This window comes from Musca domestica, unplaced genomic scaffold (genome assembly GCF_030504385.1).
Source record: "Musca domestica strain aabys unplaced genomic scaffold, Musca_domestica.polishedcontigs.V.1.1 83, whole genome shotgun sequence".
NCBI classification, from domain to species: domain Eukaryota; kingdom Metazoa; phylum Arthropoda; class Insecta; order Diptera; family Muscidae; genus Musca; species Musca domestica.
In genome coordinates, this window is record NW_026712415.1 from 1,707,795 (window position 1) to 1,851,973 (window position 144,179).

General features: G+C 35.1%; 5 protein-coding genes across 6 annotated transcripts in view; 3 read left to right on the top strand and 2 right to left on the bottom strand.

The window, feature by feature from the left end:
• The first annotated feature begins 18,065 nt into the window (after positions 1-18,065).
• On the top strand, positions 18,066-82,031 carry LOC131806681 (semaphorin-5A-like). Its single transcript, XM_059131222.1, has 11 exons — positions 18,066-18,663; positions 30,375-30,577; positions 39,108-39,207; positions 71,568-71,775; positions 72,176-72,349; positions 72,420-72,563; positions 77,749-77,948; positions 78,032-79,785; positions 79,850-80,005; positions 80,881-81,080; positions 81,148-82,031. Exons 2-11 carry the CDS (start codon positions 30,376-30,378, stop codon positions 81,373-81,375), a joined length of 3,366 nt encoding a protein of 1,121 aa, XP_058987205.1. The 5' UTR covers positions 18,066-18,663; position 30,375; the 3' UTR covers positions 81,376-82,031.
• Positions 82,032-85,271: 3,240 nt separating this feature from the next.
• Positions 85,272-86,075, bottom strand: LOC131806680 (uncharacterized). The gene is made up of 2 exons (XM_059131221.1): positions 85,946-86,075; positions 85,272-85,725 (listed from the first exon to the last, which is right to left on the bottom strand). The coding sequence occupies exons 1-2, from the start codon at positions 85,988-85,990 to the stop codon at positions 85,348-85,350; spliced, it is 423 nt and encodes a 140-aa protein (XP_058987204.1). The 5' UTR covers positions 85,991-86,075; the 3' UTR covers positions 85,272-85,347.
• Positions 86,076-88,347: 2,272 nt separating this feature from the next.
• On the bottom strand, positions 88,348-88,890 carry LOC131806686 (uncharacterized). Its single transcript, XM_059131227.1, has 2 exons — positions 88,817-88,890; positions 88,348-88,761 (listed from the first exon to the last, which is right to left on the bottom strand). The coding sequence occupies exons 1-2, from the start codon at positions 88,859-88,861 to the stop codon at positions 88,348-88,350; spliced, it is 459 nt and encodes a 152-aa protein (XP_058987210.1). The 5' UTR covers positions 88,862-88,890.
• A 6,206-nt stretch (positions 88,891-95,096) lies between these two features.
• LOC105262286 (uncharacterized) lies at positions 95,097-95,915 on the top strand. Its single transcript, XM_011296908.3, has 2 exons — positions 95,097-95,236; positions 95,298-95,915. Exons 1-2 carry the CDS (start codon positions 95,189-95,191, stop codon positions 95,700-95,702), a joined length of 453 nt encoding a protein of 150 aa, XP_011295210.1. The 5' UTR covers positions 95,097-95,188; the 3' UTR covers positions 95,703-95,915.
• An 11,530-nt stretch (positions 95,916-107,445) lies between these two features.
• LOC109612096 (protein TANC2-like) overlaps positions 107,446-144,179 on the top strand; it is a 252,459-nt gene continuing 215,725 nt past the window's right edge. Inside the window, exons 1-2 of one of the 2 annotated variants that reach the window (XM_059131231.1) lie at positions 107,446-107,579; positions 117,597-118,751. In XM_059131231.1, the coding sequence (XP_058987214.1) occupies positions 107,558-107,579; positions 117,597-118,751 (1,177 nt within the window). In that variant the 5' untranslated portion in view covers positions 107,446-107,557. The remainder of the gene's footprint in view (positions 107,580-117,596; positions 118,752-144,179) is intronic. The other variant, XM_059131232.1, reaches the window with a different exon arrangement.

Genomic DNA, 144,179 nt, shown 5'->3' on the forward strand with positions numbered 1-144,179 from the left:
CCTGATAATTAATAGTACCCAGAATCGTCAACTTCACTTTACAATCTTTTTCAATATTTATTTTCAATTCCTTTTGTCTGAGGGCCTTATTTTCCTTTTTTCAAGAAACAAAAAAAAAACAAGAAAAGAAAGAAAACAGGAACACCAGCTGTGTCCCTGCATATGAAATGACCCACACATGACGAGACAGCCCATACTCACTTATCTCACAATGATTGAGGTTGGTGGGTAACTGGACCAGTGGTTTTATCGTTTTCTGGTGGTGTTGTCATGTAAACCACGTGCCAGAGCAGCCCCGGAGATGTTGTTCCTTTTGTCAGGATAATGTGTTGAGATCCTTTTTGCTCTTTTTTCCTTGGAAAAATATTCGAATGAGATTTGTTCGTTTGAAGAGAGGGCGTTCCCTTCATAATTCGATCATATTTCACACCTCAGCGGGGTAGGAGGGATTTTTTTTTTACAAAAATTAAAAAAAAAAAACAATTGGATTTAATTGAAAATTATGATTTATGGATTAAAATCAAATTCTATAAAAAAATATGAAATATAGATATATATAGAATAAAAAATACCAAATTGGTAACTCCAATAGTTGGAAAAAAAGATTAATAAAATGTTGCATAATTTACTTTAATATAAGAACAAGTTAAAAAGTAGCAATCGATTTTGCCGATTAAATATATTTTGACTGCTGGTATGATTATTCAAATCGTTGACACTCTATGGAGTAGGTTTCGAATTAATCTATCAATATTTTCCATTTTGTATCGGGCCTAAATAAATATTGTGACTTGCCAGGTTTGGACTTAATCGACTATTTCCTTCACTTTATATGAGATATGCGATATTTTTTAGAAAATCTTAAAATGTCGGATATAGTCGACCGAAGTATTCAATTTTCACACTTCATCTAATACAGAGTAAACCAGTAAAGTCGGGCGGTCCGATTTTTTGATACCCTACATCACTTTGCTAATTTAGTAGAGCTCCACATAACAATTAAAAGTTTTTATGGGAGAATTCAATCATACACGCCATGATTATAATTATAATTTAAAGTTCAAAGGACTAAATATGCCGAACCATTTGTGTATTTTAAATTCGGACTTGTATTGCCCATTTGGTGCACAATTAATTTGAAATCGGATAAAGATATATATGGGAGCTATATCCTAATCTGAACCGATCTCGATAAAATTTAGGAAATGTATTTCTGAGCTGCATTTGATATATTTCCCCAAATATTGTTGTTACAGGGTGCATATTACGGCTGCAGAGGACAAAAATAACAAATCGGATGAACAATATATATGGGAGCTATAGCTATATCTGAACCGATTTCGATCAAATTTGGCATACTTATTTTTATGCCTAATCTGATCGTACGTGCAAAATTCCATACTATTCGGACTGATATTACACGTTTGGTGCACAATAAAAGGCAAATTGGACGAAGATATATATGGGAGCTATATCTAAATTGTGACCGATTATCTCCAATTTCAGTAGGGTTCGTCCTTGGGCCAAAAAAATGATATGTGCAAAATTTCATCTCAATCGGATAATAAATGCAACCTGCATTTTGTTCACAAGTATACATGGACAGACGAATGGACGGAGGGACAGACGGACTGACATGCATAAATCAACTCAGAAAGTGATTCAAAGGAGATCCTCAAAAGTAACTATGGGTCTATCTCGCTTCCTTCTCCATGTTACAAACAAATGCACAAAGACATAATACCCATACCACTATGTGGTGTAGGGTATAAAAATGAGCTCGGGTTAAAGCCATTGAAATTCCAAAAAGTGCAAGATCTTCCACCGGCCGCAACAGAAAGAAAATAGACTGAAAACAGCTAAAGAGGTGCTTCGCATGGCCGAAGGGGTGAACTGCCGAATTTGGTTTTCTCCGATGAGAAAACATTCGTTGTCCAGCAGTTTGTAAACAAATAATATGATCGTGTTTACTTGCCAAAGAGATCAGCCGAAATGTACACCTTCGGTTGGCCACCAGAACTCAAGCGACGGCCATGATGATGGTGTGGGCCGCCATGACAGCCGATGGTCGCTCCCAGCTCGTATTAATCGACCGTGCCATCAGAATAAATACCGAATATTATAGCGAAAATATTCTGGTGGGTGTATTAAAGCCTTGGGCACGCAAACATTTTGGCCACAGGACTTGGATATTCCAACAGGACTCAGCACGTGCCCCCCAAGAATGGTTACAAAATGAGGTTCCTCGCTTCATTTCCAGTGCGCAATGGCCGCCAAAATCTCCGGATACCAATCCCTTGGACTATTGTGTCTGGAGTATTTTCGAAAGCAAGGTTGGCACCAAAAAATGCCAAAGTATCGATCACCTCAAGCAAGCGCTTCGCCGGGAATGGGCTAAAATACCGCAGAGCAACATTCGGGCAGCGTGTAACGGTTTCATTGGCCGTTTGAAGGCCATAATTCGTGCCAAATGTGACCAATTCAAAGAAATCTAAACCTATTCTAAAATTTGACGCTATTTGCGATATATTTTGCTTTCATTCAATAAAATTTTAAAAAAATTATGTAAAAATTATGGCGTTTGACTTTGCTGCAGTTTTTTTATCTCCCCCTGTAGAGGTGGTTTTGGAAATGTGTGCTACAATGGTTCGAAAAAATTCTTATTTAGTACAAAATTTGATATTGAGTGAAGGGATAGAGCTGGTATCCCAAAATTGGTCCACGTTTAGGTGTAGCCCCCATATTACGGTACCTCCCGGTTTCTGCAACAATTTCCAAACAAATCAGCTGAAATTTGACATTTGGGGTTCTTGTGCCCTCCCTGCAGAAAATATTCGATTAAGGTCCAGTAAATTGTATAGTCCCCATATAAAGGTACCTCCAATTAGATGATAATATAAGTTTTGCTATTTGGATGCTATTTGGATTTGACATATTCTACTCTTGTTAGTATATTCAATTTTTCTTTGGTAAACACAGTGGTGAAGATTTTGGGCCGGCCCAACTTAAAACCCTTTTTATACCCTCCACCATAGTATGAAGGGTATATTAAGTTTGTCATTCCGTTTGTAACACCTCGAAATACACATTTTAGACCCCACAAAATATGTATATTCTTGATCAGCATAAAATTCTATGTCGATTTAGGGATGTCCGTCCATCTGTCCGCCTGTGAAAATCACTCTAGCTTCCGAACGAATTGAAGTAGATTGATAAAATTTTACTCAAATGTATGTAATGTCTGCAGGACTTTTGATATTGAAAATAGGCCATGTATGTCTACGTTTTGGTATAGCCCCCATAAAACGGCACGGTATTTTGACGATTTTTGCGACATTATTCGCCGGAATTGTTTTCAATTTGGATTTTGAAGTTCGCAATAGATGCTACAGCCTAAGACAGAAAATTGTCTGTGCAGGTCCACGTCTTCGTATAGCCCCCATATAACGGTACCTCCCGATATTCGGTATTTTGACGATTTTAGCCACATTATTCACCGAAATTCTTTCCAATTTGGAATGTGAAGTTCGCAATGGATACTACAGCCTATGACAGAGAATTGTCCATGCAAGTCCACGCCTTCGTATAACCCCCATAAAACGGTACCTCCCGATATTCGGTATTTTGACGATTTTAGCTACTTTATTCACCAATTTTTTTTCAAATGTCGCATTTGAATATTGTAATGGCTTATGACAAATATTGCCTACGCAGGTCCATGTCGTCGTATAGACTAATATAACAGCTACACTCGGTATTTTTATACCCTCCACCAAAAAAAGTATGGAGGGTATATTAAGTTCGTCATTCCGTTTGTAACTCATCGAAATAATCATTTTAGACCCAACAAAGTATATATATTCTTGATCAGCGTAAAATTCTAAGACGATTTAGCCCTGCTCGTCCGTCCATCTGTGGTAATCACGCTACAGTCAAAACGAATTAAGATAGGAAGCTAAAATTTGGCACAGATCTCTCTTTTGTCTGCAGTAAGGTCAACTTCGAAGATGTTCTATATCGGTCCACGATATCGTATATCCCCCATATAACTGTACCCCCCGATATTCGGTATTTTGATGATGTTAGCCACATTTTTCAATGGAATTGTCTCAAAATCCACACAAGTAGTTCCTTGTGAGTACTTTACCCCCTGAGAGAGAATTGTCTATACAGGTCCACGATATCGTATATCCCCCATATAACGGAACCCCCACAGTATTCGGTATTTTTATGATTTTACCCACATTTTTCATTGGAATTGTCTGAAAATCCACACAAGGAGTTCCTTATGGGTACTTTATACCTCGGCAGAAAATTATCTAAATAGGTCCACGATATCGTATAGTCCTCATATAACGGTACCCCCGATATTCGGTATTTTGATGTTTTTAGTCATATTTTTCAACGGACAGAGAATTCTCTATATAGGTAACGATAACGTATAGCTCCCGTATAACGATACCCCGCGATATTCGGTATTTTGAAAATCCACACAAGGAGTTCCTTGTGAGTACTTTACACGCAGATTGTCTTTATAGGTCCACAATATCGTATCGGCACCTTCCTATATTAGATATTTTAAAGATTTTAAAAGAATTTTTAATGGATTTTATTTTTTTGAAAATTTTCTAATTCGTTCCAAATGGTGGAGGGTATTCAAAGTTCGATCCGGCCAAACTTAAAGTTTTTTTTTTTACTTGTTTCAATTTAAATTACATTAAAACTGGTCCAGTAAATTTTTGAGAAATTCAGGTTCGGAAATCGGAGAAAGTCTCCTTATTATGTCAGATTTGATTATTTTGGAAATTTCATTTAGCTCCGTATTTTCCTGTTCATGTAACGCTTATCTGGGCTCGAAAATTGCCTACAGCCTCATTCTCATTATTTTTCAAAAATTTGAAGCAATAAATTCAAATTAGCTGCTTTCTCATGACAACCCGCCCATTTCCCGACTCAGATGCTTCTGGAGGCCATAAATCAACCCTAAAGGGTTAAAGTATTACATAAATTAATAGAGTCTTTTTAATTTCAAAATCTCCCCCTTTCCCAATCAAAAAAGCGATTTTTCAAAACGTTTCCCTTTTCTTTGGGGACAATTTAATTTGTTTTGAAAGAGGAAATGTAATAATTTTGTAACATTTCGATTTAATTGAAATATTTTCATGAGACCTCTCAATTAGGTGGTCTGCAATTTATCATCGAACAAATCAATTCTCTGCTGGGACTTCTTGTACGGCAATTAGGTTAAGCCAGAATTCAAAAGTGAGTTTTGTGATAAACTCGGCTATCGAAGCAATGATGTTTGTTTGTATGTTCATTCTACTTCTACTCTCCTTGTTGCCCTATCATCTGGATGGATAGGAGCAAGCAACCATTGTGGCCTTGAGTTAACCTTCCCTCATATCCTTCATATCCAAAACGAGAAAGAAGGAGAGAATACTAATCAGAAGAAAAAAAATTATGGAAAAAAAAGTCATTTTCATTTTCAGAATTCTCAATGATCATCTATCACCAGCATGGAGAGATCGTTGGATGGATGGGTATCTTGCAGGTTTTATAAGCCCACATTCACAGCATATCGTTCCCAAAACACTTCAAGCGCACACAGCCACATACACACACACACACTTTGACTCACATCGGGATACAAGACACGACACCACAGCACACCAATCCCAAAACAAACACAGCACGAGAATAATCTATGGCAGGCTATGACAACTCATTGACTGGACTTTCGAAAGATGGTTTATCCAGGCCAACCAACAGCAACAACAACAGGACAGACACACACAACATGTGTGTCTGTTGTGTGTGCGTGTGTCTTCGAGTGATAGCAAACAAATAAAATATTCTTCTGGTCTGGAACATGTTTTTTTAGGTATGAGCGCTGTGTGACACTTTTTGCCTGCATCGTGCATTTGTATTCTGTCCTTATTCTCGTTTTTTTTTCTTCTTCTTCTGCCACCACAATTCGCTTATCCATTCTGCCCTACCCTCACTCTCAAACATTTGTTTATCTTTCTTGGGATGGATGGAAGTAGCTACGGGCGGATAATAATCTCACATGATCGTCAAGAAATTAGCAGAAGAAGACGAATTGGATTTGAAGGACCCTTATGGGATGAAACCTTACCAAGAGGGCTTCAAGGCCAATTCTACAGCTGTCTCAACCCAGTTGGGATTTGGAAAAATACACTCCGATACCCTAAAAGGAAGCTTCCAAATTTAAATGGGAAAAATTAAGTTAGGTTTTGAATGCGTGGTTGTCTATCTGTTGAGAGATATTTTACTCGGTGGCAAATCGTCGAGAGAGGAAGGAATTTGCAAATTTTCAAAAAAAAAAAAAAAAACAAAAATCGTAAAATCATAAAATCATAAGAATTAACCAAATATAGGGAGTAACCCTTATATTGGGTGATATATGAAGAAGTGGATCTGTATGTGCTTTTTTTTTGTCTTAGGCCTTTACGACATTCAAATACGAAACTTGAAAAGATTTCGGTTAAAAATGTCGCTAAAATCAAAAAAATATCGAATATAAGGAGGTGCCTTTATAAGGGGGATATACAAAAACTATACCAAAACTAGTGGTTGGTAATTGGTGTCGAAACCTAAAACATTCCGAAAATCAGGAGGTATACAGGGTGAGATAAAAAAATTGCAAAAAAGTCAAATGCCACAATTTTAACATTTTTTTTTTAATTTTATTGAATGAAAGCGAAAAAGGTCGGAAATATCAACAAATCTTAGATTAACTTCAGATTTGCTCGAATTGGTCACCTTTGGCACGAATTATGGCCTTCAAACGGCCAATGAAACCGTCACACGCTGCCAGAATTTTATTCTGCGGTATTTTGGCCCATTCCCGGCGAAGCGCTTGATTGAGGTGATCGAAACTTAGGTATTTTTTAGCACCAACTTTGATTTCCAAAATACTGCAGACAAAATAGTCGAACGGATTGGTATCCTGAGATTTTGGTTACCACTGTGCCCTGGAAATGAAGCGAGAAACCTCATTTTGTAACCATTCTTGGGTGGCGAGTGCTGAGTGCGATGGTGCTGAGTCCTGTTGGATAGTCCAAGGTTTGCGGCCAAAACGTTTGCGTGCCCAAGGCTTTAATACACCCTCTAGAATATTTTCGCGATAATATTCGGCATTTATTCTGATGCCACGATCGATTAATACGCGGGGAGAGCGACCATCGGCTGTTATGGCTGCCCACACCATCACCATGGCCGTCGCTTGATTTCTGGTGGCCAACCGAAGGTGCACATTGTCAGCTGACCCTTTTGGCAAGTAAACACGATCATTTTGTTTGTTTACAAACTGCTGGACAACGAATGTTATCTCATTGGAGACGGAGAAAACCAAATTCGACAGTTCAGCACTTTTAGCCAAGTGAAGCAACTCCTAAGCTCTTTTGAGACTATTTTCTTTCCGTTGCGGTGCAAGTTCTTGCACTTTTTGGAATTTCAATGGCTTTACCCCGAGCTCATTTTTCAATATTTGCCGTATGGAATATTGCGATATGTTCAGCACACGAGCCATTTTTCGGCCACTGCGACGGGGTTTCGATCAAATCGCTTCTTCACGTTTCGAACCATTTCTGCTGATGTTGCTGTTTGCTTCCATCACGGTAACGAGCGATGGTACGAGACAGAAAAGATTTATTCACATTTAAATGCTGGAGAGCTCTAACGATAGTCACTTGTGGTTTTCCAGCCAAATATAAAGAAATCGCACTATCACGCTTCAATTCCATCACGAATATCGTTTTTTTTTTTCTGGAAAATTCTCACCAAAATGCTTCTGTAGGCTTGTAAACAATATAATGAGCTGTCACTGGAATAATTTTAACAGCTGTCGGACTGTATATCCTAATAATATCTATTGGGGACACCCTGACGGGGTAGACCTGTCAGAAATTGACACCCTAACAGGTCTACCCCGTAGCCATAGTAGATGGAGAAGTTGACAACCGTTCCACGTTCCATGTCCGAGAGTTGGGAGTAACACAAATGAGTCCTATGTCTCCGATCTGATAGTCGGGAACAACAGTAGAGAATATGCCCAATTGACCCTCCTCTTCCTTATTTTCAGATAGTCAACAGAATTCAATATTGGCAATATTTTTCTCGGATTTAATGAAAAATTGTAGGGCCAGAGTTCTTCAAGTTCGAGTTACAGGTCACATCAATCTTTGCAGCTTCATTTAAATTTGTCCCCGATCCGAAAGTCATGGTCAGCTTTAGAAAAGATGCTCTATTGAATCCATTTCTTCCTCATCATCACATAGTCTGTAGAATCTAATGTTATTCTTCTCCCAAAACTTAGCCACAGATTTTGTGGGCAATTTTAAGCTCGGAGTTGCTGAGAAAGAGAGACAAAGAGAGAAAGAGAGAGAATTCTTCGAGATGAAGTTAAGGGTCAGAAGAAGGGTATTATTAAAAGAGATAACTCATATATCACAATTTTGGAGAGGCAAGAGTGTAGACTTAATGGCCCATAATAGGTCCATTTCCGACTTTTTAGGTTTTTTTTTAAAAGTTCCGGCAGAAAATACAAAATTTCTTGTACTTGAATCCAGAACCTGTTCAAACCGTTTATTGAACGCGTTTTCCATAAACTTTCAAATACATACAACATACATATACGCTTTCTAAAACCCGGATTTGGTGTCCGAATCGGTTTCCCGGTTATTCCACGAGAAAATTACTTTGCCGTTATCAGGTTAAAAATAAAAATACCGAGCATAGCATACTTGAGCCATGCTACCTTTCTGGGTATTATGTCCCGATATAACCCCCATCAAAACGGACATACTCCCCACTTCCGCTTCCAAAACGGACATAATCCCCAATTTATTATAGGGGTTATGACGAAAAAACCGGATGCCATCCCCATAATTGCAATGCATCATCCACGTTTTCGTATAGCCCCATATAACAATACATCCCGATATTCGGTCTTTTTATGATTTTATCGACATTATTTACCGTTTTTTTAATTTACGTATTTAAAGTTCGTAATGGGTACTACAGCCTATGACAAAAAAATGCATATACAGGCCCAGGTCTTCGGATAGCACCCATATTACGGTTTTCAATTAAACGGTATTTTCCGGTTCCTTCCAAATAATGTAGGGTATGAAAAGTTCGGCTCGGTTGAATTTACCTGCTTTATTACTTTTTAACTCTGTAATGGCACCAATTTCTTCACAACATGCTGCTGTGTCCCTGACCGAATATACTCACTACGGTTTATCCAGCTCCCACATGGGAGGTGGTATCCACATTGACAGGATTGCTTCGCCAAGGACGAACCTTCCTATCCGCATGATATTGTCATAAAAGTCCTTCAGTGATGCACTCATCATCCGGTACCATCCCTCATGAAGAAAGGTCACCCTCTTAAATAAAAGCTTATTGGATTTTCATTTTTAATTTCTTCTAGTACGTTGGCGAATTAACGTTCTTCCGACTTAAAGTCGGCTTTTTCTTCTTCTTAAGAGAAGTCGATGTTGTAATAGGTATATAACTATTGCGTTCTGTAAAGAGGTAGATCTCACTGCTCTTACCACCTAGTTCTCCTCCTGGATTTTGAGGTAAAATGAAATTTATGATAAGAACCTCAGGGACACCGTCAATATTTTCCTTCAAGTGTTTGGTGAAAATTCTGTGATACAGTCGATTTCTTTGCAGCTGATTGCTGTTCATTAGATGAGCTCATCCTCTTAACCTCCAGTAGCTATTAGGAGACCATCCCCCTCACATCGCAGGTGAGGAGCGAGAGCTGCCCCGACAAACCCGAGTAGTTTTGACTCAACTAAGATCCGGAGGGTGCAGTCGCCTCAATTCTTATTGGGCCCGGATCGACAGCGATGTGCAGAAAATCTGCCCAGCTTGTGGCATAGGACCACATGACTCGTTGCACCTTTTTCGCTGTACAGCCGAACCTACTCGCCTAACTCCAGTCACGTTGTGGATCCAACCCGTACAGTTTGCATCATTTTTGAGGAAGAACCCGATTGAGAAGAGTCTGATCGAACACGGCAGTATGAGCTGCTACAATAACAACCTCCAGTAGCTAAAGGATGGACTTGATTGCCTTGTGAGTTGTATCCTTTGGAGAAGATGACGTCATTAGTTACGCTTTACTATTATGCTTTCTCTGCCCAGAATCCTTAGGATGATGGTCTCTCTATGATGTCTCGAATATCCTCGTTTAACTTTTGGGTGATAGCGACGATTTCCACTCAGCGGAATGCCGCTATGTTAACTACATTTCTAAATTTCAACATTGAAGTTCTACACTGTAAATTTTATTCTTGATACCCTCTCATATGAAACTGTATATTTTCAAATTATATTCATACATCCACTGACACACGAAGAAGGTTGTGCGTTTCTCTTTGAACGCTGACGCACACACCCATCCAGCCGGCAAATGCACACATCTTGTCCTTTGTCCCTCTCCATTTCGATTTGTTTATTTTGGTTATTTTTGAAAAGTTGGACGCATCAGCTTTTCTGTGTGTTTCAGTTTTCAATCTCCCCCCTCCTGGATTATTTATTTGTTTGTCATATATCATATGGACGTACGAAGTCGTATGCATTTCTGTGCCTGTTCCGCATGGTATACGACATGTTTGTTCTTTGTTTTCCTGCTTTAAATGTTCTGTGTTGCATTTGTTGATTCGTCTTCTTCTTCGTTTTTTGGTTATGATTAGGTTACGACTGCTTGTTTTACTCCCTCGTCGCAGGGGTATTTCTCATCACAAAGGCCACAACCGGGTTTGCCGGTAAACAATTCAGCTGGTCACTAATAATGCACCCCTACTCTCTCTCTCTCTCACACACACTTAGTGTGATTCGTTCGGGAGTTCCTAATTTAGCCTCTTTCACGCTGCATTTAGCATGCGTTATTTTATCACGGTCAGCGTTTTTTTGTTGTTTTTTTTTTGTTTTTCGGTGATAACATTTTTCAACTACTGCTACTAATGGCTATTTATGGGTTTGTCTAGATTTTTGACAGTTAAAAAATATTTGAGAGAACTGACATAAAGAAGACCTACCAACCAACAGAAGCAACATAATTTACAAGGACTCACCCTTAACACGTCGATAAGTCATTAGGGGGAACTTGAGCGACAGCGTTTAATTTAATGAATTTGGATAATTGAGAGGTGAATTTTTTTCGGAAGGTAAACATTTTAGGCCATTCTGAACTATACGAATTAAAATTGTTTTCATGACGTTTATATGACTTCGCACAAAAAAAAAAAAAAAAAAAAACAAGTAAAAAAGCTGTAAGTTCGGCCGGGGCAAACTTTGAATACCCTCCACCATTTGGTACAAATTTAACAATTTTCAAAAAAATAAAATCCATTAAAAAATTCTGTTAAAGTCTTAAAAATAACGAATGTAGCCGTATATTAGGCTCTATACGACGACGTGGACCTGCATAGCCAACTTTTGTCACAAGCTATTACAATATTCAAATGCGGAATTTGAAAATCTATTTATAAGCTAAAATCATCAAAATACCGAATATAGGGAGGTACCATGGGGGTTATAAAACGTGGACCTGCACAGACAATTTTCTGTCATAGGCTGTAGTATCCATTACGAACTTCAAATGCGAAATTTGAAGCAATTCCGGTAAATTATGTCGCTAAAATCATCAAAATACCGCATATCGGGAGGACCGTTATTTGGGGGCTATACGAAGACGTGGACCTGCACAGACAATTTTTTGTTTTAGGCTGTAGCATTCAATACGAACTTCAAATACTAAATTTGAAATAGTTCCCGTGAATAATGTCGCTAAAATCATCAAAATACCGAAAAACTTGCGCAACCGTTATATGGGGGCTATACGAAGACGTGGACCTGCACAGACAACTTTCTGTCATAGGCTGTAGTATTCATTACGAACTTCAAATACTAAATTTGAAAGGGTTCCGGTAAATAATGTCTCTAAAATCATCAAAATACCCAATATCGAGAGGTACCATTATATGGAGGCTATACGAAGACGTGGACCTACATGGCATATTTTCTGGTTTATGCTGTAGAACCTATTACGAACTTCAAATACCAAATTTGAAACAATTCCGGTAAATAATGTTGCTAAAATCATCAAAATACCGAATATCGGGGGGTACCGTTATACGGGGGCTATAAGAAGACGTAGACCTACATTGCCAATTTTTTGTCATAGGCTGTAGCTTTCATTACGAACTTCAAATACTGAATTTGAAAGAGTTTCGGTAAATAATTTCTCTAAAATCATCAAAATACACAATATCGGGAGGTACCGTTATATGGGGGCTATACGAAGACGTAGACCTGCATGGCTCATTTTCAGTCTTAGGATGTAGTATCCATTACGAACTTCAAATGCGAAATTTGAAACAATTTCAGTAAATAATGTCGCTAAAATCCTCAAAATACCAAATGTCGAGGGATACCTTTTATATGGGGGCTATACGAAGACGTTGACCTGCACAGACAATTTTCTGTCATTTTGTATAATTGTGTGTACACATTTCCAAAACCACCTCTATATCTCAATTCAGGAAACCAACAGAGACCCCAATATTAAATTTGAGGATTTAAGATATATTCCTTCAACCAATACCCAAAGTAGTACCACTTAGTACTTTTCGAACAAATATAGGAGGCATTTACAGAACCCACCTCTATATCTAAATTCCAGATGCCAACACAGACCCCAATATTCCAGCTCTATTCCTTCACCCAATACTGATTTTAGTACTTTCCCAAATTCCCAAAACCACTTTCATATCGCAATCCCAGATACTAACAAAGACCTCAACATTAATTTTCGGGATTCCTTCACCCACTACCAAATTGAGTACTATTTAGTACTTATAGTACGCATTTCCAAAACCACCTCTATATCTCAATTCCAGATATTAACGGAGACCACACGTATATCAAATTTCAGGAATTCAGCTCTATCCCTTCAGTAAATCCCAATTTAGTACAACTTAGTACTTTTCGTACAATTATAGTACAGCTTACCGAAACCAAATCCATATATCAATTCCAGATACCAACAAAGACCTCAATATCAAATTTGATGGTTCCTGCTCCATCCCTTTACCCACTACCAAATTTAGTACCATTTACTACTTTCGTACAAAATACCATCAATAATCTAAATGTCAAATTTCAGAATTTTATCTCTATCTCTTTGCCCAATACCAAAAATAGTACCTTTCAGTACTTTTCGAACAATTATTATAGTGCATATTTTTTGAAACCATCTCCATATGTGCAGACTACTCGTGAACAGCGATCCTAATATTAAATTTCAGATTTCAAGCACTATCTGCTCACATAATACCAAATTGTACCAAATATTGTACTATTTAGTACTTTTTGTGCACTTGTAGAACCCATTTCCAAAACTACTTCCATATCTCAATTTCAAATATCAATACAGACCTCGATATCAAATTTAAGGATTGCAGCCCCATCCCCTCGTCCACTACCAAATTTAGTACCATTTAGTACTCGTCGTATAAATAAAGGATGCATTTTCAACACCACCTAATCTCAACACAGCTATACATAAACCCTAACCCAAATACCAAATTTCAGATTTCAAGTACTATCTCCTCACCCAATATCAAATTGTACCAAATATAGTACTATTTAGTACTTTTTGAGCACTTGTAGTACCAATTTCCAAACCCACCTCTGTATACCAGCAGAGATCTCAATATCAATTTTCGGGATTCCAGCTCTATCCCTTCACCCACCACCAAATTTGGTACCATTTAGTACTTTTCGTACAATTATATTACAATTATCGTAAAATCGTATCGTAAAAATATCGTACTTATGTCCAGGCTACAAATGAACAGAGACCCCAATGACAAATTTCAGATTTCAAGTACTACCTGTTCGCACAATACCAAATTGCACCAAATATAGTACTATTTAGTACTTTTTGTACACTTGTAGTACACATTTCCTAAAACATGTCTTTGTCGCAAATTTAACACCAAAAGGGACCCCAATACAATATTGCAAAGTTCCAACTACTTCCGTTCACCCTAAACCAAAATGTACCAAATTTAGTATTATATAGTACAGTTCGGACACTTAGTACCCATTTCAAAAAATCGCCTTCAAATATCAAACCTATTTTCCGACCTTGATTCTCATACAAAACTTCAAGTTTTTAGCTCTATCCCTTCATATAACACCAAATGGTACCAGTTTAGGAGTTTAGTACCATTTTAGAACTTTCCATAGCCTTTAAGTTCAAATTTCCAAAAACCCTTTGGTACATATATCTGGCACTACATCATTGACTCTCATTCCAAATTTCACAATTCTAGCTCATTCCGTTTGTCTAAAACGAAGTATTCAATATTTAGTACATTTTAGTACTTTTCGTACCATTTTTTTGTACGAATTTCCAAAAATTAAATCTGGGAGTTGATTCTACATCAGATAGTCTGTCAACTATTTCACTACCCGTTTATATAGATCAAACATTTTTTTCCATCCTCCTACAGTCTCTCTATAGGTCTCCCATATCCCTATATGTCTCCCATGTCCCTATAGGTCCCCTATGGTCTTATCTCCAAAGTTTTTAATATCAAAACTTTTTATTGGTCGTCAAAAAATCCCCCACAAAAACATCAGCCATTCCTGAAATATTTCTCTGCAATTCATTTGACCGAACTTGACCTACAATAACTTGGCCAAACCATTTTGCTTGGTACTCTTTATTGTAGAATATTTTCACCATTTTAGCAGCAACAATAACAACAACAAAAAAGCAACATTAACCGGTCTCAATCGAACGTTTTGTCAACACCAACTGCTCTGCTCTACTATCTCAGGCATAATAGCATTACCACGACCAGCACACCAACAACAATAAACACAACCAGCAATCAGGCCTCACCAAAACCCCCTCCCCCTCTACGAAAGAAAACAAGAACAAGCAACGATCATCATTTAACCGACAACCACTTTAACATTCAGATCATCATTATGACGATGTTGGTTTGCGATCGTCACAAAAGGCAAAGAGAGTAGCACCAGGCTGTGTGGAGGTACACGATCTGAGGTTCCAAAAACAACAACAGGCACAACAACAACAGTACAATGATGCTGAACGACCTTACCAAAAACGTAAGCACATTGGATGGGATAAAGACTGACAGACACGGAGTACGGCCAGCAAAGTCAGTAAGACAAACAGGCAGTCAGTCCGTCATTCAGACGATCGGTCGGTGGCGTGATGGATAGCTGACTGGCAAGATAGCTCGTCGAGATGTAAATACACTCACGCTAACTCTTTTGTGGATACCACAAAACAATAAAAACAAACACAACAGGCAGCAACGTACTCGCGCGATCTTCATACAGCGATATGTATTCATGTGTGTATGGAGTTAACTACCTACCTACCTACCGATCGACCGACCGCCCGATCAATCCATCCATCCTTCCACTTCAATACAAGTTTGTTACGTATACCGTCGGACCATATGTACTACGTCACTACTTATACGCTCGTTAGTAGTTTGTGTGCGATCTCTCATACTTGAAGAGAAAAACACACACACTTACTGAGAGAAAACAAACATTTGGTTCTCTCTCTCTCTCTCTTTGTTTCTTTTTTCCCTCTCTTGGGGGAGTAAAATAGTAGAGAATTGTTGAAGAGCGTGAGATAAATGAATGTTGTTTACTTCTGAGACGAAGGGCTGCCAGCTTGACGACAAACTAAACTGTATGCGACAAATATCTGACCCACAGACATGGATGGACTTTCCTATGGAAACTAAATTGAATAAAAATTGGCAAAATACTGGACCTCTGATAAGGACGACCACTAAATATTTCTGCTCAGGATCGTTTAACTTTTGAGATAAATCACCGATGAGAAGACGGACTGTATCTGTTCATGGGTGAGTAGGTATTTCTGGACAAGAAGGACCAATTCTGATCATAGAGAAGCTGAAGGTCTCCTTCTGCTCATAGACGAGCAGTAGGGCTCCTTCTGCTAATAGATGAGCAGTAGGCCTCCTTCTGCTCATTGATGAACAGTTGGCCTCCTTCTGCTCATTGATGAGCAGTAGGGCTCTTTCTGCTCATATACGAGGAATAGAGGACCCACTTCTCCTCTACGAGATGTAGAGAACCTACTACTCTTCTACGAGGTGTAGAGAACCTACTACTCTTCTACGAGGTGTAGAGACCTACTGCTCCTCTATGAAGAGTAGAGGACCCACTTCTCCTCTACGAGATGTAGAGAACCTACTACTCTTCTACGAGGTGTAGAGAACCTACTACTCTTCTACGAGGTGTAGAGACCTACTGCTCCTCTATGAAGAGTAGAGGACCAACTGGTCCTCTATGAAGAGTAGAGGACCTACTGCTCCTCTGTGGGGGAGTAGAGGACCTACTGCACCTCTGTGGGGGAGTAGAGGACCTACTGCTCCTCTGTGGGGGAGCAGAGGACCTACTGCTCCTCTGTGGGGGAGTAGAGGACCTACTGCTCCTCTGTGGGGGAGTAGAGGACCTACTGCTCCTCTGTGGGGGAGTAGAGAATCTACTGCTCTTCTGTGGGGGAGTAGAGGACCTATTGCTCCTCTATGAGGAGTAGAGGACCTACTGCTCCTCTGTGGGGGAGTAGAGGACCTACTGCTCCTCTATGAGGAGTAGAGGACCTACTGCTCCTCTGTGGGGGAGTAGAGGACCTACTGCTCCTCTGTGGGGGAGTAGAGGACCTACTGCTCCTCTATGAGGAGTAGAGGACCTACTGCTCCTCTATGAGGAGTAGAGGACCTACTGCTCCTCTATGAGGAGTAGAGGACCTACTGCTCCTCTATGAGGAGTAGAGGACCTACTGCTCCTCTATGAGGAGTAGAGGACCTACTGCTCCTCTATGAGGAGTAGAGGACCTACTGCTCCTCTATGAGGAGTAGAGGACCTACTGCTCCTCTATGAGGAGTAGAGGACGTACTGCTCCTCTATGAGGTGTAGAGGACCTACTGCTCCTCTATGAGGAGTAGAGGACCTACTGCTCCTCTATGAGGAGTAGAGGACCTACTGCTCCTCTATGAGGAGTAGAGGACCTACTGCTCCTCTATGAGGATTAGAGGACCTACTGCTCCTCTATGAGGATTAGAGGACCAACTGCTCCTCTATGAGGAGTAGAAGACCTTCTGCTCCTCTATGAGGAGTAGAGGACCTTCTGCTCCACTATGACGAGTAGAGGACCTACTGCTCCTCTATGAGGAGTAGAATACCTTCTGCTCCTCTATGGGGGAGTAGAGGACCTTATGCTCCTCTGTGGGGGAGTAGAGGACCTTCTGCTTCTCTATGGGGAGTACAGGACGAGCAGTAGGGCTTCTTCTGCTCGTAGACGAGCAGTAGACATCCTTCTGCTCATATGTGAGCAGTATGGCTCCTTCTGCTCATAGGTGAGCTGGAGGTCTCCTTCTGCTCAAAGACGAGCTGAAGGTCTCCTTCTGCTCAAAGACGACCTGGATGTTTCCCTTCTTCTGATATAATAAGCTAAAGGTCTCCTGCTCATAGACGAGACTAAAGTTTCCTTCTGTTAAAAGATGAGCTGAAGTTCTACTTCTGCTCCTGGATGCTCTAAAGGTCCCATGTTGCTTCTAGATACACTGAAGGTTGTCTTCTGCTCATAGGGGATCAGTATGTCTCTCACATTCTCATTTCCGTTTCCCTCTTTTTAATAAACCGCCAAGTCATCTGGCAACATTGGTCATAACTCGTTCTATCAGATACATTTGCCGCATACTTACCACATGAGTGCTCGTGTGTGTGTGTATTGCTGCTCAATTGCAGATACTTCAACGTACCTCAAACAATTGTATCTGAGAGTTTGTTTTGTTGTGCGCCATGGACGAATGATCGTCTCCCTCATTGAATGACGGTATTATTGAATATCTCCCTCTCTCACCACGCTCTCTTCGTGTGTGAGATACGTCACAAACATTTTGACTTGAGTTGTATGCTACGAATATTTTCAACTTCAGTTCGTGTTTATGCTTCGTTACTAACGTTACACTGTGCTCGGGTGTATACGTACGTTGTGCGCGCATGCGTTTCTCTATTTGTGTGGCAAATTTCTTTTACGGGAAACTTAATTGAAGTTGTTTACAAATTCTTTCGAAGAAGTGTTGTTTTGAAAAAATAAATAAATTAACTGCAAAGCCTGGAGGCCGAATTGTGTTAAAAAAAAGAATAAAATCTAATTAGAAAAGTTTTCTAAAAATATAAGTCCAACATTTAAAACAAAGCGAAACAAAAAAATTTATGCAAAAATAAAGATTAATGGCCGCTCTAAGCCAAGTTTGAGTGGAGACGACGAAAAAAAAAAAACAAAAAAAAAATAAAACAAAAATTGTGTTCAAACTGCCATGGCGGCTGCTAATATTTTCTGCTCTCTGTAGCAGAGTGTGTGTTAGTGTCTGAAACAAAAAATGCTTATTGAAAATTTCGCCGACTTTTATAAAATCTGGGATTTACTTAATATGTTCGATGCTGTCTCGGCTGTCACCATAGCCCAAAAATCATAAGAGGATTATATTGAAGTTTCGAAAAAGGAAAAACAAAAAATAGCCGAAAATAAAGGTTGGTTGCCTCAAACAATAGCTTAGTTATAGGCCATTTATTATAATTTAGGTGTTACATGGTGTCAGTCAGAAGTTGGCAAAGACTAAGGTTTTCGATACCGGCTTAGTTGCCATTGGAGTTGAAGTTGGAACATTTGTAATGCTTTGCCAATATGGGAATTATGTTGGAATGGTTTTCAAAGCAAAAAAAGCGAAAAATAAAAACATGTTTAAACAGCGAGCTGTAAGTGGGGACCATTTAAGAGGACCCGGAAGTTTTTACACAAACTCCACATGTGAAGATAATAGCTTGTATTTTTTAACTCTGTCAATACATTTTTTGTTTCGTTGTGGGAATTTTTTAATTAGTTTGTTTTCAAAATTAGCGAGCTTGAATAATTTCAGCACAAAATTAATGAGCTGTAAAATTAAGTTGTTTATTTTTAACTTTTTTTGAAAATTTGGAGAAAATATAAATTAAAAAAATGAAAAAAAAAAAAATAATAATTATATAAAAAACAAATACTGATAAAATAATAATATAAAAATTAAAGTGGCAATTATAATAAAATAATAATGTCAATAAGAAAATTAATAATAAACATAAAATAAATAATGCAATTAATTATTGAATAATAAAATAAAAAAAAATATTAAAATTAAATAATAAAATAATAATTGAAAAACAAGTAAAAAAACATTAAGTTCGGCCGGGCCAAACTTTTAATACCCTCCACCCTAGGGTAAAAGAACATTAGAAGAAATGTGGCAAAAAACATTAAAATGCCGAATATCGGGAGGTACCGTTATATAGGGGCTACACCAACACGTGCACCTATAATTACAATGTTTCGCCACACGAACTAGGACCCATTATGACCCACAAATACCAACTTTTACACAAATCAGTGAAAAAATGTGGCATAAATCATCAAAATACCGAATATCGGGAGGTACCGTTATATGGGGACTATACCAGAACGTGGACCTATACATGCAATGTTTTGCCACACGCTCAGGGACCCGTTGTGACCTACAAATACCAATTTTCATACAAATCCGTGAAAAAATGTGGCATAAATCATCAAAATACCGAATATCGGTAGGTACCGTTATATGGGGGCTATACCAAAACGTGGACCTATACATGCAATGTTTTGCCACACGCTCAGGGACCCGTCATGACCTACAAATACCAATTTTCAGATAAATCCGTGAAAAAATGTGGCATAAATCATCAAAATACCGAATATCGGGAGGTACCGTTATATGGGGACTATACCAGAACGTGGACCGATATATCTCATTTTCAATACCAACCATCCTAGGGACAATACACACACTTGTGCCAAATTTCAAAGGTCTACGTCAAATAATGTGGGCTCTATCGTGATTTCAACAGACAGACAGACAGACAGACGGACAGACAGACAGACAGACAGACGGACAGACAGACGGACATCGCTAAATCGTCTTAGAATTTTATGCTGATTATGAATATATATACTTTATGGGGTCTACGACGAATATTTAGAGGTGTTACAAACGGAATGACAAAGTTAATATACCCTCCTACCCATGGTGGAGGGTATAATAATAATAAAAATAATAATAATAATAAAAATAATAATAATAATAAAAAAATAATTATATAAAAATATATTTTTTTTTCAAAATTTGCAACATGGATAAACCTTGTAAAAAATGCTTAAATATAAAAAAATCACCGATTTATTATATATGGATCGGTCCGGAATCTAGTTTTTATAAAAATGTATAAAAGCGTTTTTTATGATTTTTTTCTTGGCCTCTCAGCATAAGATTGAGAAAAATGCCAAGTATCCCAATCCATTTTGCCATTCAATGTCATTTGGAAAATGTGAAAATAGGCGTGAGGTACCAGATATAGCGGACCGTAGAATTCAATTTAATACTTCATCAAATACAGATAAAAATATTGGTATAGGCAAAATTTGAAGGAAATCGAATATTTATATCCAATTTTATGCGACATCATAAATTCCGATAAATTACATATTAATATCAGAGATCTGATTAAAAGAAATATTTAGACACAGCAGATTGTAAAGAATTGCGAAATTGTTTCGCAAGTTATTACAAATATAAGTACTGAAAATTGTGACCCTTTGTGGTTGAGGTACCAGATATCTACCATCCCTATGTGTCGACGGAAATATTGAGATGTACCAAGTCTGAATGAAATCGGAAATTAATTTCGAGTTTTATGAGCTTCATTAATATTCGAAATTGTGTCCCTTTGTGAGGGAGGTACCAGAAGGGGTGGACCGTCTTCTTCCACCAGAAATTAGGTTAATAAAAAATATTATGCTGTGTGTAATATGAAGAGAACAGGATGCTTATTTCGAATTTTATGATCGTTTTATTTATTCAAAGCTTTTAACTTTTGTGTGGGAGGCACCAGAACCACCTTCACACCAGACTGTGGGTTAACAAAAAAAAATTGTGATTTGTGCAATTTTAAGACAATCGGACTCTTAAATTGAATTTTATAAGAGTTACAATTATTCAAAAGTTTGATCCTTTTTAGGATTTGCAAAGTTGCAGCAAAATCGGATTATCCTTTCTCTTTCTGTGCAGTAAATTATTTTATTTGAAAATGTTGACATTTTGTATGGGAGGTACCAAAAGGAGTGAACCTCAATTGTCCACCTCGGAACTCGATATAAGTTTGATAAAAATATTAAGATGTACCAAGTTTGAATCAAATCAGGTACACCCTTTGAGAGTTATCGTGCGCACCAGCCAGCCAGACAGATAGACGGACGGACATCGCTAGATCGACTCCAAATGTCCTGAAACAGATTTGGTCCAAAGAGAACCAGGGTTTAAAACCATTATTTCGTTGAGGCACGTTTTGGCCCTATCAAATGATATATACCCTCTCTAGCCATATGGCTGAGGATATAAAAAAACAGTAAAGGAAGACCAAAGTCGGGCTAAGCCGACTTTATGATACCCTGCACCACATTGCATATATAGTAGAGCTAAATACCGATATGAGGGAGTAAAATACTAAATCGAATGAAACATATATATGGGACCTATAGCAATATCTTAACCGATTTTCACCAAATTTGATACAATTTCTTGCAGATTATTATTAAGTTTATATATAGGTATAGGAGCTGTATATCTCAATGGATTTCCATCAAATATTACACACTATTTTCTAGGCTCAAATTGGTTTTATGTGCCAAACTTCATCCATTGGTGCACAATAAAAGGCAAATCGGTCGAAGATATATAGGGGAGCTATATCTATGTTTTGGCCGATTATCTCCAATTTCAATAGGGTTCGCCCTTGTGCTAAACAAACGATTAGTGCAAAATATCATCTGGATCGTCTAATAAATGCGAACTGTACTTTGTTTACAAATTTACATGGACAGACGGACGAACATGCATAAATCGACTCAGAATGAGATTTTAGGCAGATCATCAAAAAGAACCATGGGTCCAACTCGTTTCCTTCTCTATGTTACAAACAAATGCACAAAGACATAATACCCTGACCACTGTGTGGTGTAGGGTATAATATAGATTTTTATTATGACTAGCATTGACGAGTTCGGTCCACACATGTAACGACACCTCTCTAATTATGGCATTTTAAAGGTTTCTGCCAAAATTTCCAACCGAATCAGCTGTAATTTCATTTAAAAGGTTATTTGTGTTGCTGAACCGTCAAAATGTACTTAACATTGATTCAATATTGGATATAAAAACCATATAAGTGGACTTCCCAACTGAAAGTATTTGAAGGCTGGACTTCCCAACTGAAAGTATTTCCTAAGCAAATTTGTCAAATTAATATGGGCACACTATTTTGCATAGTTGTAACTATTTATTTTTATATTACGAAAGTCTACGCCCAACCAATTTTTGTTTATTTTGACATTTTCGAATAACATGGGATAGGAATTAACCCTCAGAAAAATTAAAAATCTATCTAAGTTTTTATGTAAGTCCTAGTAGCTTTCTCCACCCCCCGAAGTGAGTGGTATTTCAAGATTTATTTTATGCAATATCTAACCGATTTTTATACCCTCCACCTTAGAAAGGAGGGTATATTAACTTTGTCATTCCGTTTGTAACATCCTTAAATATTCGTCTTAGACCCCATAAAGTATATATATATATATATGTTCATAATCAGCATAAAATTCTAAGTCGATTTAACGATGTCCATCTGTCTGTCTGTCCGTCTGTCTGTCTATTGAAATCACGATACAGCCCACATTATTTGACGTAGAGCGCCAAAATTTAGCAGAGCTATTTGCATTGTGTCTAGGAAGGTTGGTATTGAAAATGAGATATATCGGTCCACGTTCTGGTATAATCCCCATATAACGGTACCTCCCGACATTCGGTTTTTTGATGATTTATGCCACATTTTTTTACGGATTTGTCTTAAAATTGGTATTTGTAGGTCAAAACGGGTCCCTGAGCGTGTGGCAAAACATTGCATGTATAGGTCCACGTTGTGGTAAAGCCCCCATATAAAAGTACCTCCCGATATTCGGTATTTTAGTTTTTTTTTGCCACATTTTTTCACGGATTTGTCTAAAAATTGGTATTTGTGGGTCATAATGGTTTCCAGCTCCGGTGGCGAAACATTGCATGTATGGGTCCATGGTATAGCCCCCATTTAACGGTACCTCCCGATATTCGGTAATTTGATGATTTTTGCAACATTTTTTCACGGATTTGTCTGAAAATTGATATTTGTTGGTCATAATGGGTTCCAGCTCCGGCGGCGAAACATTGCATGTATGGGTCCATGATTTGGTATAGCCCCCATAAAACGGTACCTCCCGATATTCGGTATTTTGATGGTTTTTGCCACATTTTTTCTCTGATTTGTCTAAAAATTGGTATTTGTAGGTCATAATGGGTCCTAATTCGTGTGGCGAAACATTGTAATTATAGGTCCACGTTTTGGTGTAGCCCCCATATAACGGTACCTCCCGATATTCGGCATTTTAATGGTTTTTGCCACATTTCTTCTAATGTTTCTTTTACCCTAAGGTAGAGGGTATTAAAAGCTTGGCCCGGCCGAAGTTAATGTTTTTTTACTTGTTGTTATATTCCTATATTTTCGGTTGTCATTGGATGGGAGTTAGCTCTTAGGATTTTTTTTTTAAATTTACTAGAAGGCCTATGCCATAATATCCAACCGATTTTTGTTTTATCGACCTTAGATGTTTTTTTTATTAACAATAAAGAACAATGTAGGTTCTCGATCTAAAGAGCACTTATAAGTGTTTTTTCTCTATAAAAGATCTGTGGAAGGTCCTGTAGAAGTCTGTACAATACTTATTGAAACTGCAAATAAGTATTACTCGTACAGGGAGAGACGAACCCTTCCCTCTTCTCTCCGTTCTCCCACTGACCTATAAATGACATTCCTTATCGCTTGACTCTTTTCAACAAATTACCAAATTTTATTTCATATATGAAAAATAAAAAACTATTTGTTTCAATAATAATAAATTTAGATTGCACAACTTCCTTAAATTAATAACGAAAAAATTATTGAAAAAAAAAAAAACAAAATCGATATCAAATTTTAACAATACAACCATTAAACTTCCAAGCATTACAGCACCCCCGTAATGCAACTCTTGGTTTAGAGTTTTTAGATTTTTTTCCTTCAATTTTACACTCCCATTTCCTCGAAATTTACAAAAACAGCCACAGCCATAAACTACCTAATTATTTCAAACAAGCCCTCATCGCTCATCAAATATCAGACAAACTCACACATAAATAATTTTTTTTATTGACACGTAAACGTAAATTATTCTGAAATTAATAAAAAAAACAAAAATCGATGAGGTAATTTCGATGGCATTTAAAATTTCATGGAGAACGCACTGCAGGTGCATTGAATAAATGATTGAGATTTTCAAAAAGAAAAAAAGTAATAATCATTTAACACTCATATCATTTTGATAACCAAAAAAAAAGAATGTCTTTATTTAATTAAGATTGGTAATAAAAATCGAGAATAGAATTGCATTGAAAAAAAAATGAATAAAACAAACACAGGTGGGGATTCTAAGAAATTGAGATGTAATTTTGAAATATTAATTAAAAATTAATAAAAACTTTGAATAATAAAATTTAATAAAAAATCGAATATTTGTTTTGAACATAAAACCAAAGCAACACAACCACACGTGCATTGCATTTTGATGATGAGAGAATTTTTTTTCTCGATATCTAGAATTTTGGAATTTTTGAAGCTCAATAAATTAAAAATATCAATTTTTATACCCTAGACCACATAGTGGTCAGGGTATTCTGTCTTTGTACATTTCTTTGTAACATGGAGAAGGAAGCGAGATAGACCCATAGTTACTTTTGAGGATCTTCACAAACATCACTTTCTGAGTCGATTTATGCATGTCAGTCCGTCTGCAAGCCTATCCGTCTGTCCATGTATTCTTGTAAAGAATGTGCAGGTCGAATTTATTATCCGAAAGAGATGAAATTTTCCAAGCAATATTTGTGTGGCCCAAGGACGAACGCCTTTTGAAATTGCTGAGAATCGGTTCAAATTTAGATATACCTCCCATTAATATCTTCAACCGATTTCGGGTTAATTGTGCACTAAATGGCCAATATCAGTCCAAATGACCTGAATTTTGGTACATCTGACCAAATTTATTTTATAAGCAAGTACATCAAACTTGGTGATAATCGGTTCAGATAGAGCTATAGCTCCCATATAAATGTTTCATAAATGTTTAAGTCCCTCATATTTGTAATATGCACCCCCCCCCCCCCCCCAGATATCAGATACAGCCCAAAAATAACTCTGTCAAATTTTATCAAGGTCGGTTCAGATTTGGAAAATTGGTTCAGATATAGCTATAGTTCCCATACATATATCTTCAACCGATTTCGGGTTAATTGTTTTCCAAATTGCCAATATCAGTCCAAATAATCTGAATTTTGGTACATCCGACCGAATTAAGTCTAAAAGGAAGTCCACCAAATTTGATGAAAATTGGTTCAGACATAGCTATATCTCTCATATATATGTTTCATCCGATTTGGGGAAAAATACCCCAAATATCTTATAGCGATCGGAAATACCTTTGCCAAGTTTTATAGAGTTCGGCTAATATTAAGATATAACTCCCATACATATCCTTAATCCGATTTCAGGTTTATTGTGCCATTATTTGGCTAATATCCGTTCAATTGGAGTGAATTTCGGGAAATACGTTTTCATTTGGCAGAAATCGGCTCCGACATATATTTCCTTAATTTAATCCTTCTCGAAGTGATATGAGGCACTCTATAGCAATGTTATTTGGTATAAAAGATTAAAATGCCTGCGTGAAAATCGATTCTCCTACATTAGTTCCCTCTGAAACCAAATTATAACTTCTCTAAAGCCAAATGTTCTTAGGTGGTAGGACCTACCTCAAATAAATTCTTGTGTTACGGGAGCTCTACTAAATATGCATAGTGGTGTAGGGCGCATTCGGTGTCATATAGTCCGGTCCCGCCCGACTTTTGACTTTTCCTTACTGGTTTTCTTCTTTGATATGATAGAATTATGTTTCTACGCTAACTAGAATTTTTGAAAATTATTATTTCATTAGCTCTTCAACACCTTAGCTCACCATTCATAACAAAAGTATCTCATTTCTATCTTTTCTCCATTTAGACTCATAATTTCCCAACACCACTTCATTACCTAAATTGTTTATCTTTTCCATCATTTCCCAATCTCTTTGCTTTTACAAAACTTGAAACTCTTTTCTCATTACTGGAGTCTAAATGTCTGCCGTCGTTTTTTTGCTGCAGCTTATCTTCAGCTTTTTTGCAAATTAATAATACAAAAAAATATAATAAAAAAATAGTTGGCAAAAAAACAGCAGCTTTTGAATTGTTCATTTGAGAGTTCTTGTTAACAGCAAATAATAGGTTTTTCCTGGAAAGCACACACAAATGTTGTTAATGGGTTGTTGAACACACATCGCAACAATGGCAACACCAACAACACACAACAACAGATCAGTAAAACAAAATCTATGCGAAAATTCTAGTTTAAATACGTGACTATAACAGTTAAATAGATGGATTTGCTGGCTAAATTGTTAACGAGATGGATATTAGGGTGTAATGAAAAAATGTTAAATTTTTATACATAAAATACCAACTGAGATCTATATAAAGTTACCTCTCACCAAAGGTAATCTATATAGAGTTATATCTAGAGCAAGACCATATAGGTCCCTATGCAGGTCTTCTTAACCTCTTTTTCCATTGATGGTTTTTTATGTATGGAATAACAATAGTTCCTTTCTAACACCAATTTAAACATCATGTTAGAGTCATATGTAAAGTGAGATTTTCACATATATTTATACTTATTGGAGTATACTTTCAGGCGCTTCCAGTATGTGCTATGTGGACTTGAAGCTTTGGCAGACCCAGAAAATGTCTATAAAAATTCTCTTTTGTTAGAAGTTTCAAATGAAATCCGAAATACAAACTTAAAAGTTTTGAGCAACCTTATCGCTGGGGATAATTGCTTTTTATACCCTCCACCTCGAAAAGGAGGGTATATTAAGTTAGTCACTCCGTTTGTAACATCACTAAAATTCGTCGTAGACCCCATAAAGCATATATATTCATGATAAGCATAAAATTCTAAGCTTATTTAACGATGCCTCTCTGTCTGATACAGCCCACATTATTTGACGTAGAGCTTCAAATTTGGCAGAACAATTCGTATTATATCTAGGATGTATGGTATTGAAAGTGAGATATATCGGTCCACATTTTGGTATAGGCGCCATATGACGGTACCTCCCGATATTCGGTATCTTGATGATTTTTGCCACATTTGTGCACAGATTTGTCGAAAAAAGGGTATTTGTAGGTCATATTTGCTTCTAGCTCCGGTGGCGAAACATTGTATGTATAGATCTTGTTTTTGTATAGCCCCCATATAACGGCACCCCCGCGATATTCGGTATTTTGATCATTTTTACCACATTTTTTTAGGGATTTGTCTAAAAATTGATATTTGTAGTTCGTATTGGCTTCTAGGTCCGGTGGCGAAACATTGTATGTATAGGTCCCATTTTTGTATAGCCCCCATATTCGATATTTTGATGATTTTCGCCACATTTGTGCACGGATTTGTCGAAAAAATGGTATTTGTAGTTCGCAATGGGTTCTAGCTCTGGTGACGAAACATTGTATTTATAAATCCACGTTTTTGTATAGCCCCCCTATAACGGCACCTCCCGATATTCGGTATTTTGATGATTTTCACCACATTTGTTCACAGATTTGTCGGAAAAAATGATATTTGTAGGTCATAATTGGTTCTAGCTCCGGTGGCGAAACATTGTATGTTTAGGTCCGGTTTTTGTATAGCCCTCTTATAACGGCAACCCCCGATGTTCGGTATTTTGATGATTTTCGACACATTTTTTACGGATTTGTCTAAAAATTGGTATCTGTAGTTCGTAATGGGTTCCAGGGTTCGGCAGAACATTGTATGTATAGCTTCACATTTTTTTATAGCCTCCATTTAACAGTACCTCCCGATATTTGGTATTTTGATGATTTTTGCCATATTCTTTTCTCGGATTTGTGCAAAAATTGGTATTTGTAGTTCGTAATGGGTTCTAGCTTGGGTGGCAAACATTGTATGTATAGGTCCATATTTTTTGTATGGCCTTCATATAACAGTAACTTCTGATATTCGGTATTTCGATGACATGTCTAAAATTTTATGTTTGTGGGTCATACTGGTTCTAGCTCCGGTGGCGGAACATTGTATGTATAGGTCCACGTTTTTGTATAGCCCCCATATAACAATACCTCCCGATATTCGGTATTGTTATGATTTTCGCCACATTTTTTCACGGAAATATTGGTATTTGTAGTTCACAATGGGTTCTAGCTCCGGCGGCAGAACATTGAATATTTAGGTCGACGTTTTCCTATAGCGCACATATAACGATACACACCTGCGGATTTTATTTCAACAGACGAATTGAGGAGTCTATATTCATAGACGAGCTGAACTGAGGGAATTTATTTCGATAGACTAGCTGAGGGACTCTATATTCTACAGTATATATTTTCCTATAGATGAGCTAAGGTAGTCTATATTGCTAAGGAGGAGCTCAGGGAATCTATATTTCTATAGACGAGCTAGAGGGAGTCTATATAGTTATAGACGACCTGAGGGAGTCTATAGGCCTGTGGACGAGCCAGAGGAGCCCAGGAAGTCTGTATTCCTATAGACGAGCTCGAGGGAGTCTGTATTCCCATAGAGAAGCTGATAGAGTCTATATTCCCATAGACGAGCTGAGGGAGTTTATATTCCTGCAGACGAGCTAGAGGGAGTCTATATTCCTGTAGACGAGCTAGAGGGAGTCTATATCCCCATAGACGAGCTGAGGGAGTCTATATTCCCATAGACGAGCTGACGGAACATATATTTCCATAGACGAGCTAGACGCAGTCTATATCTCCATAGACTAGCTTAGGTAGTCTGTATTTCCATAAACGAGCCAGAGGGGATCAATGTTTCCATAAACGAGCTTGAGGGAGTCTATATATCCATAGAGGAGCTGAGGGAGTCTACATTCCCATAGACGAGCTGAGGGAGTCTATATTCATATAGACGAGCTGAGAGGTTCATATTCCAATAGACGAGCTGAGCGAGTCTATATCCCCATAGACGAGCTAAGGTAATCAGTATTCCCATAGACGAGCTGAGGGAGTCTATATTCCCATAGATGGGCTAAGGGAGTCTATATTCCCATAAACGAGCTGGAGGCAACCTATATTTTCATAGACGAGCTAGAAGCAGCCTATGTCTACATAGACGAGCTTAGGGAGTCTATATTTCCATAAACGAGCTAGAGGGAATCTATATTCCTATTGACGTGCTGGGGATTCTATATTTCCATAAACAAGCTGAAGCCCGACAGGCCAGAGAGAGAGAGTCTATTTTCAATATCGCAGGCTATTTATAAATTTAAGAGTCTTTACAAGCAAACCTCCGAAAAACTTGTTCGAATTTGTACAACGAGTGAAAATCACTCGAATTCGAGCGGAAGGGCTCCGGTGTGCTTGAAAAAAAAAATCGAGCAAACTTAATGTTTCGATGTCGCTCGAGTAGGAACGAACATGTTTTACTCATTTTTGAGTGGCAGCAAAATTCGTTCGAAATCGAGCAGATTCTACTCTTATCGAGTACTCTTTTAGTTTCTGCCATACCGTTGTGGTATTTATTTGTATGCGTATTTTTTCTGTAAACTCCTCCCCTCTCCAAAATTTTCACTTTTTTACACTTGCTCTATTTTGAGAGTTTCCACTCCAACTCTTATTTTTCAAACAGTAGTGACTCGGAAGTGCTTCCACATAACCATATCAAAGAGTGCAGAGTACATTTCGCTCACTAGTAAAAATTAGCAAATCTGTGCTCTAATTATATTTTTTTTCAAAAAGCTATAATTTTTGAAGTTCATATTAATTTTTATTAATTATTGCCTAAGAAAATGTTCTGTACATTAATCTTAATTAAACGGCTTTAATTACAATATTTATTTACTTAAAGAAATAGCACTTAGCTAATATTTATTTTTTCTATTTTAATTTTAATTTCAATTTTTGTTTTTTTTTTTTCTTCCATTTCAGCATGATAAGAACAATACAACACCTGCCGTCGATGTTTAAACGAATAAATCCCAACAAAATGCTATTACAATATCTGACATTAATAATTACGGTGGCGTGTTGGGTGTACCAACCGACCGGGGCGGTTTTGAGAAATCCAAATACAAAAACTAGAGCAGATTATGACAACATAGAAAATGATTCGCGATACATATCATATCAAGGTAAGAACAATTATAAAAAAACGACGACGAAGAAACAAAAAAAAATAGACAACAAACATATTTTTTTATTTACCAAACAATCAGAAAAGCCCCCTAACAATTATTATATTATCAATAAACACCCCAAAATGTGGATTGCCTAACAAATAAACACTGCATAGATATGGGTATGGTAACGGGTGTTTGGAGAAGATTGGGGTGTAGGGGGAGAGTTTATTTGTTTCGCAATCCAAGAAAAAACAAGTAAAGACGCTGTAAGTTCGGGTCCGGGTCGAACTTTGAATACCCTCCACCATTTGGAACGAATTTGGCAATTTTCAAAAAAAAAATAAAATAAAATCCATTAAAAATTCTGTTAAAATCTTAAAAATACCGAATTTAGCCGTATATTAGGGTCTAAACGACGACAACGTGGACCTGCACAGATAATTTTCTGTCATAGACTTTAGTATCCATTACGAACTTCAAATACCAAATTTGAAACAATTCCGGTAAATAATATCGCTAAAATCATCAAAATACCGAATATCAGGAGGTACCGTTATATGGGGGCTATACGAAGACGTTGACCTACATAGCCCATTTTCTGTCTTATGCTGTAGTATCCATTACGAACTTCGAACAACAAATTTGAAACAATTCCGGTAAATAATGTCGCTAAAATCATTGAAATACCAAATATCGGGAGGTACCGTTATATGGGGGCTATACGAGACGTGTACCTATCATACCCATTTTTTTGTCTTATGCTGTAGTATTCATTACCAACTTCAAATCCTAAATTTGAAATATTTCCGGTAAATAATGTCGCTAAAATCATCAAAATACCGAATATCGGGAGGTACCATTATATGGGGGCTATACGAAGACGTGGACCTACATGGCCTATTTTGTCTTAGGATGTAGTATCCATTACGAACTTTAAGTATTAATTTTGAAACAATTCCGATAAATAACGTCGCAAAAATCATCAAAATACCGAATATCGGGAGGTACCGTTATATGGGGGCTATACGAAGCAGTGGACCTGCACGGACAATTTTCTGTTTTATGCTGTAGTATCCATTACGAACTTTGAATAACAAATTTGAAACAATTCCGGTAAATAATGTCCCTAAAATCATCAAAATAACGAATATCGGGAGGTACCGTTATAGGGGGGGCTATACCAAAACGTGGACCTACATACACATTTGAGTAAAATTTTAACTACCTACTTAATTTCGTTCCGATGCTAGAGTGTTTTCCACAGACGGATGGACATCGCTAAATCGACATAGAATTTTATGCTGATCAAGAATATATATACTTTGTGGGGTCTAAAATGTATATTTCGAGGTGTTACAAATGGAATGATAAACTTAATATACCCTCCATACTATGGTGGAGGGTATAAAAATCGCAAATTATTACAACCACCCTGCCTTTACTGTATGAGGATGGGCCCAGCATGAACGTACAAATGTTTTCAAACTTTTCATTACAAAAATGTACTTGAACTTTGTGGAGAGTGTTAGCAGCCCCCGCTTATGCTCCCCCCGCCTTCCACATCGGAATATGGGGTGCCAAATGAATGATAATTTTTCAACGTCAAACAACTTAGACATCACGATCCATCTTCATTGCCTAACAAGTCTCCGACAAGATCATGATGATGATCATCATCTTCAGATCTGATCATTGCTCAATCTTCTCTTCTTCTTTAATTCTGTTGGGTTTGCACAAAAAAAAAAAAAAACAAATATTCTCTGATTAATTTAAATTTATTATTGTTTATTGTAATATAAACTAAATAAACATGAAAAAAATCCACGTTTGTTTTCGCTGATAACGCAGCGTCTAGTTCCAAAGCATCCCAGCCATGATTGGGCTCTGGTACAGCTGCTGCCGCTGATAACGCACAATTCTTTGCGGCAATAATGCGGAAGATTGCTTTGTTTTATGATTCTTAAGAATGATTGAAAGTAAGTGTAAAGTACATGTGTACACACTCAATGTGTGCGTGCGTCCGTGTGTGTGTTCCATCACACAACAAAAAAAATGTGTTAATTGACAATCTTAAAAAAAAAAACAACAATAAACATTTTTGTACAATTGAGGCAAGAGACAACAACAAGATAAGAATCAAGTGAAGACAACAAAAAAACTGAAATAGTTACGATGATTTGAAATAGAGCTAAACGCTTGTGCCAAATGACACGTACACAGAGAATAACTGTCACAAATTAAATTCATTATGGCACGAGCGAAAATTTTTCTTTGGACCGTAGAAGATTTTAAGGGCAAGGATGGCCACAGAGACGAAAAGAAGACCAGAGGGGCTATAAGGCCCCAGGCATATAGGAAGAGAATGCTTGGAATTCTGCTCTGTCCAACTAAAGGCCTAAAAGCTGCACAAAAAAGCTATAGCTCAGGGAGGCTTTTTTAAGCAGCTAAAGCGAAAATTTTTCTTTGGATCATTAGGGGTTTCAAGGGCGAGGGAGGCCAAAAAGGCAAGATGAAGAGCAGAGGGGTTACATAGACAAGCTTAAAGGTCCGAGAGGATGCATAGGCAAAACTAAAGCTAGGAATTTCTGTACTCTCCAACTATAGGCCTAAAAGCTCCACAAAAAAGCTAAGGCTCAGGGAAGCTATTAAAAGCAGCTAAAGCTCAGGTGGCTATTCGAACCGGCTAAAACGAATAATTTCCTATGGATTATTAAAGCTATTAAGGACGAGGGTGGCCACAGAGATGAGACGAAAGCCAGAGGGGTTACATACACAAGCTTAAGGGCCCGAGAGGAGATTTAGGCAAACCAGAACCTAGGAATTCTCTTCTCTAAAGGCCCAAAAGCTCAACAGAAAAAGCTAAAGCTTAGTGAGGCTATTTTAAACAATTAAAGCGAACATTTTCCTTTCGATCATTAACAGTTTTAAGGACGAGGAAAAGCTGAAGGCTGAATAAAGACCGAAGAGTTTGTATAGGCAAACTGAAAGCTGGGAATTCCATACTGTCTAACTAAGAGAGTAAAAGCTCCACAAAAAGGCTAAAGCTCGGGGAGGCTATTTCAAGCAATTAAAGCGAAAATTTTTTCTTTGGATCAATAAAGGTTTTAGGAGCGAGGGAGGCCACAGAGGCAAGACGAATCCCAGAGGGGTAACATATATAAGCTAAAAGGACTGAAAGAATACATAGGCAAATTGAAAGCTAGGAATTCTGTTTTCAACAACTAAAGGATTAAAAGCTCCACAAAAAAGCTAAAGCTCAGGAATGCTATTTTAAGCAACTAAAACAAAAATTTTCCTTTGGATAATTTTTAGGGCGAAGGAGGCCATACAGGCGAGATGAAGGTCGGAGGGGACACCTTAGACAATCCGAAGCCTGAATAAAGCCCGAGAGGATGTATAGTCAAACAGAAAGCTAGGAATTCGATACTGTCTAACTAAAGGCCTAAAAGCTCCACAAAAAAAAACGTTAAAGCTCAGGGACGCAATTTAAAACAGCTAAAGTTTACATGGGATATTTTGAGGAGCTAAAGACTAGGCAAACCATATTAGGAACTAAGGGTCAGAGAGTCAATAAAGTCTGTGTATGGCAAAATTGAGGACCAGGAAGGTTAAACAAATGAACTGAAAGCCTCGGAGGCTATTTGGTTCAGATAACGGCGGAAGCTACATAAAACAATTAAAATACATGTAGCCAATATAAATCTGATAAAGCCCAGATCGGCCACATATAGGCATTTATGGCTACCGAGACTCTAAAGCGAATTGCGAAGTCCAGATGTAGATTTTTTGGAATATAGGTGTTCTATTATGGCTATGGATGGATGATACCATTCATTTTGTTTCCCCGCCGTTAAGGTAATGGGCAGGAAAGCTTTGTATGCCATATCTTAAGAGAGGGGAACTCATATGGCCTAGCTGAAGGCTAGGGAAGCCATAAATTCTAACTGAAGGCCCGGAAGATTATACGAACTAACTGAAGACCAAAAAGCTAAATGGATCACTTCAAGCCTAGTGAAGCTCAAGGACCAATTAAAGACTACGGAGGCTAAATTTACGAAACCATGGCAAGGAAAGCTATATAGACAAACTTTAAGTTCGGGAGGGGAAAGAAGCTCTATGGTCTACCTGAAGAATAAAAGTCTCAATGGCAAGCTAGCGGCTACGAAAGCTTTATGTGTTATAACTAAACAGAAGAGAAGCCATGTGACCTAGCTAATGGCTACGGATGCTATAGGGACTAACTAATGACCAACGAAGCAAAACGGATCATTTCAAGTCCAGAAAAGTTTCAGAGACCAACTACAGACTACGGAGACAAAATTGATGAAACCCAAGCAAGGGAAGCTATATTGAAAAACATAAAGCTCAGGAGGCCGTGTGGACATGTTGTAGGTCACATAGGCTTTGTAGGGCAGCTGGAGGCCAGAGATGATGTATAGATTGTCTGACAGGAAGTGAAGCTATATAGACAAACTTAAAGCTCGGAAGACATTGTGAATATGCTGAAGGCCACAGTAGCTTTGTAGATCTGCTGAAAGCCAAGGAATGATGTATAGACTGCCTGAAAGTAAGGGAAGCTGTAGATAGGTTGTATAGCCTATATAGACGAGTTTAAGGCAATGGAAACAAAATATAAATGGTAATGTTCATAGGTCAAATGGATGGAGTTCAGGGAGGCTAGGGGGATAAATAGATGAACTGAAAACAAGGGGAGGCATAATAGAGGAAATAAAGGTTGCAAAAGACTGCAAAGGAATGCAAAGTTTTTAAAAGCGAGGAGGCTATATTGACTATCTAGATGCCTGAGAGGCTGTGTAAAGCATTTGGCGGCCAAGGAGTATGTATATACGAACCATCTGGGGTTAATAAACTAGTTAAGCCTAAGGGGAAGATATGTAATATAACTAAATTCCCCATAGGCTATATAGATGGGCTGAAGGTTAGGTAGGTCTTAGGGTCCAGGCATTGGCCAGAGATTCTAAAAAAATCAACTGAAGACCAAGTAGACTAAATAGGCCTGGGGGTCTATATGGACTAGCTAAAGGCCAGAAAGGCTTAAGGAAGAAGGTGAAGGCCAGAAAGGCTTTATTGACTCATTACAGGTCATAGAGGTCTAAGTCAAATAAGTTTTATAGATAAACCCAAGGCCATGATGACCACAGAGTCATGAGGACTATACAGACAAACCGAAGGTGTGGTGGATCGTATAAACCCGAACATTGAGGCTCTATTTCGAAAGCTTCGCTTCTCCGTTGTGAGTTTTCCTATAGACGAATTGATCTAATCGGATTCCGTTCTCTTCTATCTATTAACGAACAGTAGATTTAACCACAAAATCTGCATAAACGAGGTAAAAGGGCCAGTCATCCTCCATGGACAACCTGAAAGGGCCATGAGGCCACATATCATTTTATCCAGTCTGTACTCTTTATTTCTTTCTTTCATTTATGTATTTAATTTTTTTTTTCATTTTTCTTTCTCCATTCACATGATACGAGCGTGAATCAATATTTTGCTTACTTCAGCATATTTTCGGACGTTCATTGCCGAGTCAGTGCAGTTTATCAGAAGTTTTGAAATTCTAGACTTTATGTAGTCTGTTTCATACAGAGTCTTATCATTTACTTGGGGACACATGAAAGGGATCCCTTGTTGTCTGGGCAAAATTGCAAACATTGCATTTTTTTTTTTTTTGGACAGGCTATTGAATATTGCATATTGTTGTTATAATTCAAGAATGTTTTGATTCAATATTTATTTTTAAAATTCCCGTTTTTGTTTTACAACCCATGGACCAATAACAATAAAGGGGGTTCAAAAAGTGCCACAAATCAGATACTCTCACTCTCTCTTTCTCTCTCCCTCCCTCTCTCTTTATGAGCAAATCGGTAAAGATTTTATGATTTTTTATGAGCAATCGGTAAAGATTGATTCCAACAACCCATGGCCAAATCACAATAAAAGGGGGTTTTTAAAGAAGTGCCACCATGACCAGACATTCTCACGCTTTCTTTCTCTCTCTCCCTCTCTCTTTCTCTCTCTCCCTCTCTCTTTCTCTCTCTCTCTTTATGAGCAAATCGCCGAAGATTGATGAAAAATTACAAAATCCTCGAAAACATTTTTTTTTCTAAATGGCCCTCATTTTTATTACTTTCCTCATTAGTTAATTTCATAGAACGACCATTCTCCTAATTGTTTATGCAAATTGAACCCTTAGAATGGAAATTTTAACCCTTAAATCACAATTCCCTAACAATCAAAGACCGAAACACACACACCCGAAATCCACAGGAGGCAATGGGACAAACCGCCTACATCGTAGACATCTAAATTTTGTAATCTCTGCCTTGAATGTGTCAGCAAATTGTAAAAGATTGTCCCGCATGATAGCGGCAGTCTCCGCCGCCTACACCCCATCGAGATTTTGTGACAAACTAACAAGAACTAAATTATTGTTTTCCAACTGTGATACGATATTGGAAAGAGGTACACCAAGGGGTTACCCTCTAATCAGTGTTGAATGACAAATTACACTTATCACGGCCCTGGCAGGCAAATAAGATATGAGATGTGTGGTTAGAGATGTCATGTGACATCTTGATAACGAAGGATGGTGGGTAGGGGTAGGAGGGGAGCTGTAAATGGACATTATTTATTAATGCTTCATGGAAATTGGATATTTCATTGGATTCTAGATAAATAAAATAATATGTGATTAAATATTGATTTAAATGGGAGATTTTGTGAATGGGCCTCTTTATTGAGAAACCGCAGGGATTCTTGGTGAAAGGCCACAAGAAATTCATTAGGGACTACCAGGAGGTAATTTTATTGGGCGTCAAACAGGGTGTGTTTACCGGCTACAACAAGACAGCTTTAAAATACAAAAGATGGCCACAGGAGGGACTTAATCAAATGAAATGTGAAATAGTGTAGCGTATGCACACCATACGATTATAGAGAGACATTCATTGCACAGTAGTCCGGGCAGTTCAGATCGTCTGTAGGAAGAGACTCTCATTCTGACCCACGTAATTGCAGTACTCTACTGACTTGGACTAGTCCAGCTCGCATATGGAGGGACTCACATTGACCCGAATCGACTTTTCAGTATATAGGCTCATAAGTTCGGCAAACTTTTTTATGGATAACATGACATCTCTTGTCTTTCACGGGCCTACACCAATTCAGAGCATCTCTTATCTACAGGTAGCCTATACATTTTTTTAACTTCAACTCAACTACAGAACTTTTCTGGTCTTTAACAAGTCTATATTACCTCCCTGATCAGCTTCTGAGCCATACGACAGCTCTAAACAGCCACTTTGGCCTTAACCCAGTCTATATAATCTCTATAGCCCCCAGTTGGTCTATAATCTTCCTTGACATTTGGATCCGCATCGCCTGCATGGTTTTTACAATAACTCTGAGCAGCCACTGTAGTAAATAACCTCTATCGTCTCGAGTTGGTCTATAAACCCTCCTTGCCGTTTGCCTTCATGGTCCCTGGCTCTTATAGGCTTCTGGGTAGTTTACCCGTCTATATAGTCTACATCTTCTTTTGCAGGCCCATATGGTCTTTCTAATCATATTTACGTCTTTTTCGCTTGCTTTTTATAAAACCTCTCCAGTCATCAGATCATTCACATAACTTCCCTGATATTCAGATTGTCTATATAGACTCTCGGGCTTTTGGCTAGATACTAAGGTTTCCCTGGCCTTGAGTACATCTATATCGCATATCCCACCTTTGGCTCATTTTTGAAGATTAATTGTCTTTCAGGACGTCCTCTGTAATTTTTGGTTAGTCCTATGGCCTACGTTGCCTGCATTTCGTCTATATAGCTTAGTTGATATTCAGGTGGTGAATTTAGCATCCCTGACCTCTAGGGAGTCTGTCTATATAGCCTCTCTGGCCTTCAGCTACCCCCCGATATTCGATATTTTGATGGCATTTTGGACATTACTCACCGGAGTTGTTTCAAATTTCGTATTTAGAGTTTGTACGGCCTGTAACAGAAATTTCGCATTCGAAGTTCCTAATAAGTACTACAGCCTGTGACAGAAAAGTGTATCTGCAGGTTCAGGTCTTCGTCTTCTTCCTTATACTTGGCATTTTGATGATTTTAACTACATTATTCACCGAATTTTTTTTAAGTTTCGTATTTGAATATTGTAATGCCCTTTGACAAAAGTTGCCTATGCAGGTTCACGTCTTCGTATAGACCAATATAACGGCTTTATTCGCACTTTTAAGATTTTAACATAATTTTAAGCAGATTTTATTATTATTATTATTTTTTTTTTTTTTTTTTTTGAAAATTTCCAAATTCGTTCCAAATGGTGGAGGGTATTCAATGTTCGTCCCGGCCGAACTTGTTGTTTTCTCTTTGAGACTCCAAGTACTCAGTCCCCGTACGTCTATAGAAATGTGGAACTCTAATTAATCCGACACAACTCGTCTATTTGGACTTAGAACTCATAATCCAAAGCAGCCTCCCTAGCCATTTAATTATTAATTTGTATACTTTCCTTCTTTCAGATTTAATGGAAACGGCAAAACGTTTTACCGAACCCGAAATAGCATCCTATTCCGAAATGTTGGTTGATGTGGCTCGAAACCAAATTATTGTGGGTGCAAGGTACGTCGGAGTTATATTTTTAACGCCCTCAATTGGTTTGTCAATTTGCCTGCCAAACCAAATAAATTTTAAGAAAAAATTTCCAAAAAGGAAAATTTTTAAATTTAAACTTTATACCCAAATTTCCACTTTTAATTTTCCGATGACAATATTCCGACCAAGTCGACAAAATATTAAAAATGTTTTCTTTAGAAATTCATCATTATTTATCATTATTTTTTGTTTTTTTTTTTTATTATTTTATTCCCAACAAATTTTAAAAATATCCTCCTAGAACTTCAAGTTGTAATTTTAGGTTGAAATATTGTTTTTGATTCATCCCAATATTTTTTGATTTTTTTTTTATTCCCAAAACTTCAATATTGATTTTTGGGGTAATAACCTTTAAATTTTTCTCTCAGAACTTCATCATTAACTTTTGGGGTAACATATTTTTTTCAACCAATCCCACAATTTTTTGATTTGTTATTATTTTATTCCCAAAATTTCAACATTTAATTTTGGAGTGACAAATTTTAAAAATGTCCTCCCAGAACTTCAAGATGTAATTTTAGGTTGAAATATTGTTTTTGATTCATTCCAATATTTTTTAATTTTTTTTTTATTTTATTCCCAAAACTTCAACATTGAGTTTTGGGGTGATAACCTTTAAAATTTTTCTCTCAGAACTTCAACATTAATTTTTGGGATGCCATTTTTTTGGACCACTCCCACCATTTTTTGATTTTTTGTTATTTTATTCCCAAAATTTCAACATTTAATTTTAGAGTAAAAAATTTTAAAAATGTCCTCCCAGAACTTCAAGATTTATTTTTGGGTTGACGTTTTGTTTTTGACCCATCCCAACATTTTTTTTGATTTTTAATTTTATTTCCAAATTTTGAACTTTGAGTTTTGGGGTGATAACCTTTAAAATTTTTCTCTCAGAACTTCGACAATAATTTTTGGGGTGACATTTATTTCGACCAAATCCAATTTTTTTTTTTGATTTTTTTTTATTTTATCCCAACAATGTTTCTACATTTTATTTTGGAGTGACAAATTTTAAAATTTTGCCCCCCAGAATTTCAATATTTAATTTTGGGGTGACATTTTTTTCGATTTTTTTTTTACTTTTTTAATTTTATTACCAAAGTTTCAACCTTTATTTTTGGAGCGACAGATCTTCAAGATTAAATTTTGAAAATTTTTTCGATATCGCGTTCTTTTATTTTTTTTTAGTTTTTTATTTCCCAAATATTTTAATTTTCGACAAATCCGAAATTTTAAAACAGTTGCCCCAAATTTCCCTCCAGATTCGAGAGTCTAGAAGTAACCTATATTATATTGAAACAATAACTTATCAGATACCCTCTAAAGTCCAGCAGAACAAAAACTATCAACACCACCTCTTTATCTTTTCGAATACATAGATAAACATAACCCTATCTTATCGGCTGTATAACTTATGAAATAGCAATAAATGATTTGATAAAACATAGAAGAGTTCTGAAAACAAAACTGGGTTAGGTGCCCTCAAGAAAAAAACATAAATAGTAAATAAATACAAAAAAAATTGAAAACAAATTTGGTTATATTTGGAAAGGGAGGAGAATCCCTTTAAACCCAAAACCACCTAACTCATTTGTGGTGTGCAGTTTTGAATACGGCGCGTGTTATCAAAATAGTTATTGATAGAAGAGAGGAGGGTGGAAAAGAGGAAAACAAAATTAACAAATAAATGAACACCCAAAAAAAAAGAAGAGAAAATTGAACTATAATTTCTATTGACAAACAAAACGAAATGAAATTCAATTCCAATTTTTGTTTTTTGAAAATTTGATAAGAGAACCATGTGGTCAGCACGAATTGTAATTGTAGACGAGATTTTTTGTTTTTTTTTTATTTGTGTTCGCTTTGAGCTTTTTGTGATTTAACTTGGGCCATAAATATTGCCATGTAACACCCCTCATTATCGGCGAATGTCTGTTTTATTTAATAGTTTTAATTTTTTGTTGGGATTCAATTTTTGTTTCGAAATTTCCTAACCATAGTCCAGTTTAGCCAGGGTCAAATCAATGATATTTTATTACACGGCGACCTTCCTCAGAGATAGTGATAATGGGGACAAAGTACAGACAGCGATGGCAATATAAAGACGATGGGAGGGGAAGAAGAAAGGGGAAGAGAAAAATTCAATATTTTACCTTTTATGAACTATAATTTCCATTGAAGAATAATAAGAGGTTTGGCTGCCTTTCAAAGTCTCCCTACAGGGTCCAAAGTCTGCAGAAGGTCTTCCATATTTAGAAGACATCTAGAAGACTCAAAAAGTGCCCACTTTTGGAAACCATAGAAAACCTCTCAAAAGCCGAAAATCATAGAGGACTTCTATAACAGGGTCAGGCAAAAGTAGGTATGCGTGCCTTCAATAACCATAATTCTTTCCACACACAAAATCAAAACCATTGAAGAACAATGCCATCAGAGAGTGACAAAATTGGGAGAATGTAAAATTGCGACTCTGTATCCGGCTCTGCTCTAGAATATCTCATAGAAGCTGATAGTGGCGACAACGTTCGTAGTGTTAGAGCAAGAAGGAGATTGAGAGAGAGAGAGCACAAACAAAACCTCGATATTTAACTCTAAGGAATTACTTCTTTTATTGAGGAACAGAAAGGGCTTCCGTAGAAGATCCTTACAGGGACTCTCAGTTACAGTAAGCCAAAAAAAAAGGTCTTTTACATTTAGAAGACCCTCAGTATGGTCATTTTTTGGAAGCTATAGAAAATCAAGTAAAAACCCAAAAGCCATTGGAGACCTAAAAAAATCCCCAGATTCAGAGAAAGAGAGTAGAGAGAGAACGAGAGAGGGAGATAGAGAGATCTTGATATTCAGACCAAAATCAAGATATTTTACCTCTATGGCTTTACTTTTTCATTGAGACCTATAAGAGATTTTTGTGTTCTGGACATCTTCTCTAGGGTGTACATGGTGTAAAAGACCCCTACAGAGGCTCTCACCTACAGAAAGTTTCTGGAGGATCTTCTATGTGTAAAGTTTTCCAAAAGGTCCAAAACGTGGTCCTTTTAAGAGCTAGAAAACCTCTTGACAGGTCTTTATAGAATACCTCTATAAACCTCTTAGAAAGTTTCTGGAGGATCTTCTATGTGTAAAGTTTTCCAAAAGGTCCAAAACGTGGTCCTTTTAAGAGCTAGAAAACCTCTTGACAGGTCTTTATAGAATACCTCTATAAACCTCTTAGCTATAGATTATGAAAACAATGATCGGAGAGCAATAGCAAGAGTGAGAAGCAAGAGAGCGACAATGAGAGGGAAGGAAAAATTCGATAATTACCTTTAAGAGAATACACTTTTTATTGAGGAACTATAGGAGATTTAAAAATTCTAGACAACCTCTAAAGATGTAGACGGTATTCTGTCAAAGACTGATATATTAACTCTCACCTACAGATAGTCTGTAAAATATTTTCTCTCTGTTGAAGATCTCTAGAAGACCCAAATAATTTCTACTTTTAGAAGCACTTGAAGCCTTTTGAAAGCCTAAAGTCAGATAATAACTCTACAGAATGTGTCGGCTATAGATCATTGGGAGAATGGTAAAATAGTAATAGCGAGAGAGAGAGAGAGAGAGGGAAGCACGATATTTTACCTCTAAGGAATTACTCTTTTTCACTGAGGAACTATAAGAGATTTAAAAATTCTAAATAACATCTTAATACTCGATATTCTGTAAGGGACCCTATTAGGAACTCTCAATTACAGAAAGTCTGTAAAATGTTTTCTCTCTGTAGAAGATCTCTAGAAGACCTAAGTAATGCCTACTTTTAGAAACTCTAGAAACTTGTTGAAAATCTAAAGAAAGATAATACCTCTACAGAATGTCTAGGCCACAGATAATAGGGACAATGATCAACAATAAAGGCAAGAGAGAATGATCGATAGAGGTATAGCAAAAACACGATACTTGACCTCTAAGGAATTAATCTTTTTCGCTGAGGAACAATAAGTGATTCTTTACTTCTGGACATCATGTCTAGGTTGTACATTTTTAAGGGATCCCTACAGCGACTCAGGAACTCTCAGTTACAGAAAGTCTCTCTAGGATCTTCTATGTTTAGAAGTTCTCCAGAAGATCCAGATTTTTGAAAAAAATATTTAGGAAACCTCTGAACTCCATATATTAGATATCTTGGTTAGAAATAATGACTACAATGATCAGAGAGTAATAGCAAGATAGGGATCAAGAGAGAGAGATAGAAAGAGAGAGGGAATGATTGAATCATGACTTCTGACAGACGTCAGAATCTTAGTCTTATAACGTCTTACGATATTTTTCCCTGAGGAACTATAAGAGGTTTTTTAATTCTAGATAACCTCTAAAGGGTCGAAATGTTATAGAAGACCCCTATTGCATCTCTCAGTTACAGATGTTCTCTAAAAGGTCTTTCACAATTTTTCAGATAAAGTTCTCTTTAAGGAGCTAAATAAACGTTCTTAAAATTCTAAAGTTTTTTTTATGTGGCATAGCCAATACTCATTGATTCAGAAACTTTGTTTCCTGGTCAAAATTCCGTATCTTTTGTCCTCCACAATAATTCTCAGCATTAGAAGGTCTTCGTTCAGAAGTTTTCGAATTTTAAACAGAAAACAAAGATTCTGAATTGCTGAGTATTGGCTATGCCACTTTAAAATCTTTGGGATTGCAAGCTCTTCAGCTATGCAGCTTTAAAACCCCCCAAATTTTTCCAGCCAACTTGAGACACCCATAATCCCATGCCGAGAACACGCAATGACATTCTTTTCTTATGACATTCTTCCCTCCCTCTCTCTCTCGGAAAATATTGACTTAAAAACGATCATGTCTATGCATAATTAATAGTCAATGGTCAGAACGTAGCGTCTATGTTGGTCGCATGCTTGTGTGCGTCTTTGCTTATATTCCGAATATGACATTTCAGGAATAGCTAGGTAGACCATTTGAAAAAATTATGAAGACATTTGAATATATTTCAACTTTTCTTTCAATTTCATTATCAGTTTATTAGAAATCTTTTTGTAGAGACTTCTGTCATGCCACAGACATGACTCCCAGTCTGGAGTCCGTATAACTTCATCAATGCCACGAGAGATGTCAATAGAAAAGGTGATGTCTTCTCTTTGGCTGACATTTGATAGGTGAGACGAATGCGTAGCTAGACATGTGGAGAAAGATAACAATGGAGACATACGGTGCGTAAAGACACACACACGCACACAAAATGTCAGATAATATGGTAGAAATAATAACAAAGACGAGGTAGTTATTGGTTATCAGTCGAACAAGTGTCTGTTGATGATGATGACTTCTTTTCGTGTCTTATTCTTTCATTTTTCATTTTTCTCTGTTCTATTTATTCTTTGTAAAACAAAAACTGTAGTTTTGTAAACAGTGTTGCCATGCGAGATTTATTTTCCCCGTCTATTTCTCAATAGACGACTTCTGAGGGCATTAGTCCCAATAGACGCCAAAGGGCAATGGTAGTCTGTATAAATTGACTATATGGGGGGAGTTTGAGTCTCAACAGACCAACACTGACTTGAGTCCCAATAAACGAACTGCGACAAGGCAGTAGTGGTTTCAAATTTATTTGGGGATGTGACTCTCAATCGCTTAGTTGCGACTAGGTCTTTCATATTTGGCTTTAAAAATAAAATGTTAGTGCCTTTCAGACCTTCTTAAAAATTTTGTTTAAAAATCCACAAAAATATTCTTTAAAAATCCACGAATGAAGGCTCAGAGATGTTGCACGGCCAGAGATGTTATTTGGGCGAGCTAATAGCCAACGATGCTGCATATGTGAATTAGAGGCCAGCTATGCTATATAGACGAGATGAAAGTCAATGAAGCTTTATAGATAAGATGAAGGCCAGTCGGACTTTATAGTCGAGCCGTAAGCTAGAGAGGATGTATAGACAAGCTAGAGGCCAATGAGCTGAAGACCAGACGGCTCTATAGACGAGCTGATGACCACAAAGGTTCTGCATAGACAAGCTGGCCTTTAAATACGATATATTTTATATTTTTCTTTAAAAAAAAATTAGATGTCTTTCTGACCTTCCTAAAATTTTGTTTAAAAATCCAACAAAAAAAAATAATCTTTAAAAATCCACGATTGGAGGCTTAGAGATTTTGTACGGCCAAAGATGTTATTTGGTTGAGGTAATAGCCAGAGGGGCTGCATAGATGAACTAGAGGTCAGCTAAGCTATATATATATGAGTTGAAAGTCAATGAGGTTTTATAGATAAGATGAAGGCCATCAGAGGACTTTCTAGACGAGCCGAAAGCTAGAGAGGCTGTATAGCCAAGCTCGAAGCCAATGAGCTGAAGACCAGAACATTTCCGTATAAACGAGCTGTATGTCGTTGAGGCTCTATAAGACGAGCTGACGTCCAGAAAGGCTCTGTATAGACAAGCTGTAGGAAACCGACACAATCTAGACGAGTCTAGAGACACAGATCTTGTTTTGATGGAAATATTGAGATGTGCCATGTCTGAATGGAATTGGGTGCTAATTTCGCGTTTCATGACTCTTTGTGGGGGAGGTACAAGAAGGAGTGGACCGATATATTCCATCTTCACAGCTGTTCTTGCGTTAGTAGAAATAATGGGATGTGTGAAATACGAAGAGAGCCGGATGCTTAGTGAGTCGTCATAGACGAGCTGGTGGGTCAGTGAGTCGATATAGACGAGCTGGTGGGCCAGTGAATCGATATAGACGAGCTGGTGGGCCAGTGAGTCGATATAGACGAGCTGCTTGGCCAGTGAGTCAATATAGACAAGCTGCTTGGCCAGTGAGTCGATATAGACGAGCTGCTGAGCCAGTGAGTCGATATAGACGAGCGGCTGGGCCAGTGAGTCGATATAGACGAGCTATGGGGCCAGTGAGTCGATATAGACGAGATGCTGGGCCAGTGAGTCGATATAGACGAGCTGGTGGGCCAGAGAGTCGATAGAGACGAGCTGCTGGGCCAGTGAGTCGATATAGACGAGCCGCTGGGCCAGTGAATCGATATAGACGAGCTGGTGGGCCAGTGAGTCTACATAGACGAGCTGGTGGGCCAGTGAGTCTACATAGACATTGGAAAACAATCTTATCCCAACGTTGGGCGCCACTTTAACCAAAAAATATGCTACGACTAATCTTAGTCATAACGGGCGCGATATTTCAACCGAAATATCCTGCGACCATATTATTTAAGAAAAAGAGTGCTTTGGAGTAAAAATTTAAAACTAGCTGTGGACTTTACATTCGGCGCTATTCAGCGTTGGGCGCCACTTTTAACATTATATAAGTATATGTTTATGTAATATACTTTATTCTACATTGGGCGCCATTTTAACATCAAGTGCAGACTATATTTGCACTCCAGAAAACATTATTTCACCCAACAGAAAACTCCTGGAAGAGGCCATTGAAAATAAATTTTATCCCAACGTTGGGCGCCACTTGAATCAAAAAATATCATAAGATTAAACTTAATCATAACGTGTGGAGATATTTCAACTTGAATATCTTACGACCATATTAGTTAAGAAAAGAGTACAAAAACTAGTCTTAACAGTCGACGCCACTCAGTGTTTGGCGCCACTTTTAACATCTTAAGAATATATTTTTATTTGCAACTCCAGGAAAGGTTCCATTAATTTATGATCTCGAAATATTATTTTCTAAAGCATTTGATATCTCCGCTACACCAAAAAATATTTTCCCAGAAGTGGTGCGATTCTTGGAATATTTTTTGAAATTGCATTATTTTTATGACTTCCATAAATTAAAAAAAGAGTGGAAAATAAAAACAAATTATAACACCGGATCTAGACTGCGGTAGGTAAACATATTTTCAAACATACATCACAACCAAAAGAAAAAAAACGCCACCTCAAATGCACTGCGTGACAAATGATGTTTTGATTCAAACACATTTTTACTGCTTCTTCTGTCTCCTCTTCAAGTGCCGTAATTCCCACGAATGACTTTACTGGCATTTCAAACAAAAAACACAATTTTTTGAAATTAAATTTCAATCCTCAACAAAAACAAAGAATATGACACCAACGACAAAATAAAAAATAACTCCGTTTAAAGACCAGCAGTTTATTAGCTTTCATAAATCTGACCATAGAGCGAAGGAGAGTGAGAGCGTTTTATTTCATAACTTCTCAAGTAACCGACTAAGCATTTTGTCTGTCGTAAGGAGGAGACTGCTCATATTTCCTGCACTGGGCATGTGTAACATGTAATGGCAGCAAAACAAGAAAACTATTCCAATCCCCGATAATTAGCCTTAGCCACATTACTTTACTGACAATAATAAACTCTCTGTGTGCAGGCCTTTTCTGTAGGCAACAACAATTACCCCTTGTAACCTCAGCGGAAGGGTACTTGAGTACCAGAAATACAAGAACAATGTAAACAGTTTTACCATTTCACTGTAGCTGTGTTTGACCAACCGGGAAATATGATCCTTTTTGTCTGACCGACAGACCCACCAACCAGCCGTGTCAAGTGTTTGTTTTGTCAGTTTCCAGTTTTTTTCCGGCTATTTAAATTTCTTTCACTTTGATGTGTATCATAAATCCCTCGCTAAACACCCTTTTCAATTGGGTCTAGAATTTCTGATTTTCCAATTTTTATCTTCGTTTTTTTTTGTTTTTGTTTTTATTTTTTTATTTTATTTATTTTTTTTTTTTTTGTAATTCAAGAATGTAATTAAATTTGATCCAAGTTCATCATCTTCAAATTTCCTTTTTGAAAAAATTTTAACTGGTTTATAATTAGAGGGGACAGGTTAATAAATGTTGTGGTTTTTTGTGGTCAACAGGATTAAACTAACCACAAGCGGCATTGCTTGTGTAAAACCGAGGTGGGGGAATTTCACACATTGCAGAGAAAGGGCTTCACACCTGAGGATAAATGTCCCAATATATTAAACACGTCATGGTTGCATTGTTAATTGAAATTTCATGTCGAAATCGTAACGAATTTGACACGACTTTCGATAGGTGTTCATTAAAGCGTTAGGCGCCACTTTTATTTTTTTTTTTTTTTTGGTTAAGAATGGCACCCGAAATAATTATTTTGGACAAACGTGTGGGGACTAAAATAAGAAAAGTAAATCATCTTTGACGTTCTAACATATTCTAAGATAAGAATGTAAAGCCTACACTAGGTGGCGCCCAACATTAAGTTGGAAGGTTAAATTATACATCAAAATTGTTTGATCATTTGCCATTTTCCGAGTTTAAAGGTGCAGAACCTTGAAACCATTTGGTAAGTGGCGCCCAATGTTAGATTATTGGCAGAACTTCGATGTAGAAAACGGAACAATGTTTTCATATTTTTAGATCTTTGTTGAGCGTCACAATCGTGCTGTTTTTATGGCGGCCACTATATGGCGGAAAAAATTTACGTTATAGAATTAGGAAATGAATGCCACCTTTAATGTATCGATTCGACAGTACCAAGGAGACTTTTCTTGCATTTTAAAATGAAAAGTGTCAGAACTTTCAATAAATTGCAACCAACGTCTAATTCTCGGCTGAAATTTCAAGTCCACAATTAACATGACCTCATCAAAATGATGAGTGAAGTTAAAAACCAAAAAAGTAAAAAGACCGAACTTCTAATACCTTCTAATACAAAAGTATCTGTAATATCCAGTAATATCGGTAGAAAAGTGCAGTTAGAGTTTAAAAAAAAAACAATATAGAGGTCGGAACCGTTATATGGGGGCCATACCAAGGCGGGAGCCTATATAGACAATTATATACTAGAATTGTAGCAATCTATTGTGAATCTTAAATACCAAATTTGATATAATTTCATGGGTAAATGTGCGGTTTACATATCAAAACCCGAACTTTTTTATAAAAATCGTTGTTCAATATTGGTAATGTTTTGACACCGGTTGTAGAACCCATTATGAAGGTCGAATACCAAAATGCAGACAAATCAATTAGAGAATGTGATTTAAGTCGTCAAAATACCGAATATCCGAAGGTACCGTTCAATTATTTTGCTACCGGAGCTGGAACCCATTACAAACAACGAGTACCATTTATTGGTGGAAAAATGTGTCAAAAAACATAAAAACATAACAATAAAACATAAAAACACCAAATACTTGGGTGTACCCTTATATGGGGACGTTGACCTATACATACAATGTTCCGCCATTGGAGCTAGAACCCAAAACGAACTACAAATACCAATTTTTAGACAAAAACATGGAAAAATGTGGCTAAAACTATCAAAATACCGAATATCGGGAGGTACCGTTATATGGGGGCTATACGAAAACGTAGACCGATATATCTCATTTTCAATAGCAACCATCCTAGAAACAATACAAACAACTGTGCCAAATTTTTAAGATCTACGTCATATAATATCGTGATTTCAACAGACAGACGGACGGCCATCGCTAAATCGACATAGAATTTTATGCTGATCAAGGATATACAGTGCGAAAATATTCTGGAGGGTGTATTTAAGCCTTGGGCACGCAAACATTTTGGCCGCAGACCTTGGTCATTCCAACAGGACTCAGCACCATCGCACTCAGCACGCGCCACCCAAGAATGGTTACAAAATGAGGTTCCTCGCTTCATTTCCAGCGTACAAAGTCCACCAAAATCTCCGGATACCAATCCGTTGGACTATTGTGTCTGAAGTATTTTGGAAAGCAAGGTTGACACTAAAAATTGTCAAAGTGTTGATCACCTCCAGCAAACGCTTCGCCGGGAATGGGCCAAAATACCGCAGAGCAACATTTGGGCAGCGTGTGACCGTTTCATTGGCCGTTTGAAGGCCATAATTCGTGCCAAATGTGACCAATTCGAAGAAATCTAAACTTATTCTAAAATTTTATGCTATTTCCGACAATTTTTGCTTCATTCAATTATGGCGTTTGACTTTATTGCTTTTTGTTTTTTATCTCACCCTGTATATACTTTATGGGTTCAATGACGAATATTTAGAGGTGTTACAAACGGAATGACAAATATAATATACCCTGCTGTCCAAGGTTGAGGGTATACAAACAATAAATGGCGATGAATTCCAATAATAATGGCAGCTTCATAGAAGAAGAAGTTTGGAATCATTTCGAAAATGGCGCCCAACCTTAAGTTGTTGGTGGTACTTTCTGGTCGAAATACTACAAACTTTGCATGAATTCAACAAGTCTTTAACTAAGCATTGGACACTATTTTCATAAGTTTTTCTTTTTGTGCAATGGCGCCCAACGTTTCTTTGGTATGATAAATTTCCCCAAAACCATGTAATAAATTTATTGTTGGACGCTTTGCAATGTATTCACGTTCGAAAGTTAGTAATTCTAAAAACCATCCCAACTTTAAATATTCTTTTAAAACTCCATATCGAAATTTTAACAAATTTGCACGCATTTGAAAAGACTTTGTCAATGGGTTGGGCGCCATTTTCATATTTTCAGAATAACGGCCAATGAACTAATTTTACTTCCAATCGAAAACGAGCAACGTATATTCTCTCTTTTTCGAGGGGCCTAGAAAACCATAGTTTTCTCGATTTATTTTTTACTCACAGGAAATACGAGTTTGTTTTATTCTGTACTCTAATTCGAACGGAAATAAGCCTGTGTGTTCCAGAACTGCAAGAATGTAAAAGTTGTTACTACGATAATCGATTTTCCCTTTATGATATCAAAAATTGAAAAACTTGCAGGTTCTGGAACATAGCATCTGTTGGTTAAATTGCTCATCAAAATTCATGAGATTTAGTGGAAAATGGCGCCCAACGTAAAAATGTGAAGAAAATATTTTGTTATTGCAAAATGGTCAGGCTAAATTATTATATATTATTGTTGTTTTTATAAAAACAAAGTTTGTTTACTAGTGGAGAACGATGGTAATGTTTACCAGGGGGTAAGGCAGGGAATACCTAGGTTTCGGAAAGAGCCACCAATCCTCATCAGATCCCTTGTTTTTTGTATGGGATATTCTTCCCAAAAGTTATTTTAAAAATAACTTCTATGACAAAAAAACATTTTTTACCCAAGTGACGAGATCGTAAGCTCAATAGAAGAGGAACCAAAGAATTAATTTAAACTAAAATTCTTTTAGAAAATCTTCCAGATCTCACAACCGCACTTACAAACATTTACATCTTTCTCCACTTGTTATGATTTCGTTCTACCTGAATGAAAATATTTAGACTATCTTTGGCTTTTTTCGTCTTCTAAGATCTGAAATTTGCAAGAGGTCCGCCATTTTATAATAGTATTTGTCTCCTCCGGAGCTGGGAAGATTAAATTAATCTAAAAATTGGCTTCCAATATGGTTTACCATTATAGAGAGCAATCTGGCCCCCAATCTATGTGACTTTTTCAGACAAAGGCCTAAATACCCTTTGGTAGATATCCTCAATGCCTTTTTGGAGAAATTTGGAACAATCTTCTTTTTTTATAGTTTTGCCCTCAATTAGAATTCTTTGTCACTTCCGGAGCTTTCACTATATGTCCGAAGAAAGTAAAAATCCCCTTTGGCACTTGGCTCAGGAATGCTGAGTAATTGCCGATAATGGGCATAAGAACAAAACACTTAATTTCAAGTTGAAAATTTCATATTAGTCATAAAACGTTTGCAAACAAATCCGAGTCACTTCCTGGAAATGAAATATCATGAGGGACCAATAAACAATAATGACCCCATAGCAATTTTCGCTAAAAAAATCATTTTTTTAATTTACAAAACCAAAAAAAAAACTACAACAAACAAAGTCTCATTATCAACAATAATAAATATAGTTGTTTTTTTTTTTTTTTTTTTTTTTTCACTTGCTCAAGTGAATTGATTGCTGCTGTCATGCGACGTCATCAAAGGAAACACACTTCACCTAGTTTCGAAAACAAAAAAATTCACCGGAAAAATGTCCCCTTCTCCATCATTATCACGTGTTGCTCAGGCACTTTAAGATCCGTTTCGTTGTTGTAGTTGTTGTTTTTTTTGTCACTTTTGCACTATTTGAATTTCAGTTCATTAGCCAGAGCATTCAGAAAATTTTTTCGCTGACGTGACTCTGGCCTCGCAGACTTGTTGGCTGCAATGGGTTTTGTTATTGTTTTCTGTTCTTCTTCTTCTTTTTTTTCGTATTTTTTCACTTAGTTTTTTCTGATTTTTTACTAAAAGTTCTACTAGCTTTTGTTGTTGTTGTTTTTTGCAGTTATTGTCATTTAACAATTGTTTACATAGTTATACTATCAGCAAACGTATTTTTTTTCAAATGGGTTTTCGTTTCTATCTTTGTGGCCCCTTCTAAAAGTTTTGCTCGTTTCTTTTTTCTGTTCTCTTTAAGTAAACTTTGTAGAGCTTATATTAATTTGTCGATAAGGTGCTAAATAAACATAATCGATGTCAAGAAAATATTAACCATAAAATATTTGATATTAATTCATGATATTTGCTTAGCTTTGTGTCCGTGTGTGTGTGTGTTCTTAAGGTTGTGCTAAAATTAACACACTTTTGTGGTTTGGGACAGGTTTTTTTTTCTATGCTTCAAATAAAGGTGTATACGATACACAATGGTGTGAGAGGTGTGGGTTCTATTAGAATTTGACATCGTGTGGAATTATTATGGGGGTTTCCAACATCATCTTTATGGATTTCCTATGTGTTTGAGGACTTACTTCCCCGCAACAAAATCTATTTGAAGAAAAAGAAAATTGTTTAATGAAAAATGGCGCCCAACGTAAATTTATAAATAATATATTGAAAATCATGCAATTTTCACATATAGGGCATCCTTTCAATTTGAATCCCGAAAATGGCGCCCAACGTCAATTAGGAGTTTATTTCCATTTGAAGCAAATGATATATTTTTATTTTAGAAACAAATCTTTCCCACAAGAAAAAAACTTTTTGAATAAAAATTATGAACGTTTAATGAAAAATGGCACCCAACGCCAATGGCTTGTTAATAAAATATTGATTTAGAACACCAAAATCAAATAATTTTCACATATTTTCTTTTTTTTTTTCAATTTGGCGCCCAACGTCAATAAGGAATTTATTCCTTTTTTTTTTCTTTAGAAATAAATCTTCCCCATAGAAAAAAAACTATTCCAAGAAAAATAAAACAACTTTTAAAGAAAAAATGGCGCCCAACGTTACTTGTTAATTAATAACATATTGATTTAGACCACCCAAATGAAGCAATTTTCACATATTTTCCATTCTCTTCAATTTGGCGCCCAAATTTAGAAATAAATCTTTACCAGCAAAAAATAAAAACTATTTCAAGAAAAATAAAAAACTTTTAATGAAAAATGGCGCCCAACGCCAATAGTTCTTAATAAAATATTGATTTAGAACACCAAAGTCAAGCAATTTTCACATATTTTCCATTTTCTTCAATTTAGCGCCCAACATCAATAAGAAATTTATTCCCATTCCAAACAAATGCTATATTTTTCTATAGAAACACATCTTTCCCATAGGAAAAAAAAAACTATTTAAAAAAAAAACTTTTACTGAAAAATGGCGCCCAACATTTTTTGTTAATTAATAAAATATTGATTTAGACCACCCAAATAAAGTAATTTTCACATATTTTCCACTCTCTTCAATTCGGCGCCCAAATTTAAAAATAAATCTTTACCATTGGAAAAAAAAAGAAAAACTTTTTCAAGAAAAATAAAAAAACTTCTAATGAAAAATGGCGCCCAATGCCAATAGTTTGTTAATAAAATATTGACTTAGAACACCAAAGTCAAACAATTTTCATATATTTTCCTTTTTTTAATTTGGTGCCCAACGTCAAAAAAGAATTTATTCCCATTCGAAGCAAATAGGATATTTTTCATTAGAAAAAATCTTCCCCATAAAAAAAAAACTATTCAACAAAATTAAAAAAAAAACCTTGATGAAAAATGGCGTCCAACGTCAATAGTTTTTTAACAAAATATTGATTTAGATCACCCAAAACAAGCGATTTTCACATATTTTCCATTTATTCAATTTGGCGCCCAACGTCAATAATGAATTTATTCCCATTCCAAACAAATGGTTTATTTTTCTTTAGAAAAAATCGAAAGAATTTTGGCATTTTTTGTTTGCTAAATGCCGAGGTGCTGGACTATCAATGTCTGGGAAATGAATTTACTCTTAGATTTTGTGTCATACAATGTTTTCCTTGTTTCAATTATGCAATCTGTACTCTGGATACTAGAGCTTTTTACACTACTTTGTGTAGGTTTATATAAAATGGCGCCCAACATAAGTCTGGTACAAAGAGAGTGTTAAATTATTGCACTTTGCAACATAAAAATAATTACAGGAAAAATCTAGCAGATTATGAAAGTAGAGCTAAGAATAGAATACACTTGTATCGGCGTTTTTAAAGTTTCGATTCCCAAGTAGCCTAAGTTAGGAGGGGCACCTCTGCCAGATTGTTTTTTTTTTTCAATTTTTGGAAATCCAATGGTTTTAGGTATATAGTAACTCCAACAATATTACACATAAAAACAAGCAAAAAAAAAACTGTAAGTTTGACCGGGCCGAACTTTGTATACCCTATACCATTTAGAACGAATTTGGCAATTTTCAAACAAATAAAATCCCCTTAAAATTTCTGTTAGAATCTTAAAAATATGGAATGTAGCCGTTATATTAGGGTCTATACGATGACGTGGACCTCCATAGGCAATATTCAAATGCGAAACTTGAATAAAAAAATCGGTGCATAATGTAGCTAAATTCGTCAAAATACCTAGTATAGGGAGGTATTGGGGCTATACGAAGACGTAGACCTGCACGAACAATTCTCTTTCATAGGCTGTAGTATCCATTACGAACATCAAACATCAAATTAGAAACATTTCCGGTGAAAAATATTGCCAAAATCATCAAAATACTGAATATCGGGAGGTACCGTTATATGGGGCCTATATGACTACGTCGACCTACACAGACCGTTTTCTGTCACAGGCTGTAGTATCCGTTACGAACTTCAAATACCAAATTTGAAACAATTCCGGTGAATAATGTCGCAAAAATCATCAAAATACCGAATATCGAGAGGTATCGTTATATGGGGGATATACGACGACGTGGACCTGCACAGATAATTTTCTGCCGTAGACTATAGTAACCACTACGAATTTCAAATTCCAAATTTGAAACAATTCCGGTGAATAATGTCACTAAAATCATCAAAATCGGGAGGTACCGTTATATGGGGGATATACGAAGACGTGGACCTGCACAGACCGTTTTCTGTCCCAGGCTGTAGTATCCATTACGAACTACAAATACCAAAATTTGAAACAATTCCGGTGAATAATGTCGCAAAAATCATCAAAGTATCGAATATCGGGAGTTACCGTTATATGGGGGATATACGAAGACTTGGACCTGCACAGACAATTTTCTGCCGTAGACTATAGTACCCACTACGAACTTCAAATACCAAATTTGAAACAATTCCGGTGAATAATTTCACTTAAATCACCAAAATACCGAAAAAAGGGAGGTACCATTGTATAGGGTCTATACCAAAACGTGGACCTACATAACCCATTTTCAATACCAAAATTCCTTCAGACATAGTACACATTTTTGTTAAATTTTATCAACCTACTTATATTCGTCGACGAGCAGACGGACGGACATTACTAAATCGACATAGAATTTTATGCTGATCAAGAATATATATACTTTGGGTCTGAAATGTATATTTCGAGGTTTTACAAACGAAATGGCAAACTTAATATACCCTCCATACTATGGGGAGGATATAAAAAAAATAAATTTTGTCGCACAGTGTTTTTTAATTGCTTCTTTCATAGAGAACTGTTTTCTAGAAAATAATTAGTCCCTATAGAACGTGAATTTTTAATATTTAAAATTAGTCCTGCAGGTTCGGAATTTTTCTTCCATAAAAAATTAGTCCATGTTTTTTTTTGTTCTTGTCCAACAACTTCCCCTTAAAGTTTGTTGTTTTTTCTTACATTGTTCTTGTTGTGATTGTTAATTATTCAACCTGTAATCTGGTTACTGGAACATTTCAAATTATTTTACGTGGGTTTCTTGGCCCGTTCGATACGGTTATGGAGCCTTCATGTAATCTCGTCGAACCGTGCTTTGGGTACTTGAAACAATTTTGTCTGACGCCACACAGTTGTGTCCATCAATCTTGTATGGGGCAGACAAGAGTGGTTGGAAGCGAGTAGTTGTTGGTCGGTTGGATGTCTGACTTGTTGTTACATGGCGGTTACAATTGGCGTTCAATCACAACAATCTCACAATAACAAGTTAAATCTAAACAACCTGGCGATTTAAATGATAGTTAAGTGTCTTTTGACTTGACGAAACCGATTTTAATGATCACTTGGCTTGGTTTGGATGACTGGCTGGTTGGCTGGCTAGCTGGCGACGCCATAAAGGCGCTTAAGCAAAACGCCCACGCTTGCCAGTAATCCTCAAGCATATGCAAGTAAAATCTAAGTCTGGCAATTTTGGATGTGGCCGTAATTTTTGCATGAGTGGCAATCAAACACCCATGGGTCCACCTCCTAACAGCCAAAAATCAATAGCGGGCAATTGTCGACGGATTTGGAACTTTTGTAAATACATTTTAATAAAATCCGCAAAAAAAAACTTTTGTGTAATAAAAATTGAGTACTTTTTTCAAAAATAATAATAATTTTTTATTATTTTTTTTAAAACCTTTTTTTCTAATAACTTGAGACAATGCATATTGTTTGCCACCACCTCCAACCCATTTGCTAAGGTTAAGAGATTTGCAATGCTGATTGTTCCACCATCACCAGCAGCACAACCATTGTCCCATAAAATATGTTAATTATTGTTGTTGTCGTGTTTTTTTTTATTTTTATTTTTTATTTTTTTTTTTTTTTGCAAAAAAACATTTTGAAATTATTGTCATATCAATAAAAATTTAATATTCCATTCATTTCCAACTCTTTTGTATTGAATTAGAAAAATCACGTAATTATCGCGGAGTCTAGATATTTTTAGCTGCTTTTTAATGAAATCGATCGCCAATCGCTGGCATGAATTATGGAAGTCATTACAAAATAATGACATTTCATGTCATTTAATCTATTGTCTTTGTCACGTTTCTTGAGAGCTTTTGAAATTTACATCTTAACGAGACCATAACTGTCATCCATTTCTGGGTAGGTATTGACGGGGGCAGAATTAATTAAGATCAAGAACTGACAACTTGGCTATCTTGACATTTTTGAAGGCTAAGGGTGTTACGAGTGGCGCCAAGACTAGACACAGGGCAAATTTGATATCATTAATTTTAAATTGCCTTATCTTGGGGCATTAGCATGTTTTGTAGAACATTTTAAATAAAAATTTTTATTTTTTAATTTCCATTCGAGGGACTTAGATATACTTCGAAATTGCACGAGTAAAAACACTACTCAAATTTTTCCGCCCGAATTATTAAACTCAAAATTGAAAAAAGCTTCAAAGCTGATTATAAAATCAACTGTAAAATCGGATAATATTTATCTTCAGAAGTTATTGCAAAAGACTGATGCACTAAACATTTGGGCGCCAAAAATAAAAAAAAATATTTAAAATTTTCTTAGAAGTCACAGCTTTTGGGAATCTAAAGTCGAAGGTTTTGTTAGAAAATTGGTACACACATTTAGGCGCCAGAATCATATAAATATTTTCATTTAAAATTTCCTTTAAAGTCAACTTTTTTTGAGAAACGAAAATCAATCCTCACAAGGGGAATCTGTAGAAACGATATTTACCCACGAAATAGCAGTGTGAATTGGTTAATATATCCAATTTTTTAAAGCAGATTAAATTTAGTTTTCTAAACAGAACCACAAAGTCTTCTATTATCATCCATTTTAAGGCAACAGACACCTATCTGGCAAACCCAATTATAGTTCGAAATTTGCCGGCTTACTTGTCACAAAAAAAAAAATAAGAATAATTAATCAAAATTTGGATTTTTTGTTTTGCAAAGCAAAAAAAACTCATTAGTTTCACAATATGACATTTAAAAATTATTATAAATGAACATACGCTTCCGTTTATATAATTGTTATTATTATAATATTTTTTAAATATATATGTCGCTATATTTGTCCTCCCCTCTAATTACCCTTATATCGTCACACTCTCTTCCACATTGTCACCAAATTGGAAATAGCGGCAATTTGAGTCTCGGTTTAATTAACTTGGTTGTCTCGTGATTGTTTTGTTGTTATTTTAATTGTTGTTTTTGTTGTTGTCATTATTGATTGCTTTGATTTTTTTTTTTGTTATATTTATTTTATTGATTTATATTTTATTTATGTTTATTGTATGTAATTGGCTGTCTACGACGCTTTGGTGGCTTGGTGGAGAACATGACTTTTTTTGATTTTTGTGTGTGAATTTCTTTCTTGCGTTTTTTGTAATTGCTGTTCAATTTGTTAAACAAATAACAATAAAAAAATATTTTTTTTGATAAAAAAAATGTACCAAAGGAAGAAAAATAAATAAATAAATCAATCAATGAAAACGGAAATAACTTTCGTTTCGATCAATTGACTTGCCAATTAGTATTGATTTCAATTTTTACATTGAACTACACGAAAGCATATTTATTTTTTGGTTATTTATTTATTTTGTTTTTTCAAAATTAAAAATCGACTTCAGAGTCCTGAAAGTACTTAATTCTAAAAAGGAAACAAACAAAAACAAATAAAAAAGCTGTAAATTCAACCGGGTCGAACTTTTAATTCCCTCCACCAATTGGAACAAATTTGCCAATTTTCAAGAAAAAAAAAAGGATAAAAACATTAAAATTTAATAAAAACCGTTAAAAATTCTTTTAAAATCTTATATTCGACGACGTGGGCTTGCATAGGTAACTTTTGTTATAAGCCATTACAATATTCAAATGCGAAACTTGAAATCGGTGGATAATATGGCTAAAAAATAATCAAAATACGGAATATAGGGTGGCACCTCAGGGGCTATACCAAAACGTGGACCTACACAGACAATTTTCTGGGATAGGCTGTAGTATCCATTACGATCTTCAAATATCAAATTTGAAACATTTCAGATTTTTGTTGTTAGATGACTTATAGTGAAATTTGATGTAGAATATTTTTCTCATTAATAATTTCCCCCTCAATTGTACTTTTATTAGAAATTTTGGGGTTTGCTTAAATATATACAAAAAAACAAATATAATATTTACTGGTTTACATAGTCAAATTACCACCGATTTTTCTTAGATATATGACTATATATATGGTGACTCGTAATGAAATTCGATGAAAAATACTTTTCCCATTGACACTTTTCCTCTTACTTGAATATTTAGCGGAACTTGTATTAAAATATAGTGTAGAATATTTTTCCCATTTAAAATCTTTCTCTTAATTGAGATTTAATTTAAAATTTTGGGTTTATCTTGAAAATGAGTGAAAAATTTAAGAAAAATCACAAAAAATATTCCTTTATTTAAAATAGTCATTGACTGCCACTTTTCCCAGATTATATCAATTTTCCGATTTTCTTCTGTTTGTAAACTTATGACAAAATTCGACGAAGAAAATTTTTCTCATTGACACTTTTCCTCTAATTTGTTGTTTTATTAGAAGTTTTGGGATTAGTTTGACAATATATGAAGGGCTCACAGCTATACCGAACTAAGTCATAAAAACATAATTCCAAGATATTTAGAGGTAAAGTAAATGTACTGCAATTAATTTCTGGAAGCAATATTTTAGTCTACCAAAAGAAAATGTAAATGTCTATATTCAAAATTAACTAATGATATAAAGTTAAAAGAAAAATAATTTAAATATATTACTAAAAAAATATTCAAAAACAAAAAACCTGCTTTGGTTCGTTATTACTCTGAATAAAATTTGAAGGTTTTACAGCTAAAGCGAACCAAGTCAAAAAAATAAATAAATTGTTCATTTTATGACTAAATATAGTTGATGTTCCGCTTGTAATAAGCAACTGATGTTGATAGCTTTGGAAAAGGCAATGCTTTTTGAATGTCGAAAGTACAGAAATAGTGCTCATCAGATGGCACTTCTGTATTCAGTGAGTCTCGAGCTATACATTTCAAAATTTCCTTTAACACAAGAACTGTTATAAAGATGGTAGAGATCGCACCATTTCTTCTGGTACCTTCCCACACAGGGTTCAAGATTTTGAAAAACAAAACAGAAAGAAAACGAAATAATCATCCTACTCCCTTTAGATTTCACACATACAAACATTTTCGCTAACACAATATTTGTTGTGAAGATGGAATATATCTGCGAACCCCTTCCGGTACATCACCCACAAGGGGTCACAATTTTCAATGCCTTTATCTGTCATAACTTGCGAAACAAGTCGATGATTCTTTACAACTTGCTATATCTAAATATTTCTCTCAACCAGAAACATGAGATGAATATGGAATAATGTACGATTTTCTTGTCATTGTGCCCATACTAATATTTAATGTGTATTAGGAAAAAGTATATCAAATAAAAAAACAGTAAGTTCGGTCGGGCCGAGCTTTGAATACCCTCTACCATTTGGAAAGGATTTGGATATTAAAGAATACTTTTAAAAATCATAAAAATACCGAATATAGAGAGTTATCGTAATATGGGGGTATATACGAAAATGTGGACCTTCAAATAGGAAACTTGAAAAAATCCGGTAAATAATATCGCAAAAACATCATAATACCGAATACGAAATATGAAAAAAATTGGTGAATAATGTCATTAAAGTCATCAAAATACCGATCATTTCCAATACCAAAAGCCCTGTAGACCAAACACACATCTGAGTAAATTTTATTAACCTACTACAAACGCCTCGGAAGCTAAAGTGATTTCCACAGATGGACAGACAGACGGATGGACATCACTAAATCGACATTGAATCATTGCTGATATCTATATATACGCTGATTCAAAGTGAAACACACTGACTCGGTTCATTTTTGCTTTGAATAAAAACGAAAATGACAGTCGTGGACTTAGGTTTTTTAACGTTATCTTTGGAACGAAACACTTTTTGACATTGTGCTTTACAGAGTAAACAGAGTTGCCATATGCGGGGACATTGGCACTAGTTTCGGCATTTTTTATTTTTCATGACTTGGTTCGGTATAGCAGTGAGCCCTCCATATAAAATATCACCCAAAAAATTTCTTGTGCAATGTAGTAATTTTGCCCCCCCCCCCCTTTTTTTTCTGGCTACGTATTGTATCTATTATATAGTCTGTTGGGAAACTTATAGTACAATTTGATGAAGAACATATTTCTCATTGACAGTTTGGTTCTAAAATGAAAACTCAGCTCAGCTCGGCTCAGTTCGGATGACTATGAATTAAAGTAGAAATACTTCACAGAGCGATTTCTTGCTATGTATACTCGAATTGCTACCATGATATCTTTGATATATATTATTCCTACAGATTTCTTTTGTTTGGAGTCTTCACCTGAAATTTGGTGTAGATTTTTTTTGCCTTTGATACTTTTGCCCTATAGTGGTGTCCAATCAAAAATTCCTGGCAATTTCTGGGAAGTATCAACTTTGTCCTCAACTTTTCAAGCACATTGATTTGAAATTCTCGAATTTGGACTCATATTTTCCGGATATATAACATATCTACTGATTTCCTTTTTTCGGTAACATATAGTGAAATTCGACGAAGAATACTTTTTCCGTTGACAGCTTTGCTCTAAAATAAAAATTCCAACCCGATTTGGGACTAAAAACTTAAAAAAACGATTTCTTGCTATATGTTCTCGAATTGCCACCACGATTTGTTTAACATATATTATATTTACAGATTTCTTCTGTTCGGAGTCTTGAACTAATATTTGGTGTAGAATGTTTTTGCCTTTGACACATTTGCCCTACAATGAAATCTAATCGGAAATTTCCGGTCATTTCGGGAAAGTATCAACTTTAGTCGCAACTTTTTAAGCAAAAGTTATTTAATAACAAATAGCCAAGTTTGCACCGATATTTCTATGATATATATTATATCTAGCGATTTCTTTACATCGTTTAGCTATAGTAGAATTTGAGGAAGAATGTTTTTCCCACTGAAAGTTTTATTCTAAAATTAAGTTTTAAACGTAATTTAGGGACTAGTTGAGATCCCTATTAAATGAGCCAAAAATAATAACCTATAACAATATTTCGTGCTATATACCCAAATTTCTACCACGATTTCTCTAATATACTTCATACCTACAGGTTTCTTATGAACGATGACCTATAATAAAATTTAATATAGAATTTTTATACTTTTAGCGCTTTTGCTATATAATGGAGCCTAACCATTAATTTCGGGTCAGTTTGAAGAAGTATCCATTTTGACCATAACTTTTCGAGCAACATTTTTTAACTGTAAAAACCTAATTTTGCGCAGATATTTCCCTAATAAATATAATATAAACTGATTTCTTGTCTTCGGTGTTCTATATCGAAGCTGAACATTTTTTCTCTTAACACCATGCCATTAAAATGAGGTAGTATATCGAATTTGGGTCTATTTTGAAAAAGTACCAAAAAAAAAAAAATTAAATTTTTCAAAAAAAATACATTCTTCTGCTGTATAGCCATTTTGAGGAGAATTTTTTCTTGATATATGTTAAACCTACAGATTTCTCCTCTTCAGTGACTTATAGTGAAATTTTATATACAATATTTTTTCAATTGACACTACGGGTCGAAAATGAAAAATAAGTGTAATTAGAGGGCCTATTTTAGAAACATTCTTAAAAATATCTATTTTTCCTTGAATATTTACAGGTTTTATTTACACAGATTTGAAACGACTTTTCCTTGATGTATATTCAATTTATAGATTTATTTTCTTTGGAGACTCATAGTAAAATTTCATATAGAGTATTTTTTCCATTGGTACCATTCCTCTAAAATTTCATTTTATGGATTATTTTCAGGTCACATCGAAAAACCCTTTTAAATAAGAAATGCAAATTTTCAGAAATGGTTTATTTTATATATATTTCTCAATTGCTAACGGTATTTTACAGACTGATATTAAAAATATTAATTTCATTTCTTCACAGACCCCTAGTGAAATTTGATGCCCAATATTTTCCCCTTTGATACCATGGCTCTAAAGTGAAAAATTATAGGACTTTTGGGGCCGTTTATACTTATATTTTTAAGTCGCTAGAAAAGAATCCTAAAAATATTAAATTTAGCCTGATTTCTCTTCGATGTATATTACTTCCTCAGATTCCCCATTTATATGACTTATATTAAAATTTAGTAAAGAAAAGGGGCTTGTTTTACACCTTACCTCTGCAGTGCCATTCTAGAGGAGTTTAGTTTCAAATCAAGGAATTATAAAAAAGGGATGCGAATTTGAATATTATAGACTCTGAGCAGCATTCGTGGGCAAAAAATTGATCTTTTAAGGCAATATGACTATTTCAGAATCTCTTCACATGAAATTCCAGCAATCACCTTGTAGGGTACTTTTTTTTAGTTTTTTGTCCCGCGGCCAATTTTGTTAATGTTTGTCGATTTTTTATTTCACTAAAGTATAGTGTCATATTTTCACACGTTTTTTTGTTGTATCTCGAACTTCTCATTTCTCTTGGGCTTGTTTAAATTGTGGCGTGTTTCATGGCTTAGCATAGTTTTGGTATGTTTAATCTGCGCGAAAAAACCCCAGCTTAAACATGTTTTTTTGTCTCTATCTCTATGGCGCGAAGGGTCGGCCAGGGGGGTTTAGTCTGAAATTTTTGGCAATTATGTTTCACTTGAGCTATGACTTGAAGTTATTTCTGTTTTTTTCTCTCTTTACGTTTTTTATTTATTTTATTGATTATTTTTGTTTGTTTTTTTTTTCTTTTGTTTTGTATTTTTTTTCTTTTAACGAAACTCAATTTCCTCCATTCGTTCATGCGACAACAACAACAATCTCCATTGGGTGATTGACAAACATTGAAATCTTATTTAGTTGCGAATTTATGTAAGGAATTGGAATTTTTTTTTGTAGTCTGTAAAATAAATATTAACAATTGTTGAATTGATTTTCTCTGCTTCTCCGTTTTGTTGTTATGCTTGTTTAAAAAATTCCTCGAATATTTGACTTCCAATGAAAAAAAAAAAGATAGTGCGCAGGCGCACCAGTTTCCAGTTAAGAGGGTAATGTGCACAAAGTTGGTTACAAGTGTCCGCTACTTTTGTCTTGTTGTGGAAAAAATGTTTTCGAAATGACCTGTTGCCAAGTGGGGAGACAATTTTTGGCGTGGAGTTGTTGCTACTGTTCCTGCAAATTACTTACAGTGCCTAGGCACAAGATGGTGGTTTGATGATAATGGGAAAGCTTTGGTTAAGTGTTGAAATCACTTTTAGGGGGCTTTATAGAGGCTCTGAAAGTTTTCTTGAAAAATCCAAGTTTATGAGTTCTTTAAGAGACCTTGAACTTATTTAAAAATTCTAAGATTGGAAGGCTTTAAAGTGGACATGATATATTTTCTTCCAAAATACACGTTATTTGGGCTTTGAGGAGGGCTTCAACTTTTCTAGAAAAATCCACGTAAACGGGGCCCTAAAGAATATTTTTGAAATTTCTTTCGAAAAATCAACGTTTATCCCTATTATAGATCCGTATGAAAACCATACAAAAAATTTTCACTTCTTTGGAATAACCACCTTTCAAAAAAATCCACGTTTAGAAGGCCTTGGAATATTTCTAAAAAATCCACGTCTAGAAGGCCTTGAAATATTTAAAAAAAATCCACGTTTAGAAGGCCTTGGACTATTTTTAAAAAATCGATGTTTAGAAAGCCTTGGAATATTTTTAAAAAATCCAATTTTGGTAACCTTGGAATATTTAAAAAAATCCAATTTTAGTGACCTTGAATCATTTAAAAAAAATCCAATTTTTAAAAATCCCAGTCTATAAGGCCTTGAAATATTTAAAAAAAACACGTTTTAAAAAATCTAAGTCTAGAAGGCCTTGAAATATTTAAAAAGAAAATCCACGTTTTAAAAAATCCAAGTCTCAAAGGCCTTGAAATATTTAAAAAATGCACGTCTGGAAGGCCTTGAAATATTTCTAAAAAAACAACGTTTTAAAAAATCCACGTCTAGAAGGCCTTGAAATATTTTTTAAAATTCACTTTTTAAAAAAATCCACGTCTAGAAGCCCTTGAAATATTTTTTAAAAAATCGACGTCAAGAAGGCCTTGAAATATTTTTTAAAAAATCGACGTCTAGAAGGCCTTGAAATATTTTTTAAAAAATCGACGTCTAGAAGGCCTTGAAATATTTTTTAAAAAATTCACGTTTTAAAAAAATCCACGTCTAGAAGGCCTTGAAATATTTTAAAAAAATCCACGTTTTAAAAAATCCACGTCTAGAAGGCCTTGAAATATTTTAAAAAAATCCACGTTTTAAAAAATCCACGTCTAGAAGGCCTTAAAATATTTTTAAAAATTCACGTTTTAAAAATCCACGTCTAGAAGGCCTTGAAATGTTTTTAAAAAATCCACGTTTTAAAAAATCCAGGTCTAGAATGCCTTGAAATATTTTTAAAAAATCCACGTTTTAAAAAAATTACGTCTAGAAGGCCTTGAAATATTTTAAAAATTCACGTCTAGAAGGCCTTGAAATATTTAAAAAATCCACGTCTAGAAGGCCTTGAAATATTTAAAAAATCCACGTCTAGAAGGCCTTGAAATATTTAAAAAATCCACGTCTAGAAGGCCTTGAAATATTTTTGAAAAATCCACGTCTTAAAAAAATTACATCTAGAAGGCATTGAAATATTTTTAAAAAATCCACGTCTCAAAAAAATACGTCTAGAAGGCATGGAAATATTTAAAAAATCCACGTCTAGAAGGCCTTGAAATATTTTTAAAAAATCCACGTTTAGAAGGCCTTGAAATAATTTTAAAAAATCCACGTTTAGAAGGCTTTGAAATATTTAAAAAAAAAATCACATTTTGTAGGCCTTTTTCTAAAATATCCGTGGAGGAACCTCGAATTTCTCTCAGTGTAGCAACACTATTATGCGACAAAAAGCTCACACGCAATTTTAGTCAGGCTGCATAATGGAATTGATTTGCGGTAGCCCATAACATGGGCTTTTCCAAGGCAGTTCGCCACATAAGCTTGCCAATTGACATCATAACGCCACCATCCTCTGACTTCACGATCAAAGATGGAGAGGGGGAGAAGAGTATCGAAACACTTGTTACGTTTTAATTTTTTGACAAACCATTTAAAACAAAAAATAAAAAACTTGTTCGACATAAAAAATAGGTCATGGTGCAAGTGTTTACATGAAATGCTCAAACAGATGAACATGTTGCACCGAACAGAGTGACAGTCATGCTCGCTCACCTATGCAGATCATTTAAATGTGTGTTTTTATGGTATTTAGGCAAATGATTTGCAATTGAAATGTAAAGCGAGCGAGAATAGCAGCTAGAAGTGTGTGTAAAGAACAGAAGAGGTGGGGAACATGGGACGTGGCTCTAGAGGGGGAGAGGGAGAGAGGGACCTTATAACCCCTTAAAAACTCAGTTTTTGTATGACTGTCATATAAATTTAACAAATTTTGCTGGGGACCCCCCTTTGAAATTTCAATTTTCCCACGTCCCTGGCCCGGACATGGGGCGTGGTTCCAAAGGGGGAGGGACCTTATAACCCCCTAAAAATTAAGTTTTTGTATGAATGTCATATAAATTTAACAAATTTTGCTGTGCCCCTTTGAAATTTCAATTTTCCCACGTCCCTGGTCCGAACACAATTCGAAACGCCACACGAATCTTGCTGAAAGGAAATTAAACAACAAAATTGATGAAAAGTGCAATAAATATTGACATATGTCTGCATTGGCGGTGTTTTTCTTTGAAACAATGCGCATGCGGCTAGCCTCTCAGAACCAAGACAAAGTGGAGCAGCAAAATTTGCCAAAACAAAAAATTGAAATTAAAACAGTTACGCTTTGAAGCGCGTGCCTTTTGGCTATTTGTTATGGTAAAAATTCAACTCAAATCAATCTTAACTCTAAAATCCGCCAAATAAACAATTCTCTTAACTGAATTTAACAATTCCTGCCTTCCGAACCGTAATGAAAACATTGTGATATCAAACGGTGTTGGAACGACGGACCAAGACAGCCTGGCCAGATCAGGTTGACTGGTCCATATGGGCGTTTATTTGGTTGGCAATATTTTGGGCGTACATATTTTGCCATTGATTGAATGTGGTGGTGACTTTGTGGTGCAACGGCTGCTACTTGCCACAAAACACACACACACACGGACAAAGACACACACACTCACACATGTTCTCTGGCCATCTACTAGCAGTGATTTCATTAGAATTTTACTGGCCAAACCGATACTTTGGAGATCATGAGAGTATTTCATTATCTTGACACAATCACTTGTTTTGAATATGTGGGCATATCTGACCGGTTGACTGGCTGTTGCTCGCACCGATCTATGGTGGATTTACATTGAAATGACACTCGAGACAGTGGTGACAAGAAATATACACGATAAGGTATTTGGAGCATTTTCTCGGAACTGGTTGGATATCATTTTTTATACCCTCCACCATATTATGGAGGGTATATTAAGTTTTTCATACCGTTTGTAACACCTCGAAATATACATTTTAGACCCCACAAAGTATATATATATTCTTGATCGGCATAAAATTCTATGTCGATTTAGCGATGTCCCTTCGTCTGTGGAAATCACTCTAGCTTCCGAACGAAATGAAGTAGGTTGATAAAATTTTACTCAAATATATATTATGACTGCAGGACTTTTGATATTGAAAATGGGTCATGTAGGTCCACGTTTTCATATAGCCCCCATATAACGTTACCTCCCGATATTCGGTATTTTTATGATTTTAGCGATATTATTTACCGGAATTGTTTCAAATTTGCTATTTGAAGTTCGTAATAAATACTACAGCCTATGACAGAAAATTGTCTGTACAGGTCCACGTCTTTGTATAGCCCCCTTTGTACCCCCCGATATTCGGCATTTTGATGATTTTATCGACATTATTCACCGGAACTATTTCAAATTTTGTATTTGAAGTTCGTAAGGGATACTACAGCCTGAGATAGGAAATTGTCTGTGCAGATCCACGTCTTCATATAGCCCCCATATAACGGTAGCTTCCGATATTCGGTATTTTGATGATTTTAACGACATTATTCACCGGAATTGTTTCAAATTTGGTATTTGAAGTTCGCAATGAATACTACAGCCTAAGACAGAAAATTGTCTGTGCCGGTTCACGTCTTCGTATAGCCCCCATATAACGCTACCTCCCTATATTCGGCATTTTGATGATTTTAGCGACATTATTCACCGGAATTGAAATTTGGTATTTGAATTTCGTAGTAGATACTACAGCCTAAGACAGAAAATTGTCTGTGCAGGTCCACGTCTTCGTATTGCCCCCATATAACGTTAGCTCCCGATATTCGGTATTTTGATGATATTAGCGACATTGTTCACCGGAATTCTTTCAAATTTGTTATTTGAAGTTCGTAATAGATACTACAGCCTGAGACAGAAAATTGTCTTTGCAGGTCCACGTTTTCGTAAAAAAATTGCCAAATTCGTTCCAAATGGTGGAGGGCATTCAAAGTTCGGTCCGACCGAACTTACAGGTTTTCTACTTGTTTTTATTAAAAAAAACCTCAATTTCTTTCTACCTTAAAGAAATTTTCTTTGGCCATTTTTTTATTTTATTTTATTTTATTTATTTTTTTTTTTTTTGAGCCACTGTCCCCTTGTAAACTTTTTCCATTGATTGCTGTAAGTCAATGGCTTTTTTCCCCGTCTGATGCCATTGTGGGTTTTATGAAAAATTGTTTTTCATGTATCTCTACCAATTTTATTTTACTGCTTTTTTGCATTCATGAGTGTTTTTTTCGGTTTGTTGTAATAGAAAAAAATCTCTTTTTTTTTTTTTTTTTGCTTTGTCCTACCACAATTTGTTAGCTTCTAAACTGATCGCTCACGAACTATGCTGTATGTGTGTTAGAGTGAGTTATGTACATATGTTTTGTTGTCTTTATTTTGGAGCTGTGTTTCGCCTAACAATTTTATTTGATTCTCGGCGTTTTGATGGGCGTTTAATGTACCTGTTTACCTTGCAGTTCAATGAACGAACTTTTTTTGCTTGGGTGTAACTGCATTGCGGTGAGAAGAATTTGTAGAGGTGTTGAGTTGAGATTTGAGGAGTTCTTCGGTTCTTTATTATTTGGAATGATAGGTAATAGAATGGTCATTGTGAGGTTCGAAGATCGTAGATAAAATATAATTTGTTTCAAATTCGAGGTCCCTTTAAGACATTCTTATAAATTAAATTTTGGAGATCTGATTGATCCTTCTAAAATATTTGTGAAAAATCCAGACTTGAGTATACTTTTCCGTTTTTTCAGTCTCGAAGGTCTGATTGGTCCTTTGGAAATATAATAAATGGTCCTTTTGCAAATATTTCTGAGACATTTTTTCAAAATCTTGATTCCGGGTTGAAGGCTCAGTGGTCCTTTAAAAAGTCACGATAGGAGGCCTAAGTTGCCCATATGAAAATGTTAGAGACCACACGCTGGGAAGCCCTTGTGATCCATTAGATCCGCACTCAATGCGTTTGCGGTCTTCTAAAAATCAAGATCTTTGATTCGAGGCCTCTTTGGTTCTTGTAAAAACTTGTTAAAAAATCTATGTTTGAAGACCACGTTCGTCCTTCTAAATTTTGTTAAGAAGTCCACGCAAGAAAGGTGTTATAAATCCTTGTAAAAATATGTCAAAAAATCCATTCTTGGTCTTTTAAAAAATCTATATTTGAGGACTCTGTGAAAAAATGAATTAAGGATTCGAGGCCTCTTTGGTCCTTTAAAAAATCAAAGCTTGGATGAATATTTAGTCCTTTAAAAAAATCCAAGCTTGGAGGTATCTATGGTCCTTTAAAAAATCAGCGCTCGGAGGTCACTTTGGAGGTCTTTTTGATCCTTAAAAATTCAGGTTTGGAGGCCTTTTTTGTTCTTTAAAAAAATCAAATCTTGAGGGTCTTTGGTCTTTAAAAAAATCCAGGTTTGAGGTCTCTTTATTTCATTAAAAATCCGCACTTGAAGGTCTCTTTGTTCCTTTAAAAAATTTAAGCATGGATTCCTCTTTGGTCCTTAAAGAAATCTACGCAGGAGGGCCTCTTTGATCTTTAGAGAAATTTAATCCTAGAGGCTCCTTTGATCCTTTAAAAAATCCACGCTTGGAGGCTCTTTGGTCCAATTTAAATACCCTGTTGGAGGTCTCTTTAGTCCTTAAAAAAATCTACGCAAGAAGGCCTCTTTGATCTTTAGAGAAATTTAAAAAATCCAGCTTTCTAGAACTCTTTGGTCCTTTAAAAAATCCAACTTGGAGGACTCTTTGATCCTTATAAAACTTTGATGCTTTAAAAAATGCAAGCCTGGGGGCCCCTTTGGTCCTTTAAAAAATCAAAGTTTGGAGGCCTCGTTGGTCCTCATTAAATACACGCTTTAAGGCCTCTTTGGTCTTTGATAAATTCAATGCTGGAGGCCTCTTTGATCTTTAGAGAAATTCAATCCTGGTTGCCTTTTTGGTCCTTAAAAAATCAAGGCTTGGAAACCTCTATGGTACTTTATGAAATTAGGGCTTGGTGGTCTCTTTTGTCTTTTAAGAATTCGACGTCAGGAGGCTCCTTTAAAAAATCTACACTTGGTCGTGGATGATCCAGCAGAAAATTTGTCTCAAGAATTCACCCTTGGAGGTTGGCAGAACCCTTAAGTTGAAACGGATTTGAAGTCGACTGACAAATTTGCATGTTCGGAGGTTGAATTCGACTTCAAAAAAAAATCCCTTGTTTGGAAGTGGGATATATGAATCATACAAAAATACAAGAAAAGTCTTAAAATTAGTTTAAAAAATCCACAATCGATGGTTGCATAGACCTCCTAAAAATATATTTATTTAATATTTTTGGTCTGTTGATATAAAATTAAAAAAACATTAATTTTTAAAGCTTGTCATCACCGCGCTATGGCCACCACCTCTTTAGAACGCCTCCGGTTCTAATTTTTATAGATAATAATTTTATTATTATTATTTTTTTTTAATTTCCCACCAGTCATCGTTTTTAATAATTCCAGTTTACATTTTAATAAATTCACATTATCTCCAAAGATTTCTCGACTTAGTTATTAACACATAAAGAATTTAGTTCGCTGTTTTTTTAATAAATAGTTTCTAATTTATTATTTTACGCCCATTACAGAGATACCTTGTATCGCATGTCCTTCGATTTGGAAGTGCTGGAGCGGGCCGACTGGGGTGCGACGCCAACCCAGATTTCCATGTGCCAGGCAAAAGGCCAATCGGAGCAAGTGTGTCGCAACTATGTGCGCGTACTGCAGCCGTACGGTGGGAATCTGTTGTACGCGTGTGGGACGAGTGCTTTCTATCCGAATTGTACATGGCGCCAGGTAAGTCAGAGCAACAAAACGGACAACAATCTTTCACAACATGGAGCAAGTTGTTGAGTTGTGTTGGACGAACAGGCGAGCGAGCGAGTGAACGAGCGAACGACTAAACTAATGTTAGATCGATTTATTCCAAACGTTCGCTTGGTCGGTCGCCTGTCTGTCCATCCACCCATCCATGGACTGACTTGACTGACGCTTGGTGTTGGCTGTTGGCATAACTAGACAAAGATTTTGCAATTAAAAACAACTTGTTTCGCCAACTAACAACCGACCAACGAACACCAATCCGACCAACCAACAATCCAAATAAGACAACGACACAAAATTTTAAAATCTGTGATTTCTTTGTTTTGGACCACAATTCCTATTCTTAAAATGTCTCTTCTCCCTCTCCTTGCAGATGGAAAATCTAACGGTCACCGGTTATGACAACGGTGTGGGAAAATGCCCCTTCAATCCGAAATCAAACATCACAAGTCTCATGACAGACAATGGAAAAATGTTTGTGGGCACTGCCACAGATTTTTCGGGTGGCGATGGCGCCATTTTAAAATCTGAGGTACTGCCGAATGCGGTAGGTGTTACAAATGGTGAATGGCATGTCTGGTGTCCAGAAATTAAAATTTGTTTCTTTTTTTATATAGCCCAACTACAACAAGGTGATACGCACCAAACAGTACAACAACAATTGGCTAAATAATCCCCAGTTCGTGGGCAGTTTTGAGGCCGGAGATTTTGTGTATTTTCTGTTCCGAGAACCGGCAATGGAGTACATCAATTGTGGAAAGGTAAGGAAATATTTACAAAAAAAAAAAAAGACAAAAAACCCTGTCAGGACATTGAAACAACCCAGGTTTAGCAAGCCATAGAAGACTCTTTCAGGAAGCCTGGAAAAAAACTTGAAATATATTCAGGTTAATGGCGCTTTTTATGGTCTTATATAGTGAAATTCTCTTAAAAAATCTAAGGTTTAAAATCGACAAAAAGTGGTTCTTGAAATTAATATCCACATCTAGCAGTCTTTGATATTCTTAAAAAAAAAACACACACATTTAGAGGGTGCTGAAATGTTTGACAAAATCCATGTGTAGAGATCCTTAAAATACTCTAAAAAATCCACGTCAATGGATTATATAATTCCTCGCCTAAATGTCCCAGAAATAACTCCTAAAATCAGGTGTAGGGTTCTTGAATACCTCTTCGAAATTCATGTCTAGAAGTCGATAATATTTACTTAAAAATCCAAGTCAAGAGGTCCTTGAACTCCATGAGTAAATTCATATCTAGAGACCTTATCCCTTACAATACACGTCCAAAATTCATAGGACGCAATTAATGCCCATTGAAATGCTCATAAAAAAATTCTTCTAAAGATCCAAATCAAGAGGACCCTTAAACCCTGTTAAATTTTCACGCCCAGATGTCCCAGAAATACCATTCAAAAAAAAAGGTGCAAGTGATCTTGAAAACTTCCTCAGAATTCACGTCTAGAGGTCGTTGATATTGTCTTAAAAATTTAAGTCAAGAGGTCCTTGAAATCAACGTTTAAATTCACATCTAAGGGCCTTTATTTACATACACTACACGTCGAAAGGTCCTTGAAATCCTCCTAAAAATCTTCGTCTTAATTCCACGTCTAAAACTTTCAAGAACTCACGTATAGAGGTCTTTAAAATCCTCTTTAAACTCTCGTCCAAATGCTATGTTTTAAACGTCTAAGAACTCATTTCTAGATGTCCTTAAAATACACTTAAAACCACGTCTAGAGGACATTAAAATCAATTTAAAAATCCATGTCTAGGGGCTCTTGATATGTCCTTAAAATTTTTCATCAAAGGTCCATAAAATCCTCTTTAAAATCCATATGAAAGGTCATTGAGCTCTTCTTAAAAATCCACGTCTAGAGGTCTATGAAAACATCTTAAAACTCCATGTCTAAAAGGGCTTGAAATTCTCTTGAATATTCAAATCTTGAGATTCTTGAAGTTACCATAAAAATTCACTTCAAGGAACCTTTAAAATCCTCTTAAATGCTCACACCGAGAGTTAGTTAAGATCCTTAAAGAGTCTAGTCTTAAACTTTTTTTCAAATCGACATGTAGAGGTCGTTGAAATCCACCTCTAGATATGCTTTAAATGGTCCTTTAAAAATGCAAGGTTGCAGGCCTCTTTAGTCTTTTAAACAATAGAAGCCTCTTTGTTCGTTTAAAAAAATTCACACTTGGACGTGGCATGGACCTGTGAAGAATAAGTGTCAAAAATTCCCGTTTGAAGATTGGAAGGACAATGCAAAATTTTGTCTGAGGTCGGAAGTTAAATTGGCCTCCAAAAAAATTAAAAATACATAGTTCGGAGGTTGGATTATATTTATACAAATGTATCATTGAAATCGTCTCGTCATCATATCCTCTTAAAAATCATACAAACCTTAGCGATGCTTTAAATCCTCATTAAAAATTCATATCTATCGGTCTCAATATTCTCTCAAATATCCACGTCTAGAAATTGAAGTTCTCCCAAAAATGCACATCTATTGATTCCTGAAATCCTCCCAAAAACACGCGTCAAGAGGTTCTAGAAATCCCTTTTTAAACTCACTTTTAAAGATTTTTTAACCCGGATCTGTGAGCCATGAAATACATAAAAAAGTCCTCACCTAGTGGTCAATGAAGAAAATATTTAAAAATTCGACGTCTCGAGAGTCATAGAATATTAAAACTTCCACGTCAATATTAAAAAAAATGAAAAATCCACGTCCAGAGGACCATAAAATATTTTTAAAAAATCCAAGTACAGAGGGCCATAAAATATTTAAAAACCACCTCCAGAGGGCCATCAACACATTTTTAAAAAATCCACGTTCAGAGGACCATAAAATATTTTTAAAAAATCCAAGTACAGAGGGCCATAAAATATTTAAAACCACCTCTAGAGGGCCATCAACACATTTTTAAAAAATCCACGTTCAGAGGACCATAAAATATTTTTAAAAAATCCAAGTACAGAGGGCCATAAAATATTTAAAAACCACCTCCAGAGGGCCATCAACACATTTTTTAAAAATCCACGTTCAGAGGACCATAAAATATTTTTAAAAAATCCAAGTGCAGAGGGCCATAAAATATTTAAAAACCACCTCCAGAGGGCCATCAACACATTTTTAAAAAATCCACGTTCAGAGGACGATAAAATATTTTTAAAAATCCACGTTCAGAGGACCATAAAATATTTTTAAAAAATCCAAGTGCAGAGGGCCATAAAATATTTAAAAACCACCTCCAGAGGGCCATCAACACATTTTTAAAAAATCCACGTTCAGAGGACGATAAAATATTTTTAAAAATCCACGTCCAGGGGGACATAAAATATTTTTAAAAATCCACGTCCAGGGGCACATAAAATATTTTTTAAAAATCCACGTCCAGGGGGCCATAAAATATTTTCATAAAATCCACGTCCAGAGGGCCATAAAATATTTTTAACAAATCCACGTCCAGGGGGGGCATAAAATATTTTTAAAAATCCACGTCCAGGGGGGGGGCCATAAAATATTTTTAAAAAATCCACGTCCAGGGGGACATAAAATATTTTTAAATAGTCCACGTCCAGGGGGCCATAATAAAACTTTTAAATAGTCCACGTCCAGGGGGCCATAAAAAAACTTTTAAAAAATCCACGTCCAGGGGGACATAAAATATTTTTAAAAATCCACGTCCAGGGAGACATAAAATATTTTTAAAAATCCACGTCCAGAGGGCCATAACATATTTTTAACAAGTTAAAAAGCAGTAAGTTTGGCCGGGCCGAACTTTTAATACCCTCCACCATTTGCAACGAATTTAGAAATTTTTAAAAAATAAAATCCTTAAAAAATTCTTTTAAAATTTTAAAAATACCGAATATAGCCGTTATATTGGGGTCTATACGACGTGGACATACATAGGCATTGTTTGTCATAAGCCATTACCATATTCAAATTCGAAACTTGAAATAAACAGTGAATAATGTAGCTAAAATCATCAAAATATCGTATATAAGGAGGTGCCGTTATATCGGAGCTGTGCGAAGATCTGGACCAGCATAGACAATTTTTTGTAACAGGCTGTAGCATCCATTACGAACTTCAAATACCACATCTCAAACAATTTCGGTGGGTATTGTACCTAAAATCGTCAAAATACCGAATATAGGGAGGTACTGATATATGGGGCCTATACGAAGACCTGGACCCGCACAGACAATTTTCTGTCACAGACTGTAGTTCCCATAACGAACTTCAAATACCAACTTTGAAACAATTCCGGTGAATAATGATGGTAAAATCATCAAAATACCGAATATAGGGAGGTACCGTTATATGGGGGCTATATGAAGACGTAGACCTGCACAGAAAATTTTCTGTCTTAGGGTGTAGTATCCATTTTGAACTTCAAATACCAAATTTGAAACAATTCCCGTGAATAATGTCGCTAAAATCATCAAAATACCGAATATCGGGAGGTACCGTTATATGGGGGCTATACGAAGACGTGGACCTGCACAGACAATTTTCCGTCTTATGGTGTAGTATCCATTTTGAACTTCAAATGCCAAATTTGAAACAATTCCCGTGAATAATGTCGCTGAAATCATCAAAATACCGAATATAGGGAGGTACCGTTATATGGGGGCTATATGAAAACATGGACCTACATGGCCCATTTACGAACTTAGCCTGCCTACTGGAAAAATAAACATGTGTGCAAAATTTTAGCCATCTATCTCAATGATTACAACAGACAGACAGACGGACATCGCTAAATCGACTTAGAATTTTACGCTGATCAAGAATATATATGCTTTGTTGGGTCTGATATGAGTATTTCGAGGAGTTACAAACGGAATGACAAAGTTAATATACCCTCCATAGTATGGTGGAGGGTATAAAAAAATCCACGTCCAGGGAGCCATAAAATATTTTTAAAAAATCCACGTCCAGGGAGCCATAAATATTTTTAAAAAATCCACGTCCAGGGAGCCATAAAATATTTTTAAAAAATCCACGTCCAGGGAGCCATAAAATATTTTTAAAAAATCCACGTCCAGGGAGCCATAAAATATTTTTAAAAAATCCACGTCCAGGGAGCCATAAAATATTTTTAAAAAATCCACGTCCAGAGGGCCATAAAATATTTTTAAAAAATCCACGTCCAGAGGGCCATAAAATATTTTCATAAAATCCACGTCCAGGGGGGACATAAAATATTTTTAAAAATCCACGTCCAGGGGGACATAAGATATTTTTAAAAATGCACGTCCAGAGGGCCATAAAATATTTTTAAAAAATATACGTCCAGAGGGCCATAAAATATTTTCATAAAATCCACGTCCAGAGGGCCATAAAATATTTTTAAAAAATCCACGTCCAGAGGGCCATAAAATATTTTCATAAAATCCACGTCCAGAGAGTCATAAAATATTTTTAAAAAATCCTCGTCCAGAGGGCAATAAAATATTTTAAAAATCCACGTTCAGAAGGCAATAAAATATTTTAAAAATTCACGTCCAGAGGTCCATAAAATATTTTAAAATTTCACGTCCAGAGGGCCATAAAATATTTTAAAAATCCACGCGTAGGGTAATATTTAAAAATAACGTTTAGAGGTGCCTTAGAATATTTAAAAAATCCACATCTAGGGGACATACAAATTTTAAAAAATCCACGTCAAGGTGACCACGAATAGGAGGGGACGTAAAAAGATTGGCCAAGTAATATTAAAATCCTCATATGGAGGAAAAATAAATAATCTACGATGAAAGGATTAAAAAATAAAATATCCACGTTTAGTGGGGATGGAAAAAAATTCACTTCTAGATGGCGTTGCATTAATATTAAAATATCCTCGTTTTTATGACATCTAAGCTAGCCATACAAATATTTTTCTGGGGTCCACGTTTTTTTTATAATTTATCTTTTCTCTCTCCCATTTTCAGGCTATCTACTCCCGCATTGCCCGTGTGTGCAAAAACGATCCTGGTGGTGATCAAATTCTGCGCGACAATTGGACATCCTTCCTCAAGGCCCGTCTGAACTGCTCTCTGCCCGGAGAATATCCCTTCTATTTTGATGAGATACAAGATATGGTGTATTCCTATGAAGAGGATGTGCTCTATGCCACCTTTACCACACCAGAGTAAGTAGACACAGCACTCAGATCTTCAAAAACAAAAAATTAACATATTTTTCTATCTTTCTCTCTCTCTCTTCCCCCTTTAGAAACAGCATTCATGGTTCGGCGGTGTGTGCCTTTAATCTGAGCGACATCAACGAAGCCTTTGATGGTCCCTTCAAGCATCAGGAGCACAGTGACAGCCCATGGCGTGTTGTCCATTCCCAGCATAATAGTCAATTTAAATGTCACACCCCAACGGCCAGCAGCCGATCGCATGCCCATCTGCTGGAATCTTCCAAATATCAGCTAATGGATCGTGCCGTACAACCCATTACCCAGACTCCACTCTATCATGCGAAATTGGAACGATTCTCACACATTGCTCTGGACACCGTTGAAACAAAGTCGGGGAAAATCAATGTGCTGTTCGTGAATTCCGATCGCAATGTCATCAAGAAGCTGTCGCTCAGATATGGAGTCGATGATGAAACGCCGGTGCAAACCTGCCTTGTGGAAATGTGGAATACCGAAGATGTACCGATTTTGAATATGAAATATTTAAGGGTCACCGACTCGCTGTATGTGGGTTCGGAGAACTCACTGACCCGCATACCAGCCCAACACTGTAGCCGTCATGTTTCGAGGTTATCCTGTCTGAATGCCATGGATCCGTATTGTGGCTGGAATGAGTTGGTCGACAAATGTACGCCGCAATATTTGAGAGAACAAATGACCAAATATTGGCTGCAGGCTGAGGACTTTACCTGCCCTGTTTTAACCTCACCCATAGATGGCGCCTGGTCTTCCTGGTCCAATTGGTACAAGTGTTCCAAAAATGGCAATGATGATGGCGACTGCCTTTGTCGATCTCGTACCTGTAACAATCCCAGCCCCCGAAATGGTGGCAAGGATTGTGAGGGCATAACCACTGAAGTGACAAATTGCACGGTGCATGGCGGCTGGACGGAATGGTCTGCCTGGTCGGCCTGCTCTCAGACATGTGGCATGGCTGTGAAGACTAGGCGCAGGACCTGCAGCAATCCCAAGCCGGCATTTGGTGGTCGCACTTGTGTCGGTTCGGAAAGGGCAGAAATGTATTGTACCAACCTGCCGCCCTGTCCCCTGCCTAAGCCGGCCAGTGTGGATGGCGGTTGGGGTCCCTGGGGAGAGTGGAGTGAATGCAGCCATTTGTGTGGAGGCGGTTTTCGTATTCGTCGCCGTGAATGCAATGATCCCAAGCCGCAAAATGGTGGCATGGAGTGCCCTGGCTGCAACATAGACTATGAGGACTGCAACATGCAGTCATGTCCGGAGGTAAAGAAACTCAGCGGTTGGACTCCTTGGTTGATACAACAAAATCGCACCGATGAGGCGGAGGGTGTAACGGTACTCACCGAAAAACGTTTCCGTTTCGTTTGTCGTGCCACCACCTCGGATGTCTCGTCGATGCACATCGGCGTGGCCAAGACAGAGAATCGCATATGTCGTGATGGCGTGTGTCAACGACTGGGTGAAGCCAATTCTTCCGATGAGCCGGAATATGGCGAATGGGGTCCATGTAATGTCACCTGTGGCGGTGGGGTGCAACATCGTCATTCGGAATTCTCCGGCAAACATCGTGGCAAACACACCCATAGTAGAGCCTGTAATATGCATCCCTGTCCCGAACCGCCGGCTGTTGGTTTTAATGAAGTCGTGGCTGCCCACGAATGGAGTTGCTGGACCGATTGGTCACCGTGCTCGGTAACCTGTGGTGTGGGCATTAAACGGCGTACCCGCAAATGTTTGGGAGGTCATGACAAGCTGTGTCACGGACGGGCCATTGATGAGGAAAAATGTGAAATGAAACCATGTGAAGGTAAGGCTGGAGACCCTAATTGGAAGGAGTTCTGAAGACCTAATGATTTTTCTTTTATTTATAGATTTCGTAGGTTGGAGTACTTGGTCAGAGTGGTCTGATTGTACAAAAGATGGCATTCGCTTCAGACATCGTAAGTGTCTGGTAGATACTCCCAGCGAAACGGAATGTCGTGGTGAAGAATTTGAAAAAACTGCTTGTGTGCCAGGAGAATGTGAAGGTAAGGGTGAATTGACCTCTTAGATAGAGGAGTTTTTTCTATAGAAAACACTTGGGCCCCTGGGCCTGGACGTACTTTTATCTATAAAAAAAAACTTGAGTCCCTGGGCCGGATGATTTTTTTTTTCTATAGAAAAAACTTGAGCCCTTGGGCCGGGACGAATTGTTTTCTTATAGAAAAAATATGGGCCCGGGGCCTGGACGAATTTTTTCTATAGAAAAAATATGGGCCCGGGGCCTGGACGAATTTTTTTTATAGAAAAAATATGGGCCCGGGGCCTGGACGAATTTTTTCTATAGAAAAAATATGGGCCGGGGCCTGGACGAATTTTTTCTATAAAATTTTCTATAAATTTCTATAAAATTTGGGCCACAGGGGCCTCACGAATTTTTTCTATAGAAAAAATTTGAGCCCTCAAGACTTCACCAATTTTTTTTTCTATAGAAAAAACATGGGCCCCCGGGGCCTCACGAATTTTTTTCTATAGAAAAAAACTTAGGCCTCTAAGGCCTGGACGAATTTTTTTTTATAGAAAAAAACTTAGGCCTCTAAGGCCTGGACGAATTTTTTTCTATAGAAAAAAACTTAGGCCTCTAAGGCCTGGACGAATTTTTTTCTATAGAAAAAACTTGGGCCCCAGGGCCTCACGATTTTTTTTCTATAGAAAAACTTGGGCCCCTGGGCCAGTACGAATTTGTTGGGCCATTTGGCTAGTACGAATTTTTTTCTATAGAAAAAAAAAACTTGGACCCCGGAGCCTGGACGAATTTTTTTTCTGTTAAAAAAAACTCTGCTCCTGGGCCACAGGATTTTGTTGTATTTTTTTAAATTTTTCTAATTTTTTGTTTTCTCTCTTCTTCGCCCTCTCTTTCCAGGTACACAAATGGCTTCAACATCTACCGTTGTCACCATAATATCCGTTGTGATACTATTATATGCCACCACCATATTTATGACATTCTGGATGACGCGGCGCCACTATCGGCCTCCGGCACCAATTTTGAAAAATAACACACCCTCCCCGACATCATATGACTCGTATCCCAATCAGTATTCCAGTTTACCCACCAAAGATGTAAGTTTTTTCAGAATTTCGTTTTCTTGACCCGGAAATAATCTTGAATTTGTTGTCTCTTTTTTAGATCTACGATGTACGACCGAAAGTGAAACGACAATCCAGCTTCAATATGTGCTCTTCGCCCACATCGAAAAATTTCAATGCGGGCACCCTGAATCGCAACAACATCAATCACAATCACACGCCCAAAGTGCTGGCCAAGAGCTTCAACGACTGTGAAACAGGGACACTGAAAAGGACATCGAACGCCCTGAATAATTATCGATCGAATATTGATGATGAAAAGTTTTGAAAGGCAGTCAAAATGGACTCGAAGTCCCAATGAAATATTGGAAGCTAAGGAATTCCATTGCCAAAGGGGAAACCAAAAAACAGGAGAAGAAGCAGATCAAGACATGTTTTGGTAAAGGCATTGATTTTGGGCCAAACCAAAATTTCAAGGGCGAATATAAGCATTTAAGGCAGCCAAAAACATTGTTCAAAAATGTTGGAACTGAAAATAGCTAAGCTCCAATTTAAATTTTTTTCTCCTCCAATTCCTTCTTCTTCTCCCCTTCCTCTTGCTTTGGAAAACTGCATTTTTTGTAGCCACCAGATGAGCTATCCACTAAGAAAATGAGAGTATCATACTGTGCCATTATTTAAGCCAGCTTAATTAAGTTAATTTAATTTAAAAATTTCCTTGAATTGTATTATTGTTTAGAATTTAAGAATATTGACTCATATTGAGTCCCGGATTTTTGTTTAGCATAATTTGTAATCGTCTTGTAAGTTTGTAGTCTATTTATAAATATAAGATTTATTTTTGTATATAGAATAATTGTATTTTATATTTAGATTTGATACAGCCTTATAGTCATTAAGATAAACTCAACTCCAAAATTAACGAAAATATGATTAACAAGCTAGTTAACAACAATAAATTAAAAGAATTAATTGGAAATTTTATTTCAAATTGGTTTTAATGTTAGAGAAAAGGAAAAATTGTATAAAAAATGCTATAAAATATTCTAAAGGAGTTTGAGGTACCCTTTAAATATTTTAAAAAATCCACGTCTAAGAAACCTTTGTTACTCCATGAAATATTCTTGGGAAATCTACATCCAAGGAGCGTTAGGTACCCCTTGAATATTGTTACCAAATCCACGTTCAAGGAGCCATAGGTATCCTTCAAAATATATTAAATTAAAAATTCACGTCCAAGGAGCCCTAGGTACTATTTTAAATATCTTAAATTAATATTACATGCTCTAAGGGCTAGATAGCCTTGAAATATTCTTAAACAACACACGGCTACAGATACAGATAGTTACCCCCAAAATACTCTTAAAAATCCAAGTCTTGGATCCTATTAAAATATTTTTAAAATACTCTTGAAATATTCTTCAAATACCACCTTATTTACACCTAACTTTACTCTTGGTGCCTTTTAAAACAATGTTCCAAAATCCAACTTTATGGAGCCCTAGCTACCCCTTAAGATATTCCAAATAAAGACACGTTTAGAGAGCCGTAGCCAACCTTGATTCTCATACCTAATTTCAAGAATTAAGCTCAATCCGTCCCAAATTTTACCATTTAGGATGATTGGTATCATTTTAGAACTTTTTGTAACTTTAAATTTCGATATTCCAAAAGTCCTTTGGCACATTTATCCTGCACTCCATCAGTGACTCTTATTCCAAATTTCAGAACATTCCGTTTTCCCAATACAAGGTATTCCATTTTTTGTATATTTAGACTGATTCTAGATCAGTCAGTCATTTATTTCATTACACTTCCATAAATAAAGATAGAAGATATCAAATACCAACTTTCAAAATATTCTTTAAACATTTACATTTACGGAACTTAGCCAAGCCTTGAAATATTCTGAAATATCCGCGTTTAGGTAGCTTTGGAAAGGTTTTGAAATATAAAAAAACGCACTTTTCGGAATTCTTAGCCTAGATTTGTTTCGAAGCTTTTAAAATATTCCTAAAAATCCACATTTCGAGGGTCATGAAGTATTCTTAAACATAATATTTTTTTAATCCATATTTAGTAAAGTAAAAAATCTGTAAGTTCGGCCGGGCCGAACTTTGAATACCCTCCACCATTTGGAACAAATTTAGCAATTTCCAAAATAAAAAAATAAAATCCGTCAAATCTTAAAAACACCGAAAGTAACCGTTATATTAGGGTCTAAACGACGATGTGGACCTGCATAGGCAACTTTTGACATAAGCCACTACAATATTCAAGTGCGAAACTTGAAAAAAATCGGTGAATGATGTAGCTAAAATCATCAATATAGGGAGGTACTATTTCCAAAATGTGGACCTGCACAAACAAATTTCTTATATAGGCTGCAGTATACATTTCCAACTTCAAATACCAAATTTGAAACATTTCCTGTGGGTAATATTGCTAAAATCACCAAAATACCGAATATAGGGAGGTACCGTTATATGGGGCTATACGAAGACGTGGACCTACATGGCCCATTTTCCATACCAAAAATCCAGCAGATATTATATACATTTGAGTAAAATTTTATCAATCTACTTCGTTTCGTTCGGAAGCTAGAGTGATTCCCACAGGCGGATAGACGGACCGACATCGCTAAATCGACATATAATTTTATGCTGATCAAGAATATATATACTTTGGGATCTAAAATGTAAATTTCGAGGTGTTACAAATGAAATGACAAACTTAATATACCCTCTATACAAATATACCCTCTATACTATGGTGGAGGGTATAAAAAGTCCAAATCAAGGGGTCCACAAGGTATTAATCAAAATCAATGGCTAGAGGGACACGAAATATTCTTAAAAAGTACACATATATAGGGTCACAAAGTATTTTCTTAAAAAACCTACGTCTAGGGAGCCAAGAAATAATCTTAAAAAACTTATCTTTAGGGGATCACCAAATATTCTTAAAAAAAAACACATCTAGGGGGTCACGAAATATTTTGTAAACATCCAAGGCTAGGAGGCCGCGAAATTTTCTTAAAAGAATCAAATATAGGGGCCACAAAGTCACCAAATATTTTTAAAAAATTCGCATCTAGGGGGACATGAAATATTTTGAAAAATATTACATCTAGAAGGCCACGAAGGGCCACATCTAGGGGCCAAGAGAAAATACTGAAAAACCTAGACCTGGGTCCTAAGGCCAGGAAATAATCTTAAAAACCTAGGTATAGGGGGTCACAAGATCCTAAAAAATTTACGTCTGGGAAACCACGAAATATTCCTAAAAATTCAGGTTTAAGGTTCTCGATATTCGCTCAAAAACTCACAATGTATAGGGTCCTAATTTTCTCTTAATAATCTTCATATAGGAAGAATCGAAATATTCTAAAAAATGGATTCTAAAAAGATTTTAGGATTAAAAAAAAATAATCTTTAAAAAATCACGTCAGGGTAGCTAGGAAATTGTTCTAAGAAATCAGTTTATGGAGTCTCGATATTCTCCCAAAAATTCACGATTTAGTGGGCCTTAATATTGTTTTAAAAATCTATATTTAGGAAAATTCGAGATATTCTAAAAAATCTAATTTCAAAGGGCTTCTTCGTAGAGAATCAAAGGATTTTTAGGTTGGCTTAGTTCGATTTTGGCCCTAGGCTCCTTTGTTCATTTCCGAAGAAGCCAGCCAAATAAGCGATTTATGTATTCTCACTTTAAAAAATAAAAAAAAAAATCCATTTTGTAAGGCTTGGAAATATTTAAAAAAAAAAACTGTATTTCAAAGCTCTGAAATTGCCATCAAAAATCAAATTTTAAAAAATTTTAAAATATTTCATTTCAAGGACTTAAAAAACCATGTTACATAGTCCTTAATATCTTAGTTGTATGGATCTTTTATACGCTCTGAAATTGTCTTGTCTGGGAATATTAGATACTCCTCAAAAATATATGAGCGTTTCTCAACATCAAGGCTGCATTTTTTTTATCTCTTCCTATTTTTAATACGCCTCAAGGTATGCAACACATTGTGAGCTACTCAATTTTTAAGAGCACACAGGGTGTTTCGAAAATAAAATAATCCAATGTCTTATTTCTAAATAATGTAGATGGCTCTGCATAAAAATGTGTATATCTTCAAAAATATAAAATGTGTCAGCAAAGATATGACATAAAATTTAATGCTAGGTCTTTGACCATAGACAGTAATTTTTATAAATACTTCAATCCTTCGTTAATCTTTGATTTATTATTAATTTTTCTACATGTTTTATACAGAAAATCACAGAGTTTCAATCACCAACCTCTAGCATCTCTCCGTCACATCGTATTGAGGATCACTGGCCGAACGTAACATTTGACCATATTTATCGGTGAATTGCTCAAATCCATGCTGGATGAACAATCTCATCATTTCTCTCTCTTCAGCCGTTGCAGTTCTCTTCATATAATTGCGGATGCTATTTCCAAAACTTTGCACAATACGATTAACCTTTTGAATGCATTTCTCCTCGTCTTTGTGTTCGGTGTAAATGTGCAGAACGCCATCCCAATCTTGTCTGAATTTACGATAGGCTGGACTAGAGGGCATGTCACGCAACACCGCCTCGATCATTGGCTTCATGTTGGCGGCCATCTCCTTCATGACCTGATAGGAATCCTTTTGCACGGCAGCCAAGGAGATCTGGGTATAGAAGTGAGTTTTAATATTTTTCGATGTTTTGGTTTATATTTTATTTTTTACTTATTCAATTTTTAATTCTTTATTTATTTTATTTTTTTTTTCTAATTAAATTTTTTATTTATTTTACTTTTATTATTTTTTTATTTTTTTTTAATTTTTTATTTATTTATTTATTTTTATTATTATTATTTTTTTTTTTTTTTGAAGACAATAAACTTACCCCAGCCATCAGACCCAAAATACAGATACTGTAGACAAATTTCATATTTTATTCCGAACGCTGTGTGTTGCTTTTGCCCAGAGTGTTTGAATTAAACTAGAATTGATTTGCTTCATTAGAATGTTGAAATATTTTGAAAATGATAGCGTTTGTTTTGATGTCAAAGGTCAGTGTTATCAATTTTTTTACAGATTATACGAAGTCGATGTGTTCTAAGCCACAGATGGGCAATCAAACAGCCAAAACAAACACATAGGCCTAGGTAACTTTTTACGCCTGCGGATTGAGGTCCAAAATATGTAATTCAGATTATGAAAGTAGAGCTTAAAAAAGAAGATAAATTTTGTGGTGTTTTGAAAGTTTATATCGCAAAAGTAACCTAAATAGAGGGGACAAGTTCCGCCCTCTTCAACACTTTTGGAAATTTTCTGATAAGGATTCCTCGGAATCCGTATAATTTAGGTATATAGTGTCTTCGACAATATTGCAGATAAAAATACGAGGAATGTTTTGGTCGAAAATGTTAACCCTCAAGCCAGTCAACAAAGGGGTCTTTTTGGCCCTTTTTTAAAAATATGCTTAATATCTCCCTTTAAACGGGATCGTAGCAAGTCAAAATATTCCACAAAATTATTTGCCACAAAATTCTACGATAGGCTCTAGAAGACGTTATGAGTCTAAAACTTACATAAGCGCATCCTGAGTGTGATAGTGCTGAGTCCTGTTGAAATGTCCAAGGTCTGCGGCCAAAATATTTGCGAATATTTTCGCGATAATATTCGGCATTATTCTGATGCCACGGTCGATTAATGTGAGCGGAGAGCGACCATCGGCTGTTATGGCGGCCTACACCATCACTAGGGCCAGCGCTTGAGTTCTGGTGGCCAACCGAAGGTGTACATATTCAGCTGACCTCTTTGGCAAGTAAACACGATCATTTTGTTTGTTTGCAAACTGCAGGACAACGAATGTTTTCTCATCGGGGAAAACCAAATTCGGCAGTTCACCACTTTCGGCCAAGCGAAGCAACTCTTTAGCTCTTTTGAGAGCTAATTGGTTTTTATTTTTATTATTATTTTTTTAATTTAATTTTTTATTAATTTTATTTTTATTATTTAATGTTTATTTTATTTATTTATATATTTTTTATTTATTTTTATAATTTTATTTTTATTTTATTATTTTTTTTTTTTTTTTGAAGACAATAAATCTTACCCCAGCCAGCAGACCCAAAATACAGATGCCGTAGACAAATTTCACGTTTCCACGTTTTTTTATAGCCCCCATATAATGGTACCTCCCAATATTCGAAATTTAATGATTTTAGCGACATTATTCACCGGAATTGTTTCAAATTTGGTATTTGAAGTTTTTAATGGATACTACAGCCTATGACAGAAAATTATCAATTCAGTTCCATGTCTTCATATAGCCCCTAAATATCGGTACCTCCCGATTTGCGGTATTTTGGTGATTTTAGCGACATTATTCACCGGAATCGTTTCATATTTCGTGATGGAATTTCCTAATAGGCACTACATCCTAAGACAGAAAATTGTCTATGCAGGTCCACGTCTTCGTATAGCCCCCATATAACGGTACCTTCCGATATTCGGTACTTTAATGATTTTAGCGACATTATTCACCGGAATTGTTTCAAATTTGGTATTTGAAGTTCGTAATGGGTACTACAGCATGTGATAGGCAATTGCAGATACACGTCTTCGTGTAGACCCCAAAATAACTGTAACTCCCTATGTATGACACTTTTAAGATTTTAACAGAATTTAAAACGAATTCTATTTTTTATTTATTTATTTATTTTTTTTTTTTTTTTGAAAATCTTCACTTTTTTTCTAAATGATGGAGTGTATTCAAAGTTCGGCCGAACGAACTTGCTTCTCCTCCACTTGTTTTTTTTTAATTTATTTATTTTATTTATTTATTATTTTTTTTTGTCAACCCTCAGCACACTTCTTGGCCATCAAAAACACTGTCCGGAATTTTGAGATCTTGAAAAATTGGCAGAAATTTCCCACTAAACTCCTCTAGGCCATGGTTTTGGAAGACATTATTCACCGGAATTGTTTCAAATTTGGTATTTGAAGTTCGTAATGGGTACTACAGCATGTGATAGGCAATTGCAGATACACGTCTTCGTGTAGACCCCAAAATAACTGTAACTCCCTATGTATGACACTTTTAAGATTTTAACAGAATTTAAAACGAATTCTATTTTTTATTTATTTATTTATTTTTTTTTTTTTTTTTTTGAAAATCTTCACTTTTTTTCTAAATGATGGAGGGTATTCAAAGTTCGGCCGAACGAACTTGCTTCTCCTCCACTTGTTTTTTTTTTAATTTATTTATTTTATTTATTTATTATTTTTTTTTGTCAACCCTCAGCACACTTCTTGGCCATCAAAAACACTGTCCGGAATTTTGAGATCTTGAAAAATTGGCAGAAATTTCCCACTAAACTCCTCTAGGCCATGGTTTTGGAAGAGTTTCTCCATTGTTTCAGCTTCCTGTGTGACATGACCTTGCTTCAATTCATCAATGAAATCGGCAAATGGTTCCAATATTTCCAAAAGTTTTTCCACACATTCATCGCCGACTTTTTCTCCCTGGAATTTTTGCAGAAAATGTTCCCATCTCATTTTGTGTTTAAGGAAATTTTCTTCCTCGGGTATGTCGCGCAGCACAGCTTCGATCATAGGCCGTAGATCGGCTGCAAATGCCGACATTGTGTGATAAAATTCATAGGCTTCATTGATCTGCTGATCATTTGGGGGTAAGGGAGCACAGGATAAAAGCTATGATAATGGAAAAAATTTAAATTTGGGTTTTCTACTCCTTTTCAAAATATACCTTGGTCTCAAGCAGTATGGAGCAAATTACTAAAAATATTTTCATTGTCTTTTTCAAATACTGTTGATGCTGTTGAAGGTATGTTGGCAACTGATTTGGATTTTTAGTTTTCCGTTCGGCGAGAATTAAGAAAACTTAAAACTTCTAAAGCTAATCTTTTCTATTTAGTTGATATGGATTTGAAATTTTATTTTCAAATATAATCAATGACCTAGTTTGCTAATAATTCACGGTCAATGTTCTATGTTTGTTTCTGAGGGGAGAATAATTGAAAAAGCCTGACTGAAAATATTGAAAAAAAAAAAAATAATAAATTGAAGTTTGGAGATTGAAAGTTCTTTCTTTACATGAACTTAAAAAATGAAGCTTGGAGGTCGTATGACCCTTCTAAAAATCGTTATTTAAAGGTGGGATAGCCCTCCGGAAAAAAATTTAAAATTCTACGATTGGAGGTTACAAGTTATTTTTAAAAATATTTAAAGCAAGTAAAAAAGCTGTAAGTTGGACCGGGCCAAACTTTGAATACCCTCCACCATTTGGTACAAATTTGACAATTTTCAAAAAAATAAAATCCGTTAAAAATTCTGTTAAAATCTTAAAAATACCGAATGTAGCCGTTATATTAAGGTCTATACGACGACGTGGACCTGCATAGGCAACTTTTGCCATAAACCACTACAAAATATTCAAATGCGAAACTTGAAAAAAAAATCGGTGAATAATATCGATAAAATCATGAAAATTCCGAATATAAGGAGGTACCGTTATATGGGGGCTATACGAAGACGTGGACTTGCACAGACAATTTTCTGCCATAGGCAGTAGCATCCGTTACGCACTTTAAATACCAAATTTGAAACAATTTAGGTGAATAATGTCGCTTAAATCACCAAAATACCGAAAAAGGGAGGTACCATTATATGGGGGCTATATGAAGACATGGACTTGCACAGACAATTTTCTGTCATAGGCTGTAGCAGCCATTACGAACTTCAAATACCAAATTTGAAACAATGCCGGTGAATAATGTCGTTAAAATCATCAAAGTACCGAATATCGGGAGGTACCGTTATATGGGGGCTATACACAGACCTGGACCTGCACAGACTATTTTCTGTCATAGGCTGTATTAGCCATTACGAACTTTAAATACAAAATTAGAAACATTTCCGGTGAATAATGTCGCCAAAATCATCAAAATTCCGAATATCGGCTGGTACCGTTATATGGGAGCTATGCGAAGACGTGAACCTGCACAGACAATTTTCTGTCATAGTCTGTAGCATCCGTTGCGAACTTCAAATACTAAATTTGAAACAATTTCGGTTAATAATGTCGCCAAAATCATCAAAATACCGAATATCGGGAGTACCGTAACATGGGGGCTATACGAAGACTTGGACCTGCACAGACAATTTTCTGTCATAGGCTGTAGTATCGATTACGAACTTCAAATAACAAATTTGAAACATCTCCGGTGAATAATGTCGCTTAAATCACCAAAATACCGAATATCGGGGGGTACCGTGATATTGGGGCTATACCAAAACGTGGATCTGCACAGACAATTTTCTGTCATAGGCTGTAGTACCCATTACGAACTTCAAATACGAAATTTGAAACAATTCCGGTGAATAATGCCACTAAAATCACCAAAATACCGAAAATCGGGAGGTACCGTTATATAGGGGCCATATGAAGACGTGGACCTGCACAGACAATTTTCTGTCGTAGGCTGTAGCATCCGTGGCGAACTTCAAATACCATATTTGAAACATTTCCGGTGAATAATGTCCCTAAAATCATCAAAATACCGAATATCGGGGAGTACCGTAATATGGCGGCTATACGAAGACTTGGACCTGCACAGACAATTTTCTGTCATAGGCTGTAGTATCTATTACGAACTTCAAATAATAAATTTGAAACATCTCCGGTGAATAATGTCGCTTAAATCACCAAAATACCGAATATCGGTTGCTACCGTTAATGGGAGCTATATGAAGACTTGGACCTGCACAGACAATTTTCTGTCATAGACTGTAGCATCCGTTACGAACTTCGAATACCAAATTTGAAACAATACCGGTAATTAATGTCGCTAAAATTATCAAAATTCCAAATTTAGAGATGTACCGTTATATTGGGGTTATACGAATACGTTGGCCTGTACAGACAATTTTCTGTCATAGGCTGTAGGACGAACTTCAAACACCAAATTTGAAACAATTCCGGTGAATAATGTCGCTTAAATCACCAAAATACCGAAAAAAGGGAGGTCCCGTTATATAGGGGCTATACCAAAACGTGGACCTACATCACCCATTTTCAATACGAGAAGTCCTGCAGATATAATACACATTTGAGTAAAATTTTATCAACCTACTTCATTTCGTTCGGAAGCTAGAGTGATTTCCACAGACGGACGGACATCGCTACATCGACATAGAATTTTATGCTGATCAAGAAGATATATACTTTGTGGGGTCTAAAATGTATATTTCGAGGTGTTACAAACGGAATGACAAACTTAATATACCCTCCATACTATGGTGGATGGTATAAAAAATTCAGTTAAGGAAATGAAAAGATGGGTCTTTTCAAACTTTCTCTTAAAAGTCCAAGAAGGAGCTAACCAAAAATTTTCCTAAAAAAATGAGGGCTGGGGACCCGTTAAAATAGTAAAATATTGAAAAATCACAATTTTATTTTCAATAATTTTTTGAAAAAAAAAAATCTCCCAATTTTTGAGCAGAAATTGATTCCTCGAACCTTTTTCCATCATCATTTCTCCTCTCCAAATTAAAATACAAATTTCCATTTGTTTATTTGTAATAAACTCCCATGTCTAAATATCAGACCATACTCTACACGGAAAATTATTGAAATCCTCAATATGTACACACATACTTAAAACTTCCAATTTTATGCTGTAATTATTTTCAAATAATACTTGATTTCTAATATTTGTTGCCTTTTCCCTTTCCTTACAGCGTAGAAGAAAATTTCCTCACTTGACAACAACATTGGCCATATGTTTTCCTTGAAATTGTTGTAAGGGTGAGTGCGGTGGCTGGCCTCCGTATTGGAGTCAAAGTCACATGAGGATTTTAGTGTCAATTTTGACATTTATGACTTGTCAAAAAGTGTTTATGTTTTTTTTTACTTTTTCGTTTTTCATTTTCCGTGGAAACAACCTGGCTCCTGCTCCGTATGAAATATCCATTTCAAACGACCTCAAATGTGTGTGAGTGCAGCACTACTTGAAACTCCAAAGAGTTGGACTATTCCTTGTAATTAAAATTGAACCCATTTCCAAAAGTCAAAGTGAATTTTATGGCAAGTTAATGTATCTCAAGATGTAGCAATAAAAACGGAAGATATTTGGAAAAAATCCCAAACTTTATTGTCCTACAGATGTTAGCTGAGGTTTGAAAATAAATTTTTGGTATGATTATTTCATTTTCAATTTTCACAATTTTATAGGCTGCTGAATTGTATCATTCATTGAAATAATGACATTTTATGCTTCCTCCTGAAAGTATGCTTCATACTTTGTCTTCAACATAATCTATTACAATTATAATATTAAATGAAATGCAATATGAATACTAATAGAGAAATACGACAATTAGAGCGTGAATATTTTAAAACAATTTTAAAAGGTTAATAAATTCTTTAGACTTGGATTTTTTGATATATTTTTAAAAGGACCAGACGTGGGTTTTTAAAAACATTTTGAAGACGGCGAATTTTAAAATACTTGTGGAGACGTGGAGTATAAAGAATATTTTTTGGGGACGTGGATTTTTAAGAATATTTTTGGAATCGTGGATTTTTAAGAATATTTTTTTTTTTTTTGAGACGTGCAGTTTTTTTGGAGACGTGAATTTTTAAGAATATTTTTTTAGATGTGGATTTTTAATAATATTTTTCGAGTCGTGGATTTTTAGAAATATTTTTGGAGACGTAAATTTTTAAGAATATCATTGGATACGTGGAATTTTTAAAATATTTTTGGAGACGTGGAGTTTTAAAATTATTTTTGGAAACGTGGATTTTTAGGAATATTTTTCGAGTCGTGGATTTTTAGAAATATATTTGGAGACATAGTTTTTTAAGAATTTTTTTTGGAGAAGTGGATTTTTAAGAATATTTTTCGAGTCGTGGATTTTTTGAAATATTTTTGGATTTGTAAGAATATTTTGGAGACTTTGGTTTTTAAAATTATTTGTGGAGACGTGGATTTTTAAGAAAAATTTGGGAGACTTGGACAAGATCAAAATGGAAGCCTATTGTTTTTGAAGAAGTTCGATATTTTGAGGATAAATTGGATCAAAAACAAAATTTATGCTGGTTTTGAAGCCACTCTTGAGTTTAAAATTACAGACAATCAACACGAAATTTTGTATTTGGTTAGAGTTTAGGACATTCAACCAAAATTTGATTTTTAGCTGAAAGTAAATTTCTTTTTTTAATTTGAATTTAAAGAAAATGTTTAATAGCATATCTTTTTTAAAGAAACGTTTTAGAATTTTTAAAAAATATATTTAAAAAAAAGTTATGCTGACCTCCAATCGTGCATTTGAAGATCTTTTAAGAAGGATAATCTCTACTTGAATCGGGTATTTCTTTAAAGATTAATTTTAAAAAAAATTATTTGCCTCGCAGTTTGTGCAGATTTTTCAACAAGAATTTTAATAGGATAATCTGACCTCTAATAGTGATTTTTAAGGACAATTTTTTTCAATGCGTTCTTTTTAAAAATAATTTTAAAAGGATATTCCGACATCATAGGTTGGTTTTTATACCCTACAACATGGTGGTAAGGGTATTATGTCTTTGTGCATTTGTTTGTAACAGGGAGAAGGAAGTGAGATAGGCCCATAGTTACTTTTGAGGATCTTCATAGAATCACTTTCTGAGTCAATTTATTATCGTCGCAGGTCGCATTTATTATCCGATTGAGATAACATTTTTCAAGCAATATTTGGTTGGCCCAAGGGCGAACCGTATTGAAATTGGTGATAATTGGATCAGATTTGAATGTAGCTCCCATATATATTCAACCGATTTCGGGTTAAATGTGCACTCTTGCTCGAATAAATATTTTTATAATATAATCCTAATCGAAGTCCTATCAGGCACTATACAGCAATATTAACGGCCACTAGAGGTACAATAGCCTCTGCCAAATTTGTTGAAAATCGATTCAGAGTTGGATATTGTTCTAGTTGGATAGGGTATCACACATAAGTCGGCCCCGCCCGACTTTTTATCTTTTCTTACTGGTTTACAATATGGATTATTAAGAATATTTTTGGAAGGATATTCTGAGGATATTACGATCTAAAAAGGATATTCTGATTTTTAAATAGGGATAGTTATCCCCGCACGGTATGTTAAAAGGGAAATTCAGACCTACACCAAACTTCCAAGCATGAAATTTAAACAATATAAGTGAGTTGGTCGTCAGACCTCAAAAAGTGGGAATTCCAAAATATAGTCGATAAAGGACTATCAGATTTTATTTGTTTATTATTATTTTTTTTTTTTTTTTGGAAATTGATTAATAATTTTTAAGAATTTATGTGTTTATGACGACCATATCAATCCATGCCAAAGTAATTTTCGGCTTTTTGCCAATATTGCTCTATCTTTAGACCAATTGGTTAAGATATCCAAAAAAAAAAAAACTTGTAATGCAACCTCGAACAAATTTAGCATCCAGACAGTCAATGTTTGCAATAAAATACTAACAAAAAAAGACAACCCGAAAAAAATCGTCTGTTCTTGAATTAATTTCCCATGACTCAGTGGACAAAACGTTCGTCTAAAAATTGTGGCCAAAAATAGCAGCGATTCATTCGCAACGAAATTGAATGTCGAACGAACGAACGACCAATCGTATCAATTGTATATGGTTCATTTAAGGATGTTCTTGTGAGTATTGAAAAAACAAAAATATTCTTCTCAATTGATGTCGCATTGAGGAGAGGAAGTGGTGCTCTCATAAGTCTATGTGCCTTTCATAGCCATTTCGAAATTTTGATTTCGTTTAACAACACCAAGTAATCGATAAATGAAAACAAAACGCATTTCAATACGATTTAAATGTGCATGATTCTTTTCGTTCTTTAACTTAAATTAACCTTTTGCAAATAAACAAACAATTGCATTTGGGTTATTGGCGATAAGGTCTAAAGAATCCCAGAATTATAAAGAAATATTCGAAATCAGTTCACTTAATCAGCAACAACTCAATATTGATATTTGAACAGTCGTCCGTGACAGCTGTGCTTCCATATAAATTCTTTGAATTCAATTTTTTACTCTCAGTTAATTTGGAAATTTTCTCGAGACAAAGACACAATGAAGTTGTTACTTCTTGCGGTCATTGGCGTTCTTGTGCTGGTCCAGGTAATTTAAAGCAAACATCATTTACTCACAAAAAATCGAACTTATGGATATGATTTTTCAGAATTCTCTTGGCATTCCTGCTGTTCATTTCACTGTGGCCAAGCGAAGTGTTGCCGATGGCAAGGATAATTTTAAAGCCATGATGGCTGATGTTAAATCTCGTGTCCAGGCAAATGTCAAGGCCATTCCCGACACGGAAGATTTTGCGAAATATAAAAATGAATTTTCTGAGATTTTAAAAGAATTTGATGAACCAAACGGCAAGGTGGTGTGCAGTGCCAAAATGGTGGCCATATTGGATAAGCTGTACGAAGCGATTAACAAAGTCAAGGCTGATGATACTGAGAATGCGAAGAAAATTCTTGAAATAGCCCGAGCCAATAAGGATGAAAATTTCGGCACCAATTTTAAGGCAGGTCTGGAATATGCAAGACATCCGGAATTGTTTGAAGAGGAATATTGTTAGAAATTTAGCTGGCAATAAAAATAAAGAAGGAAAATCAAAAATTTACGATTATGACAAATACTTGTGATTGATATGGAAGTTTCCAGAAGGACCACAAAAAACAGAAAAGGCTATTCTGCATCGAAATGAGTATTTAAAATCAATATTAAAAAAATATCTATGTATTAGCCGACTCAAAAAAATATTTTTAAAAAAATTGTTTAAGACTTTTCGACGTCAAAATTGAGATTAATCATATTTTTAAATATAAAAAATTCAATACCTAAACCTATATATACCTTGAGACCTCAAAAAATGGATATATAAGCTAACTTATATTTAAACGTGAATTTTTAAAAGGACTTTAGAAGCACCAGCAGTGCTTTACCTGTAGATTTTTTAGAACATTTTTATATTTTCCATATGATATCAAAAATTGGATTTATACAACTTTTTTGAAGGACCGCCGAAACCCTAAATGTGATTTTTTAATTTTTATACCCTACACCACATAGTTATATCTCCCACGTATTTTCAACCGATTTCGAGTTAATTATCCACCAATGGCCAATATAAACCCTAATGTCCTGAATTTTGGTACATTCCACCGAATCTAGTCTAGAAGCAAGTACGTCAAATTTGAAGAAAATCGGATCGGATATTGCTATAGCTCCCATATATATGTTTCATCCGACTTTGTGTTTAAGTTTTTTTTTTTGGAAGGGAACTCTAGTCGTGGATTTTTTAAGAATTTTTAAAAGTATCTGTAAAGGTGAATTTTTGTTAAGAAAGGCCTGGACCCAAACCAGAACTATGGATGTAGATTTTAAAAGGATCTTCAAAAGATCCCATAAGAGTGGATTTTAAGGATTTTTTTGGAATGGTCATCAGATATCTATGCCTGGATTTCTAAATAGACCCTCAGACCTTTTATTTTTTAGACGGACCATAATACCTTAAAAATTGAGTTTTTAAGATTTTAATTTTTGAAGAACCACTAGACCTACAAAATGAGTTTTTAATATTTTAAGAGTACCTTTAAAATGAATTTTAGACCTTTTAATATCAATTTTCAAGATTTTTTTAAATGGACCACTAGATCTCTGGTATTAAATATTTTTTAGATTTTTTACATGGAAACCCCAACCTAAAGACTTGAGTTTTTTAGAAGAACTACGAATATTTTTTTTTTTTTTTTAATTTTCTTACTGAAATATGTATCTTTTATGATTTTTTACATGACCCTTGCCCTTCCAACATAGATCGTTAAAGAATTTTTAGAAGGATCACGAGACTTCTAGACTTGATTTTTTAAGGATTTTTTTGAAAGACCTACAAAACGAGTATTTAAAGAAATTGAAAGGGACTTTTGCTGAGGATTTTTAATATTTTTATTTTTTTAGTATTTGATTTCTTAAGACAGGAACGACAGGACTTTAGATTGAATTTTCAAGAGGAGGATTACCGGATATCTAAATAAAGATTTTTAGGGATTTTTAAATGAACCTCCAGACCTTTAAGCGTCGATTCTATCTATTTTTTTAGAAGTACCTCTTGATATATAAAAAGGGATATTTTACAAATTTTTTTAAAATGGATCTCCACTCTTTTAAAAATGAATTTTTCAAAAGTATAATTATAACTTTCGTTTTAAATTTTTGGTTTTTGAATGTCCTTGAAATAATATTCTTTAAAAATTTAGAATTTAGAAAATTCACATACTGGTTACTTGTAGACCCTTGAAAAAAATTTTAAGAAAATCGAAGTTTTGTTAGACGGAAATTTGTGTCCATTATTATGTTGAATGTATTGGATTCGTTTCAATCGAAATTAAACTGATTTTATTTCTTCTAATCAGATGCGTGGGAAATATTTGACTTGAGTATTCATTATTTTGAAACATTACAGCATTTGATGTGGTGTACCAATCAAATATTTATTTTTTCCAAAAATTTTTGTTACGCCTGAAATGACAGATGTTCCGTTACATCATTAAAATAACATCATTGTTGTCGTGTCCTTAGATCCTTGCAGCACGCAAGAAGTATTATTACAAGCGACAAGTACTTTAAGAGACACAAAAAATTGTACACCATATATCCTGTCACATTGACGCGGCTCTAATGACAGAATAATGTTTTGTCAAGGTTTCCAATTTACATTGAAAAAACAGATTTGAAAAATGGAATGAATACGCCGTGACATGTGTGGACAAAGAGTCACGCTTCTGATTAGAAATTGACGATGGAAACTGTACTTGTAATAAAGAAAGATGTCAATGGCTTAAATTGGAGTGTATGGGAAAATTGAATAGAAATTTTAGACATTAAAATATAGATTTTGGTAGAACTTTTCAGAGGCACAGTCAAAACGTGTGATTTTAATTTTTTTTCCAAAAGGATCATCCGACCTCAATTTTGCTGAACTTTTAGGAAGTAACCAAGCAACATTTGATACAGCCAAAACGTGCACCATCGAAATAACGGTCTTCGGACAAAATCCGTCTAGCGATGTCCGTCCGTCCATCAGTCTGGCTGTTGCGCACGATAACTCTCGAAGGGAGCAACCGATTTGGTCCAAACTTGGTACATCGTAATATTTTTGTCAAACTTAGACCGAGTTTGTAGATGGGCAATATTCGCCCTCTCCTTCTGGTACCTCCCCCACAAACGGTCAAAATTGAATCTCATAAAACACGAAATTAACATCCGATTCCATTCGGACTTGTTATAAAGATGGTAGAGATCGGAACATTCCTTCTGGCTCCTCTCCCACATAGGGCTCAAGATTTTGAATATCAATGCGCCCATAAAACGCGAAATTAGTGTGCGAATCCATTCGACTTTGCACATCTCTATATTTTCATCAACACAAGATCGTTATAAAGATGGGAGGGATCGGACCATTTCATTTAGTACCACTCCCACATAGGCTTCAAGATTTTGAAAAACCAAATGCTCAAAATCTTTTTAAGAATATTTTTCCAAAGGTCCTTCCAACTGCAAATGCAGGATTTTTATATGACGATCAGCCCTTAAAACTTGGATGTTTAAAGAATATTTTTATAATGTCCTTCAAAATATAATATAAGGTTTTTTTTAAGAATATATTTTTGGAAGATCCTCCAGAAATAAAAAAATTGGTTTTTCTAGAAAATATAACAAGGTTATTCCTAATGTAAAACATGATTTTTAGAATAATTCTAGAAGGTTCTGCAAAAATAAAAAGGTTGATCTTTGAAGAATATTTTTAGATGGCTCTTCCGACCTCAAAGCATTGATTTTAGGAGGTCATTCCAACCACAAGACCTGGATGTTTTAAATACTTTAGGAGGTCTTTCCAACAATAAAACGTGGATTTTGTTTAATTTTTTGAAGGTTATTCTAAGCATAAAACATGGATTTTTTAACCTTCAAACTAGGATGTTTTAGGGATTAAGAAGATTCTTTCGATCTTAATACGTGGATTTTTTAAAGAATATTTTATAAGCTTCTTCCAATCCTAAAACGTGGATTTTTAAAGAGCATCCTTTTGAAGAATGTTTTTAAAGGACCCTTTCGACATCAAAGCCAGGATTTAGACTAACCGCAAGACGTGAACTTTAAATACAATTTGGAGTGTGTACGACGAATTTCATTAGGATCATTTAAACTATTTTAGAAGGGTCATCCGACCTCTAATCAATGATTTTTTGAGAATATATTATCGGAAAATCCATCCAAAAGAACCCCGCACCTCAAATTTGAATGTTTTTAAGATTTTTAAAAGGACTTTCCGATTTCAAAACATGGATTTTGTTTTAAAAAATTTTAAAAGGATAACGAGACCTCTAAACTTTATTTTTTTAGAATTTATTTTTAGAGAACAATCCCAGCTTTAAACTCGATTTTTAAGGACCCTCAGATCTTAAATCGTATATTTTTAAAAGAATTCATAAGCTACCTTTAAACCTTACAGGTTACACTTCATGAAATTTAAATAATATTTTAAGACCAGAGTGGTTTTGTTTTTATACCCTACACCACAAGGTGGTCAGGGTATTATGTCTTTGTGCATTTGTTTGTAACAGGCAAAAGGAAACGAGATAGACCCATAGTATCTTTTGATGATCTGCATAGAATCACATTCTGAGTCGATTTATGCATGTCCGTCCGTCCGTCTGTCCGTGTATTTTTGTAAACAAAGTACAGTTCGAATTTATTGTCCTATCCAGATGAAATTTTGCACAAATCATTTGTTTGGCCCAAGGACGAACCCTATTGAAATTGGAGATAATCGGTAAAAATTTATATATAGCTCCCATATATATCTTCGTCCGATTTGCATTTTATTGTGCACCAAACGTGTAATATCAGTCCAAATAGCATGGAATTTTGCACGTACGATCAGATTGGAAATAAGTATGCCAAATTTGATCGAAATTGGTTCAGATATAGCTATAGCTCCCATATATATAGTTCATCCGATTTGTTATTTTTGTCCTCCGCAGCCGTAATATGCACTCTGTAACAACAATATATGGGGAAATATATCAAATGCAGCTCAGAAATACCTTTGCTAAATTTTATCGAGATTGGTTCAGATTTGCTCCCATATATAGCTCCCACATATAACTTCGTCCGATTTACCTTTGATTGTGCACCAAACGTCTAATATTTGCCCAATTGGGATGAAACTTGGCACTTACGACCGAATTGAGTCTAAAAGCTAGTATTTCAAATTTGGTGAAGATCGGTTCAGATATAGCTATAGCTCCCATATATACTGTTCATCCGATGTTTCATATTTATTACCCACAACCGTAATATGCACTCCATAACAACGATAATCAGGGAAATATATCAAATACAGCTCAGAAATATCTTTGCCAAATTTTATCGACATCGACATTTTCAAATAAATTGTGCACCAAATGGACAATACAAGTCCGAATTTAAAATATACAAATGCTTCGGCATATTTAGTCCTTTTAACTTTAAATTATAATTATAATCATAGCGTGTATGATTGAAATCTCCCATAAAAACTTTTGATTGTTATGCGCAGCTCTACTAAATTAGCAAAGTGGTGTAGGGTATCATAAAGTCGCCCCGCCCGACTTTAAGACTTTCTTTACTGGTTAAATCTAATTTTTTCCTGGGACCCCAATTCGAAAAGTGGCTAAAAGATCAGTTATGGAGATCCTCAAACCTAAATATTTAATATACAGGATGAGATAAAAAAAAAACTGGAACAAAGTCAATCGCCATAAATTTTACATATTTTTTTAAATTTTATTGAATAAAAACAAAATATGTCGGAAATAGCATCACATTTTATACTAAGTTTAGATTTGTTCGAAATAGTCACCATTGCCATGAATTATGGCCTTCAAACGGTCAGTGAAACCGTCACACGCTTCCCGGCGAAGCGCTTGCTTGAAGTTATCGACACTTTGGTATTTTTTAGTTCCACCCTTGCTTTCCAAAATACCTCAGACAAAATAGTCCAACGGATTGGTATCCGGAGATTTTGATGGCCATTGTGCGCTGGAAATGAAGCGAGAAACCTCATTTTGTAACCATTCTTGGGTGGCGCGTGCTGAGTGCGGTCCTGGCCTGTCCAAGGTCTTCGATCCAAATGTTTGCGTGCCCAAGGCTTTAATACACCCTCCAGAATATTTTCGCGATAATATTCAGCATTTATTCTGATGCCACCGTTGATTTATACGAGCGGAGAGCGACCATCGGCTGTTATGACGGCCCACACCGTCACCATGATAGGCGCTTGGGTTCTGGTGGCCAACCGAAGGTGCACATTCATTTGGTCATCATTTTGTTTATTTACAAACTGCTGGACAACGAATGTTTTCTCATCGGAGAAAACCAAATTCGACAGTTCACCACTTTCGGCCAAGAGGAGCAAATCTTTAGCTCTTTTGAGTCTATTTTCTTTCTGTTGCGGTGTAAGTTCTTGCACTTTTTGGAAATTCAATGGCTTTACTTCGAGCCCATTTTGCAATATTTGCCGAATGAAATATTGCGATATTTTCAGCTCAAGAGCGGGTTCGATCAAGTCGCTTCTTTACTTTTCGAACCATTTCTGTTGATGTTGCTGTTGTCTTCTGTTCACTTCCTTGACGTCGGGCTACGCTACCAGTATCACGGTAACGAGAGATTCTGCAAGACACAAAAGATTTATTCATATATAAATGTTTTTATTTGGTTTTCCAGCCAAATAAAAAGAAATCACACTATCACGCTTGAATTCCATTACGAATAACTTATTTTCTGGAAAATTCTCACCAAAATGCTTTTGTACGCTTGTAAACAATATAATGAGCTGTCACAGTGGCTTCGAAATAACAGCATCTTACTCTCACTTTTTCATCTCACTCTGTAGATATAGATTATAAGAAAAAATTAAAAGACCATCAAATTGTGGGTTTCTCTAAGAAATATTATTCAGGGACTTAAAATTGTTTATTTTTGAAGAATTGTTTTATAATGACCATCCGAAGATTTTTTTTTAAATTTTTTATTGACGGGACATCCCATCCCATTTTTAAAGATCTTCAGATCTTAAATCATGAATATTTTTACAAATAATTTTAAGTCCTGCAGATAACTATTTTTTTTACTATGATATATATAATGGGTGTAGGTTTAAAAATAAGAGTTTTGCGGGATCTCAAATATAAATATTCAGGAAAAAGTTGTTTAAGGTCCACACATTGCGGGTTTGGAAAGAATTATTTTCCAAAGACATCAATTGTTTTTTTAGGATTTGAAGATAGTACGAAATGAAAACTTGGATGTTTTTAGACTTGTTTTTAAGAACAGCACAAGACCTTACAACTTTTTTTCATCTAATGTTTTTAATTTCTTGAATATTTTTTTTAACATTTCTTAAAGGACCATCAGACTTCAAAGCGAAGATTTCTGGAGACTTATTTTGAATAGGTTCTACCATTTTAAATAATATTTTCAAGAATATTTTCCCTCAAGATTTCAACCGTGGATTTGTCTCATTATTGCATTGTGTCACTTGAGAAGTGTAACGAATAATAAAGGCATCGTTGCACTTCAATTCTTTCATTCTTTGTGTTTTTTTTTTTCTCTTTAACGTTGGATTTCATGCATGAAATGCGTAACTCGCGCTTGAACAACAACTACTACACATCCTTAGGAGAAGACAACAACAACAACAAAACCTACATGAAGTGCATTGTACTTTAGATCCTAGAAAAAAAAACAACACATCTTGTCAAACCTTTGTTAGCGGCTCGACTACTTCGCTCGATCTCGAGCTCATACAAGGCTTGTTATGCCCTGCAATGATGTGACTGACACATGTTCACATATCGCTGGAAGGAAGGTGTGTGGAATTGGTGCTCCCTCTCTCTTGCTCGCTCCCTCTTCGCTATCTAACGTCGAAAAACTTTCTTCATATTTGTTTTTTATCGCGAGGCCAATGACTTTTACAGCCATTCTGTCAACTCGAACCGAGTTTTAAATTATATTTTGAAAATAATTTCCATTCATTTTTTTCCTTAGTCGAAGTACGTGAAATATTAATATTTCATTTGAGATATGTTTTCCGGATAGAAATGACACATTTTGAAACTAAAGTGTTTTCCATTCAATTTTCAATGGTTGAACTCCTGAGAAACTGAAAAAAAAAAGTTGGGATGTACTTTGGAGTATTTTGATTACCGATCATATTACATTTGGAGTTTGGGGTTTTTTTTCCTAATAAGGGGAAGGTGGGGAAGGAGTGGGATTTTTTTTTTGTAATTTTTTTCTGTGTTTTTGGGGTACAGTTTAATGGATTTTGATTAATCTTTTCCATATTTTAAAACCCCTTACTACAGTTAACTCCTTAAGAGAGCAAGAGGAATGGAAATCCTTACATGACAAAGACAAAGAAGAATTTTTCAAAATCGAGATTCAGTATCTTCTGCTAATAAAAAATGCCATACGTGAATAATGCCCTGAAGTCGATTCGCCTTTGAGTTAAATTTTAGAAAAAACTGTACAATTTTTGCCAAAATCTGGATTTACAGCGTAAGATGAAAAAATTGCAACCAACTTCAGACTGCTGTCATTTCTAAGCCACACGTCCGAGAGCTGTTAAAATTATTCCAGTGACAGCTCATTATATTGTTTACTAGCGTACAAAAGCATTTCCAGAATATTTTCGCGATAATATTCGGCATTTATTCTGATGACACGGTCGATTAATACATGCGGAGAGGGACCATCGGATGTTATGGCGGCCCACACAATCACCATGACCGGCGGTTGAAATCCGAAGATGCACATTTTCAGCTCACCTCTTTGGCGAGTAAACACGATCATTTTGTTTGTTTACAAATTGTTACAAAATGGATTTTTCATATTTTACGAAGACCACCCAATCTCCAAGCATGATTTTTTTAAGAACAATTTCGAAGGACCTTAAATGGTGGATTTTTTCAAAGAATATTTTACCATGGACATCTTTAAAAATACTTTTCTATGACCTCAAGTCGTAAACTTATTAAAAAAAAAAAAATTAAAGGCTTTATCAATCCTTGACCTTTATGAGAATACATCTTCGTAGTCCTCAATCCTTTTTTTAAAAGGCCACTGAATCGCGATTAGTTTTGGAAATATTTTTGAGAGGACAATTTAATAATGGATTTTAAAGATTATTTTAACAAGGACCAGCGGATCGTTTATTATAGGGTATATATCATTAGATACGGCCAAAACGTGCCTCATCGAGATAACGGTTTAAGACCCTAGGTCTCATTGCGCCAAATCCGGACATTTGTAGTCGATTTAGCGATATCCGTCTGTCCATCTGTCCTTCTGCCTGGCTGGCTGGTGAGCACAACAACTCTCGAATTTAGTATCCGATTTGGTCCAAAATTATTATCAAACATAGAGAGATTTTAGAGATGGGTAATATTGGTCCACTCGTTCTGGTGTATTTCCCACAAAAAGTCGACATTTTCAAAAAATATACTTTACTTTACACAGAAGATAATCCGAGTTTGCTCCATCATTTGCACATCCAATTTAGTACCAGGTCAGGTGCGATAAAGGATAATATCGGTTCACTCCATCAAGTACCTCATAAGGTTACAACTTTCTTCAAATATCACGCATACAAACATTTTTGCAAACACATGATCTGTTGTGAAGGAAATATATATCTGCGAACGCCTTCTGGTACCTCACTCACAAAGGGTCGTAATTTTCAATACTTTTATCTGTCATAACTTGTAAAACAAGTCAGCGAGTCTTTACAACTAAATATTTCTCTCAGCAAGAAACCAGGGATGAATATGGAATTTATGGCTTCGCATAAAATTGGATATATATGTTCGATTTGTTATAATTTTGCCCATACCTAGATTTTTATCTGTGTTAGATGAAGTAGGAAAATGAAATATAGCATTTTCAGATTAAATGAAACCTTTTGCAATTCAAATGAAACTTTTTGCAGCGGAATTGAAACCTTTTGCAGTGGAATTGAAACCTTTTGCAGTGGAAATGAAACCTTTTGCAGTGGAAATGAAACCTTTTGCAGCGGAAATGAAACCTTTTGCAACCGAAATGAAACTTTTTGCAAATCAAATGAAACTTTTAAATTTATAGAAGGAAAAACAACGAAACATTTTTATTTTTAGTAGTTTTTAAATTAAATCAATTAATTATAACTAATACATTGACAAAGAGGATTTTTTATTGATTATAAATATCTACATTTATTTATATTATTTCTGAAATTTTCAATTATTGTAATAACAAATGGTTCTTTATTGATTTGATATACAATGCTTCCATATTATTAAATCCAAAATGCTTAACGATAAAAAGAGAAATTTAAACAAATTTTGGCCTTTATAGGTATGGCCAGGACTGAAATGTGAAATTAAGCTTTACCACAATGTTTATAGTTATAGTATACTATTAATCTTACCTAATAAAGGATTCCCGCTTCGCAGCTTTATTGATCATTAAATCAACTATGATCATGATTTTATATACTTTATGGGGTCTACGACGAATATTTAGAGGTGTTACAAACCGAATGACAAATTTATTATATCCCCCTTTCCATGGAGGAGATTATAAAAAGGTACCTAATTCGGGTCCTTTGAAAAAAATACCTTGAAAAAACTTTTTTCAATCTTTCTGCATCTACACTTGTGTTTTATGGAAGCTTTAAAAAAATTATAAAAACATAGATATTAATAATCAATAAAAATTCCTCTTTAACTATATATTAGTTATAATTAGTTGATTTAATTTTAAACCTACTAAAAATAAAAATGTTTTGTTATTTTTTCTTCTAAAATTCTAAAAGTTTCATTTGATTTGCAAAAAGTTTCATTTCGGTTGCAAAAGGTTTCATTTCGGTTGCAAAAGGTTTCATTCCCGCTGCAAAAGGTTTCATTTCCACTGCAAAAGGTTTCATTTCCACTGCAAAAGGTTTCAATTCCACTGCAAAAGGTTTCATTCCCGCTGCAAAAAGTTTCATTTGAATTGCAAAAAGTTTCATTTAATCTGAAAATGCTATATTTCGGTCGACCAAATATGGCAACTCACGCACATTTTAAAATTTTCTAAAAATTATCACATATCTCATGTGAAGTGAGAGAAGTAACCAATATAGTCCAAACCTGGCACGTCGCAATATTTATATCATATTTATTTAGGACGGATACAAAATGGACAATATTGGCCCATTCCTTCGGAAACTACTCCATAGAAAGTCAAAAAATTTGAATAATCATAACAGATGTACATATAATGTTAAATAATCGAGGGTATATATCTGTCGGCAAACCGACTGATACTTTTTAAATTGTTGAAAATATTTTTAAGGACCTCAGCCTTTAAGCACAGATTTATTAAGAATTTTTTTTTCAAGGACCCTCAAAGCTTTATCTGCAAGATTCTTAGAAGGTCGATCAAATTGCGTATCGGTTTTAATTGGGTTTCAAAAATCCTTATTTTGTTGACTTTTTAAAGGATATTTTTTGAAGGACGGTTAAATTGTGTTTCTGATCGAGGAAGATTACAAAAAATATTTTTTACAGAGGCCATCAAACTCGTTAGTTTTTAAAACTTTTTGTTAAATCGTTGATTTCTTTCAAGAATATTGTGCAAGGATTCTTCGATAATGGAATTTTGTGAAAAAATCTTCTCAAGGATCGTTAGATGGTGAACGATATTAAATTTTATTTTTTTAAGGGAAATTGTTCAAGGAACTATGTAAAAGTTATTTGTTGAAGGATAAAGTTTAAAGAGCTTCAGATTTCAGTTCTCATCTTTAAATAACATCTTTCAAGGATACTTAGTTCATGGATTTTTTTTTTGAAAAATATTTCTCAAGCACTATCAATTCGCTAATTTTTTTTCAAAGCCTGAATAAAAAAGATTTTATTTTTGGTACATTTCAGGTATTCTTAAAGACATTCAGGCCTTGAAAGAATCATAAGGCCATAAAAAATAGTTTTCAAGGACATCAAATCGTGGATTTTTTAAGAATTTTCGAGAGTTTTCAGATTTTGAAATATTTTTTTACACCTTAAATATTTCAAAATATTCTTATCTAGGAACATCTCATAATGTCGTAGATATTTTAAGAATATTAAATCAAGTGCCGACCTTCTCAATAATCTACTTAAAAAAAATTTTTTTTTGGTATTCAGTCATGCTTTTTACTTCATTTAAATTTTTGGAATTTCGTAATTAAATTTGTTTTATTTTTGTTTGAATAAACGAAAAATTCTAATTTTTTCTAATAAGTCAGTTTTGAAAAATTGCGGTCAATCCTGGAGGTGAAGCCATAAGCAAGGACCCTTTCTTAACGCTTACGAATCTTTGTCTGAAATTCCAATGCAAGCAAAAGAAAAACCATGTAAGTTCACCTCATTTTTAAAATCTCCCAAATTTTGTATTCGAATTGACCCTGGGTGGAAACGCTGTCCGCCCCCTTTATCCACTTCACATTTTGTACCGAAAAAGTGACATATTGCCTTTGGTTTTCAATTTTCGCCGACCTCTTCCACCAAAAAATTTATGCACTAATAAAATCTCAACATTCCATTGTTGTCTTCGAAATGTCAACACGAATTGCTCGAATACAAAAAGAAAACAAAAACAATGCAACAACGACAACAACAATATTCTAAAATCTATCTATCGGCGGGCAATGCATTTGTGTGTTTTTTTGTTAGAATGTATCTCTAAGTGCACAAAAACGAAACGAAAATCTATGAAATCTTCAAATGCCAAAAATAGATTTCTTCGCTGGAAAAATGGCGTGTAACGGGCAAGTCAGCCCAAGAAGAAAGAAAGCCTTTTGTCGAGCACAGGGAAAATAACAAAAAAAGCAGACAGACAAAACGACAAACACATGCCAAAAAGGAAGAAGGGAAAATACAGTTCAGTGGCTGCCGTTGCTGCTGGCGGGCTGACTGACGGGCTGGTGCAGCAGCAGCAGCAGCATTGCATCTGTGACAGTCAGTCAGTTGGCTGCGTCTTTTACAAAATGTTCACATATGACATGAAAATTAAATAAACATTGCCTCGCAGGAGCATCACTGCCTGCGTCAACAGTGACGTCGCGCCTCTGCCACGTCAGGATCCCCAGCAAACTGCAGTGAACTATATTTTCTATTTTCAGGCGATCGGCCCGACGATTGTTTACACATCGTTTTCGATTTCGGTTTCTTTCTTTCCTTCCTTTCTTCTTTCTTCAGACTTTGGGCCACGCACAATTTTTCTCGTCTATGGCATTCCAAGGAGTTTAGTCTGCGTGTAACTGTAACGGTGTCCGGGTCTCTTGAAATTTGTCCGTTATACCGGAGCATCCGTGTGCCCAAAAAAAAAATTTAAAAGAAATCGCATTGACTCTGACATTGTTTGAAAGTGAATATTTTTAATTTCGAAGTTCAAATTTACGTTGGATATTTATTGTTGTTGTCTTTTTATTCCAAAATTATTAGAATAAAGTTGTGACGCGCCAGTGTGTGAGACTCTTGAACTTGTGCGTTCAATCGCCAAAAATACCAAAAAAAAAAAAAATATAAAACTTGATTTCAAAATTTAAAAGTAAGTGATAAAATTAAAAGGATTTATTGGTGTGATCGAGAAAAAATTTGAAATCGAAAATAGTGTGGAAAAATTAATAAAAACGAATATTGAAAAAAGAAAAAATATTGGAAAATACATATAAATGAGCAGAATTCTATAGCAACTATTTTTCGATCAATGGTGAAATACTCATTACTTAAATATTCGAAATTATCGTGGATGAAGTGCTTCAAATCTTTATAAATTCGAAGAGGAAAAAAATATTTGAATATTCTGATTCAAAGCGGTTTGAGTGTATATTCTAAAAGCCAAAAAAAAAGCTGTATAATGTGGACCTTTATTGGATATTATTAAAACAAATTGGGATTTAAATTTCAAAACATAAAAGAGAAATGAAGTGATTTGAAAAAAAAACAAATTCAAATATAAAAAATACAAAGTAGCAGCCTTGACATACAAAGACCCCATTTATAATTATTCATAAATTTTTTTATATAAATTTTTTATATAAATTTTTTATTTTGTATTTTTTTAGATTGAAGGTGTCATAAAAAGACTTGTGCAACACTTTACCCCTTAAACTGAACCAATCAGCCAATTAATAAAGTGCAATACAAAAAAAAAAAAAACACCAAAACAAAAAAAAAACATATAGACTTAAAATATAAGAACGTTATTATCATATTTTCTAAACTATTTATTTTTAAATTATTAATTTATTTATTAAGGTAAGTGATGACGCCTTTTCAATACCAAATAAAAATATATATTTTACTTATGACAAGAAGAAAACCAGTAAGGAAAATTCAAAAGGCGGGAGGGGCCCACAATATGATACCCCACACCACTATACATATTTAGTGAAGCTCCCGTAACAAAATACTTTCTTTGAAGTAGAACATACCACCTATCAACATATGGCTTAAGAGTAGGGCAGAGGGAACTAATATATGGGAGGCATATTCAATTCTGAATCGATTTTCACTAAATTTGACGAAGACATTTTAATCTTTTATACCAAATAACATTGCTATAGAGTGCATGATATTACCTTGAGAAGGATTATATTAAAAAAAAAAAAGCTGTAAGTTCGACTGGGCCGAACTTTGAATACCCTCCACCATTTGGAACAAATTTAACAATTTTCAAAACAATAAAATCCGTTAAAAATTCTGTTAAAATTTTAAAAATACCGAACGTAGCCGTATATTATGGTCTATACAACGACGTGGACCTGCGTAGGCAACTTTTGTCACATGCTATTACAATATTCAAATGCGGAACTTGAAAAAAATCTGTGTATAATGTAGCTAAAATCATCAAAATACCGAATATAGGGAGGTACCATGGGGGTTATAAAACGTGGACCTGCACAGACAATTTTCTGTCATAGGCTTTAGTATCCATTACGAACTTCAAATACCAAAATTCCGGTAAATAATGTCTTTAAAATCATCAAAATACCGCATATCGGGAGCTACCGTTATATGGGGGCTATACGAAGAGGTGGACCTACATGGCTCATTTTCTGTTTTAAGCTGTAGTATCTATTACGAACTTCAAATACCCAATTTGAAACAATTCCAGTAAATAATGTCGCTAAAATCATCAAAATGCCGAATATTGGAGGTGCAGTTATATGGGGGCTATACGAAGACGTGAACAGACAAAATTTTCTGTCATAGGCTGTGCAAATGCAAACTGAATATATATATATATATATATATATATATATATATATATATATATATATATATATATATATATATATATATATATATATATATATATATATATATATATTGTTTAAGCCATAGAAGGCAGTTCAATCATTACTTAATAATGATTATAATTCTACACAATTTTGTCACGATTTTTACAAGGGCATGTTATGGCTAAACAGGCTGGCTGGACGACGGTTTTTGTTTTGATATTAAGTAAATGGAAATCCCTTAAGTTTTATTTTCCAGCATAAAAAAGTGTTGTATCACATAATCGTTTACGTTTTAGGGTTGCTATAACTGACTGACTGACTGAATAGTACCAAATGGTATTATATTTGGTACAATTGGGTTTTGGGTGACAAAATAGTGCTTGAAATCTGAAATTTGGTACTAGGGTCGCTGTTTTAGTGTAGCCTGGACATATGGAGGTGGTTTCGGAAAGTTGTACTATAATTATACTGTGTGGTACTAAATTGGGCGAAGGGATTGAGTTGGAATCTCAAAATTTGATATTCAGATTATTGATGTTATATGTATTTGGGATTTGGAATCTTTTATTTGTACGAAATGTAATAAATGGTACTAAATTTAATATTGGTTAAAGGGAAAGGGCTGGAATCCTTAAATTCAATATTGAGGTCTCATTTGGTATCTGGAATTGAGATATGGAGGTCGTTTAGGAAATGTGTACAATATATTTGTACGAAAAGTACTAAATGGTACTAAATTTGATATTGGTTAAAGGGATAGGGCTGGAATCCTCAAATTTAATATTGAGGTATATGTTGGTATCTGGAATTGAGAGATGGAGATGGTTTTAATATGCAAAAAGTACAAAATGGTACTAAATTGGGTAGTGAGTGAAGGGAAGGAGCTGGAATCGTGAAAATTGACATTGAATTGGTATCCGGAATTGAGATAATTAGGTAGTCTTGGCAATGCGTCCTATATTTGTACGAAAAATACTAAATGGTACTAAATTTGATATTGGTTAAAGGGATAGGACTGGAATCCTCAAATTTAATATTGAGGTATCTGTTGGTATCTGGAATCGAGATATGGAGAATGGTTGGTAATTGGGTAGTGAGTGAAGCGATTGAGCTGGAATCCTGAAATTTGATATTGAGATCTCTGTTGGTATCCGGAATTGATATATTGAAAATCGGACACCAATTTCCTATTTTATGAAATCTATTATTACTCAAATTCTTGGGGAGGGCTCGAAATGAATATCTATATTGTATATTTGTGCACGATAAAAATATTACAATGTATTCAGTTTGGACTACATCGTCCACGCATTTCCAAAACAATATACAACTATCTCTATCATAGGCACCAAAACTGATGGAAAATTAGTACCATTTAGTACTTTTCGAACAATTATAGTACGCATTTGCAAAACCATAATCCGATCTGCACACCAGATACTAACAGAACCCTTAATATCAAATTTGAGCATTCCAGCCCCATCACTTCATCCAATACTAAATTTAGTACCATTTAGTAATTTTCGTATAAATATAAGACGCATTTCCCATACATCCTGTCAAATCTCAAACACATATACCATTACTAATCTTAATATCAAATTTCAGAATTTTATCTCTTTCCCTTTATCCAATAGCAAATATAGAACTATTCAGTACTTTTCGTGCAATTTTGGTACACATTTTCAAAACCACCTCTTTATCACAAACCTACACTAATGGGGACCCCAATACAAAATTTCAAGATTTTAGCTTCATCCGTTAATATATACGTTTGCAGGCCCTCGATAGATTCTCCCTTTCCCTTTCTTTCACTGACACTCCACCATAAGATTGTGGATTAGCAGGGTTTACAATCCTAACCCTTGTTTGTAGCAATAAAAAACAGTAAAGAAAGTCTTAAAGTCAGGCGGGGCCGACAATATGCTACCCTACACCACTTTGCATATTTAGTAGCTTCACATAACAAATACAAGTTTTAATGGGGGATTTGTGAGAATTAAATCATACCAACTATGATTATAGTAATAATTAAAAGTCCAAACTACCTCCAAGTAATATATGGGAGGATATTCCTCTGAATCGATTTCTACAAAATTTATCGAGGCATTTGCGCCTATTCAATTCGGGCTTGTATTATCTATTTGGTTCGCAATTAACTTGAAATCGGATAGATAGATATGAGAGCTATATCTAAATCTGAACCGATCTCGATAAAATTTGGCAAAGGGCCCGAATATTGTTATTACGGAGTCAATATTACGGCTATGCAGGGCAAATTCAAAAAATTTGGATGAACAGTATGTATGGGAGCCATAGCTATATCTGAACCGATTTCCACCAAATTTGATATATTGGTTTCTAGACTCAATTTGGTTGTAAGTAACAAATTCCATTCCATTTGGGCTAATATTACACGTTTGGTGCACAATAAAAGGCAAATCGGACGAAGATATGATATGAGAGCTATATCCAAATATTAACTGATCTCGATAAAATTTAGCAAGGGTATTTCTGAGTTATATTTGCTATATTTCCCCAAATATCGTTGTTACTGAGTGCATATTACGGCTGCGGAGGAAAAAAATAACAAATCGAATGAACAATATATATGGGAGCTATATCTATATCTGAACCGATTTCGATCAAATTTGGCATACTTATTTTCAGGTCCAATCTGGTCGTACGTGCAAAATTCCACACTATTTGGGCTGATATTACAAGTTTGGTGCACAATAAAAAGTAAATCGGACTAAGATATATATGGGAGCTATATCCAAATCTGAACCGATCTCGATAAAATTTAGCAAGGGTATTTCTGAGTTATATTTGCTATATTTCCCCAAATATCGTTGTTACAGAGCGCATATTACGGCTGCGGAGGACACAAATAACATATTGAATGGACCGATCAAATTTGGCATACTTATTTCCAATCTGGTCGTACGTGCAAAATTCCATACTATTTGGGCTGATATTACAAGTTTGGTGCACAATACATAAATTTTGACCGATTATCTCCAATTTCAATGGGGTTCGTCCGTGGATCAAACAAATTATTTGTGCAAAATTTCATCTGAATCGGGCAATAAATAAATTGTTTACAAAAATACATGGACAGACGGACAGATGGAAGGACATGCATAAATCGATTCAGAATGTGATTATATGCATCAAATATATATATACGAAAAAAAATAAGCACATAGCCAGTCTTCGAACCTGATCGAAGTTAAGAGCCACTTTATCTCCATTCCTTGGAAAAATAGCGTGATTACAACAGAAAGACGGACTCATAAATCGGAGAATGTGTCTGAACTGGAAAATGTGTCTGAAACCTAGAAAATAATCGGAATAAAAAATTGCGAAAGAAGAACTTACCTCCTTATTTTGCAGAACCTTCTGATACCAGATAATTCAATGGTTTAAATTTCAGCCACAATTTCAACCGAATTGGCTGTGCTTAAACGCATTGGGTTCTTAAGGATAAATTCGACTACGGAAGAGTTGTTAATATCCGTTCGACTTTTTTAATATAGCCTTTAAATCTGCGCACCAAGCGATTTAAGGTATTTTAGGGATTATAGAGAATTTGAGACCAATGCTTTCACAATAAATCAGTTTCCATATGGTGAAGGATATAAAAAAATCTTTAAGATCGTCTCATTTTCAAGTTTTTATTAGGGACCCCAAAGTTTTTTTTTCCATATGAACTCAGAAACCCTAACATAAGCAAAATCTACAACAATCAATCGAATGGGAAAGCAAGATTGCCTTTCATATGTGAAAATGGTTTTCGGAAATTGCAGCGAATTTTTAGAACCTTTTTCTAAACCCACTGGACCACTACTTTCATATCGATCCAAAACCGAAGCCTACAGCTATTTTCAATATTTTGTAGGTTGAAAAAACATTTATGGGGATAGATTTTGGCGAATTCTTACAAAGAAATGTCCCTTCTCTCAAGATTGGCATAAATGGTTTATTTTTAATTCCGAAAATTCCAGGACCATATTAATTTCAAAAATTCCATTTTCTCACAACAGTGCATGACAAATTGTAGTCAGAAGTTTGGCTAATTCCATACAGAATTTTGGAACATAAAACGATAAATGTAAACGCCGTAAACTTTTTGAAAAATGTCCCACACTCTTGTCACAATCTTGAAAATCTTACCAAAAAAAAAAATCAAACACCCTTCTCTTTAATGGCCCAACAAAAACGATTAAAAGGATTTGTGATGGACACCATTTACATGGGCCATAAATGTCAATTTTATGGGGAGGTGGAGACCAGGGCATAATGGCAGTGATGGCGAGTGGGATGATTGCAGGGCAATGGAACGTGAAATAAACACATCATAATGTCCACTATTTTAACGACTAGATTTTGGTGTTGTTTTTTCTTTTACTTCTACTTTTACTTGAAAAGAGGAACACAACTGTACCCCTGACTAAGAGGTGTGTGTGTGTTTGTGATGAGTATTTTTCCAATGTTAAAGTTAATACCCTCTAAGATCAATGTTCCCCATGAACAGGGTGAACGATCTCGTTGGAGACGAAACTTTGAAACAACAATTTTCCTCGTTAGGAAAGAATTGAAGAAAAATGGAAGCAAATCCCCCTAAATAATGTTTCAGATATTTAATTTGTTGAGTAGAGGAGGGAGGGAGGGAGTTGGACAAAACAAACAACAACAATGTTGAAGATCATGGCAGCCAAAGACAACATTGCAGCATAAATTACAAAGTTCACACACTTTTTTACAAACAACAGCAACAGCAACAACAACAACAACGGCAACATCAACCACCACCAGCATCAGCAGTGGGGCCAACAACATTGGCAAACTCCATCAAACATTTGAATGTTAGACAGTCCCCCCTATGTTGTGTTCATCCAAAGGATTTCCCTTCATTGTACCGGAACGTCACAGAGCCGGAGAGAGATTATTTCCCTTGTTCCCACTGCCGTGACAGCTGCCGTTCGGCATCATGTATCTATGAGATAAAATTTGTTGCTATCCTCACACATCACACATCCTCATATCCTACCCCGCACCCCATACATCACCCACCAAATGTTGCCGCATTTGTGCCTTGGGCCTGGGGCAGGAAGTCCCCCCATAAATTTTTCGAACAAGACTTCCTTAAGATTTACATTAAGGCATAGCAGGCACACAAGCGCACAGCCACTTCACTCCAGATTTTCCCCCATCTAAAATTTCAAGACATTTTTAGAATGAAAATTGTCTGCCACAGCCACAATTACTGTTGTTGTTGTTGTTGTCGTTGGTGTGATTTTAACCCCCTGCAACGTTAGACACAACATTACAAAAACAAATGCAAAGGCAAAGGAAAACAAAAAGGCTGTGGCGCACACATCAACACATTCATAGATTGCATCAGAGCCTTTCTTATTGCAGTTGTTGCTGTTGTTGTTGGTTTTCCTCCTGCCATGCCCAACAACAACGCCAGTTGAACATCTGTGTCATTCACTTTTATTTTCCTTGGGTGCATCATCCTCTGGCAGCCAACAAACGCTCCAGCACATTGAGCTGCCACAACTACTGACTAATGCCTCAGATCCTCTGGCGCATGCTATTCTTTCTTCCCCCAACAGCATCCATCAGCCAGCGAGGCAACCATCCAGCCATAAAGTAAATGAACTCTAAACAACTGATGTCACAAAGAGGCGATGTGGGATACGTTACTAATTCGTGGGTACTAGTGGAACTAGAAGAAGAGCTGAAGAGGTCTTCTTCGTATATAGAAGAAGAGCTGAAGAGGTCTTCTTCGTATATAGAAGAAGAGCTGAACAGGTCTTCTTTGTATATAGAAGAAGAGCTGAAGAGGTCTTCTTCTTCGTATTTAGAAGACGAGCTGAAGAGGTCTTCTTCGTATAGAAGAAGAGTTGAAGAGGTCTTCTTCGTCTAGAAGAAGAGTTGACGAGGTCTTCTTCGTCTAGAAGAAGAGCTGAAGGGGTCTTCTTCGTATATAGAAGAAGAGCTGAAGAGGTCTTCTTCGTATATAGAAGAAGAGCTGAAGAGGTCTTCTTCGTATATAGAAGAAGAGCTGAAGAGGTCTTCTTCGTATATAGAAGAAGAGCTGAACAGGTCTTCTTCCTATATAGAAGAAGAGCTGAACAGGTCTTCTTCCTATATAGAAGAAGAGCTGAACAGGTCTTCTTCCTATATAGAAGAAGAGCTGAACAGGTCTTCTTCCTATATAGAAGAAGGGCTGAAGAGGTCTTCTTCGTATATAGAAGAAGAGCTGAAGAGGTCTTCTTCGTACAGAAGAAGAGCTGAGAGATCTTCTTCGCACAGTAGAAGAGCTTAAGAGGTCTTCTTCGTCTAGAAGAAGAGGTTCAGAGGTCTTCTTCGTATATAGAAGAAGAGCCGAAGAGGTCTTCTTCGTCTAGAAGAATAGCTGGAGAGGTCTTCTTCGTATATAGAAGAAGAGCTGAAGAGGTCTTCTTCTTATATAGAGGAAGAGCTGAAGAGGTCTTCTTCTTATATAGAAGAAAAGCTGAAGAGGTCTTCCTTGTATAGAAGAAGGGCTGAAGAGGTCTTCCTCGTATAGAAGAAGAGCTGAAGAGGTCTTCTTCGTGTAGAAGAAGAACTTCTATTCGAAGAAGGCGATCTCTTCTTCTTTTTCGAATAGAAGAATAACTTCTCTTCTTCGAATATAAGGAGAGTTTTCCCTCTTCTTTTTCAAAAAAAAAGCTGTTCTTCTTCTTCGAAAAAAAGAGGAGCCTCTCTTCTTCTTCGAAAAAAGAGTAGCTTCTCTTCTTCGACCAAAAAAGAAGAGTTTCTTTTCTTCTTCGAAAAAAAGAAGAGCTTATCTTCTTTTTCAAAAAAGAAGAGCTTCTTCTTCGAATTGAAGGACTTCTTCCTCTTCGAATAGAAGAGAGGAGAACTTCTTCTTCAAGTAGAAGAAGAGGAGAGTTTTTCTTCTTCGATTAGTAGAAGAGGTGAGCTTCTCTTCTTTGATTAGCAGAAGAGGAGAGTTTCTCTTCTTCGATTAGCAGAAGAGGAGAGCTTCTCTACTTCGAATAGACTGTTTGAAGTTTTTTAGAAACCTCCTCTCCCAATTTCTAATGTGTATTCTCTCTCTTCTCTTTCCAGCCACATGCAAAATGTTCTCGCCGCATCCCAACGTGCCATACAATGATCTCAATACTTCATTCACATCGGAGGGTACCGATATTTCATATGATTCCGATTCAACATTTCACATCTACAATGAGCTGAACTATCCAACGGCCCAGCAGCCGCCATACCCTACGCCGTCCCATACCCAACCCATGAGCATACAAAGCAATGCCACTCCCAGCACTGGCATTATTTATGGCTTTCGAACGCGCCATTTGTCCTGCATCGAAGAAAATGATTCCGATTCGCTGCATTCCTCGTCAATACCTAAGCCGGCCTTTGAAATGATTAAGGATGTGGATGAGAAATTCAAGAAACTTATTAAAGAAAATCCCGATGACAGCTTTACTTCGTGGACCGCTGCCGATCAGGGAGAAGATGAAGTGGATCACATTGCCATGATTGATGAATCGCGGGTCTTCGATTTGGATTATCTGGATGAGTTGAGTGCCAGTCAGGTGGTGACCTCGAAAAGTCAAGGAGATGAAGAAGAGGATGAGGAACAGAATGAGGATGAGCAAGGAGAAGAAGAAGAATTTAGTGTCAATGTCAGCGAGGCCCTTTGGCAAAGTACGGTTTCCGAGCCGGTCCATCGCACGGGTTTTATTGGTGGTAATCGTCCACCTGGCATTATGCCTGATATTATGACTACCTCCTGTTATGGAGCCCTCAACACCTCATTTGGCAGTGAAATGTCTGGACCACCAGCCTATATGGAACAACAATCGACACCGCGAAAGACGCCCAAGTCCAACCCTGGCACACCGCAGAAACAGGAACCCATCTATGCCACACCCGATAAACGCCGTGAATGTAATCGCAGTTTTGACTCCTCCTGTCCCTCTCAATCGAGTTCGGTATATGGTGGTTCTATGAACTCCTCCCTGGATTTACGTTGTATGAGTGCCTCCGGGGTATATGGAGTACAACAATTCCATGTGCCACGTCAGGTCAGTGGACAAAATCCTATGGAAATTTCGGGAATTTCTTTGGATGGTTGTAAAACGGAGTGGAATTCTGTTGGTGGAGGTGGTGGTGCTGTAGCGGGAGAAGGAAGTGGTGTTATTTCACCCACCGAAGATTTGACTGAAGAAATGCAAGTCAAGTGCTTGAATGCAGCTGAAAATGGTAAGTCCAATTTTTTTCTTTATTTTTTATTTTAAGAGAGAACCGACATTTCAATTAAGAGTAAATTCTCCTATAAAAAGAGAAAATATTGAAACAATAATCGAAGATAATTTTGATTGATTCTCTTAATTACTTTTCTCATAATATTTTATTTTTACACATTTATTAAAAAAAATAATGATAACAGGGATGGGAGTTCCATCACTATGCAAAAAACAAACGTCCTTTAGAAGCACTTAATTGGGGTCCAAGATTGGGCCTTAAAGACTATTTGATATGCGCCTTTAATAACTTTTTACACAGCAGAATGAAAGGCATAAGGGTTCAAGTCCTACAGCAATTCAAACCTTCTTTTCCAAAAAGGGTTCTCCATGTTTTCTTCGTAGTATGAAAGAGCCTAAAGATCCTTTTCGCCGTTTCGAAGAGGATCTCATGATTTTCTTCATCCCGCAAAATAACTTTACGATTTTCTTGGCCTCTATAAAGAGCTCAAGGTCCTCTTCATTTCGAAGAAAATCTTAAATCCGTCAACGAAAAGCGCAAGGTCTTTTTCGTCTCGAGGAGAGTTTCAGGTCGATTTGTCTCGATAAAAAGCATAAGGTCTTCTTCGTCTCAAAGAAGAACTTAAAGAGAGGCTCATGCTCTCCACTTCTTGTTCTTCGTAAATAAAGGAGAACTCTCCTGCTCGTCTTCTTGGGATAGAAGAAGATGTCTCCAGGCCTTCATCATATAGAAGAGATTTTCTCCAGGTCTTCCTCTTCGTATAGAATAGGACTTATCCAGGTCTTCCGCTTCATATAGCAAAACACCCTTTCACGACTTCTTCTTTGCGTAGAAGAACATTTCGTCTGCTGTCCTTGGTATTGAGAGGGTCGAAAGCATTTTTGTACAAAAGAAGATCCCAAAATTCAGATACCTATCTGTGGCTTCTGTCTGTATGAGATCTTTATTCCCATTAAAGACATATGTAGGCTTTGTTTCCCAAATGTCTTCCTTCTGATGATAAGTAACTTAGGTGATTTTTTTTTCGAAGCATGGCTTATTGGTTTCTTTCTCTAGAAAAAGATGTTAACTTCCTTATCTATAAGGGGAGCCGAGACTGTGTACTTCTAAAAATAAAATTACTAGAGGGGTTTCCTTAAGTAAAAGAGGCCTTGAGTGGCCTAGAAGACATTTTTCATAGCCTCAGGCATAAAACTACAGAGGGTATATAACATTTGATACGAACAAAACGTGCCTCATCGAAATAACGAAATAACCCTTGGTCTCTTAGGACCAAATCCGTTTCAGGACATTTAGAGTCGATTTAGCGATGTCCGTCCATTCATCTGTCTGTCTGGTTGGCTGGTGAGCACGATAACTCTCGAAGGGAGTATCCGATTTGATCCAAACTTGTTACATCGTAATTAGTATTGTCAGAGTTAGATCGAGTTCGGAGATGGGCAATATCTGTCCCCTCCTTCTAATATTTTATTGCACAGATAGAGAAAGGATGATCCGATTTTGCTTCAACTTGGCAAATCCTAATATTTACAGCAGTGCAAGTTCAGGTGCGACAATGGACAATATTGGTCCACTCCATCAAGTACCTCCCCCACAAAGGTAGAAAATTTGGAATAATTATAACTCTTATAAAATGTGATGCAAGAGTCCGATTGTCTTCAAATTTCACACATCACAATATTTTTATCAACCCAAGGTCTGGTGTTAAGATGGAATATATCGGCCCGCTCCTTCTGGTACCTCCCCCACAAAGGGTCATAATTTTGAATATCCACGAAGCTCATAGAACGCGAAATTATTATCGTATTTAATTTAAACTTAGCACCTCTCAATATTTCCATCAACACAAGATCTGTTAAAAAATGGTAGAGATCGGACCATTTCTTCTGGTACCTCCCCCACAAAGGGTCAGAGTTACAAATAACAGCAACGATTGTTAAATCCGAAATAAGCATCCATTCCATTCTCTTCATATTTCGGACATCCCATTATTTTTACTAACCCAAGATCTGCTGTGAAGTTCGGATATATCAGCCTACTCCTTCTGGTACCTCCCCCACAAAGGGTCAAAGTTTTTAAATATCCATGAAGTTCATAGAACGCGAAATTAACATCCTATTCCATTCAAACTCAGCACCTCTCAATATTTCCATCAACACAAGATCTGTTAAAAAAAATGGTAGAGATCGGACCACTTCTTCTGGTACCTCCCCCACGGAGGGTCAAAGTTACGAATAACCGAAACGATTATTAAATCCAAAATGAGCATGCAGTTCTCTTCACATTTCGGCTATCCCATTATTTCTACTAATACAAGATCTGCTGTGGAGATCGGATATATCGGACCACTTCTTCTGGTACCTCCCCCACAAAGAGCCAAAGTTTTTGAATATCCATGAAGCTCATATAACACGAAATTAACATCTAATTCCATTCAGACTTGGCAAATCTCAACCATCAACACAAGATATGTTATAAAGATGATATAGATCGGACCATTTCTTCTTCTACCTGCCCCACAAAGGGTGAAAATTTTGAATTACCAAAACGATCATAAAATCCAAAATGAGCATCCGGTTCTCTTCGTATTTCACACATCCAATTATTTCTACTCACACAAGATCTGCTGTGAATATTTGATATATCGGTCCACTCCTTTTGGTACCACCCCCACAAAGGGTCAAAACTTTCAATATTCGATTCCATTCAGAATTGGTACGTCTCAATATTTCCACTAACACAAGATCTGTTATGAAAATGGCAGAGATCTGCTAATTTCTTCTGGTACTTCTCCCACAAAAGGTTCAAAATTTTGAAAACTCATCCTATTCTCTTCAAATTTCACACTTACAAATAACATTTGCTAACACAAGATCTGTTGTAAGGTGATATATAACTGCGAACCCCTTTTGGTAATTCACCCACAAAAAGTCACAATTTCCAATACTTATATCTGTCATAACGTGCGAAATAAGTCGTCGATTCTTTAGAACTTGTTTTTTAGAAATTTTTCTCTTAATCAGAAATCTCTGTGGATTATAGAATTGATCGAAATTTATGATTTCGAATTTGCCGATATTAGTCAATATTGGCCGACTGCTTCACAACCTCCCCCATTAAGGGTCAACTGTTGGAATAATCATAACACAAGGCTGGGGGTATATATCTGTCGGCAAAACCGACTGAATATATTTAACTTGTTTTTATTTCCTTTTCATTTAATTTTAGAAAATTATTTTATTTTCTTTGTATTTTTTTTATATTTTTTAATTTAATATTTTTTTTTATTTTGTTAATTTACATTAATTATTTTTTCTTTGTTTTATTTTGTTATTTTATATTAAATATATTTTTTATTTATTTTGTTTTTATTTTTTTATTTTATTTTTTTTTTTATTTTATTTTTATTTTTTTTTTTATTTTCATTTATACGTTATTTTGATTTAATTTTTGTTTCATCTTCTTCCAATAATTATAACTTTCCATCTCTGCATTATTGGCCTCATCATATGAGAGAGCTCTCTCTCTCCAATTGGAATTCACATTTCAAAGAGAATCAATTCTCAGTTATTCTCTTCTAACTAATATTATTAGTAATAAACAATTTAATCTCTTGCCACAAATTATGGACTAATCTCATCGGAAAATCTTCCCTACCTTAATTATGTTCATTATGTTCATTTTATTTTAGAAAATTATTTTATTTTTTGTTGTATTTTATTTTTTATATTTTTTAATTTATTATATATTTTTTTATTTATTTTTATTTTATATTAATTTTATTTTTTCTTTATTTTATTTTTATTTTCTTATTTTGTTATTTTATATTAAATATATTTTTTCTTTATATTATTTTTATTTATTTTTTTATTTGTTTTATTTTCATTTATACGTTATTTTGATTTTATTTATTTTTTCCATTTTCTTCCAATAATTATAACTTTCCATCTCTGCATTAATGCCCTCATCATATGAGAGAGCTCTCTCCAATTGGAATTCATATTTCAAAGAGAAAGAAATTCTCAGCTTTTCTCTTCTAACTAATAAGCAATTTAATTTGTGGTACAACCAACAGATGGCGTTGTTGTGTTGCGTTAATCTTTGGCCACAAATTATGAACTAATCTAATCGGAAAATCTTCCCTAGCTTAATTATGTTGTTCTCAGCTATTATTCCTTACCTGTTTGTGTCTTACAAACAACCGCTCAAACTTGCAAATAGCAAACTGTCTTTATGTCTTAGCCACATGTCTGGCAGATAGCTGTCTTTGTTTTTGTTCCTACAGCAGACAAAGGAAACTAGTTCGTCTTGCTTCAGCTGGCAATGTTAGGACCTGTCTATCACCGCAGCAGTTAAAGGCTTCTGCTAGCAAAATTGTAGCCTTTTTTCTTCTTCACAAAAACAATAAGAAAAAAATAAAAAGAATTCTGGTTCTTGTTTGCTAGCCATGTGGGTTCTTGTCTCATGTGTGTGAGTGTGTCTGTCTTCCAGTCTTTTCTTCTGTTTGCCTTTGGATCCTGCTGATCATGGGTTTCTTTGCAAAGACTTTTGTTTGCAGTTCTGTTTAACTGACAGACGAATGGATGGACGGACGGACAGACCGATGTTTTGTAGTGGAACCAATTCATGTCTTTTGACTTGTTTTCGTTCTGCCGTTCAGAAGTTTGTTTGAAGAAGCTTCTTAGTCTGCTTTTGCGTCGTTGATGTATTTGTTTGTGTGTCGGCTGGTCTTCAAGTCTGGCTACCTCACGATGGAGCTCCTCCAATACTCACTGGCTACCTACCTACCTACCTACCTGTGGTGTGCACATAACCCAAGCCAGGCTTTCCCACACGTTTTTTTTTTTTGTTTGTGCCCGCTTGGTTATTAGACATGAATTGTATCATCGAAATAGAAGTGGGGCAAGGGGATGGGAGGGAGGTTGCAGTCTGCAATTGTTGTTCGTGTTGTTGTTGTTGCTTATAAACAAAGTTGTAGTTGTCTTATATTGCCTGTTGATCTTTGTTTCTTTCTGCAGCTTCAGTTTATGTTCATTAAAGTTGGTGGGGTTCGGAGTAGAGGAGAGGATAAAAGTCGGGAGTGTGATCGCTGGCAAACTTTGAGCGGAGAATATCTCAAGTGTTTTCGAAAGCCTTTGAGATAAAAATGTTATGTTCACCAACCAGACAATATATTCAGCCAGGGTAGGGATTTCAAGGCGGATAACATTATGCGGATAATGTATCTAAATTCCACAAACATCGAAACGATGTAGATACATTATCTACGTTGTGTACACAATGAGGATAATGTATCTACGTTGTGTAAGCAATACAGATGATGTATCTACGCTGTGTTAACAACATGGTTAATGTATCTACATTATGTTAACAACATAGATAATGTATCTACGTTGTGTAAACATTGTATCTACGTTGTGTCAACAATGCACATGATGTATTTACACTGTGTTAACAACATGGATAATGTATCTACGTTGTGTACACATTGTGGATAAAGTATCTACGTTGTGTAAACAACATGGATAATGTATCTACATTCTGTTAACAACATACATAATGTATCTACGTTGTGTAAGCATTGTGGATAAAGTATCTACGTTGTGTACACATTGTGGATAAAGTATCTACGTTGTGTAAAATGTATCTACGTTGTGCAAAATGTATCTACGTTGTGTAAACAATATAGATAATGTATCTACGCTGTGTTAACAATATAGATGATGTATCTACACTGTGTTAAAAACTTGGATAATGTATCTACATTAAGTTAACAACATAGATAATGTATCTACGTTGTGTAAACAATATGGATAATGTATCTACGCTGTGTTAACAACATAGATAATGTATCTACGTTGTGTACACATTGTGGATAAAGTATCTACGTTGTGTAAAATGTATCTACGTTGTGTAAACAATGTGGATAATATATCTACGTTGTGTTAATGATATAGATGATGTATCTACACTGTGTTAAAAACTTGGATAATGTATCTACATTAAGTTAACAACATAGATAATATATCTACGTTGTGTACTCATTGTGGATAAAGTATCTACGTAGTGTAAACAACATGGATAATGTATCTACATTATGTTAACAACATACATAATGTATCTACGTTGTGTAAGCATTGTGGATAAAGTATCTACGTTGTGTACACATTGTGGATAAAGTATCTACGTTATGTAAAATGTATCTACGTTGTGCAAAATGTATCTACGTTGTGTAAACAATGTGGATAATGTATCTACGCTGTGTTAACAATATAGATGATGTATCTACACTGTGTTAAAAACTTGGATAATGTATCTACATTAAGTTAACAACATAGATAATGTTTCTACGTTGTGTACACATTGTGGATAAAGTATCTACGTTGTGTAAAATGTATCTATGTTGTGTAAACAATGTGGATAATATATCTACGTTGTGTTAACAATATAGATGATGTATCTACACTGTGTTAAAAACTTGGATAATGTATCTACATTAAGTTAACAACATAGATAATGTATCTACGTTGTGTAAGCATTGTGGATAAAGTATCTACGTTGTGTACTCATTGTGGATAAAGTATCTACGTTGTGTAAACAATGTAGATAATGTATCTACGTTGTGTAAACAGTGTAGATAATGTATCTACGTTGTGTAAACAACGTGGATAATGTATCTACGTTGTGGAAACAATGTGGATAATGTATCTACGTTATATTAACAACATGGATAATGTACCTACGTTGTGTAAACAATGTAGATAATGTGTAAAATGTATCTACGTCATGTAAATAACCTGTATAATGTATCTGGGTTGTCTTAAGGACGTATCTAGCGTGTTTACATTGAGTTAGCACCACAAATACGTTATCCACGTGAATATTGTATTCACATATAACAAGCAACTCCAACAATTTGAAAAATGTTTCCCTTTATGCTTTCGAAAAAAATCTGTTACTGGCATCCCTACCCAAACTGTATTTCTTTGTTTTACCAATGAAATTACCAACACCGTTTTTTGTTTTTTTTTTTCTCCATCAGCTTCCTACCTCCAAGTCATTTCATTTCTTTCGTTTTGCCAACTCGATTCAGCATCCAAGTCAAGACTCTGCAAAGCCACAGCTATGCAACAGGTCTGTGCCGGCAATTTTGGGATGCATCATCATAAGGATGCAGTCCCGATTGCACGTATGACTCGGTGTCTGGGCGCATAGGTATTCGGTGCGCTCCGTCCGTCCTCCTGTCTGTCTGTCTGTCTGTTCGTCTGCAGGCTTTGACTGTTATAATCTGTGAATGCGAATGTTGTCATTATTATCACTTTAATATGTTACATGCAGACTGACTGAGGCGTTTTTCGTTCTTCAGACGGCTTGGGCTAAAGGACGACGGCTAGGTGGTGGATAATTTTATTCAATATTTCGTTTGAGTTTTTGTTTCTTCATTTGGACTTTGTGGTTCATTTGTTTGTGTCTGTCTGTCGTCTTGGTTTGATTTTGGTTTTGCCATTTTCGTGTGATTCATGACTTTTCACTTTTTTGTTTGTTTGTTTCGCAAGATATTATTTTTGTTTTGGCTGTTCGCAATTTGCACGTGATTTTCATGTTATGTGTGTTGGCATTTTGCACATTGTTGTTGTTATTATCGTTGTATTCTAATTGTTCCCCCAGACTTTACAAGTTTGTGGAACCTTTCCACTGCCTTTATTCTATCCAGCCAATTCTCCATATGAGGAAGTTGGAAGGTTCTGTTCTTGGGTTGAGCGTTATTATTCTTCTCCTCCCTAACTTCTCCACCCATCTCTGACTTATTCCCTTCTTCTTGTTGTCTGAATTTGAATTATGTTTTGGGAAAATGGCCATAATTTATGTTTACCAGCAATTGCTTATCTTTTATGTAGCATCTTCCGAAATGTTTTAAGCAACGGCCCATCTCTCTTGGCTTGCTTAACTGCTGGATAGCGGAATATTTTTTGATTCTTTTTTCCTTTTTGGCAAAGTTTAAATTCGGTTGGTCTTGATATCAAGTTGTTTGTAATTTTTATGTTTTCCTTAAGACATTTTGAAATGTTCTTTGGAAATTTGTTGAAAACACAAGCAACGCGAATTGAAAGTGCAGTTGCAGCTTGTTTTGTGGTGGAAAGAATGAGGAACTTGTTGCCGTCCAAAATGTTTAAAATTTTTTCGGGCCATTGTTGCGTAATGGCGGTTTGTTTTGGGCCAAAAACTTTAAATGGAAGTGTAAATTGCCGGACACCAAAAGGGGTATTGAACCTTTGAGGAAGAATGATGGCACAGTAGGTGACAAAATTTTTTGAGTTTGCATTTGAGGTTGCTTGAAATAATATTCTTTAAAACTTTACACTTACAGCTGGAGATTTAAAAAAAAAATTAATATCCAGGATTATAACATAGGTTGGCCCTTGAAACTCTGATTTTACAAATCTGATTCTTATTCTTTGTCCTAGAGAAAAATGAAAAAAAAAATCTTAATTTGTAAATCAGTTAAATATCAAAAAAAATCTCCATTACAGATCGGTTGTACTTACAGCTCGGGTACTCAAACGTCTACTTTTTTCAAATCCTCGATTTTTGCTTTGTTGATCCCTGGAAATCTCTAAAAAGTCCGCCAGATTATGACCTGGATTGTCACTTTGACAAGGCTTTTGGTTCTTGAAGAAAATTCTTAAATAAAACACGTTCGAGAGTATTTTGGTGTTTGAAGTTAATTCTTTATAAATAACCACTACTTTCCAGAAATTGGCGTCCAAGATCCTTTTAAAGCTCCACTTTCGAAAACATTTCAATCTCTAAGGCCCCTTCTTTAAACAATCCACGACATTTGGTCGTTGAAAAAATTAACGTTCGAGAAGCTTCTGGTCCTTCATCCACGATGTAAATGATTTTGAAAAATAAAATTGTTAGAAAACATACGTCTATGTCTTGGGGGGTCCTTGAAAGATATTCTATAAAAGTTCCATTGTTATGGACCCTGAAACATGTTCTTCAAAACATTACTTTTACGGCTTGGAAGGTCTTCGAATAAAAAATTAAATACTCGGACTTAAAAGGTTTGTCTCTTGTGTGGTATTTGAAAAAGATTATTTAAAAAATCACATTTATGGCTTGGATAGGCTTCAAAAAATCTTTAAAAAATCCAAATTTGAAAAAAATCTTAATAAAGGAAACTCAAAAAAAAATAGAAATGAAACTTTGAAAAATATCCAGGTTTATGATCCCTTATTTTTTTTTAAATCCAAGTTAATGGCGTGGAAAATCTTTGGAAAAAATCTTTGAAAAAATATGGGTTTATGATCTATAAAAAATTCTTTAAAAACCCATGATTTTAATGATTTTAAAAGAATCATGCTGAAAATAATTCTTTAAATGCCACGTTTATGGCAAGGATAGTCCTTGAAAACTTCTCCTTAAAAAATCCACGTTTATTGCTTCGAAGGTCCTTGAAAAAAACTCTAACAATCTTTGTGCACTTCTTAGATGGTCCATAAAGAGTCCTTGAAAGAACCTTTTAAAAATCCTCCTTCATTGCTTAGATGGTAAATAAAGAGTCCTTGAAACAAAAATTTTATTGATCCATAAAAAATTGTTAAAAAATTCAAGTTTGGTCCTTTGAAAAATTCCTTTAAAAAATCCAAGTTTGGTCCTTTGAAAAATTCCTTTAAAAAATCCAAGTTTGGTCCTTTGAAAAAATCCTTTAAAAGATTTCATTTATCAACACCATTATCCTTCAAAAAAATCCATGTTTTTTTCCTTTGAAAAAATCTACGTTTGGTCCTTTGAAAAATTCACGTTTGTTCCTTTGAAATAAACATTCAACAATCCACGTTTAGACGTTTAAAAAATTCACGTGTGTTCCTTTGAAAAAAAATCCTTCAACAATCCACGTTTAGTCCTTTAAAAAATCCAAGTTTGTTCCTCTGAAGAAGGCTCCAAGAATCCACGTTTGGTCGTTTAAAAAATCCACGTTTGTTCTTCTGAAAAAATGCTTCAAGAATCCACGTTTGGTCCTTTAAAAAAATCCACGTTTGTTCTTTATAAAAATCTTTAAAAAACTCCACGTTTGGTCCACCAAAAAAACACGTTTGGTCCATTAAAAAATCCTTAAAAAAATCCACGTTTGGTCCATTAAAAGATCCTACAAAAAATCCTCCTTTGGTCCATTAAAAAACTTTCAACAAAATCTACGTTTGGTCCTTTAAAACATTCACGTTTGTTCCTTTGAAAAAATCCTTCAACAATCCACGTTTGTTCCTTTAAAAAAAATCCTTCAACAATCCACGTTTGTTCCTTTGAAAAAAATACTTCAACAATCCACGTTTGTTCCTTTGAAAAAAATCCTTCAACAATCCACGTTTGTCCCTTTGAAAAAAATCCGAAAAAATGCTCCAAGAATCCACGTTTAGTCCTTTAAAAAATCCACGTTTGTTCTTTATAAAAATCTTTCAAAAACTCCACGTTTGGTCCACTAAAAAACACGTTTGGTCCATTAAAAAATTCTAAAAAAAATCCACGTTTGGTCCATTAAAAAATCCTTAAAAATATCCACGTTTGGTCCATTAAAAAATCCTACAAAAAATCCACGTTTGGTCCTTTAAAAGATTTGGTCCTTTGAGAAAATCCATTAAAATATTCCACATTCGGACCACTTTTGGTCTTTGAAAATATTATTAAATAAATCCAGGTTTGGTCCTTTGAAAAAACAATTTAAAAAATCCACGTTTGTTCCTTTAAAAAAATCCTTTAAAAAATACAAGTTTAGTGCTTTGAAAAAATAAAAAAACCTTAAAAAAATCCACTTATGGTCCTTGAAGAAATTATTTAAAAAAACATGTTTTATCCCTGAAGAAATTATTTTAAAACTCCACATTTACACACATTTTACACATTTTAAAAAAACTATACCTTAAAAGCTGCTAGTTCCTTAAAAAATATTTAAACAAAATCCACGTTTGTTCCTTTGAAAAAAATCCTTCAACAATCCACGTTTGTTCCTTTGAAAAAAATCCTTCAACAATCCACGTTTGTTCCTTTGAAAAAAATCCTTCAACAATCCACGTTTGTTCCTTTGAAAAAAATCCTACAACAATCCACGTTTAGTCCTTTAAAAAATCCACGTTTGTTCTTCTGAAAAAATGCTCCAAGAATCCACGTTTGGTCCTTTAAAAAATCCTACAAAAAATCCACGTTTGTTTCTTTGAAAAAATCCTTTAAAAAATTCCACATTTGTTTCTTTGAAAAAATCCTTTAAAAAAATCCACATTTGTTTCTTTGAAAAAAATCTTTAAAAAAAATCCACGTTTGTTTCCTTTAAAAAATCCACGTTTGTTTCTTTGAAAAAATTCTTTAAAAAATCCACGTTTGTTTCTTTGAAAAAATTCTTTAAAAAATCCACGTTTGTTTCTTTGAAAAAAATTGTAAAAAATCCACGTTTGTTCCTTTGAAAAAATCCTTTAAAAAATCCACGTTTGTTGCTTTGAAAAAAAAAATCCTTTGAAAAACCCCCTTTAAAAAATCTTTTAAAAAATCCACGTTTGTACCACTATTGACCTTTGAAAAAATCGTTTATTAACGTTTGGTCCTTGGAAAAATTCACATTTGGCCCTTCGAAAAATTCCAGCAAAAATCCAAGTCAGTTCCTTTGAAAAAATCCTTTAAAAAATTTTGGACCAATTTTGGTACTTTAAAAAAATAAATTTAAAAAACCTAATTGGGATCACCGTTATAAAAAACTATTTTAAAAATCCACGTTTGGTCTTTGAAAAAATTATTTAAAAACTCCTCAGCCGAGAGGCTTCTGTTCTTTAAAAAAATATTAAAACAAAATTCACGTCAGTCCTTAAAAAATATTCAAAATCCTACTTCTGCTTAAACCTAACGCTGTAAGCTCTTGAAAAAAAAACTTCCCAATGTCTCTTTCAATTAAAAATTTGTATTCAGAAATGTTTTTTAATTAATTTTTTTAGGAAAAGACATTTTTCGTTCCCAAAATTTGACCCATTGTCCTTACAAAATTATTTAAAAAATTCTCATAGGTTCTTGAAAGAGATATTTGAAAATTGGTCCCGAAAAAACATTTATAAAATCCACGTTTGAGGGTCTGCTGCTCCTTATTTTTTATAAAACTTCGATTACAGTTCTGTGAGTCTTAAAAAAAATCGTTATTACATCCAAGATTTAGCTCCCTGGGTCCTTGATTTTTCGAAATTAATGTTTTTTTGAAACCAAAATTTGACCCCTTTTTAAAACATTGCCATTGTAATTAAACCTTCATTAATCTACAATTTAGTATTGAGATTTTGTTTTCGTTGAAATCTTTCAAGAATTCTTAATCACCATGCCATGACATGATTAATGGGATTTATTTGGGCTAATCTAAAAAGAAAATCGATGGAAATTTGAAAAAAGGCAGCAACAACACTCTCTCAGCTACTATTGGGTAATTATGGACACAAAACACCAAGGAACCCAAAAAAAAATTACACCACCACTAACAACAACCGAATGGATATCCTTGAAACATATCACTCACTATCACCCAGAGCAGTCGATGATTGTCGGTCATACAAATCATTGAATGAAAGCAAATAAATCACAATTTTTTTTTTTACAAACAAAAAAAAAAACAATTGCTACAAAAACCACAATAATGAATATTACGATAACAAACAATTTTGAAAAAACGAAACCAACAACAACCACAATTTCGTAGTGTACTGAAATCAATAAAAATATTCCATTTGCTTTGTAATCGCATAATCTCATTGGTTTTACTTGGACACACCATTTAAGACCATAGCTGGGTGGGTATGGCATAGCCCTAGGAATCCACATGGATTTTACAATACGAATGTGTGTGGATGTATGTATGCATGTATATACTGCATTGCTGGGTAGTTAAACCTACCTGTATTTAGAAGAAAGCTTATCTCGTCAAGTAGGCAAATCGTCCAACTAAGCCAAAACACAACAAAATCGAAAAAAGAAATATTACAATGTAACATGATTGTTGTTTTTGTTGTTGTTGTCCAAATGCATACTTACGAGTACATCAATACCCATTGAATGTGTATACGAAGGTCTGCTGGTATTCGATGTTGACTTTTTCAACAAATTTTTACTGAAGGAGAAAGAATGTTGCCGCTCAGAGGGAAGGAAAATCGGGGGAATTGCGTCATAGTTACTGTGAAGAGTGAACGTATTTTCGACTGTCCAACCGGCCATCATAGCTTATTTACTTAGTGTCGCATTTCAGGTGAGAATATGAGGGTTTTACAACTCGAAAGTGATAAGAACATGCATACCCTACATATGGCCGACATATATTTGTAAATAAAACAAAAATAAATAAATCAACGAAATTTTGAAAATTTATCCTTTTATTTTACAAATCTGGCGTTATTTGCGGCTGAGTCTGTATTTGTAATGGGATTATAAGGATGAGGGTTATTTAAGGATAATAAATATTCGAAAGGCGATAAAAAAGTTGTAAAGGGGATAATATTCTACACGTCCTGTTGAGAGAGCATATGAGCACATAAGGTGTTATAAATTCTGGATGAATAAAAAAAAATTAAAAATTTCCCAAAAAAAAAAATCAACAACAAAAAAAGATAACTTTTTAACACTTTTCGTCTAGATAGAAATTAAAAAAAAATAATAAAAAAATATTCTTGATTTGTTCTAAAAAAAATTGGAAAAAGATCTCAATTTGTCCCCCAAAAACTTCCCAAAATCCGGATTTTTTGCTTAAAAGATCCCTGCAAAAAAAATATTTAAAAATCCAGATTTATTGCTTAAAACGTCCTTGCAAAAAATCTTTTAAAATTCATATTTATGACTTGAAAGGTCTTGGAAAAAATGCTTTAAATGCATGTGTATGGAATGGATAGTCTTTTTAAAAAAAAAATTCTTTAAAAATCCAGGTTTACGGCCTGGATAGCCCCTGATAAAGATTTTTTAAAATATACACTTATATCTCGGATGGCTTGGAAAAAAATCATAAAAGTCGACATTGATGGCATGAATGATACTTGAAAAATTCATTATCAAAATATTTAGAAAATAATCGACGACCTGACATCCTTGAAAAAAAATATATAAAAATTAATCGTGAATTTTTAGCTTGGATGATTCTGGAACAAAACTCATAAAAAAAACCCACCCTTATTGCTAGGATGTTTTTGGCTGGAAAGACTCTTGAAAAAATTAAAAATATTTAATGATCTGAAATTTGCAGTGAAAAGGAAAGCCAGATAGACACTATCACACACTCACCACTATGCGACGCGTTTCGCCGTTGGTTAAGCGGCTCATCAGGCATATTTGATGTGGATGATGGCTTACAAGGGCCGTTCTCTGGAAAGTAGTATATATTTCGAACTTATTGCAAATTAGCATATGCGAATTATACACTAGAAACTCTCCAGGTTCGACTCAAGTTCTATTGGCAGATCTTTTTCACAGCAACGTTTTGTTTTTGTAGTGATGGATTTTTTGTCCACAACAACTACATTGCTTCCAATGCATACACTAAAGCAGCTCTAAAACAAGTGTATGCATTGGAAGCAATGTAGTTGTTGTGGACAAAAAATCCATCACTACAAAAACAAAACGTTGCTGTGAAAAAGATCTGCCAATAGATCTTGAGTCGAACCTGGAGAGTTTCTAGTGTATAATTCGCATATGCTAATTTGCAATAAGTTCGAAATATATACTACTTTCCAGAGAACGGCCCTTGAAAGCCATCATCCACATCAAATATGCCTGATGAGCCGCTTAACCAACGGCGAAACGCGTCGCATAGTGGTGAGTGTGTGATAGTGTCTATCTGGCTTTCCTTTTCACTGCAAATTTCAGATCATTAAGCTCGTCTCGAAAGAGAAAACAAACACTTTAATCATAAAACATATGATCTTCGCCTTAACAAGGCAAAACTCAAAAATATTTAAGTTAATGGCTTGTATGGTCTCATGGCATGGAGAGTTAGCGAAAAAAAAATGCTTTAAAAAACATGTTTATGGCTTGAAAGGTCCTCGAAAATCGAAAATCTTTAAAAAATCCACATCGATAGCATGAATGATATTTAAAAAAAATCTTTTAAAAATGATAGCTAGTAAAAAAGGTGCAAGTTCGGCCGGGCCAAACTTTGAATACCCTCCACCATTTGGAACAAATGTAGCATTTTTCCAAAAAAAAAAAAATAAAATCCGTTAAAAATTCTGTTAAAATTTTAAAAACACTGAATGTAGCTGTTATATTAGGGTCTATACGACAACGTGGACCTGCATAGGTAACTTTTGTTATAAGCCATTACAATATTCAAATGCGAAACTTGAAAAAAATTCGGTGAATAACGTAGCTAAAATCATCAAAATACCGAATATAGGGAGGTTCCATTAGTTAGGGGCTATACCAAAACGTGGACTTGCACAGACAATTTTCTGTCATATGGTGTAGTATCCATTACGAACTTCAAATATCAAATTTGAAACAATTCCGGTGAATAAAGTCTCTAACATCATCAAAATACCGAATATCGGGAGGTACCTTTATATTGGGTCTATGCGAAGCCATGGACCTGCACAGACAATTTTCTGTCATAGACTGTAGTATCTATTACGAACTTCAAATACTAAATTTGAAATAATTCCGATGAATAATGTCTCTAAAATCATCAATATACCGAATATCGGGTGGTACCTTTATATGGAGGCTATACGAAGCCATAGACCTGCAAAGACAATTTTCTGTCATAGGCTGTAGCATCGGTTACGAACTTCAAATTCTAAATTTGAAACAATTTCAATTAATATTGTCGCTAAAATCATAAAAATGCCGAATAAAGGGAGGTACCATTATATGGGGGCTCTTCGAAAACGTGGACCGACATGGCCCATTTAGGAAACTAACCTCCGTACTGGCGAAGTACACATGTGTGCACATTTTTAGCCTTTAACTCAATTCAAGATAGCGTGATGAAAATAGACCGACAGACGGACATCGCTAATTCGTCATACAATTCATACAAATTCGGAATTGTCTCTTATCCGAAAAGGATAATATCCAAAAAAATCACGTAAAAATGTGATATGTTAACATTTTCATTTTGACTTTTGAAATGTACAATAGTAATGTACATTTGTAGTGTTTTTTATATTTTATTTTTGAATTCGAATATTAGTACCAATTTATTTAATTGACTTGATTTCTTGAGAACTGAAATTGATGGCGGGTTACATGGAAGTGTAGTACCGAATTATGTGGTGGCGAAACGGAATAGATGATACCAAAATAATTTAATGCGGTCACACCAAAGTTAAAAGATAATTACTTTTTCAAAATCGTTAAAAAATTGCGAAAAAAGAGATCTTATTGCAAAAATCCTCAAAACGGGTAAATATCGAAAAAAAAAATTTCCAATGGAATTGAATTTTAAAATAAAAGTACATTCTATTGACAAACTTTGCAAGGATTTTTAAACAGTTGCTGTTAAAAATCAGCGAACAAGTCGAAGATTTTTTCAATTTGTTATTCTTCTTTTGTCATTTTTTTCAATTTGTAATATCATACTGAAATCAGTGGATTTTTTGTGAACAAAATAAAGAATAATTTTTCACCAAAAAAATGAAATAAGTGCGAAATACGATGGTAACTGACATGTACCTTTCAACTCCAGGGCCTACATCGTGCTTCAGCTGGAAGATGCGCAGACATTTAAACAAACAAAAATGACCGAAAAGACTAATGGGGCTTATTTCACAGCGTGGCCCTACTTCTTGTGACAATAATCCGTCCAATGAGAGCTCAAAATGCAAACATTTTTGGGAGTACAATCAGTAAAATACCAAATATAAAGGGTGCAAAATAGTAGAGCGAATGGGACTTTTAGTAAGAAAAGGATTTCTATCCTTCCAAAAATTCTTCCTGAACATTTAAGATACCTTAAATCGCTTTTGCAAGTCATGATTTCGATCATAAATAACTATCGTATGATTTAAGCTATTTTTGGAGTCTTCGCCACTTTCTTCTATTTTTGGCCCTTATTTGGCATCTTTGTTTCTAAGGGGGTAGAGAACATCTTTGCATGAAATTTTCAGAGCAGGGCCCATATTGGTCTTGACCACTAAAAAAAATGTATTTATGCTACCCTGGGGTAAGGAAAGAAAAGAAAAATTTGTATTCTATTGAATTTGTAACCCCCAAGAGAATATTGGTTGGGAACGTAGATTTGGAATATGCATCTATATGAAATAAATTGTGAAAACATGAACAAATTACAAATATAAGAAAGTAGCACGGGACCCAATATTTGTTGAATCGTCATTGAATTATACTATGATGAAAATTATGGACTTTATGGGGTCTCCAATTTACAATTTAAATGACAAATAAAATTAGTTCCCATATTACGGTAATGGGTGTAAAATAGTAATTATATTTGACTATTCTGAAATCAGTCTGACCTCAATTATGAGGTGGATAAAACTATTTTTACTTATTTAAATCACGTGTTTTTTTTTCTGTTTGACATGCTATGTTGTCCTGCTATATTTTCGATTTGGCCTCCATTTGTCATAGTGGATTATAAGGGATGAAGAAAGTTTTCAATGTAGGTCGATGTTTCGCATTTTACCATATTTCAAATGATTTGGCTAAAAATGTGTATTTGGGGGTGAAAATCTTACACAAAAATTTCAAAATATCTACAAATTTTAGAATTTTCTCCATGTAATAGTACCCCCTAAAGTCCACCTTTTGGCGGACAAACAGACCGACATGGTTAGGGGGACTTAAGAGGACTCTAATGCACAATCTGAGGTGCTATTGGGTTAAAAAAAGTAATTAACTTTGGCTATTCTTAAAGCAATTAGCCCTCAATTATGAGGTGTACAAGTACAGTAAATTACTGCTCATTTGACTAAAAATTAAAAACTAATCGACCAGTACGTGGACATTTATAACAATCATATCTTTGAATAATTATGCTTTGACAAATATGCATAATAGACAAAAACTACGGGCCGGCAACGCCGACCGGGCCAGCTAGTATATATATATATATATATATATATATATATATATATATATATATATATATATATATATATATATATATATATATATATATATATATATATATATATATATATATATATATATATATATATATATATATATATATATACTTTGTAGGGTCTGACATGAGTACTTCGAGGAGTTACAAACTGAATGACAGAGGGTATAAAAATAGAATGGTGGAGGGTATAAAAAAGTCCGACTCCGACTCTTTAGAAAGGCACTTCCGACATAAAAAAAGTAAATTTTTTCATTGGGCGCCAACTTTTTTTTCGTTTCCAATGATTTGTCAAATATCTTAAAACTTTTTTGAATAAATACCATTGGGCGCCACTTTCTTTTATTGCATTTACACATTTTACAATGATCTCTAAAAATGTAACGATCTTCCAAAATCAGATACCGTTCTTGGAAAACATATATAAGGATGCCGCTGTCTTTTATTTCAAATCCGTTTGTAATGAAGAAGGCTATCAAAATTTTTATTAAAATAAAATTAAATTGGGCGCCACTTCCATTCATTTTAGTTACACACTTTTAATAATCTGTTTTTTTTACTCGAAAAGAAGTACCCCTGGTCGTCTCTTTCTTTCGATTTGATTTCCGTTCAAAACTAATCTCTACAACAGTCTGTAGAGCCTCTCAAAGGGTTATTTCAGGCCTCACTTGAAAAAAGTTTCGTTGGGCGCCACCTTATATATACAGTTATAAGAACTTGTGTTGTCCCTCAGAAGGATATATAATTTCTTACAGAGACAAAGAGGCCTTGGTCTGCAATTTTATTAATTTCAGTAATTCAAAATTTAAATTAAACCGTAGACCATTTTTTAGTTAAGGAATAATTTTCGTCAAGTCTGGCAGACGACTTGTAGTTTAGGGAGAAAAAAATATATTTAAGGCAGTAACTTTATTCAATTCAATTTTCAGACACTACACAGAACTTATTTGTGTTTCCTATTCATTTTTTTATTTTCATGAAATTATTTGAATTATTTAACTCCCTGTTCCGAACCCCTTAAGATAAGCATATTTATAGATGATAATGTAAATATTTAAAATAAAAAGATTTCCCCCAATATACGGATCGGAATGGTTGAAAAATTAAATAACACCAATTTGTTCTTTCAACTATCCTTCCTTCCCAATCGAGACTGTAATTTCAAGAAATCCTTTTTTCCCTAATCATTAATACGAAATATTTTATTCTGGTTTTAAAATGTCCAAACTTTACTTGTTTCCTCTAATATTGAGAGCCTCTTACTGCATTGTGTGGCATTTTCCAGTTTCAAGCCCTCAAATAATAATACTACCTTCAAATTAGTCGTGAAATCTGCTAAATTCAATTTTTTCTGTAATGTTTCCATGTCTTTATTGCGTTTGGCGCCATTTTTCTTAAATAGTCGAGTCTCTTCCCCATGAATCTTTATGCTGATCCAAAATGTCACCTAATAAATGTTTAAATATCCTAGTTCCTAGTTCTCCAACTCCACTGCTAGTTACTAATCCGAAACGCCTTCCTTCTTTTTTTTCACCGGATTCCTTTCAAATTTCGTATTTTGAGTTCGTGCTGCAGTTTATGACGTATAGACCCCAATATAACGGCTGTATTCGGTTTTTTTTTTAAATTTTAAAAGAATTTTTAACGGATTTTATTTTTTTTTTTTTTTTGTTTTAATATTTACAAATTCACTCCAAATGGTGGAGGGTTTTCAACGTTCGGCCTGACCGAACTTTCCGCTTTATTACTTGTTTACATACCATTCCCTAATCCGAAACGCCTTATTTCTAGTTTTGTAACGTCATAAGTTTACATCTTCCTGAAATTTTCGATATTATTTTTCCAACGTTTTTTTTTCACATTGAGCGCCATTCTCCCCTAGCAGCCAAGTTTCTAGCCCTCAGTACCGACTATCAATTCAGCACCGACTGTTTATCCAAAATATCTACGTTGCAGTTTTAAAATCTCCTTACTTTAGCCTTTTCCCCACAATTTTTGAACTTAGTTCTTCAGAGTCCCACGTTGGTCGCCATATTTTCTGAGTCCATTTTCCAATTAATTTCAAATATAAACTAAATCATTAACTTTAATCGCCACCACCCGCTAATCCAAAACTAATCGACCTAAATCTGTTTTGTAAAGAAAAACAGAAATACTAATTTAATTGTAACGAAATTCAAGAAGTTGGCAGTGATGACATCGCACACGCACAGACACACCGGTTACCGGTTAAATGGTAGGAGTAGCCACAACATGGCAAACTACAATAACAACAACAAATATGAATGGGATTTATGAATGTAACAAATATAACGCACAGGTTAAGCCCATATGACAACATTTGCCGACAACAACACCAAACCCGTACACCACCAACAATCAAAAAATTGACTCTCACTTTCGTTCAAAGAAAACTCAACTAGAGTGAAGGTGGTGGTGTCCGCAGCGATAATGTGTGAGAAGATATCAAAAATTATCTATCGCTTGTCCAATAGATTTTGATAAGGAACTCTTTTGTTTGTTTTTTTTTTTTTATTTCTTTGTAAAGTTAGAAGAAACGAAGAAGACAACGAATCACCCATGACGAATAATGGGAAGAAGATTGTAAAAAAAATAGAGTCGCAACACAATCACTATCTTCCCAATAGAGTAATTAATAAATACGAAGCATGTGGGTAGTGTAGACAACACACAGGGACAGTGTTGACAATTTGGCGATTTTTTCATAACTCTATATGATGGAGGGTTTCTCGAAATTTAGGCTTTTTTTTTTTTTTTTTCTTTTGAATTTTTGGATGTCTTTCAGTGATATTAAAGAATTTTGATCGAATTGCAATAATTTCCCCTTAGAAGTTTTCGTGAAAGTGAGATAAGTGAAAAGAATTTTGCCTCCTTTGAGGACAATAAGTGAAATTGAATCTATTCGCTTCTAAGGACCGCAAAAACGTTACGATTGAAGACTTAAAATAGGATTGAAGGCCTTAAGATATTTTTTTCGATTTTTGGCTAATTTCACATAATTTTTGGAAGTCTTCCAGTTGCAGAGTAAGACAGTATTTTTTGAAATTACAGATTGAATAATATAAATTAAAACAAATATGCTCGAATTACAACTCAAATAAATCGAATTATTTGAATTTGAGTTGTAATTCGAGAATTCGTAATTCGCATTAATCCATTTGTAATTCGAAATATTCCAATTGTAATTCGAACATTTGTAATTTGTATTGTTCAGTTTAAAAATCGAAGAAGAAAATTTAAATTATACAGTTTTGGGAAATGGGCTAAGAAAAAATGGCGCCCAACGTGAGACTTTGAAGAACTTGGATCAAATATTGTGGAGAAGAGCTAAAGTAAGGATATTTTATAACTGAAACGATGATATTTTAGGTTAATAGTCGGTATAGGAGTTTGAGTGCTAGGAACATGGCTGCTAGGAGATATTGGCGCCCAATGTCAAAATAATATCGAATATTACAGGAAGATGTAAACTTATGACACTTCAAAACCAGAAAGAAGGCGCGACGGATTAACATGCTGTGGTGGCGTTCTGGTAAGTTTAAGAAAAAATTACGACCAATGTAGTAAAGCTTTTAAAAAAATGCAAAAATTGTCTAGTGCTCGAAAACGAATATTTAAATGGGAAAAATTTTAAGAAAAAATGGCGCCCAACGTGCTAAAGTATTTATAAAGACAACTTCGAATATAACATGAAAGAGAACAATAAGGAGATTTAAAAACCAGAAAGAAAGCGTTTTGAGATTGACATCCAGTAGGAGGGTTTGAGGAAAAACAGAAAGTACTAAAAGTCGAATATTTAAAAAAAATAGGTGGAATTTTAGATTACCGACCAGTATTGACATTCGAGGGCAAGGGATATTCCTGCTAAGGAAAAATGGCGCTCAACGTAATAAAGAATTTTAAATATTACAGAAAAAAGGGAAATTAGGAGACTTCACAACTAGTTCAGAAACAGTTTATTGGGATTTGAGGGCTAGAGATGGGATTGTAATTGTAATATAAAGAAGGTAAATAACTTAAAAGAATTATTATCAATATGACGGGAAAAGATAAAGGAAAATGCACTAATTCGAATTATAGAAGGCTAGAAAAGATGACAGTCTTCTACTCACATATTATCCTATTCTACGAAAAAGTTAAGTTGGGATGCTGATCGAATGCGATTTCTTTCCAAATTTCCTCATGTTTACGCTGAAGTTTCTGAATTAATTATAAAAACCAATTTCCAACTACTTTAACCAAAATAATTATTTACAGATCAAATATTAGATTTTCCGAAGTTGGCGCCCAACGTTAAAATGTGTATAATTTGAATGCAACTGACCGATTTTTTCAACATTACTTATTTGTGGTAGGACTTTTTTGTCTAAATATGAAACGATCGACCCATACTTGCCCATATCCTTGCAGGAAAATTCAGTGAATTTTGAAGAGATTTGTCCTGATTTTTAAGTGGATTTCCGACGTTGGGCGCCATGGCAATGATAAAGCTATTTAAAGCTAAATTATTTTCAGAGTTTAATAACCATTAATATAGAGGGTATCAGAGCTAAGAATAGTTTCGAAGATGTAGTTTTAGTATCATGCCGATCTATGCTTTGGAGAATTTCCAATATTTTTTTTTTAAATTTTCATTCTTCAATTTTTTCCTCAAGCCCCCAAGAACACAAGAATATTATTCAGAAAAATTTATTTAAGAAAACTGTATGAAAGGTGTTAATATAGTTTTTTATACCCTCCATCATACAAAGTATGAACGGTATATAAAGTTCGTCATTTCGTTTCTTTGAAATAATGATTTTAGATCTAACAAAGTAGATTCTTCTGTATTCTAGATTAGCGTAAAATTCTAAGACGATTTAGTCCTGTCCGTCCGTCCATCTGTTGTAATAGCGCTAAAGTCAAAACAAATTAAGATCTGAAGCTTAAATTTTGGGTAGATCAGTCTTTTGTCTGTTTGCAGACAAGTATTGTGCACCGATATGTCCCATCTTCGAATTTCCCGATATTCGGTATTTTGATTATTTAAGCCAAAATGTTCAATGAAATTGTCTCAAAATCCACACCAGAATTTCCTTTTTAATACTTTACCCCTGGAAGAGAATTGTCTATAAACGTCCAAGTTGCTTTTTTACTTGTTAGTGTTAGGTGCGTACCTAAAGTGCTCAGTGCAAGAACTGATAACTCAATTTTATTAGAGTGACCAACTATTCATTTGTATATCTTTTTAGGGATTTTTACCTTCTAACTGTTTAAGAAAAAGCATTTTTGCGTTGAAAAATGTTTTTTCTTCTTCAATTTCCCTTTTAAGACTGAAATATTTATTTTGGCGACTTTTTTCTTTCGGTGATTTTTCCCCTGCAACATTGACATCATTTTCAAGAAATGTGAGTACGTTAAACTCGCTCTTTCCCTCTCATATAAATGGAGACTTCTTTTTTATGTGTTTATTGGAGACTTTCATTTATGTTGCGAAGAGAATTGAGAGAGTGAGTTAACAACTCGCTCACTCTCCCTCTGGTTGAAATTCTGTCTCAAACACTTGTTGAACTTAGTTTTTGTTTGTGTGTTTGCTCTTCTTGTACAACTCTGAATTCGGTGTGTGTGCTTTGTTTTTGTTGTTATTGCTGTTTTTGAGCTACCAAGTGAGTGTATTGAAAACAAAAGCCGTATCTTTTCGGTTCACATTCAGTACGAAAATGTTAGTTTGAAACCAAACAACGTGGTTACGGTTAGCGACAGCGGTTTCTGGAGCCGAAACAAAACGTTCGTGTAAAATGTTTAGGAAATTACATACCAATGTAGTTTAGGTTTTTACGTACGTTAAAACTAAACGAAAAACTCGTGTATAATAGGAAGGAGTATTTTCTAAACAAAAAATAACTTAAAATGTAATTTCTACAAAAAAAAAAAATATATGAAAATAAAATACCAAATTTTCAATGAATAATAATTCAAAAACCAAATAAATATGACAAGAATTAGTGAAAATTTCTATGGCAAATAAAAAAAAACATAGAACTAAATATTTTATGCAAATAAATTCGAATCTAAAGTTTCTGCAACCACGCACCCCCATGGATAAAATGGATTAAAATCTCTGCTGCCACCGAAACTGGATTACCCTCATATTGGATAACTAAATTATTTCACAGCCAACTGTGCAAAACTAAATAAATAAATAAATTACAAAAACTAGGCACCAGCATAAAATACAACAAAAACAACAACACAAATTATTATGATGTGTGTCTAAAGTATGAAATGAAATTGAATACAAAAGAGCGTTGTACAATATTCGAAGAGTTCGTTTGCAGTGAATTCAGTGAAATTTTGCACAAACCTATTTAGTTTTGAAAATTATGCTGTTGTAAACAGAAAAAAATAAGAATATTAAAATATAAATTGCAAACAGTGGAATGCAAACATATGAAATATTAAAAAGCAAACAAAATAAAAAGCAAATAAACCATCGTAACCTCAAATTAAAAAAATATATATATAAAATTAAAAAAAAAAAATAAAAACAAACAAAATAAAAATTAAAAAAATCATCCCCTCAAAGTAAAAAAATACAAAATCTAAAAAAATAAATTAAAAATATCATAACCTCAAAGCGATTAATTTAATTTAAATTTATAGATCACCCTACATCATGGAATAAAGGATATAGTCTTGGATTATAAATTTAATAGCCTTAGTTATTTTACTGGTCATTTTGGTAACAGTTATCAATAAAATTACGTTGGGCGCCATATTCTTTGTTGGCGTTCTCAGGTCCTAAAATCTTCCAATGAAGGAGATTTTTAAAGTAAGGAATGGAAAAGATTTGTTTTTATTGGGCGCCAGATTTTAAGTAGAGATACTCAATCATTGGACAAGAAAAAACTTCTTCAATGAAGCGCTTTTCGGAACTCTTGAAGATAATATTAGAAGGGAATACTTTCCTCTATAGTATTACCAATATATAGTAAATTTTATATGTAATGTCTAGGAATCTTTCTCCATGTTGGGCGCCAATATGAAAATAGTTGTGGCTTCCAGTAAATTTTACAATGACAGTTATTTTATAGAAAGGCATTTTGTGAGTTTTATTGTGTTGGATTGGTTGCCAAATTATCTTTTAATTTTTTCCGATAAAGGGGATTTTAGAACTAAAAGAACGGCCAAAAAATTACTCTATGAACTCCTGGAGAAAATATTCCAAGGAGGATAGTACCTGAAATAATGCTATATTAGACGTCCAGATGTATAGCTATGCATACTAATGAGTTTTTAGAAATCTGCACCGTAATCTTCTTTCCTCACATTGG

Coding starts and splice junctions, on each gene's coding strand:
- LOC131806681 (XM_059131222.1), top strand. CDS start 30,376: ATGATAAGAACAATACAACACCTGCCGTCGATGTTTAAACGAATAAAT. Junction 72,564..77,748: donor AGTACATCAATTGTGGAAAG/GTAAGGAAATAT, acceptor TCCCATTTTCAG/GCTATCTACTCCCGCATTGC. Junction 77,949..78,031: donor GCCACCTTTACCACACCAGA/GTAAGTAGACAC, acceptor TTCCCCCTTTAG/AAACAGCATTCATGGTTCGG.
- LOC131806686 (XM_059131227.1), bottom strand. CDS start 88,861: ATGAAAATATTTTTAGTAATTTGCTCCATACTGCTTGAGACCAAG. Junction 88,762..88,816: donor CCATACTGCTTGAGACCAAG/GTATATTTTGAA, acceptor CCATTATCATAG/CTTTTATCCTGTGCTCCCTT.
- LOC131806680 (XM_059131221.1), bottom strand. CDS start 85,990: ATGAAATTTGTCTACAGTATCTGTATTTTGGGTCTGATGGCTGGG. Junction 85,726..85,945: donor TTTTGGGTCTGATGGCTGGG/GTAAGTTTATTG, acceptor TTCTATACCCAG/ATCTCCTTGGCTGCCGTGCA.
- LOC105262286 (XM_011296908.3), top strand. CDS start 95,189: ATGAAGTTGTTACTTCTTGCGGTCATTGGCGTTCTTGTGCTGGTCCAG. Junction 95,237..95,297: donor GCGTTCTTGTGCTGGTCCAG/GTAATTTAAAGC, acceptor ATGATTTTTCAG/AATTCTCTTGGCATTCCTGC.